General features: G+C 34.5%; 1 pseudogene across 1 annotated transcript; it reads left to right on the forward strand.

Moving 5' to 3' along the window:
* Nucleotides 1-33,106: 33,106 nt before the first annotated feature.
* On the forward strand, nucleotides 33,107-102,191 carry LOC308639516 (E3 ubiquitin-protein ligase RNF13-like; annotated as a pseudogene). Its single transcript has 3 exons — nucleotides 33,107-33,211; nucleotides 101,201-101,998; nucleotides 102,085-102,191. The product of its transcript is annotated as an E3 ubiquitin-protein ligase RNF13-like (transcript).
* The last annotated feature ends 41,988 nt before the right edge of the window (nucleotides 102,192-144,179 follow it).

Here is a 144,179-nt window from a genome sequence, read left to right on the forward strand (position 1 = left end):
TAAAAATTGTGTTTGGAAAATTGACCAACCATTTGAGGGGGGAAAAGGGGGAAAAATTCAAATGTGGAGGAAAAAACTAGTAAATTATTAGAAGAAAATATGGGTGATTATAAAATTTTGGTGTGGAAAAAACTATTTTTCTAAACCTACAAAGAAAATACATAATGGAAAATGTTGGCAGCTTTGACAGTATGAAAGTAACAAATTATGGTAATGCCAAAGACACTATTAAATTATTCAAAATAGCCAACTGTAATAAATGTTTTATAAATTAATAAGAAACTTGAGAACTCTTATAGGAATAATATAATAAATAGTAAAGATAATGGTAAAAATGCAAATGTTCAATGAACATACGGAAAAATCATCAACCACACTTGAGAATATAAAAATGTGAATTAAGACAATAGAGAAAATGTCATATACACACAATGGAATACCATTTAACATTAAAAAAGAAGGAAAACATGTTACTTGTGACATCATGATGAACCTGGAGGCCATTATGTTAAGTGCAACAAGACCAGCTATAAAAAGACAATAACACATGATAAAAATACAAAGAATTTTATAAAATTTGTTTCTGGGCTTTCTATTCTATTCTATTCATGAATGTGGTATTTTTTTGCCCAGTGCCATTCTGTTTTGATTACTATAGCTTTGAAGTAGATTTTGCAATCAAGAAATATGTTGCCTTCAATTTTGTTCTTTCTTCTTCAGCTTGCTTTGCCTGTTTGGGATCTTTTGTGGTATCATGAATTTTAGGATTTTTTTTCTGTTCCTTTGAAAATGGACATTGAAATTTTGATACAAATTACATTGGATCTGTAGGTTGTTTGGGTTTGTATTGAAATTTTAATGATATTATTTCTTCCAACACATGAATATATTACCTCTCCATTTATTTTTACCTTCTTCAATTTATTTCACCTGTGTTTTATAGTTTCTAGTATACATATTTTAACCCTTTGATTAAATTAATTTGTAAGTATTTTGTCAGAAACAGTAATATTGGCAATATTATTATAGTAAAAATAGAATTTTAAAAAGGTAAAATTTGTGTTCTCTAATATATGAAGATTTTTTTTTAAATTGAGAAGTGTCTCTATTGTGTGTGTGTGTGTGTGTGTGTGTGTGTGTGTGTGTGTGTTCCTAGAGCGGCCAGTCTAGCTCCCGAATTTTCCACTGTTTATTCACACAAATTAATAAATTCCACATTTTGGCTTAAACTAGCTTAATTTAGTGTGCAATCAGAATATTGACTCAGTACAATTCAATATAAAGAATGTAAACTATCTAAGACAAATCTAACAAGATTTGTGTAAGTACTATATAAAGAAAACTGTTTTTCTTAAACTCATATAAAGGGACCTGAATAATTGAAACACATAGATCTATTCCAGGATAGGAGATGCCAGTTCTTCCTAAATCAATCTATACAGGCAATGCAAAACTTCTGAAAATCCCCCCAAATATATATTATCCCTCTCTTTTCACTATAAAAAAGTAATTTGATGTCTTAAAATAAATTCCAGTCTGGAGTTAATTGTGTTGAGTTTGCCATACTTCTTATACATTTTGCAATTTAGAAAATGTTATGATAAAAATCATACATAATTCAACATATTATATTTGTCAAGTGATAGACTTAGCATGAACATTTTAAAATTTGTTTTGTAGCTTATAGTATGACTTCATTGACTCATACTTTCCTATATTTAAGTATAAAAAGGGTAGTGTTTCTCCTTGGTATTTATCCTAAAGAATTAAAGTCTTCTTACTATAGTGATACATGCATACCCATGTTTATAGTAGCACAATTCACCATAGAGCCAGTGTGGAACCAGCTTAGGTGTCCATCAATGGATTAATGGATAAAGGAAATGTGGGATATATATATATATATATATATATATATATATATATATATATATATATACACACATACATATACATACATACAGTGGTGTTTTATTCAGCTACTCCACATACATACTGTGGAGTTTTATTCAGCTACTAAGAAAAGTGAAATTATGTCATTTGCAGGAAAATGGATAGAACTAGAGACCATTACGTTAAATGAAATAAGTGAAACTCAAAAGGTCAAGGGTCCTATGTTTTCTCTCATATGTGGAAAGCTAGAGAGGAAAAAGGAAAATAAAGGTAGAGATAGATCTCATGAAAATCAAAGGGTGATCACCAGGGGAAAGAGACAAAGGCATGGGAGGCTGGGAGAGAGGAGAGAAATTCTGAGGAGTGATACTGGCCAAATTGTATTGTTATATTGTATTCATGTAACAACAAATCCCATCTTTATTTATAACTACAATGCACCAATGAAAAGGGAAAAAGGGTAATGTTTCTAAAGCCTATTATCTGGGTACAAGCAATATTATTTCAGGTAATCAACAATATTTATGACTATTTTCTATCTACTGTGTTTTGATTGAAATTTGACATGAATAATTACTACTTTAATTTTTACAATTTTACTGTTCTTTTTTATAGGGTACAGTATTTTTATTAAGACTTAGGGTATTACAGACTTGAACAATTGAATGTTTGCAATTTTAAATCAATCAAGAAATGCTCTTTTCACATTGTATTTTTTTTCCACTCAAAAATGTGATAGGTTAGAAAATAGTCTTGATCATTACCTTGTGTCTGAGGTATTTCACAGTATGGGATCTGTCTGCCAGAGGACAAAATTCATGGTCACCCTTCTGTATGACAGCTGCTTTGATATTTTTTTTTTTACCATGATGACCTTGGTAAAGAACTTTATCACTTGAGGTTCTCAAGCTCCTGGGGTCCATTTCTGGTTTAGTTTATACTTCTAGACTTTGATGAAAATATGTCAGACTCATTTTCAATCTTGGATAAATTACATAATCCATGTGGGAGAACACCAAGGGGAGGAAGGCAAAATAGCATTCCTCTTTGGCATGCATCTGCTGTTATTTCTGGATCACTGGTGACAGCTTTATTGATTAAGTATTCTCAAAATAACCTGTAGTGTTATAATGATACAAAAAACTCCTTGAGAGGAGATCAATGTATATACTAAAATTGGATACCTAAACACTTGGCCATTCTTTGATTTGATGTAAGTAGTGTGGGACGACCAACATGTAGATAATTTGGGGGAATTTTCTGGGATAGTTAAGGCTTTCTATTCATTTGCTTAAAAATTTTATCACACTTATCTCAGTTCTTTTGCTTTTTGTCTTCCTATCATCCCCTTCATGTGGGGAAAATGTACTAAACGTTCTAATCCAGAGTTTGTTTGCATAAGACTTGTTAAGGTGCAGGATTCAGAAGGTGCTCAGAGCTACTAAAATAAACACCAGGTGAAGAATATTATATTACTCAATATAACCCTACCCTATTATTTTTTATATTTTTATTGTCTCTGACCAATATTTCCTCTTTTCTCTGAATTATTTTTACATATACATTTTGTAAAACAATACATATCATAAGCAAATATGAAATTGTTCCAGACCCTATCTATGATGAAGGATCAGGGCCACATGGAGAAATCAAAGCCTGGTAGCCTCTTCTGAAGCCCAGTGTGTACTGCAGTATCATTCTATTTCTATAGCTTTCCATTCACTATTCTGTAGTTATTCAAGGTTGTACAATTTGTCCTGTATCATTTAATAGTGAATGGTAGGATGATACTCCTTAGCATGTGGATATAAATTTTAGAATATCATAGAATTGTTTTCTTTTTATATTTTCTTTTAGTTTTGTTGCACTTTTAATGCACATTTGGTTGTTTAGAAAACTGAATTTTGCTTGAGCACAATGCTTATCCTGATACTCTGCCAACTTCCTCCTTTTACACAGTTTATGATGTATTCAAACTAGAGGTTAGCTATTCATCTATCACTTTTGTCACACTGATCTTAGAACCTGCCTTTTTGATAAGAAAGATTGCTAATTTCATGTTGATTACAGCCTCCACAACCTCCAATCACAGTTTTATCTACCCCATTTCAACTCTGCTATTGGAATGACTCATATTCTACAATAGTAGCATTTAGCTTTTGAAGTTTTTGAAGCAAAAGAATTACATTGAAATGTTTACCCTTGCTCAGTCTAGTTTTTTTTTTTTTTCTTAGCAGTTTTGGATGTTTTTGATGACAGAATTTTGCTGTTGCTCTGGATATGATGTTCTTTCTTTTGCAAGCTGATAAGCACACTCTGATGATATGGCATTTTCACAAAAACAAATGAGTATTGAATCTGCGTTGCTTCGTGCAATGACTGCAATCGGTATTTTCTTGAATGAATGATTTAAGAGTGACTGTGTCTTTATGAAACTGCTATTGCACAAAGCCTAGCTTGTCAGTGGGAAAACATTTGAGATTGGTTGCAGGCAAGCATTCTCCCCCAGCTCCAGCACTGTTCCCTATTCAACTACCTAGCTGCTGGGCTAAGTCAATTACCATCTTCAAAGGTCAGCAAAAGTGACATTTTCCCTTCACAGGTACCAATATACAGTGAATTACTCACTGTTGCCATAGGACAAAGAGCATGTACACATTATTGATCTTTTCATTTGGGCTCTTGGCTCAGCCTTAATGCTAAAGGGTGTAACTATTTTCTTTTCTGCTGTCTAGTGCCTAGAACAGGGCTATGCTGTGTTACATAAATAATACCAGGAGGTAAAGAATACAGTTACCTCTTGAGATGTGTGTGTATGTGTGTGACAATACAATACATATTGCAGTGTATCAGGTGAGTCTTACACATTTATATAATATATTATATATATAATATATTTATATTAATTATCCTGGTTAAAAGAACATTATGGGGCTGGGGCTGGGGCTCAGAGGCAGAGCACTTGCCTCGCACAAGTGAGGCACTGGGTTCAATCCTCGACACCACATAAAAATAAAATAAACAAAATAAAGATATAGTGTCCATCTATAACTAAAAATTTTTTTAAAAGAACGTTATGAGTATTTGGTACGTTTATCCACTCTAAAATTACTATTTATCCCCCTTACATATTCTGTTACTGCACATAAAACTAAGTCTATGCCACACTGATGGGTGTGAGAAACAAAGATCCATCTCTTAGAGAGGGGTGTATTTACTTATATTATTTGTACTCATTTTCTAAATAACATTTGTCCTCCTCTTCCATTTGTGTATTTCTCCAATAGCATCTTTACATCAGTATGGAATTATGTATACTTACTTTATACTTTGGATTTTAATCCAATACCATGTTATTTATTTTGTTGTTCAAAATAAATTTAATTTTAAATAATAAAACATATAAAATATTTTATATAATATATAATAATATGATATAATATGTAATAAAATCTAATTTATTTTTATACAACAAATTATGAATGTAAATATAAATATTTTTAATATAATGCTATGTCATTTATTTTGTGGTTCCTGTTTGGGCCATTGAGAGTTCTTTCAAACTCCCATGTCCCTTTGGTATGCTCTCTCCTTGTGTTTCTTAAGCATGATTGTGCTTTCTGATACTGCAGATGCTCCAACCTCATCTTTTGTCTGATCTAGCCATTGTTTTCCCCAAGGAGCTCTGGTTTCTTGAATTGGACATCAGTATTTAGAAACCAAGATCAAACCATGTCATGTGCTTTGCTCCTGGGTTGTCACTGTATCTGGGTCCTCTCAACAGAGAGAACTACAAAACATTTGTATGTATACTAACCCATTTGATCAAATGTTTAAGTACATGAATATTTTCTATATTCACTTCTTTCTAATTTTAAGGATAACTTATAGAACATCTATAGATATCCTTTTGCACTTGCCTTTTTAAATTTAATACTATCCTATAAAAATCTTACGGAAATTATTCCACTGTTTACTTTTATAACCATTGTTTTATTTTTTAAATAAGCTGTCTCTATTTTCTCATTTAATCTTTTTCTATCTGATTTGGAAGTTTTCTATTTGTTCATTTGGTTAGTAGATTTATTTTCCTCTAGTGTTTTATAAAACTCATTTTTTACAACTATCAATTTTTCTTTTTCCTTTTTTTCTTTTTGGCTTTTTAAAATTACATTAATTTTGTTTTATTAAAATATAACATCTGCCAATCACTACTGTACCCTCACCTCCACCTAGGTTTTAGTCGTATATGCACATTTCTGTTTTTGAAATGCTCAGCTTTGCCAAAGTTACCATATAGAATGCATTCCCTAGTAAATTCCTCAGGAAAGATTGATGAGTGCAGAATCCCTTAAGTTCTTTTTTTTAAAGTTGTATTTCAATAAACATTTATATTTAAAGAATATCTTGTCTGGATATACTATCATTGATTCACTGTTTGTTTAATAGTTTCAATACATTTCATTTTTATTACAATTGTTTTAAATTTACAGCAACATTGCAATGATGTTACAGGGATTTTATTTATTTATTTATTTATTTGTTTATTTATTTATTTATTTATTTATTTATGGTGCTGGGCATTGAACTCAGGATCTCATACATGCTAAGCAAGCATGCCACCACTAAGCTATAGTCCCCACCCCAATAATACAAACTTTCTATAAACCCCATACTCAACACTGTTATTGTATCTTTCAGTTGTAAAGTTTGTCATGATTAATGAGTAAATATTGGTGCATGACTAGTCAAAGAAGTCTGTACTTTATTTACATTTTCTTAGTTTTTATTTAATGTCCTTCTAGTGTTCCAGGATCATATCCAGGTTAGCACAATATATTTAGTTGTCCTATCTCTTCAGGCTCCACTTGTTTGGGATGGCTTCTTAAAATTCCCTGTTTTTGATGACTATGAGTTTTGAGATGTACTTACCAGGAATTTTGTATAATGTCCCTCAGTTGGGATATACTTGAGGATATTCTCATTCTTAGACTAAGGATAGGGTGTTTTGATAGGAAGACCACAGAAGTAAAATGCCATCCTCATCACATCTTGTCAATGGTACATACTATTGATATGATTGTAGTTCTTAATATTAACCTTGGCCATGTAGCAGAGTTAGTTTTTGTTATGTTTCTCCAATATAAAGTTATTCTTTTTTTCTACTTTTTGGAAAGAAGTCACTATCTGCTCTCTACACTCAGGAGCAAGAGATTATGGTTCATTTCCTTGATAGTGAAATAGTTATATAAATCATTTGGAAATCCTGTGTTCAGAATATTTGTTTCATATTTATTTATTCAAACATTTACTTTCATCAGTATGAATTCATGGATATTTACTTTATACTTTGCATTATAATTCAGGACTGCTTTATTTATCTTGTTGCTCAAATTATTCCAGCTTTTGCTACTGTGATCTTTTTCAATAGGCTCCTGTGCCCTTTTGGCATATTTACATCTGTGTGTGTGTGTGTGTGTGTGTGTGTGTGTGTGTGTGTGTGTTTGAACATATTCTTATTTTCTGGAACTACAAGAAACCACAGTTCATACTGTATATAAACTATAAAATACTTTTCCAAGGATATGTGGTTTCTTTTGTTGGACAGTACTATTATGCACCAATTTCTGGATGCTTATTATACTCATTTCTCTTGGGTGTCATTGCTTCTAGGCCCTCTTTGCAGAGAAAGCTAAGAAATATGTTTTATACTAACTCATTCATATGCTCATACCTATACATATTTCTATACACAACTGTCTGGATCTATAATAAACTAAGCATAATTTCATAATGATGCCTCCAACTCCAGTGTATCACCACATGAATAATTCTTGCCTTCTCCCCTTGCTCTTCTGTAGCCATTACAGAGAAATCTGCTTCCTACCATCTGCCATTTATTTACTTAATTGTTCAGTTCTAGTATACATGAATAGTAGTTTCAGAATTATTTATTCAATTCTCTGATGTGAGACCACTTTATTAACTAGATCATAGTGCTTATGTACAATTTCTTTTGTCTTTGATTTTAATGATTCCACTCATTTGCAACGTTACTTAGAATAGCTCCCTCCCCCCTTCCCCATTATCATCTCTCCTATCTCCAGTGAAGCTGTACCATCTATATAATAAAGTTAGAGTCTTGTCTCACAGTCTGATTTTCCTTCTGGAATCTCCCTACCTCTGTCTTTAAAAAAAATTCCCCTGTGACTCAATTATTTAACTCTTCCCATCTGATTTGTGTACCATCTCAAGAATTTTGCTTTTTTCTAGAATGTCATATAAAGGAATCAAACATACAGTAAGTTGCCTTTCAGATTGGCTTCTGTTACTTAGCAAAGTGCACTTGAGTTTTATCCATATCTTTTTGTTGTTGATAGTTCATTTCCTCTCTCTGTTCCTCATCCCCTTTTTCTTTTCTTTATTCCTGCCTTCCATTTTACACATGGTGCTGAGATTAAACCCAGGGCCTCATGAATACTGAGCAAGCTTTCTTCCACTGAGCCCCTGTTGAGCTGTATAAGAAACTGCCAACTCTCTTCGAAATGTCTATCATTCCACTTCACATATCCATCAACAAAGAATGAGAGTTTCTGTTGATATCTCCTTATTTACTTTTTTTGCGGGGGGATTAGTTTTTAATTTTTAAAATATCCTTTAAGTGCTTGTTTTAGGCTTACATTTTTTTTTCTGCTCAAAGCTATTTTTGAGAGTTGGTCTTCAGTTAGTAAAACTTAATTTCCTGATTTTGTAAATATTTCTCTATGGACATTAGTGTCCTCTTGTTCATTTTTATGGCTTTGTGTGATTTATAAAATGCCAAGTATAACAGTGCCTTTTATTGTCCAGCTCTACCAAGTCCACCTCTTTAGTGATGTTTTATTTTGTCACCACTATTTTGCATATTTTGGTGGGAATGGGGGGGTGCAAATACTTGTTCTTATATTTATCTTTTATTTTTGCAGGACTTAGCATTTTATTTTTTAACTTTTTTTCCCCTTTGCAGTCTGATTACCATAGATTGCTTCTTCCACCCTTTTAGCCTTTATTCTCCCCTTGAAGCTGTAGGATTGGAAAACTGTCCCTTTATATACTCCTATACATTCCTTTTGGGTCTTTAAATCAAGCTTATTTTGAAATTCCTTGCCAGTAGTCTATACTCTGATCTGCCATTTACATTTAAGGTTAGTTTAATCTTTTAGGTGTGCATTGCAGATCACCCTTAGACCTCTTTGCTAATCTCAATCCTCTTCAATTTTCCTGTTTTCAGTTGCTTATCACAGAGCCCTGTAGTAGGCCAGAGGTGTTGAAACAGGAGTGTAAGAGACTGTGTGCTAAGTTTTGTTGATTTCTCCCTTTTTTTCTGAAAGTCATTTTGTGGTTCAAACTTTTGGTTTTTTGAAATGATGCTGCAGTATGATTTCAGTGTAAAATGTTCATGGCTCCAAAACGTTTTCATATAGTTTGAAAAGGAAATTTGGGGATTTGATAACTACACTTCTCTTTGTCTTTAGCTATCCAGAATTTTCAGCCTGTGTGTTTGTGTGTGTGTGTGTGTGTGTGTGTGTGTGTGTTTTGCTGGGGATGGGACCCAGGATGTCATACATGCTAGGCAAGTACTTTACCACTGAGCTACACCTGTAACCCACAGCTTTCTTTTTTTGATGTTCATCGTAAAATACTGAATTTTTCAGATATAAAGGTAATTTAGAGGGTATAGGTTAATAATTACGAGTTTAAGCTTTGCACTCAAACCTGAATAACAGTTTTGGCTCTCTTACTTTTTCTTGGGCAAATTATTTAACTTTTTTAAGCTTCAGTTTCTTGGTACAAATATGAACATCATAAAATCTATTTTATAATTTGTTGTGGACATTAAAGTATAATACAATGCAAGTGAAAGTACCAAGTGTAAGGCATCCCACACGTGGAAATTTATTGAATATCAACTGTTAATGGCAAAGCATCTGTTTGGCAGTTACATTTGATTTTCATTTCTTCTGTTTTTGAATTGGTTCTGCATTGAGACAAAATTCACTCATGAGTTCCATTTAGTAAGTCCATTCGTTACTAAAATATCATTAGAGTTTAACCTGCATGTTGCCTTCTAGAAAGAAAACACTATGACATATATCATGATGTCTTCTCATTTACATTTGATTTCACAGACCCATAAGATAAAACAATAGTAATAATCGAATATTCTCATGAAAAGAAAAATTTATCAAAACCAACTTTCTTCTACTAGATGTTTGACTAGAAAAATGCAGAATTGATTATTAAAATAAAGCATTTTTCCATTTTATGGCTTTGCAAAATTTGTAGAAAATTTGATCAAGAGAAATATTAGAACCTCTTTTTACTAATGTTCTTGGAATGAAATGCTACAATTTTTACAAGGTACTCATTAACTTGTTTCCTGTGCATGAATAAATTTATTCATATATTTTTCTCTTCTAGAACACTTGAAATTCTCATCATTTTGCTCTTCTGATTTTATTTAAATTATACTTTTATTCATATAATAAGGAAACAAGTAAGTAGTCAAGTTACACTTGGTTCACTAATAATTTATCCATTCAAATATTTGTTTTCACAAATACAATCATTTAATTAATATAATAAATTTTAAATTCATCTAATGGTAAATATTTATTTTGGGCAAAATTGACAATACAGGCCACTTTGATAATTTCTAGGTAGAAAACTGTATGGAGAAAAAAAATTAAAAATCAACTTTCAAGTTAACTTTTCCTTCAAGTTTCTATATGCTTCAATCATTTGAAATAATTTTGAAATTGAAAACCACCTGATCTTTTGGGAATTTAAATTTTATGAATGATGATCTACTGCAGGCTACTTGAAGCATAATTTTTTTTTCTTGAAGTACAAACCATTTTATAACACAGAATTTGATGAGAAGGTCAATATTTAATTTCTGAAAATAAAAAAGCAAGAATTTATGTTTGGCTACTCTGAAACAAACACCTTAAATTATGAATCAAAACATCAAAGTTATTCTGGGTCTTTTATTTTTCCATATGGATTTCATGATTGCTTTATCTATTTCTACAAGAAATGCCGTTGGGATTTTGATTGGCATTGCATTAAACCTATAGAGAACTTTTGGTAATATCACCATTTTGATGATGTTAGTTCTGCCTATCCATGAACAGGGTATATTTTTCCATCTTCTAAGATCTTCTTCTATTTCTCTCTTTAGGGTTCTGTAGTTTTCATTGTATAAATCTTTCACCTCTTTTGTTAGGTTGAGTCCCAAATTGCATGGAAATAGAAAGAGACCCTCATTGTTATACAAAATTACATATAAGAGGTTGTGAGGGGAATGGGAAAAAAAAAACAAGGAGAGAAATGAATTACAGTAGATGGGGTAGAGAGAGAAGATGGGAGGGGAAGGGAGGGGGGATAGTAGAGGATAGGAAAGGTAGCAGAATACAACAGTTACTAATATGGCATTACGTAAAAATGTGGATGTGTAACCGACGTGATTCTGCAATCTGTATTTGGGGTAAAAATGGGATTTCATAACCCACTTGAATCTAATGTATGAAATATGATATGTCAAGAGCTTTGTAATGTTTTAAACAACCAATTTTATATATATATATATATATATATATATATATATATATATATATATATACGTATATATATATATATATATATATGTAAACATCAAAGTTGTGCAGCATATTCCACCATCGAGATTCAATGACATAGCTGTTATGTTTCATGTAAATAAAACTGTTGCTACTAAATCATCAGGACTTGAAATTATAACTTTATTGTCTACTCTGGTAAGTAAAATAAAGTAAGCAGGTATGATATGTTCTTTTTCTTTGGGGGGGGGGTACCAAGGATTAAACCCAAGGGTATTCGGTCACTGAGCCACATCCCCAGCCCTATTTTATATATATATATATATATTTTTTTTTTTTTTTTTTTAGAGACAGGGACTCACTGAGTTGCTTAATGGCTTGCTTTTGCTGAGGCTGGCTTTGAACCCACGATCCTCTGGCCTGAACCTCCCTGAATGCAGAAAGATGATGATTCTATAGAATGTTGCTAAGTAACATGTTAAGTTGTAACCATAAGAGTGACTTGGAAAAACTGTGAGGAGAGTAACACTCTTCTGGTATTAATAACATCTTGTTTACCTTCCTCACATTTAAATCATGCTGTTAATGTCCTCATATTCCCCACTATAAACAAACCTCCCACAGGTGATCAAAGAAGCTAAGTCACCTTTTCGATCAGTTCATTTCAATAGTGAGTCACCCAACACATGTTCAAGCTCTTTGGGCCAGAGCAGGACTGGTAGACTCAGTTCACAAGAAAAAGTTGCAATTAATTGTTCTTACGTAATCGCTTGTTGTACTTGTTTATGTCCCTGCACTTTAAAAATTGTGCTTTATTTCGACTAACCTGAATGTTTGAAATGAAAGGTCTGTTCTGATTTGTTGATAGACTTTCCATGTTGCCCTTTAAAAATGTCAAATGAGAGGGGAAACAAATGAAAGGAAAATCTATGCCATGGAAAGTACTTGGGGAGAGCTGCTGTCTGGTATAGTTTTAGAAGTTTAACAGTGACTAATCGAACATTTAAACACATGTCAGTGTTGTTGTTTTTAAAGATGCACTCATAATAATTGTTTTATTTTATTTCCTTAAGAAAATATTTTCTCTCTCCTAAGCTGGGAGAGCCATATAAGCACTGACAAGATTTAGCTAAATCTATGCCACCAACTGTCTCTAATAGAGCTACTCCATAAAAGCAAAAATATACTCATTAAATGTAGCTGAAAATCATATCGTTAGCATGGATATTTCCTGCATAAATTATTTTATCCAAAGCAAAGTAAAGCCCTATCTATAAGCAATTTATAAGGTGAAAAATTGTGTTGGTGCTCATTAACAAGATAGGTACCAATTTTAATTCAAAATCTGGCTTCAGTTCCCACTGATACAATTAAGGTTTTGACTTTTTATCAGTATCTTACTTTGAGATGAAAAAAAAATTGCTTTTTTGTAGCCTGAACTGGTACTTTATGGGAAAATGTAATGTTCATTATAAAACTCCTACCTTTTTGGTTAGATAGATGCTATGTACAAAAATAGAAGCTGATAAGCAACAGTTATGTGTTTTTTTTTCTGTTTTTCATTTGCAATCTCCTGAGCATTGAAGAAATTTTTGGAAAAATGTATACAAGATATAAGTCAATTCTGTTCAGAATAAATCTGACTGCCTTCACAACCTAGTTCAGGTAATGAAGTTTGCTAAACCTCAACCCAAATGTTTGGTAATTGATGTAAATATAACCAAAATATATTTGTAAGGTAATAAAATATAAAGTACATCTTGTAACTTGATTTTTCCTATACAAAATTGTGAAAAATGAAATAGTAGGCATTTGCTGAGTACCTGTGACCAATTTCTAATAGGGATTTTAGGGCCAAGAGGTCTTATTTTAGAATTTAAGGATCCTAGGGTTTTGTTGTTGTTGTTTTGTTTATCTTTGGTTTTTTTCTGATTAAATTTAGCTGCTATGTGAATTTGAATGGTGAAAATTCCATCTCTATTTTCACTATCCTCTAACTGAAAAATTAGCAATTCCTTCAATTTTGAAAACAGACAACAGACTACTGGCCATCTCTATGATTTTTCAGCAATAGAAAACACAGATTGATGTTACATAAGTTGTAATTGTATTGATATATAATTTAGGTTTATGTTTAAATTCTTATATCACTTTAGATATAATGCTAGACCTTGTTATCCAATGTACGAAAATAAAACAAATATATTACTATATTGTAAAATATCAAAGATATTTTGATAACTGTCTTTCAACATAACTGGTTTTAAATTTGTAAAGAGGTATATTAAAAGTTCTTATGTCAAATGATCTTTCTAAGAATAAATAAGTTAATATGTGTAAAATACTTAGAATAGTGTGTGCTATTGTTACTTGGTTTGAGAGATTTCTCATACAGAATGAAGAGCACACATCCATGAAACTTAGCCACATAAGAAAGGATATGATACGTATGATTGCATCATTAATAAGATATGATAGATAAATAATAAGATATGATAGATGAATAATAAGGTATAATAGATGAGTTTTAGAAGTGATAATTATTTCAGGAATCCAGAGGAAGGGAGAAATTAGAGTTGTGTTGCTATTTTTCCAGGATGGCTTCATGGAAGAAAGAGATTGGCTTTAGCTCGATTTGACAGAGGAGCTCATGTAGCATCTCATTTTTCTAAAGATAGATTTATCACAGTGTACACATGCATTGATGAGTGTAAGTGGTGAATCTGGTATGGATTTTAGGATCACTTTGGAGGGCCTAGAGTACTAAAGATTGTTCAAAAGGATGCATTAGTTCGACTTATAGTCTTGACATTTAACTATGTGAATACTGATGTTGCTATCATGGAAAATTTATATTATTCCACAGGCAAACAAGAAATTCAGCATGGCAGAGAAAGGAAAGCATGAATTTATGAATCAGTTGAGTGTGGCTTCAAATCCTGCCTCTGAAGCTTTTGGAAAATTGCTTAGTCTCTAAGTTTTCTCATATGAAATTCTATGTGTTTATTTATTTAACAAGTGTGTAATACTTTTCTTATTTCTGCCAGGTCCTATGCCATATTCTGAGGATAAGGCTAATAAGATACATGATCCTAAGGAAATTTAATGCCTCTAAATGGGAGAAAATTATAGCAACCACAAAGATTAGAAATACTATAATTGCATGTTGTAATATTATAAAATGTAAAGGTGGTAACATATAAAAGTATGTGGATCCTGCCTGACCTATAGCAGATCCCCAATAAATGGTAGCTGGTTTTACTGGTACAAATTCTTGAAAGTATTTTTGAAGCATCTTAGATGATTCTTATGTAAGCATATTTGGCAACCACTGACCTACAGCAGTGGTTCTCAAACTTGACTGTGTTGTAATCACTTGGGAATCATTAAAAACTTCTGGTCATGGTTCTTTCTCCCACAAATTATGATGTCCTTGAACACAGGTATATTCTGAGTGTTGGAATTTTTTAAATCTCAGGTGATTTAAATGTGTAACCTAGGTTGAGAACATCTGAGAATTGTAGCAAGGATTGCTTATGTTGCTTCTTTCCAGTCCAAAACAGCTATTTTAATAGTTTTTAAGGACACTAGATATTCTTGTTCACTTAGAGCTAATCTGTTTTTTTTGTTTGTTTGTTTTATTTTTGTTTTTTGTTTTGTTTTGTTTTTGTTTTTGTGGTGCTGAGGATTGAACCCAGGGCCAGAGCCAGATTACAGGTATTCATATCATAGGAATGAGAAGCATCCCAGGATAATCCAAATAGAAACATCTCAAATGAATGGAAAGAACAAAAATTCTCCTTCCTTAATGTAGATATCTGAAGGAAATTGCACTGCTCTGGGAACATATCAACATACAGAATCAATGAATGGGTACACATGCATTGATGCTATTTGCAGGTTTACACATATAGTTAACACATACTGCTAGAGAGTGACATACCATAAGAATGGAGGAACAATGGGAACAGTATGTCCCAGTGTGGAGGAGTGTTTTACTATTGAAATCGCTTATAATTGCCGATGTATAGTGAATGTTTTTAAAAGTACCAGCTTTCAGAAATTTAATCCATTGTTTTAAATTCACCAAACAAATGTACTGTCTCAGTGGCTGTTCCTGAAGTAGGCCACTTCCACTTCCCTGTGCCTGGTATTCATCTACTGTTAGAAGTTGACTTTAAGTCAGACAAGGTGGCTCATACCTGTAATCCCAGTGACTCAAGAGTCTAAGGCAGGAGGATAATTAATTCAAAGCCAGCCCCAACAAAAGCGAGGCCCTGAGCAACTCAGAGAGACCCTGTCTCTAAATAAATAAAAAATAGGGATGGGGATGTGGCTCAGTGGTAGAGCACCCCTGGGTTCAATCTCCAATTGAAAAAATATAAAAAAGGAAGTTGACTTTAAATAAATCTTCACTTAAGATATTAAGTTGATAACAAAGTTCCATAACATAATGATTTGATCATTCATCTTTCAAAACATCTAAAATAAACTTCTGGTAATACTGAACATTTTTTAAATACCAAGATTTATTATCCAAAATTGAAAAAACTATGGAAGAAAATCAATTGGACCTCTAAAAATGGCACAGATTTGATCATAGAAATAGGTAGTTACAAACATTGGCATGCTTATTTTGAAATTCACTCAATAAAACCTATTAAAATCAAGGGCCTGGAAAGCTTAGTTACATCAGTTTAACCCCATATCATCATCTCTATCATTAAAGTAATATTAAATTAATAGCAGCCTATGTGTTTTATTGTTTGTATTTTAATGTGCAAAATATTAAAGGTGAGCTAAATGATATCCCTAATCAGATATCAAATAAAAAGAGCCATTAATTGGCTTCCTCTAGGTTCTCCATCCCTTCTTTGCTGTAATTCTAGCTGTTTGGAGACATGAACATTCTTTTCCTCTCTCTCCAGAGGTTTTCACTAGTTTTGTGCTATGCCCACTAGTCTCTGATCCAAAATTACTTTTGCCCCTATGATTATATCATCTCTTGCTTCTCGAAAAGAAATGACATAGTATAAGCCTATTATTCCTTTTATCTGGAGAAAATTGAAAAGAAAACCTCAGGGCCTTCTAGAGAACTAGAGGGCCCAAAATGCTTTTCATCAATATCACACATCCATCCAGAATATGAGGAGTACAGTAGCAGTATATTATGGGTAGTAATAGAAATGTAGAAAATATAATTGCTAATTGATGATGGAATAATGATCAGTGACCATTTGGAAATAAGATGAAATTTTGTTACATTCTGTGTTCCATTCCTTGAATTACTATTAAAATAATTTAAAATTCAGTCTGGTGTATTAATATTGACATATATCAATTATTATATGATAGATCAGTATTATAATAATTATTTATGATCAGAAATACTCTATATATTTATTAAGCTAAGGAACTTGGCATCTGAAAGGTCTTGAGCCTAACACCCAATGGTATAGATAAAAAGTTATATTAGAAACTGATAATTTTACCTCCAGATTTTGGATTCAATTGACCTAAGTAATATGCAGGGAATGCTATTTGGAAAATAGAAAGATAAAGTACTCTCGAACTGAAATGTACACAATAAATATGATTATTAAAAACAAATGAATAAAAATGACAAACTGTCAGCTATAAACCCAAGAAGAATGCATTGTGGAAAAAACTGAAAAAAAAAGTGAAGTTCTTGTAGAAATTCTGCCGGTAACCAGCTGAGTGGCCGTGGGCAAATCAAATAACCTTCCTGGCTTTCAATTTTCTTATCTGTAAGTGAAAGATTTTGAGTAGATCATCTTCAAAGTCATTTTTCAGCTCTCAAAATATATTTATTATTTGAAATGTAGTCACCGTTTGACCTGTAGCACCTCATTTATGAAGAGTCAGCTCTTATCTGTTTCTTCAAAAAAATTTTTTTTCTTCTTAAATTCTCATATGCTCTCCATGGAATTTTTGAGCTTGTTAAGCATTTTATTAATGAATCCTGATATAAATATTTTAAAGTTTAGATATGACTGCATAGGTTAACCCTGTAGGATATGACATGGTATTGATAGTAAAAAAGTATATTAACAAAATTCCTGGGAGTTAATAAACTAGATTTTGATTTTCAATGTAATGTACTACTTTCAATTTTCTGATTAAAATTAAAAGACTATCTCCTTCCAACTATGACCAATTAATTTCACATATTCAATTCTGAAATTTTAAGAGATATGAAGTTAGCTTAATTATAATTTTTTTTATGTTCTCAAAGCTGGCATGGCATAAGTTTTTATACCCTAAACCTTGATAATTACTGATGTCTGAGTTATGAGTGCTTTAATTCATTAAGTTAAACTTGAAATTTTCTTTATTATCTAACACCTTTTTAAATATTGAATCTTTTTCCTCTACATGTAGGTATTTAGCAAAAATTTGGCATTATGAAATGGTATATTAAAAATAAATTTCTTCCGAATTTGATTCAATGTAGAAAATATTTGTTGAGTCCATAAAAGTCAGGGGAGGTACCATAAACTAAGAAATAGAAAAAACTTTAGTATTTAGTATTTGTTATGACCATGTGAGTTTATGTTTTCCCTCTATCCATGTGTTAAATTAAAACTTTATGAAGTTTCAATCTGTACTACAAACAACACTCTTGGAAATCACAGTTTTCTGAACAACCCAGTAATATTTAAAACAGCACATCATTCTCATATTTTCTTATTTTTATATTTCTAGATGGCTTTAACAAGGAAACTTTATTCCAAGAATTATATCTTTATACAGCCTTTAAAGGGCATCATTAGAATCTAATGGTAATTTTTTAGTAGAAAAATATAATCGGAAAACATCTAAAAATTGTTAATAACTACTCTTCAATTAGAAATCACAGATTAGGATTTTATAACATACTTGTCAAATGATTTTTCTGCAACGTATAGAAAGAGAAAACCAAACTACACCAAAACAAAACAAGCAAGTAAACAAAGAAACAAATTATGAACAGTTCATTAAATTCCAGGGATGGAAAAAAGATTTGAAAGCTATTGGCTCCAATTCTATATGTAACTGGTAATATGCTATTCCTAATAACTGAAGGTGACTTCTCATGCATATTCAGGCTTTCAAAGCATTGTAGGATATACAAATATACACATACACAAACAACAGCACAGGCTTTGGGATAAGATTTGGATTTTGTTCTTAGAGCTATCATTTTCTAACTTCAAGGTACTTAACTTTTCTCAGTATTAGTTTTCTATCTATAAAATGGAGGTAATGATACCTAGTTTGCTGGATTATTATGATAAGGCCAGAAAACATGCTGTAGAGTGAAAATATATCATTTTAATAGTTGATAACAGAGTTCCTCTTCAGAACCCTTTTTATTTAAAAAAAGAATAAAGAAAACTCTTTAGCTGTTCAAGATAAGGTCCCGAAGTCATTATTTAGAAAGAAACAGCAAAAAATAATTAAGTTCTTAACTTCTCTGCCTGAGAAGTGAACAGAATTTTTATGTGGAGAAAGGAGAAAGAGAGGTGAAAAGACAGAAAAAGAAAGGATAAGTCAAAATTACAGAAATCTGACCTATGAAGCAATAGCTGCATAGGTAACAGGAAATATTCATTTTCAAGTGACGAAAAGGTTCTTATGAGCAGGACTAACTAATTTTAAGTTGTTGGTATTCTTGCAATATAATTTTTTTTCTACTTGCTGAAACCTCTATTAAAGTATTCTACATACACACAAATGCCTTTTGTAAATATTTCTTATAAATGGTTTAGAGAAGAGAATATTTGTATGACATTAAAGACTAAGATTCAGACATTCATAATAGACTGAACTTGCACCAGAAAGATAAGTCTCCAGAGAGTAGGAATTTTGAGAATAGCATTGAACTTCAGAGAATGAGAAATAAATGCTTAATATTAATATGTCTAATGTGTCTCAATGTCAAAAGGACCTCTGGCAATATCTGGGTTACTTGTACAATTAATCTATACAGAGGTATATATTAATCTATCAATACATATCATGTATTGTGGTATAAAATATAGGTAAGTGTTAGATTGTACTCTGGAAATGATTAAACTGAGAAGAGTGAAGTAAGAGTCAAGTTTGAAAAGTCATCTTTCATTTTCTCCACAGTCGAAGTTAGTTGGTGTTTTAGTCAGCTGTTGTGACCAAACAAAAACGATTAGAGGATTAAAAGTTTATTTGGGGGATTATAGTTTCAGAAGTCTTAGTGGTCTTAGTTCATAGATGGATGAAACCATTCCTCCAGGCCCAAGGTGTGGCAGATCATCATTGTGAAAGAGGTGGTGGAGGAAAGTGGCTCAAGACATCGCACCAAGAAGCAGAGGGACACTAAACTCAGCTCATTATATATATATATATATATATATATATATATATATATATATACACACACACACACACACACACACACACACACACACACACATCCATCCCAAAGGCATGTCCCCAATGACTCACCTCCTCTAGTCATAACCTACCTGCCAATAGTTACCACTCAGTTAATACCCTTACCACTCAGTTAATGCCCCTACTAGGGGAATAAAGCACTGGTTAAGACTGTCATGACTTTCATTTCACCTCTAAATTTTTTTGCATTGTCTCACACATGAGCTTTTGGGGGACACCTCACATCTGAACCATAACAGTTGTTGTTTCATTCACACTCCAATGAAATATTCATGGGAATGGCAAAGGCTCCTCCAGAATGTTTTTTTTTTTAATTTTTTTTGAGGTAGGGGGCATTCAGTATTAATGTTTGTGTTCCTGTTGCGCACAGACCTGGCCAGCAATAGTCAAATGAAACACAATAAGCAAATGCTTAGAATGATGTGTCCTGGCAACTTGGGAAAACAGGGAAATCCTAGAAATGTAATTCTAAGAACATTTTTTTTTTTTTGTAGTTCTAAGATCATCTGTTGCTTCCTATGGCAACATCAGGACTAGGTCTTTTCCTTGTACCTCACACCAAAGAGGCCACAGCCACCCTTTTATAGCCTATCTTGGAAGCTGACAAAGGTGTAGTCCTGTGAGTCTTATTCATGGGTGACAAAGAGACAGTTTCCTGTAAAGAACATAGTAATGAATAATTACCTTAGCTGTTTTCATTTTTAATTCGTGATTTTTTTTCATATTTGTAAACTCTCTTTATCTTAATGAATAACCTCAGATATTTGAGTTTTGTGCCCAGTATATTTCATCTTGTTTCTTAAAGCCTTGTTTCAGTGGCTGACTCAATATTCATATTGCATTTTTGGTGGGGGTATTGGGGATGGAATTCAGGAGCACTCAGCCACTTAACCACATCCCCAGCCCTATTTTGTATCTTATTTAGAGACAAGGTCTCACTGAGTTGCTTGTTGCCTCGCCATTGCTGAGGCTGGCTTTGAACTCGTGCTTCTCCTGTCTCAGCCTCCTGAGCCACTGGTATTACAGGCATGTACCACCACGCCCAGTGTTGAGAGCCACAGCCAAAGCGGCCCCAGAAAACTTCCAGCTGATTGGCTCACCAGGGCCCCAGCAACCAGCTGATTAGCTCCTCTGCAGTGATGCTCATTGGGCTGTTTCCCCACACTTTCAGAACATGGAGCTGCTCATTGGGGGACTCTTTTGGCTCCACCCACACGACCCAGCCAATCAGCCTCAAGAGCAGGAAGAGATGGGGGGAGGTGCTCGCAGGGAGTGCCTGAGATGGCAGTTGGGCTCTGAGGGAATTCCTGAAGAGCTTGTGTGGTGCAGTGTATGTGTTCTAAAAATAAAGTTCATTTCTGCTTGATAAGGGGCTGGTGAATTGTGCCCAGCCAGACTGTGGCAGCCCAGCTCTTCATATTGCATTATTTTTTAAGAGTGAAATACCATTTTAGTTGGGCTGTTCAGAGGCAGTTAAAATAAATGCATATGTGTGAAGTATACAGAAAATGATGTTAAGTGCTTCAATTTTTGCTTTTCATGTGTTTGGAGAATTTATCAAGATGTAAGTTTGAATTTCATACAGATATTTGAGTGACATGAGCAAGATGGTGGGATAGGAAGACCCTTTTCCTCTTTTCCTCACAAACACACTGAATTAACAATATTGTGTGAGAACACCAGAAACCAATTAAGTTGTAAAACCCCCAGGTGAGCATAAAGTCAAGTACAATCTCATTGAAATGGGTAAGAAGTTATATTTCACTTTATCTGTTTCCAGTTTTCCCTGGGGCACAAGAGATAAGGACAATCTAGAGAAAAACCACAAAATTGGAGACCTCACACTCTCTGATTTAAAAACATATTATGAAGCCACAACAATCAAACTGTGTTTTGGCATAAAAACAGACACATACATCAGTGGAAGAGAATAGAGGGCAGAGAGATAAACCCTCATCTATTTGGTTCACTAATCTTCAACAAGGGTGCAAAGAGTACGCAATGGGGAAAGGATAGTCTCTTCAACACATGATGTTGGAAAACATGCAAAAGTTGAATTTTGATCTTTATCTTATACCCTGTACAAAAATTAACTCAAAATAGATTAAAGACCTAAACATAAAACCTTAAATTATAAAACTCCTAGATGGAAATATTGATGGAATGCTTCATGGTATTGGCATTGGCAACTGTTTTTTTGAATATGATGATAAGAGCACACCTCCCCAAAGCAAGAACAAACAAGTCTACCTCATACTTAAAATTCTGTGCAGCACAGGAAACAATTAAGAGTCAAAAGGCAACTATTTTGATATATTTGCAAACCATATATCTGATTAAGGGTCAATATTCAGACTATACAAAAAAAATCCCTATAACTCTATAATACCAAAATAACTGCTTAACAAATATACAAATGACTCAAATAGACATTTCTTTAAAGAGGATATACAAATGACCAAATAGTATATGAAAAAAAGACATTCAACATTGTTAATCATCAGAATAATGCAAATGAAAGGCACATGAGAAATTATACTGATTATGTCAGAAACTATCTAAAAGTAGTAAATAACAAGTATTGGCAAGGATTTGGAGAAGTTTCTACCCTCGTGCATAATTAGTGGGGTTATAAATGGTATAGCCACTGTACAAAACAGGATGGAGTTTCCTCAAAAAATTAAAAATAGAACCACAATATGGCCCAGTAATCCCACTTCTAGGCAAATATCCAAAAGAATTGAAAGCAGGATATTAAAGATATGATTACACCCAGGTTCATTGCATCTTTTTTTCACAAGAGTCAATAAGTGGAAACAAACTGTCTATCAAAAGATGATTAGATATAGAAAATGTGTTATATACATACAATGGAATATTATTCAGCCTCACAAAAAAAAGAAAATTTTGTTTTATACTATAGCATGGATGAACTGCAAGGACATTATGAATCATATAAATCAATCACAAAAAGACAAATCCTTCCTGACTCCATTTGGTATTGCATGAGCTATCTAAAATAATCGAATTCTAAGAGGCAAAACAGAATGTAACTGTCAGAGGGTGGGGCATGGGTCAAGCTGTTATTTAATGAATGCAGAATTTCAGTAATACAAAATGAAAAAGTTCTAGAGATATGTGGAACAACAATATACAGTTAACAATGCTGTAATATGCCATTAAAATATGTGAAAAGGGTAAATTTGTATTATGTCTTTCTTAACCACAATAAAAATATATACTACATAATTAATGTCGCTCTTCATCAGAAAACATTCTACAATGAAATTGAAAAGCGTATCTGATGTAGAAGCAGGCATGGCTGGAATTGTTGCCTTTCCTCATCTAGCACCCCAAGACAGAAACATTCCTTTATATGGAGACTGTATGCCTAAGCTGTCCTGAGCTGCCCCAGGCATTAATAAAGATTGATTTATTAAGGCAACCTTTCTCTGTTTTCTGTATGTGATGAAATTCCTCATACTTCTTTAATGTGTGCATCACATGGCACATAGCCAGTCTCACTAGTATATCTGCTCTCAATAGGGAGAGAATGGGTTTTCACCTGCAGGAGAAGTGTTTGCTTCATCTATTGGGAGGCACCTGTTGGCCAAGAGAAACTGGTACACACTAGAGACACTGATAATGCCATGTTTTTCTCATGAAGGGCTGTTCAAATCAGTGCCTTGATAACTAACTAACCCTAGAAGTCACGGAGTGCTGAGGTCTGTGGGTTGCTACTTCTGATGGTTGGCATCATTATGATCTTTGCCATCTTCCATGTTACAAATCCTCTCCAAGCTTTGGTTGCTTGTTGGGTCAAACACTAATCAGTTCCTAGGAAAGTTTTGAAGGCCTCTGAAGAATGTGATACTGAAGGAAATGGAGAGGGGAGCTGGCCACTTTCCTTATCTCCAATCTTTAGGAGAGGACCTGAACAGAGTAACCCAGTTTGTAAAAGAAAGTACTCATAAAGTATCTGAAGAAACCCACCTGGGAAGTGGGAATGCAACCAATCCATATATTCCCCCTGCTCATTGTCATGGTGGAGCTCTCCACTGTATCCTGGCCTGCTGTTGCAGAGGAGTGAGTGAATAATAAAATGTCTGAAACCTCTCTGTTGAGTTCTCCAAGTTCTTTCTTTGGATTCAGTTAATAACAGACTGGGTTGTTTGCAGTCCTGAGATTGAACATAGCTTGATCTTCATATTTGATAAGAGGGTGACTGAAAAGGGTGTATTTAGTTTGGATGTGAGAATTAAAAAGTGAAGTGAACATTTGAAATACACTTTTTTGAATATTTTTAGAATCTCAACCAAGTTATTAAGTCATCCTCTTAGGACTAGCATCTCAAATGTTGGTTTGTTAGACTGCATTTTTCTAAATAATTTTAACATAAAGGGATGTTGGCAGTAAAACTAAATGAAAATGTATGCTCTCTTTTCTATGAAGTAATAATAATTTGTAAAGGAACACACAATGCTTTATGAGAAAATGCATTTAAAGAGGTAAATACACACTGTGTGCGTGATTTGCATTCCCTTATCTACTAGAGAGAATGTGGATATTGTGAAATGTGGCCCATAATGTTTCTGCATATACAAAATCTCTTGCCTATATAAATTACAAATGTTTGAAATTCAGCAGTGAAATGAGTCAGAATAATAATCTTCCATGTTCTTTTGCACTCTCTCTCTCTCAGGAAGTATTTATTTATGTCTAAGACAGATCAAGTTTATTGCCAAACTTAGAGCTTCTTCTTTCTCATCAGTGTGTAGTTCCAGCTTTATTGAGGTATAGTTGACAAATAAAATTATATGTATTTAAAGTGTATGGTACAATAGTTAGCTGCTACAATGTGTGCTCAGCACTGTGTTGTCTTCCCACTTCACATTTTAGCATAATTAATTTGATTGACATTTTACTCAATAGCCATCCCCATGACTGTTTCCCTGTTGAATGAACACTTTTACAAATACCATTTCATAGTGTTCACATGGTCCCATTTTCTTTCTTTTCTCTGTCTTTTTATCTTTCACAAAGCTCTTGATATATTATTTCACTCTTGGTCATTTTTATATTCAATTTTATTTCCTGTCTCACCCTACATGAATATAATTCTTTTTTTTATAACAAAATGTTTTATTTACTACCTCTACTTTTAACATACTTTATGCACTTCTAAACATCTAGAAAGACTAGATGTTTCAAATAAGGACTTAAGTTTGTCCACTATGTACATAGTAGTGTTAAATAAACTACACACATGTAACAATGGTTATATCTGACAGTGTCTTCTAAGTAGGATTATTCTGGCCTAGAATCCTTCATTTCTTCTACTTCTTTCTCCTGTTGTCACATGTGTCACATCTGAGTGTCACATGATATGATGTTACAATTTCACTTCCAAAAGTCCTTTTTAGAAGACTGCCTTTCTATGAATTTTAACACAAAGTGTACAAAATGTGTGAGTTTACTAACTCTACTTTTGTCATACATTGGCAACCTCTTTAATATCTAGAGACTAGATATTATAAAATTAGGACTCCTTTGTCCAGTATATATACAATATATACAGTACAGCAAAGTTAAATGAAATGCACGGTACAAGGCAATGGGTAAGCTGAAGTTTTCTAGCACACACTAACAATGTTAAACACCTTTTGCAACTTCTTCCCTCCCACCTCCCTCAACCCAATCAACAAGTACAACAGACAGTATTCTGTTAAGGGGTGGTTTAACAATTCCAAACACAATATTTCTCATCAGTTTTTAAAAGCTATTTACAAAAAGTTTTAATTCTACTACTTTTACTTTTAAATATATCAAGCACTTCTAAATATATAGAAGGACTAGATATTCCACATAAGACCCTGTCCACTATTCACACAGCACTGGTAAATAAAATTGCACGCGTAGCAATGGTTAAATATGAGGTATCTTCTAATATGACCATTTTGTCCTTGAACCTCTCCCTTCTCATTACCTTCTATTTTCAGTCCAGTGGACAAGTACAGGCATATGTAACACTTAGAGATGGTCGAACAAATCCATATCCAAAAGTCTTTTTACAGAGTACAAGCTTTCCTATGAATTTCAACAAAAAATGTACAAAATATTCTAATTTTACTAACTACTTGGTCATACACTGGCAACCTCTTTAACATCTAGAGACTAGATGTTGCAAAATTGGGACTTATTTGTCCATTATATACACTATATACACAGCAAAAACAAAATGCACAAAACATAGAAAACTGATGTCTGAAAATGTCCAAATATGAACACACTAACCTTTTGCAATTGCTTCCCTCCCACCTCCTCCACATCACTGAGCAAATACAGACAGTACTATACCGCTCACAGAGGTGGTTTAATAGTTCCATTCCCAAAAAACTATTTCATATGAATTTTGGCAAAAAGATATTTACAAAGTGATATTTTACTACCTCTACGTTTAACATACATTGGGCACTTCTAAACATCTAGACAAGACTAGATGTTTCAAGTAAGGACTCAATTTGTCCATTATGTACATGACAGTCTTGAATACACTGCACACATGTAGCAATAGTTCTAATTTGAAAATGTCTTCAAAATATGAGCATTCTGGCCCTTCACTGACCCAGTGGGCTATAATGCTCAAATTTTCAGAAGACAATCTTTCCTAGGAATTTTTTTTTAAAAGAGAGAGTGAGAGAGGAGAGAGAAGAGAGAGAATTTTTTTTTTAATATTTATTTTTAGTTCTCGGCGGACACAACATCTTTGTTGGTATGTGGTGCTGAGGGTCGAACCCAGGCTGCACGCATGCCAGGCGAGCGCGCTACCGCTTGAGCCACATCCCCAGCCCTTTCCTAGGAATTTTTAACACAAAATATTTAAAACTGGTTTACTAATTCTACTTTTGTCATACACTGGCAACCTCTTTAACATCTAGAAAGGCTAGGTGTAGATTAGGAGGACTCATTTGTCCTTTATATACACTATGTACACAGCAAAGTAAAACAAAACCCATAGACAACTCTTGGCTCTCGGTAAGCACACTGGCACGGTGCTCCCCAGGACCAGCACACAACTGTACTATTCAACAGGGGTTTGGCTATTGCACCCCCCCCCCGAAAAAAAGAAACCATTTCATAAGAATTTTAACAAGAGAAATTTACAAAATGTGTCATATATTTTACCACTTCTACTTTTAACATATATCAGGCACTTTAGAACATCTAGAAAACCTAGATATTTTTTTTAAAAAGTATTTAGCATTTTCAACTATATATACACTAATGAGGAATAAAATGCACACGCAAAACAATGGTTATTATATGAAAAATGTCTTTTACGTAAAACCAGTCTGGCACAGGACCTCCTTCTCATAGTCAGTCTCCTCCATGTCCAACAACCCACTGAACAAACGTGGACAAGTGTCGCTCCTAGAGGTGGTCTAACAAATTCGTTTCAAAGTCACTTCCAGAAGACATTTCTGATTTTTTCAAACAAACGGACATTTACAAGGCGTTATTTTCTAACTCTATCATACGATACGTCAGGCATCCTCTTTACAAATTTAGAATGTCCAGATGCAACACAAGTTTTAAAAGGTTGGGGGGCAAGTTGAGAGCAGCTTTTTGATATTATATACACAGGCCTTTTACAAAGGGCCAGGAAATCTTCCCAAAGGGTGGCGGGCGTTTCCAACTGGGTAGATGCAGCTTGTGACTCTACCATTTCTCTCTCTGGTAGAACGAACACCAACCGCCCGAGGCCGCTAACCGTTCCACCCATCGTCGTCTTCCGGGGCTTCGCTCACCTTCCAGGACGGTTCAGGTCTTTGTTGGCTGAGACAAGGTGCGGTCTCGAGCAGCCGGCACTGAGCGCTCACGGGGAGCCCTAGTCTGTGCGGCTCCGCTGTCCAACGCGTGGTCAGCTTTCAGGCGTCCATCCTCCTTCTTGGGATCTTTAAGCCCCTGCCGGCCTCCGCGGCGTTCGGACGGCCGCCATTCTTCTCGCCATGCCAGGCCCGTCGCCACCCAAAGGCACCACGTCCCAGGTGGCGGCTTCAGCTGGGACGGGCACGATTGAGCCAGGAGACCCGGCAGCCCTCGGGGTCCGGGGCCCGACAGGTCGCCGCCGCCATCAGGTCATCCATCTGGGTGGCAGGCTCACAGGTCCTTCACAGCCAGGGCCAGCCAGTGGGCACTCGCAGCAGGAGCTCCGGGAATCTGCAAGAGAGGCCGCGTCCTGTCCTCGGGGGGGCCCCCCAGCGCACCCGCCGGCCTGGGGCCGGGGCCCCCAGAGGGCCCGGGGGAGCAGGCCGCACTCCTGTTTCTCACCACGCTCTCTGCCGGAACTCGAATATAATTCTTATGAAAGCAAATGTCATGTATTTGTTCAGTACAAGATATAGGTATATAATAAATATTTGTTGAGTTAATTAATTTTTAATGAATTACTTGCTGCAAATTATCCATTGACCAAAAGTGTATTTATTCATCTTCTTTATTTGACACCATTGTAAGAAATATTGTACTCAACACCTTCTAGCTTTCTCTATATTTTGAAATATTTCATTTAAGTGGATAGATATGTCAAAGAGTCTAATTTTTTAAACAAGTAACTGATTAAATTTTTTAAATGTTGATTTCTTCATTTGTAAAATGAATATAACAATTTATACCAATGTCACTGATTAGGCTTATTGAGATGGGAAGTGTCTTGTAAACTGTACATTAATATATTCATAAAGCACTATTATACTTTGAAAGTATTTATGAAGAGATTCTTTTTAAGTGTGATAGTGGTTAGATAAATTGAACTATGATACAGCAATATGGAAGAATCATCAAAGATACCATACTTCAAAAAGTCTTAATATTGCTGCCTAATAGAGTTGTTGGTGGAACAGTGGTTCATATCACAAAGTAATTTAAAAGTCTTGTCTGAAAAAGCTCTAGTGTATTAGTATATGTCATGAGTTAATAAAAGCATTATGTAACTGATGCCACTATGTGCCCTAAGACCAAGTGTTCATAGGTGAGAGTAAAAGGCAATTGTATTATTGGGTCCCTAGGAATGGGTATAGGATTAGCATAACATAGGTAAAAAGACATATGCTTATTGAACTTTATGGTCACCAGCATGAACTAAGACATAGAGAAATTATTTTGTACAAAGTTTTGAGAATTTGAAGGTGGGAACTAAAAGGAACTGATACGTATGAGGGAATTAAAAGAGGAATTGACATGTCTAGGTAAACTAATAAGGGGTGAACAAGATGTCCGGGTTTCCCATTCTTATGTGAGAGAATTCACATGTTTGGCGACTAGGTAACTAAAGGACATTCACAGAATTGTGCACTAGGTGATTTACACCATGGAACTGGAACTCCGATGATGGGATAGGCCAATCCCAAAGATCTAAAGAAGATAATTAAAGGGTTTGAAATAGAGTCTACCAGGGTAATTAAGTACTCACATTTGAAGAAATCTGAGGAAAAACTAAAAACAACAGAAATAAAGAAAAAGTAATTGGAAAAGTAGAATATGATACAATAATAAAATATCTTAGAGTAAACTCTCTCCAAGCTATGTTTGAGGGTACAGTTAACAGTCTCAAATGCTGCTGTGAACTTGAGATAGAGTAGCAAAGTGCGGAGTAAATTTTGTACTTATGACAGTAGTTCCCTCTCCTTTGGGGTTTCACTTTCCTGTGGTCTAGAATATTCTATGGGAAATTCCAAGAATAAATAATTTAAAAGTCTTAAACCACATGCTATTCTAAGTAGTATGGTGGGACATGAGTTATGCCTTTCTTTAGTGTTTCCACACAGTATACACTACCTGACCATTAGCTCTTACTTAAAGCTATCTTGGCTATCAGATTCATTGTTGTGGCACTGCAGTGCTTGGGTTCAAATAATCCTTATTTTATTTAATAATGGCCCTAAAGTACAGGGGCAGTAATGCCAGAAATTTGGATATGCCAACGAGAAGTACCGAAACACTTCCTTTAAGTAAAAAGGTGAAAGTTCTTCACTTATTAAGGAAAGAATGAAATCATATGCCAATGTTGCTAAAATCTATGGTAATAACAAATCATCTTCTGTGAATTTGTGAAGAAGAAATCCATGCTAGTTTTGCTGTTGGACCTCAAACTGCAAAGGCTACAACTACAATGTGTAAATGCTGAATTTAAAATTTCAATATTAAGTATGTATATAGGAGAGAACAGTAAATATAGGGTTTGGTATTATCTGTGGCTTAAGGTATCCACTGGGGGTCTTGGAATGTGTCTCCCAAGTATAATACTATAATTACCCTTAACAAAGTTGTTTTGAAAAAGTGGGAAAAAATGATTTTATGTAATTTAGAAGTGAAAGAGTTGTGAAATAAAGATAAGTAATGTTGTTAATTCCTATAAAAAATAGTTAACTCATTCATGCATTTATTTAACAGATATCTGTTTGTTCACTCTATGTCATGCATAGTACTGCCTTCTGGGCACTTGTAGTACCTACACTTATTTGGAGACACAAGTTTTAACCAAATATTTTATACATATAATTTGAATTATAAAACTTTGATAAGTGGCATTAGTAAAGAATGTTTGGTCACCTGAGAATGTCAGGTATGGAGATCTGAACTAGGCTTGAAATTACACTGCACAGAGGTGGTAATAGATTTAACTTTTAAATAAAATTGGAAAACATTCGTATTCAAGGGGAAGGGAAAAGGAACTACTGCACTATGTGTGGAAGCATGTGTGTTTATGTGTTCATGTGTGTAGATAATATCTTGGGAGGAGGGGAATGATTTGACTGTTTAGAAAGGGCCTCAGAGAGTGACTATACTTGATGGGATTTTCACAATTTTAGAATCAGACACTCAATTTGATCAATTTACTAGAGAGGACTCGACTCTTGGGGATTGCTAGCTAAACTCCTAAGAATGTGATTTTTTAAAAGCAAAAAAGATCAATATATTTGTTAACACTAAGCAATAAAATTGCCAACTGGAGCATAGGACTTATATTGACTAAATCTTATGTTGCCTGCTCAGTTGCTTATTGAGAGATTATTTCAGTAATTTCAAGACAGAGTGTTCAAGTTAGAATTTCACATTATGACCAAGTGCAATGACGCACTCCTGTAAATCCCAGTGGCTCAAAGACTGGAGGCAGGAGGATTACAAGTTCAAAGCTAACCTCAGCAACCTAGCAAGGCCCTGAGCAACTTAGTGAGACCCTGTCTCAAAATAAAAAATAAAAAGGGCTGGGAATGTAACTCAGTCGTTAAGCATTCTTGGGTTCAATTCTCAATATTGAAAAAAAAAAGAATTCTCTATTATAAAAATAAACTTCTGAAGGAGGTGGAAAGAATAAGAAAGAAAACATAAGCAGGGTATGGTTGTGTGCTCCTTCAATCACAGCTATTTGGGATGCTAAGGCAGTAGGATTCCTTAAACCCAGGAGCTTGGGTCCAGCCTGAACAACATAGCAAGACTCTCTCTCTCTCTAAAAATAAAGCAAAAAAAAAAAAAAAAAAACAAAAAAAACAAAACAAAACAAAACAACAAAAAAAAACAAAGAATTTTGTGAAGAGGTTAATAGTACAATTAGTTACACAGCAATTTGATAAATAGAAATTTATTTCTAGTGCTAGATAAAAGTGAATATGAAATTCAGAAAGATAAGCATATTAGGAAAGGTTTTTCCAGGGCAATAATTGAATATCACTTAGTAAATACCAGGGTATTTGAGACAGATTTAAATTTCTATAGTCTTACTCAATTATGAATATTCACATATTGGCACACATTTATATTGTTATGCATTTACTCTCATACACGCATCCCTACAGAATGGCCACAGAAGAACAGTTCTTAATCTTTGATCTGAATACTTTTAGTTTCCTGTTCCCCACAACTTTTAGAAACTATTCTACAGCATCAAGACCTAGCTGGGGGTTGGGGTTGTAGCTCAGTGGTAGAGCACTTGCCTAGCACTTGTGAGGCGCTGGGTTTGATCCCTAGCACCACATATAAATGAACAATATAAAGGTATTTTTTTTAAAGACCTAGGTGGGACAGAAACAAGTGAACTTAAAATTATAAGAAACTCTTACATCTATTTTCTACTTGAGAGATTTCACCATTTCCCCCTCTTTTATGAATAGAGTCAGAACAGGTAGGTGTACTAGAAGTCAAATTCAATCTACTACCTTTTTTTTTTTACCATTTGTTAAACTTCCTCAAACACAGGTATCATGTTCACATAGAATGCTAAGCCCTCTAAAACATGCCATATGTGTAGCAGATTCCATTTGAAGAGCCTATTTTCCCAGCTGAACTTACTTCACTGTGTATTCTATAGTCAATCAAGGGTTTCTGAGTTTCTTTAGGCTTTGAGAGCATACTTAGCCCTTTATTCTAGCAAAGATTTGGAAACAAGCTTATTACTCTATTAGAGATAATATTGAAAATGTTTTTAAAAAACTGAAAGAAAATCTGTACAAAAATTGATTTGATGATAGAATCTTCATTTTCTCATATGTTAACCTTGCCTATGCTAAATACAAGACACAAATAATAGAAATAGAGGGAAATATGAGCAAATCTCATTAAAAAAGGCTGGTGGGATCCCCCAGAAGATGTTTTCTACTCCCAAATTCATGAGTGAACAGACGAAGCATGAATACTAATTTAGTTCTATGGATGATCTAATCCCTACAGATCCCACTTTAGTCTCTGATCTTTCATTATCAAATTTCAGGATTAATTTTTTATTCTAATTCAGAAAATTATCTCCACTTAGTTTCAAACTGCCTTGATCTAACTTTTGGTGTACCAAATTTTTCTCTTTTATAAAAGTACCAGTATCATGCAAGTTTTATCACAGATTACTGTTTTGGCAAATCAAACAAAAATAAAAAGCAGTGTCCCTCAAAATGTACTCCACAAACCTTGTAGGAGACATGATTATTTTGTGCTTTGTTGACATCACCTTGGATCTCTCCCCCCTCTAATTTGAATGTACATTCGTTTATAAAAACCTGCAGGCAAAACTTCTCTGAGAGACTGATTAAATTACTGGAGCCAACATACTCAGACATATACTTGCAAAACCATTAATACCTGGGAATTAACATCTTAGCCTGTGACTGACAATGGAGACAGGGTATGAAAACCTGGTTTTCTTGACTGAAGTTGGGACAGACACTGAAGTTGAAATTTATCCTTCCAGAGCTTTCCATGGAATCCGACTAAATCTGGTACTTTGCCTGGAGGTTCCCTTATGTTTAGCTTTTTCCCTTTTTCTCTGTTGTTTTCCATTTATTTTATTTTCTCCTGAAAGCATCTTCTGAATAAGTAAATTCTTATCTTATATACTTTTGAGGACTATAACCTAAGATATACCCTCATATCAGAGTCAACTGTGATGTTTCTTATAATTGTTCATTCCTGGCCCAATCCCAAAGAGTAATATTTGCACTCTAAACAAAACACTTGTGGTTCTAAACCTAGATTTCTTTTCTGATAATATTTTTAACAGATACATAGAAACTCCAAAAATGCACATGTTTATAGGGTGTGTACATGTAACAAAATGCAACATTTTGTTACATGTACACACTGTGAAGTTTCAATTGTGATAAACATATCTGCCTTCTCAAACATTTAATGGTGAAAACATTCAAAATTCTTCTAGCTTTTTGAAACATAACTGAAATAGCACATCAGATCTTATTTCTCCTATCTAGCTATAACTTAGAAATGTCACCCCATCCTACTCTCCCCTTCTAGATTTCTATCTTTGTCCATTTTGCGTTGTTATAGTGGAATAACTGAGGATGAGTGATTTAAAAATAATAGAAATTTATTTCTCACAGTTCTGGAGGCTGGGAAGTTCCAGATCAAGGTGCTGGAATCTTGTGAGGGCCTTCTTAATGAAATCTTCACATGTTAGGTTTTGTTGATTTTCTCTGATAGCCTATTTTCAATTTCATTAATTTTTGTATTAATAAGTTTTTCATTATTTTAACAAAATACCTGAGGCAGGTTAATTTCATAAAGAAAACAGCTGTATTGAACTGGAACTTTTGGAGGCTTAAAGTCCAAACAACATGGATCAGGCTTGTGTGAGGGCATCTCTTCACTGGGTCACCTCATGGTGGATGGCAATGAAGAGTGAGGATGATCACATCTTAAAACAGGAAGCCAGAGACACTGAGCTCCCACAGTCTTTCTGAGGGCATTCCCCCAATGACCTAAGAACCTTCGAATAGGTTCCACCTCTTAAAGGTCCACCACCTCCCACCACAACAGTAAGGAACTGATCTTCTAACACATGAACCTTGGAGGACAAACAATATCCAAACCATAGTAGATTTCTACTCTGATTGTAATGGCTTTTCTTCTGGTTGCTTTAGGTTTAAATTTTTCTTTTTATAAAGAAAAAGCTCAGATTACTGACTTCAGAACTTTTTCTTTTCTAATGTATGTATTTAATGTTATGAATTTCCCTCCAAACCTTGCTTTTGCTCTATCCCTCAAGTTTTGATAAGCTGTATTTTAATTTTATTTATTTCACAGTATTAACTTTCTTCTCAGACTTTTTTAAACCCATGTGTTAATTATAAGTGTGTTGTTTATTCTTTAAATATTTGGAGATTATCTGGCTCTTACTATTATTGATTTCTAGTTTAATCATCTCACAGTATGTGAAAATACTTTCAAAACTTTTCTCCCTCCTGTCCTGTTTCATTGTTGTCATTCATTTCACTTACTCATATGCTGTATTTATCTACATACTATTATCTTCATCATTTTAGATAAATAGTTATGTTTTTTATCAATGAAAAATAACAAAAATAAAATGTGTTATTTTTGTCTTTATTTGTTATTTCTCTAATGTTTTTTTTTTTCTTTTCCTGTGGGGTTCCATCCTTCTTATCTAGATTATTTTCATTCTGCCTGCAGAAAAAAAATGTTAATATCCCTTCCAAGTGAATTTCCTTTTTTACAAAAAAAAGGACTATTTTTTAGAACAGTTACAGGTTCTAAGCAAAACTGAATGGGAAGTACAGAGTTCTATGTATCTTAGCCTCCAAATCCACAACTTCTGTCATTATCAACATCCCTGCTAGAGTGGTAAAATGATTACAACTGACAAGCTGATTATGACACATTATCATTATTCAAAATCCATAATTAACATTAGAGTTCACTCTTGTTTCATGCAGTCTATATGTTTTAGCAAATGCATACTGACACACATCTCCCATCATGGTATAATATGGCATAGTTTCACTACCCTTAAAACCCTCTGTGTTTCTCTATTCATCTCTAACCCCTGTCATCATTGTTCTTTATACTGTCTCCATAGTTTTATTTTTTTTTCCAAAATGTTATATAGTTGGAACCATACAGAATGTAACATTTTAAATTTGGCTGCTTTCACATAATGATGTGCTGAGGGCCATTACCAAGTAGAAATGACGCATCAAAATTTCCTTGCTAGCGTACCCCATGTTAATGATTTCGCTGTTGACATTGCATGTAAGGTGACCTTGCTCAAAGACCAAGGTGGATCCGGGTTTAGAGCTGATCAGGTTTGAGGAAGTATCCCGGTCCTTGGGTTAAGGACGTTCCCAGTTTAAGACCTTGGATTTTAGGGAAGTTCGATGTTGAGGATTATTGCTGCTGGAATTAGGGCGTTCCTGCTGCCTGAGCTCCCATTGAGTTCTCGTGAGATTCAGAGAGCATTTTGGGAAGAAAGCCTCGTGGAGGAGGTGAATTGGGTGGCAGCAGAACTGGGATTGCCCCAGAACGTGTGTGGAGGCCGGTGTGAGTTCGGGAATAAAGATTTGCTGTTTGAATCTACAAAGCTGTGTGGTGGCTCGTGATTCTGTGCCCAGCCAAGACTGCGGCAGTGATGTACATTTAAGATTCCTCCTTATATTTTTATGGCTTGCTAGATTTTTTTCTGTTTGTTTTTTTGCTTGGTTTGCTTTGGTGCTGAATGCTATTTCATTGTCTGCATATACCATAGTTTACTTATATTTTTGGTTGCTTCCAAGTTTGGGCAATTATGAATAAAGCTGCTGCAGATATCTGTGTGTCAGTTTTTGTATGGATATATGTTTTCAGCTCATTTTGGTAAATATCAAGGAGTATGACTGCTATATCATATGATAAAAGTATATTTAGTTGTGTGAAAAATTGCCAAACTGGTTCCCAAAATGACTATCATTTTTGCATTCCTACCAGCCATGAATATGAGTTCTTTTTTCTCCACATCTTCATCACAATTTGGTGTTAATAGTATTTTAATGTTTTGCTATCCTAGTAGATATTTAGCTGTTTTTTTTCACTTTTGAAAGTCAATTTCATTAGAGATAGAATTTGGGGGTTTTGTGGTTTTTTCTTCAATACTAAATGTTTCACTCTACTCATTTTCATAATTTGGGATGAGAAGTCTATTAAAATTCTCATTTATTTTTTCCTGTATGGATAAGTTGAATAGCACACTCCCCTGCCTTCCTTAAATGTTTTATCTTTGTATTTGGATTTTTAAAATTTGAATATAATATATCTATGTATACTTATGTGTGTGTGTGTGGGGGGGGTATGTATTGCTTAGTATTCCCTGAACTTTCTGGGCCTATGGTTCACTTGGTGTCAATAATTTTATAACATTCTAAGCAATTTATCTTATTACATTTTAAACATGCATATTTTTATTTAGTCCTGCAGTTCATGTGCATTCTGTGCTCTACTTTCAATATTTTTTCTTTGCATTTAATTTATGGAAGTGTCTATACATTTATCTTTTATTTGTTCTAATTAGTCATAAATGACAGTAGAAGGTGTTTTGACACATCATACATAAATGTATGTTGTACATGTTGTAGAGTTACATGTAATCACATACGCACCTAGGGTAATAATGTCTGATTACTCTAAAATTCCTACCCCCATGACCCCTCCTATCCCTTCCCTCCCCTCTGTCTAGTCCAAAATACCTCTATTCTCTTCTTCCACCCACCTCCACTTATTGTGAATTAGCATCCACATATCAAAGAAAACATTCGCCCTTTGATTCTTTGGGGTTAAATTATTTTGCTTAGCATGATAGTCTCCAGTTCCATCCATTTACTGGTAAATGCCATAATTTCATTCTTCTTTAAGACATAGTAACTTTCCAATGTGTATATATACCACGTTTTCTTTATCCATTCATCTGTTGAAGGGAACCTAGGTTGGTTCCATAGTTTAGCTATTGTGAATTGAGCTGCTATAAACATTGATGTGGCTGCCTCTCTGTAGTGTGCTGATTCTAAGTCCTTTGGATATAAACCAAGGAGGGGAATAATTGAGAATTTGGTTCCATTCCAAGTTTTCTGAGGAATCTTCATACTGTTTCCCGTAGTGGTTATACCAATTTGCAGTCCCACCAGCAATGTATGAATATACCTTTTACCAACACCCTCACCAACATTTATTATTGCTTGTATTCCTGATGATTGCCATTCTGACTGGAGTGAGATGGAATCTCAGTGTAGTTTTGATTTTCTATTCATTTATCTTTAACAAAATGCTTCTCCCCTTGCCTTGTCCAATCTACTGATGTGCCACCAAAGACTTTCTTCAGTTGTGTTTTAATGTTTTCAACTTCTAGTATTCATGTTAGATTTTCTCTTAGAGTTCTCACTTCTCTGATTCCAATACTTATCTCTTCTTGCAAGTTGTGTGTGTGTGTGTGTGTGTGTGTGTGTGTGTGTGTGTATATATATATATATATATATATATTTTTTTTTTTTTTTTTTTTACTAGCACCCTTACCTACCTATAAGGGAAACTAATAAATTGAGTCTTTTCTCTGTGTGTGTGTGTTGAAATCCCAATTAAAACCATAGTTCAGTTACTAAGCAAAGATAGAATGTATATTGAGTTAACAAATGAGAAACCCTGTCCACCAGGTTCAAAATAGATAGTATTTGAAAGCTAAATGCAATTTTACTTAGAGTTATTCCTCCAAAACAAAAATTAAAAAAGAAAACACAACCACTTCAATTTACTTTGTTTTTATTGCCCAGAGAGGTAAAGCTTTTCAGTAAAAACAAATCATTGTTAAAAAAACAAATTTCCAATCAAGTCTTGCTTTGAATTTCTGAGAATGAAATAAATATATATAATGGCTCACTTCAACACACTGATTTGATTATTAGGCAAGTACAGATAAACAGAATTTCTAGGTTTTTGAAATAAAGAGAGGAAGAGCATTTAGGCCTCCTGTTTACTACTAGAGAATTTTGAGTTAGGGAAAATTGAGACCATAGGGGGAAAAAACCACATTTCTGCTTGGGCATTTTATTTTCATATTTCATTCAATTATAGCAATTATAAAAAAATAGTGTGTTTCCTTTTTATCACCAAACGGTCCAGAAATTACCTCGAAACAGTTGTTATATAATTATTTAATTCAGTCAGAGAGATGACAGTGTCTCAGGTCTCTGCTGAGATTTATTACTCCCAAATTGGTGAATTCTTCCACTAATTGTTGAAGGTTAATTATACAAAAAAATTTCTAAAACACAACTCACTAGGTAGGTTCAATTCCTAAATGTTTATCTGATTATCCAAGTGATACTATTTTACATAAAACGGCATAGCTATGGGTATTAAACTTATACTACTATATTTTATTTATGAGAGGTGAACAGGTTTTTTTAAAAAGGTTTTTTATTGTAAACCTTCCTAACAGAGATTTTAGCTAGTTGCTATGCTTTGAAACTATTCAGTGCTTTGAAACTGAGGGGGAAAAGGAGAGAAACCTTCCCAGAATGCAAAGAATCACATTTTAATGATAGTAAAAATTTAAATAATGTCTATTTCTATGGTTTAAAAAAAGAGCTAATGATTGAAATGGATGAGCCACTGGCATTCACTTGTATAAAGTGTTTATAATGGTTTTATGTACTGTATTATGGGTAATATGACCAAATAAAATACAAACTGATTTATATTTTTCTGAAATTGCAAGAGATTCCATTCAATAAATTCCTTACATGACATTTATACATCATTGTGATGCTTGAAATTTAGTATGATGTCCCTGAGGTCCTATAACTGGATTATGAGGTGCCTTCTCAGTAATTAAAGAATACAAATTGTGTTCAGTGTTGCCTTTCAGTGGAATGTCATTTTGTTGAAAAGGGGTAATCTATATCAAGTATATATGGTAATTGTCAGCTAAATAGAAGAGCAAATGAACTGAATCATCCAATTAGGCATTCAGACAAATGAAGATATATTTGGGTCAAATAAAGGTACTTTCAAGAATCACTTAGAAGGAGTTGACTCACTAAGGTGTAAATGAGCATTTAATACTTTTAGAGGTGCCCCCTGGGTTGATATCCCAGCTATCTCAGCAAGGTGCTATTTTTCTATTGCTTGACTCCTGTGACTCAAGTCTATCAGGAATAATTTACCCTGAATTTGCAGAATATCTTATTATCATATATATTAATACAAGAATAAAATTGAAGTTAACATTTTAATTTCCCTCAAGTTATTATCTTGTTGTCTTAAGCATCTGTCAGCCCCTGTAAAGTGAGAATAAAAATGTTAACTCTTTTAAAATATATCTAGGACAAAAGTAAAGACAAATAATACTTCTTTACAGTTAGCTGTTAGGCTATTTTCTCAAGTTCTAAATAAATAAACAAAAACTAAATGAAACTGAGCTTACAGTTGTGATTTCAAGTGCAAAATAATTTGAAAAAAGAGTTGCCATGTCACAAAAAAATACAGTTTAAGAAATCATCTCTTTCCATTTTCCCCAGAACTAATAGATTGTCATAGTGATTATTTTTATGATTGATTTTATTAAGTTATTTTACCAGTCTAATCAATCAAGCCTTCAGATTCATAGTAGCTTTAAAAAATAAGCATGTTTTTATAGCCTACATAAAAGATCTTATAACCCTGATTTGATCTGGGAAGAATATATCTATTTTTTTCAAATTATTTTCTACATGGACTAAATTTTGTAATAGTATTTGGAGATGGGGCTTTGGATGAGTAATTAAGTTAAAATGAGTTCATGAGGGTGTGGTCCCCATTATGATATTAGCGGCTTCATAAGAAAAGATCAGAGAGCTGTCTGTTTCTCTGTGTCCCTCTCTGTCTCTCTCCTTCATTTCTGTTTTCCCTGTGTCTCCATCAATGTGAAGGCATAGCAAGGTGATTGCCCTCCTCAAGCTAGCCTAATCAATTGGCACCTTGATCTTCAACACAGCCTCCAGAACTTTAAGAAACAAATATGTGTTATTGAAGCCCCCCAGCTGGTGTTATTTGTCATAGAAGCCTGAGCAGTCTAAGACACTTTTAAAATTTTCTTATGATGCAAAACATGCTAATTTACTCATTTATTGATTTCATAATCAATTCAGTCTAGGAAAATGTAGGTGTTACTGGGAATAAGAAATAAGCTACAATAAGCTAAAAATAATTCTCCCCCTTTTGGAGTTAGAAAATAACAGGAGTGATGTGCAATAACAACAAACCTAATATGAGAATTTGTATGACGGAGGGAAGTAGAGGATTCTATGCATACATCTAAGAGTGACACCTAACTTGAAATGCACTTTGTACATGAATCTATTCTTCTATCTAGCAAGGTAGAAAGTCCAAATGACTTATTATTATTATTTTTTGGATAAAGAAGAATGGTCTTTAGTATTTAGAATTAAATTTGTGGTGGTATTAAATGGTAGTATGTCCAAATTATTTAGGGGTCCCTAAATCCTGCCTCTCTCCCAGATCATACCCAGAAGTTCATCAGAAAGCTATATGTACCCTTGTAAATTATAAATAATATGTAAAACACTATTCTATTATTATCCAGGCCAATATAAACTGAAATGCACCCGTCTCTCATAAGACTGAGGAAGAGAAAATCAACTAGACCTCAACCCAAATCCTAAATTTATAAACAGCCTTTCACTAAACCCAAAGTAATAAGAAAGCCTAAATCCCCAATAATCCATAAGAGAAAACATTCTAGAGTATTAACTTCCCGATCTTGCCCTATATAAAAAGAGGAAGAAGGGTGAAGAAGTTCATGACCTTTTATCACAAAGTTACTGTTCACTAATTTATTTCCTAGTATTTGACAAATCAGATTATTTTTCTATCCTCTTTGGTTTTGGGAGGGGCTAGGAAAGAGGTACAGACAAAAGTGGACAGGGAAGCAATCAAAGGAGTAAAAGACTTTTCTCTTTTCTGATTCTCCCACTTCTTTTTCTTATTTAAGCCATAAAACCCATGATATGGTTGTTCTTATCTGGAAAACATGCACAAAACATCGAAATCCCACTCTCTTTGAAAATTGCCTTGCAATTTTCCACAGGTATATATATACTAGTCTAGCTAATTTTTCTCTGAAGTTTCAGAGATAGTCATGATGGAAAATTAATTTACTTTAAGGATACCCTATTCCTGAAGCTGAATATCTACTTGTGTTTGGGAGTGTCCCCCACAGGCTCATGTGTTGAAGGTTTGGTCCCCAGCTTGTGGCACTATTGGGAGGTGCTGGAAACTTTAGGAGCCTAGTAGAAGAGTTGGGCACTGAAGATATGCCTTTAAAGAGTTTATTTTGTTCCCAATCTCTTATTTTCTCCCTCCCTCTCCCTCTCTACCGCCCTCTTACCCTCTCTGTTTCCTGGCTGCCATGAGATAAGCAACTTCCTCTCCTCAGCCACATGCTCCTGCAGCCATGAATATTCTGCTTTGCCTCATACTCGAAGCAATAGAGCCAGCCAATGTTAGACTGAAATCTCTGAAACTGAGCTAAAATAAATCTTTCTTCCTTTAAGATTTCTATCTCCAGTATCTTATCACAGTGCTGGAAAGCTAACACAACTTCTTCCTCTTTAATCCAACTAACAATATGTAAAGCTCTACTGTCCCACCTAATTTTTCAGAAAGGTTTAGACAACGAATACTAGATTGTAGAAAAGCATATGTCAATGGCTGATTATAGGCCATCAGTAAGATGACACCTGCACAAAACTGTTCACTATAGGCATGGCTGGAATCAGGGTGGAAGATGAAATTATATGAAGTGACATATAAGAGATACCAAACACTATTATGCCCTCCGTTCAGTTGAATTTGTCTTGAAGTTGGTGGCCATTCACAATTATTATACAAGTCTTGATACTGGAAGATTAGTGATACAACCTTCAGTCTTTGTTTGCTGTTACTAATTCTGAGGACACAATTGATATCCATCCTCCCTCTTCTACTCTCCCATTTTGCATTGCAATTAACAGTGAATAAGAGTGCATTTTCCGAACTCTGATTAATAGATATTATTACTAAAAACACAATTGCCAATACCAAGTGATAAATGGATCTTGTTCCTTTCATTTTGTTATTTAATTCCCAGGAAATTTAAGGAAATACTTACAATGTCCTTTTCCATTTTTCCTTTTGTGAAGACTATATTCTTTTCCTTTTTCTATTATTCTGTTAAGAATTCTCCAATTTATATTAATTTTAAGTACTTTAAAATAATTAATAAATTCTACATAAGTCTAGAAAATGTGAATGAACCTTAGGAAACAGATTTGAGGCAGTGGCACTCTTCTAGTACCTTTAAAATTATACTGGGTAGGTTGTTACATATTTTTCTCCACTACTTGTAAAACAGACTCTTAAAATGAAGAATTCTGAAGTATTAAACTTGACTTTTAAACCAGGGTTGTGTTGAGTTGGTCATTCTTCCTTATAAAAACTAAAAGAAGGATGTATTAATATATAGTCTATTGATATTTCAGGACTAAAATGTAATTAATTACTTGAAATATTTTTCTGGTTCTGTTTAGATAATAAAATCAAGGCATTTGAATGGGATATGCTCATGCATATTACTCTAATTTTCCCCACCGGTTATCACCAAGGTAGGGTGTCAATTGAGTTTGCAGGTTTATCAGTCAATTGCAGCACTGTTTACATTATGTGGGCTTCCTTAAAATCCATGTCATGGAACCAATTTAATTTTCTGCTCAAGAGCGCTGTTTAATTTACATTCAATGTGTTCTGTTGTTTGAGATTTAGGCTCTTTCAGAAAATATTTTTAGCAGAACAGTTCCTGAGGCAGGTTATAAATTCTAAGTTCCAGAATATCAGTGAAGAAATTTAGACAAGTGCCTGTTCGTTAATTAAGCCCACTACTTAAATTAGTTCTTGAGTGGAAGTTACAGAAAGGCAATTTTGGGTTCAAAACAAAGACAGGAGTTTAATCATTTTAATTGCTTAAAATTGGAAAACACTACTTCAAAAGCTTGTGAGTTCTCAGTCACTATCAGTGTTAAATGTCCAGACTACATTGTTTTAGAGGTAAGTCCTACTAGGAGCAAGAGATTGACCTAAGTTGGCATCTACATAAGGGTGGCCTAGGTGCTGCCATATTAACAAACAATCCTGAAATTGATTTAGGACAGCAGAAGTTTTTTCACATGCTTAAAGCCCAAGGAAGGTTGGCAGGGATGCACAATCAGCTCTGCTTACCTTTGTTATTTTGGGACTTAGGTTGATGGATACTTCATCTTGGCACAAGCTTCCATTATCACTAGAGTACTGGGAAAGGAAGGTGGTCAGTCACCCATTGGACCTTAAAAGTTTCTCCTGTGCCAAGCAGAGTGGCACATGCCTGTAATCCCAGCAACTCAGGAGACTGAGGCAGGAGGATGGCAAGTTCAAGGTCAGCCTGGGTAACTCAGAAAGTGTCTATCTCAAAATAAAAAAAAATAATAATAATAAAAATAAAAAGGGCTAAGGATGTAGCTCAGTGGTAGAGTATCTCTGGGTTCAATCCCCAGTACCACACACACACACAAAAATTACTGTTAAGAATTTTTTAAAAATAGCTTCCCCTATAAGTGACACTCTGTTTTATTAGTCAAATGAAAATACATTGTCTAACTTCGATAGCCATTGGTAGTACCATCCTACAATGCCTATATAGAAAACCAGATTCGTCAGCAGCTCTAATGGCAAAAACAGTTTCCAACTATTTTTCATTTCTAGAACTATTTTGCATCCAAGTATCAGAAAGCCAATTTGTAGATACAGAAGTAAATCCCTTCAAGGACAGCAGAAGTGCAACTTTTCTGCATTATATGTCTCTATGAAAAGATTGCATGAAAGCAAATGGTGAGTACAGCAAAAAAAGAAAAATGAATTGCTAGTGTCTATTATTATTTATTACATCTGCATGAATATCACCTCTTTCAAGGAGGGATGTAGAGAAATGAACCATATATAGAAACTTAGAAAAATATTTCAGAAAAAATAAAGGACAGCACTGTAAACTACTAGCAAATATAATATTTCAGAAAATAGTTTGTTTCCTTATATGGTAATGGAAATCATGAATTTGATGTAAGAGAAAAAATACAAAAAGCTGGAATACACTGACTTGAAAAACAAGTTATGTGGGGGGGGGGACCTGGGGTTTGACCCAGTGGGAGGGTGCTTGCACATGTGAGGCTTTGGATTTGATCATCAGCACCACATAAAAATAAACAAACAAAATAAAGATAATTTTTTTTAAAAAAATGATGTATAAGAGTAGCAGAAAAGAATGGAGCCCTGACCACTTCCTAGAGAACCACTCAAAATATTTTTATAATCTGTTCATTTCTATATTTATTGTAACCATTAAAGTCAAAGCCACCATAATCTTTAGTTTGAACTACTTTAATAGTCTCCTAAAATTAGTTTCCCTGTTTTCTTTTACTACCTGTTGTGGTTTAGATGTGAGGTATCCCCCAAAAGCTCATGTGTGAGACAATATAAGAAGGTTCAGAGGAGAAATGTTTGGATTATGAGAGTCTTAACCCAATCAGTGAATCAATCCCCTGATAGGGATTAACTGAAGGCTGGTAGGGAGTGGCTGGAGGAGGTGGGCATTGGGGGCATAGATTTGTGGTATACATTTTGTACCTGGCAAGTGGAGTCTCTTTCTTTGCTTCTGATCACCATGTGAGCTGCTTCTCTCTGTCACACTTTTCCACCATGGTGCCTGTCTCACCTTAAGCATGGAACAATGGAGCTTGCTGCCTATGGATTGAGATCTATGAAACCGTGAACCTCCAAGTCAACTTTACCTCCTCTAAAATTGTTCTGTTAGGGTCTTTTAGTTGCAGAAGTGAAATAGCTGACTAAAACACTACCACACCTAATCTTATTTCCAAATTCCAAATATATTGATATTTTTAAAATGCAAAACTTATTTTATCATTTCTGAACACACTGTGAGGCTTCCAACTGCATTTTGGAAACACGTTCATGAATATGCCCACCCACACAAATGAGCTCATGCACACATTCTTTATCATGGCCTATAAGGGACTAGATGTTATGACCTTTACCTACTTCTCCAACCCCATCCCATGTAAAAGGGGAATACTCTTTACCAAACCGAATTATGGTGTTTTAGAGGAGATTGAAACATGTCTTCTAGAGGGACATCTTGAGGACAAGTCGCTAGTACCTGATTCATGTCTCAAAAATCAAAGGTGGAAGATAGGATCAGGCATGTAGGTAGTGGAACAAAAAAGACACAACTGTTTAGAAATAGCCTATACCTTCAGAAGTTGGCTGTATAGAGATAGGTGTGTGCTTCCCATGTTTCCTATTTGAATAGTTGTGAATCCCACAGAAGAAAGCTCAACTTAGATAATCCCAAGGGAAATACCTATAGAGGCAAGTGACTCAAAATGTGAAGCTAATATATTTCTCCTCCCTTTGATTGCTTTTATTATTTAAAAAGAAATCAATTTCAGGTGTTTTCTTATGAAAAGTCTACCTGTGGTGTTTTGTTTTTTTGTTGTTGAGGCTTTTTATTTTCTCTTTCTTTTTTTTTATATTTGTCCTGTTTGAACTTTATACTAAATCTTGAATCTTTAGCTTGATCTTACCATCAGCTTTGGAAAATTCTCAGCCTTTGTCTCTGAAAGAATTGCTTCTGCATCATTTTCTAATTCCTCCCCTTTTGTGATGCCAATTTCATGTCTATCAGAATTCTTCCTCATGTCCCATAGATTTCCTGTTTTCTTTTCACTCATTTTGTCTCTGCTTCAGTGTAATTTCTCCTTAGTCCTTACCCTTATTTTGATTTATTTCTTTTCTCTTCATCTCCAGTGCTGTTAAACTCACCCATTAATTCTCAGGTTTAACTATTATATTTATATTATATATTATATGTATTATATTATATTCATTCTAGAATTCCTACTTGGTTATTTTCTACTCTTCTGATGTATTCTTCATGTTGTCATAGAATTTCTTAAACTTATTAATCAGTTTTAAAGGTTTATGTCTAACAAGTAAATATCTAGATTATACTGAGTTATTTATATTGCTTATTTTTCTTGATTTTCACTAAATTGTTAACCTTTGGCATGCCTTCTTTGTTTTGATTGACTGTTGACTATTTTGTATAAAAAATAATTGAGATTATTTGAACCATATATATTGCTACACTCCAAGGACAATTTAATTTTGCTTCTGGCAAGCAGTTAAGCTAAACACAGTTTATTTTATTCCAAGTTTAACTGATTTGAAATTGGGCTTTACTTTTTGTGAGGACTGGCCTATTTCAAGTTTACCCTTACCCTTCAGGGTCCCAAAGTAGGGCTCCAGGTGTTTAATAGGACTCTTCCTTCTTGTGAAGTTTCAACATCCAATTTTTCTCCTTCAGATTTGAGATTCTATAAACAGCTCTCTTACATTTTTAGTCACTGCCTGTGAACAGATAGATGTTTTGAGAAGAAAAATTATGCCAAATGAGTCTCACCTTCTGGGTTTTGCTTATCTTAGAGATTCTATCTCCACAAGTACATAACATCTTGGTACGTTTCACTGCATTCAAACAGATGCTATTTTATATGCTATCCAGATTTTCTAGTTTTCTCAGAAAAATTATTGGTCCAAAACAAAATAGTCCACCACAATTAGAAAGAATAAAAGTGCTATAAATGTCCCATCTCTAATAGTCTAGTTGGTTTAGTAATTAAATTTATCTTGATACTATTTATAAATATTTGTATAACACATGTAAGAAAATAATTTTTGTGATATATAGTGATACACAATTACTTTAGCATGTAAATTTCCTCTCAAAATTAATTTTCCATAATTGTTTATTATAGATTAATTCAACACTAAATAGTTTCAGAAATATGTGTTGTGAATACAAACATTAATTTGCTTCAACTATGATACTATGAGAAAAATATCTTGTTCATAAATTTTGACCACTAAAAATAATACTTTTTTCTTTGTTTTATTCTGCAGCTCTGAGAATCAACTGAAACTGCTTTAGTGCCTCTTTACACTAAGATCTATTGCTTGCTTATCACTATTTAGATAACAAGTGTTATGGGTTGATTTGTTGAGGTATTGATAGGTTTAGCATTACAAAAATATTTACTGAGCATCAGCTTTGTATCAGAAACATTGCTGGGATACCATGTATAAAGAAGAGAGTGAGAGCAGCAAATTTATGGTTTGGGTATGAGATGTCTCCTCAAAGCTCCAGTGTTAATGCAGAAATATTTACAGATAAAATGTACTGTAATATAATCAGTCCATCCTAGTTTGACTGGACTGCCTGGGTTGTAGCTGTAGTCAGGTGGGGTGTGGCTGGAGGAGATGGATCACTGGAGGCATGCCCTGGAAGGGTACATCTGTGGTCCTTTCCCCTCCCTCTCTGCTTTACTGACCCTGCCATGATCTGAGCATCTTTCTTCTACTGGGCTGGTCCCTCATTCTCACCTTGGGCCCAGAACAATGCAGTTGATTTTCCACATATTAAGATCTTTGACAGTGTGAGCCCTAAAGAAAGTTTGCCCCTTGTAAGTTGTTCTTGTGGGGTACTTTGGTCACAGTAGCACAAACATTAACTAAAACAGCAAAGAACAAAAATATAATAAAGTAATATCATAATTGAGGAATGCTCATAGAGTAAAAGGTGCAAAGAAAAAAAGCTAAATTGTGCCTAGAGATGTCAAGGAAGCATTCTTTAAACTGAGCAATAAATCTAAATCTAAACAAAGATTTCATACCCCTCAAAATTAAATCAAAATGGATTACAGTACTAAATACAAAATGCAAAAGTATAAATCTTTTAGAGCTGAGATAAAATAGGAGAAAATGTAGATGATCTTGGATTTGGAGGTTACTTTTTAGATACAACATCAAAGGCAGGATCAATGAAAGAAGTAATCAATAATTTGGACTTCAATTAAAATTTAAAATTTCTTCTCTACAAAAATACTATAAAGAGAATGAAAAGACAAGAATCGGACTGGAAGAAAATATCTGCAAAATATTTATCTGATAAAGAATGGACTTTTGGCTAAAATATACAAAGAAATTGTAAAACTCAACAATCAGGGAATAAACAATCTGATTTTAAAATGGGCCAAAGGTCTTAAAAGACAACTCACCAAAGAAGATACATAGATGGAAAAAGACTATATCAAGAAATTATACACATAATATATCATCAGGGAAATGCAAAGTAAACAATAATGAGATACCACTACATATCTATTCAAATGATCAAAATTCAGAACACTGACAACACTGATTGCTGTCAAGGATGTGGAGCAACAAAAACTCTCAATTCATTGCTGGTGGGAATGCAAAAACATAAGAAACATACAGAAAGTTCAACTGCATATTATTATTAATTAAAAGAAGCCAAACTAAAAAAGTTTACATACTGTAAGAGTTCAATTTTATGGCATTCTGTTGAAATTATGGAGACAGTTAAACTTCAGTGTTGGGCAGGGTTTTCGGGGAAAGGATGAATAGGAAAAGCACAGAAGATTTTTAGGGCAGTGAAACTATTCTGTACAATACCATAATGGTGGATACATGTCATATGTTTGTAATGACATCAAATCTATACCACCAAGAGTGAACCCTAATGTAAACTATGGTCTTTGGGAGGTATGTGTTGATGGAGGTTCATCAGTTGTAACAAATATAACACTAGGGTGGTGGGTGTTGTTAATGGTAACACTGCATGTGGGTGGCAAAGAGGATATATGGGGATATGGGAGGTGGCTGTACCTTCTATTCAGTTTTCTGTGAACCTATAACTGTTCAAAATAATTATTAGAGGAGAGCTGGTGATATAGACAGTGGTAGAGCACTTGCCTAGCATGTGTGAGGCCCTGGATTTGATCCTCAGTACCAAAACATAAATAAAGGTTTATCATGTGATAAAGGCCCAGAGCTACAGAGAAAATAATGACAATGAGGAATTCTGATTAGTTCTTTATAACTGGAGCTTGAGGATGGGATAGTGATGGTAGCAGTGAGCAGAAAGTTGTTGAGAAGGGAGACCAGATAGAAAAGCATGAGTAATGAATCTTAAAAGCTATGGTTACAAGTTTGGCCTTTATTTAGAAGGAAATGGATTGCCATTAAAAGATTTTAAACAGGAAAGTAGCATGATCACATTTACCTCACAGAAAGTTAATTTTGGATGGACCACAGAGAATGGTTTGTTGAGGGGCAAGACTGGAATCATGGAAGCCAAGGAAGAGTCTATTGCAGTGATTTAGCCAAGAAAAGTTTTGAGCATGGCAGCAAGAATGTAAAGAGATGACAAGCCCACTGCTGTCTGTTCTATATAACCTGCGCACCCACAGTTCTTTTTTCTTTTCTCATTCAGAATTGGAAACCCTAAGACTACTCTTTCCAATAAAAACGGTGTTTAAATGTTAACCATGTTTCTATATAACTACCTCAAAGTAACTCTTATCATGACACTACTTTTCAAATTACCTATATTTCTTTGAAAGAATGTTAACTTATGTTAACTCATATTTTAACAGTGCAGATTTTATGAAGAGTTTTACAAAGTGGCTATCTCATAAATACATCTGAGGTATGGTGAAGCTTGATTTTAATAGTGTATTTCAAGTCCTGCAATATCAACATAATTAGCCAGAGTTGTCCATTTTCACAGCCATATATATATTTCCCATGAAAGACATTTGAAAGTTATCTTACCATATGAACCAGAGAAATAATTTAATGAAAAAAAATCAAATACTTGAAGAGAAACAATAAATGCCCCCTAAGAAAAAAAGCTTTCATTTATTAAAAATGTCATTTATCAAATCATTAATTATATGAATAGCTTACATTTGTAAGGGACTTTACAACTTAAAATTCTTTCATATTCATTATCCAGTTTTAATTAAAAATTATTAAAAATCTAGTTAATAACAGGACTGTACAAATCTTAATATGGAGTTATACCCATCATTTCCAGGATCCTGTAATCTATTTAGTTATTCAAGAAGTACTTGTTGAGTACCTACTATGTGTTCATTATTATCCTAAGTGCACTGTCAAACAGTAATAATTTGTATAAAGTCCTTCCCTTTACTGTCTTCTAATTGGGGAGGGATAAATGGTTGAATAAATGTATAATTCACTATCTGAAAGAACAATAATCTGAATATCTAGAGGCACAATTCTTATTAAGTATGGGATTTTGAGTCTTGAAGAAGTCCAGATTTGGCTTATAGTTTTTTATTTCTCACCAATTCCTAGGAGAAAAATCCTCCCAAATTTTAAAGACATTGCTTTGATTTTAATGTACAAAATTGCCAGGACAGCATTTTCTTATAGTATGGTATGAATGACAATGTGTTTTACTTCTAAAATAGTAATATACTAATATGTTTATTAGAAATATTAACGCATATATTATAGATTGTATTTTGTTCAGGAACTGATTAGCCAAGCCAGATTGTCTTATGAAATTTCTTATCAAAATTTTATTTCAATCCCTTGATTCTGGCTCTATTTCTATTTCTTATTATTTTCACTAACAGATGGATAGCAACAAAGTAGAAAAGTTTTAAGAAGTCACTTGTATTACATGCTTTCTCAATTTTTTTCCCTTGTATTTTTACTTAAAACAAAACATATTCCACGAAGGGGTGAAAGGATGCATAAGCATCTGGGTCCTAGTCTGCTGCCACCTGTGACAACCTGCATTAATCTTTAAATCCTTTCCCTGCTTCCTGAAGAACACTGACAAAGTTAATCAGTAGCAAAGTTAATTAGAATTTAGTTCTCCTAAAATGTCTCATCATCTTTAGCAATTTTCTTTACTGCTGAAAGATGCAGTTTAGGGAGCATGTCTGCAGTGATGCTTATCAAAGTAATTGAAAAACTGGTGGTTTTATTTTAGAATTAATCACTTTTTGCATTTTTACTGTGGAGTGTGTTATGAATTAAATTGTACCCCATAAAAAGATACGCTGAAGTTCTAACCCCCAGTACCTGTGAATTGAACTTACATGGAAATGATGTCTGCAGTCAGAGGTCATAAAGGTGGTCCTAATACAATGCAATTGATGTCTTTATAAGAAAAGACACAGAGACACATGGGGGTATACCATGTGATGAAAGAAAGAAACATTGGAGTGGATACACCTGAAACTCAGGAACACTAAGCATGACTGGCCACCACCAGAAGGTAGGAGGAGGCCTGAAAAAATTTCAGAGTGGGTGTGGCCCTGTGTTAACACCTTCATTTCAGACTTCCAGCTTCCAGAACACTGCAAGGATAAATCGAAGATATATAATTTTAAGATACAGAGTTGGATAGGGCTGAGAAGAAGTGCTTATGGAGTGAGTAACCCTGTGCTTCTGAGACACAAATTGGTTCATATAGGGGAATGGTTATCATTTATAATTAGTTGCAAGGAGGCTGCTCCATTTTTTTAAATTCACCTTTTTTTCAAAAAGTGAGTATCATTTTGATAATTATAGATTCACATCAATTGAGATATCTGAATACTGCCGTATTTCTTGGATGTCAGAAAGGAAGAGATCAAAGTTTAAGCAAAGTGGCATGTCTAATACCATTATGTGAGGCTCTAGAACATAAGATAATGATGCAGTTCTCATAAATCAAGTGTATGACTATGAATAATACCATGGAGGAATAAAAGAAAACAAACACCTAAAGCAATCAGTGAAACTACAGATAAAGCTTTTTGTTGAACCTTGATTTAAAAAGTTTTGTAATTGTACTGAAGGTGAATATAAAAAGAGAATTTAGACAGGTCATGATCAAAATGAAGTGGAATTTGGGGAAGATGATACAATGTTGGTAGGCGACAAGAAAGAACAAGCAATCTCATTTTTAAATTCTGTTCTTCTCTTTCAAATATGTTGTAATTGCACAGCTTTAAAATGTAATTAAAGAGAATTGAAGGAAATTTGAGTTTATAAGATGGCAAAGAGAATCTACCAGCCCCCATAAAATCTGTCAATGGAATAATCTAATTTCACTGTTCATGTATCAAGAATCATGAGGATTTATATAGATATTTCTAAGATAATTGAAGAAAATAGGATATTTAGCCTAGAAAATAAAAAGCCACATTGTAGCTTTTAAAATCACTTGTTTTTGAATGTGGGATGATGTCAGAGATGGCACAATAGGATGCTATGGGCATTTGTTCCCCAACAACAACAACAAAAAAGAAACCTGGAGACTGACTGAAATAACTTTATAGGAGCTCTGAAAACAGTCAAAAATCTGTAGGAACCAAATTAATGTCACATTCAAGGAATGTAATGAGGAACCGTTGTAGTCACACTTGTCTCACCCACTCCCTAGCATGACAGGATGCAGTGGGGAAGAAGCAGCAGGCCAACTCTCTATTCCGTCACTCAAGAGGGAGGAAGTAGCTGGGTGCAGTGATGCATGCCTGTAAGCCCACCTGCTTGGGAGGTGGAGACAGAAGGATCACAAGTTCAAAGCCAACCTCAGCATCTTAGCAAAACCCTGTCTCAAAATAAAAGATAAAAAGAGCTGGGATGTGGCTCAGTGGTTGAGCGCCCCTGTGTTCAATCATGGGTTGAACCCCCATGCCCCCCCCCGAAAAAAAGGAAGAAGTAAGGCAGACATTTTTACAATGTTCTAACCTGCAGGCGGCTGGCTTAAAAGACTGTTTGCAAAAAATGAAAATGCAAAAATAAGATGGATTTCATTACACTGATAGAGAACATTCTGAAAAAGAAATCAAGAAAACAATGCCATTTACAATAGCATAGAAAAAAATTAGAAACAAACTTCACTAAGGAGGTGAAAGACTTGTACACTGAAAACTATAGGATGATGTTGAGAAAAATCAAACAAGACAGAAATAAATAGAAAGAAGCCCCATGTTCGTGGACTGGAATAGTTAATATTGCTACAACATTATTAGGTTAATATTACTCAAAGTGATTTATGGCTTTAATACAATCCCTATCAAATTCAAATTATTGACATTTTTCCAGAAATATAAAAATCCATCCTAAAACTCATATAAACTCACAAAAAAACCATATATTGTATAATTTCATTTTTACAATATGTATAGAATGCATACTCAAAGAGGCAAAAAGTGGATTGTTAGCAAGAGCTGAGTCAAGAAGAAAATGGAGAGTGACTTTTTAATGAAGATGGTGTTTTGTGTTTTGGAATGCGATGAAAATATTCTGGAATAAGATAGTAGTAACAGTTATCTAACTTGAAGAATACACTAAAACCACTAACTTGAACATAATTTTTAAATGACAATTTCATAGTATGTGAATTATAGCTCAATTAAAGAACAACAAAAACAATTCTTGATTTGACAACTGGCTTTAATTTGCTAATTCCTGGCTCCTGCTCTATAATTTCTTTATTAAATAGCTTCTCAATACCTGCTCAAGTACTTCCAGGGATTGAAGACAATTACTTGTTACGACAGTTTTATTTTTAAAATGCTCCATTTATCACTACAGCATACTGATTAATAACTTTTGCTCTGGTAATGGAATCTCTAAACTAGAATCCAATATTTAAGGCATCAGGGAAACTACAGAAACTAAGCTTCAGTTTCCTGATATTTAAAATGAGTGTAATAATAGCAACTAACTTTAGAGAGATTTTATCTGTTCAGATAATACATGAAAACTAGAATTATACCTGCTTTGTAGGAAGATCTCAATAAATGTGAGATGTTATTTTCAATTCTTAATGTATAGAGAAGACATCTGCTTCTCTGCAGTGTCTATGCATTTATGATCTCAACTGCAACTCAGATTCAGTCTAATTCTTTTGTCAAACTTAAAAGGCAAGTGATATTTTTGAAAGAATTTTCTATTTCAACTTTATTTAGGTATAATTTGCAAACAGTATAATTAAATTTTTTCAATGTATAGAATGAGTACATAAAATTATATACCCTTCTGTCACTGCAATAAATATACAGAGCTTTAGTTTTATCACTACCAAACTTCATTAATGACTCCTTGCAGTCACTCTGTCCTCTACTCTGATTCTCCACTGATCTTTTTGTATTATAGTAAAATATTCATAAAATTTACCATTTTTATCACTTATAAGTATACATTCACATTATTGTATAATCATCAGCACCAACAATATCCAGAATATTTTCATCTTCTCAAATTGGAACCCATTAAACAATTCCATTTTTCCCTTCCCTGCCATCCTTAGCAATCACCACTATACTTTTTGCCCTTATAAATTTGACCACTGTGTATATAGCTTCTTCATAAATGAAATGATACTATATCACTTAGCATAACTTCAAGCTTCCTACAGGATTGAGCATATCTTCGGAATTTCATTCCTGTTTATACATTCACTGCACTTTTTGTTTTTTATCCAGCCATACATCAATGGACATTTGGGTTATACTTAGGGGCTATCTTGAATAATGTTACTATGAACATTGGTGTACAAATATCTGTTTGAATCTTTGCTTTCAATTCTCTTGGGTATATTTGCAAAAATTGAATTGCTGTATTATATGGCAATTCTATGCTTAATATTTTGAGGAACTGCCATATAATTTTCTGCAGTGGCTGTACCATATTATACTCCCACCAGCAATCCACAAGTGTTTCAATTTCTTCACATCAAGTCTTGTATTTCTTTGCTTAGAGCTATTATTCAGTATTTTACTCTTTTCCATACTGCTTTAAATGAATTTTTAAGTCAATTTCTGATATTCATTGCTAGTATGTAGAAAATGATGGGTGTTTTGATTTTGTATCCTGAAATCTTACTGCACTCATTTATAAGCTCTAATCTTGTGTGTGTGTGTGTGTGTGTGTGTGTCCCTTTTGATTTTCTATATACAAGGTCAGATCATGTGCAATAAAGAGAGTTTTATTTCTTCCTTTCACATATAGATACCCTTTATTTATTTATTTTTTCTGCCTAATTTTCTTAGATAGAACCTTCAGAACAGTATAGTTTTGTTCCTAAGGATCAGGATAGACATTGTCTTCTACCAAAACATACAGTAGATAGTGCTTTTCATAGATATCCCTTTTGGTTTGAGGGGGATCCTTTGTATTCTTAGTTTATTATTTTTATCATGAAAGAGTATTGGAGTAGTCAAATTGTTTTTATTGCTTTATGGACTTGATCATATATTTTTGTCCCTTTAGTTAATATTGTATATTGCAGTGACTGATTTTCATATATTCAACAACATTTGCACTCCTAGAATAAATTCTATATGATCACAATATGTATTCCATTTAATATGTCAGTAGATTAAACTTACTAGCATTTTCTTTATGAATTTTATGTCTTATACATAAAAAATTGATTTGTAGTTTTCTTGTGATGTCATTACTTGGTTTTGTTAACAAGTTAAAACTCATATGAGGTTTTTGTTTTGTTTTCTTTTTGGTACTGGGGATTGAACCCAGGGGCCCTTTACCACTGAGCAATATCCACAGCCCTTTTTTAATATTTTGTTTAGAGACAGGGTCTCACTGAATTGCTCAGGGCCTCACTAAATTGCTGAGGCTGGCTTTGAATTCACAATCCTCCTGCCTTAGCCTCTGGAGCCACTGGGATTATAGGTGTGCATCACAGCACCTGGCTCCCTGTAGTATTTCTCATGCAGCAAATCCATTAGCAATATTTTTTTCTGGGAGTATCTTAAGTTCTTCCCTTTTTGAATTATAGTTTGCAAGATATGAATTCTTTGTTGAATTCAGTGTTTTAAATATGTCTTCCCATTGCCTCTGGTATTCATGGATTCTGAAAAGAAAACAACTGTTCATTTTCTTGAGGATCCTTTCTACATAATGAGTTGTTCCTTTGTTTCCACTTTCGTGATTCTCTTTTTGTCTTTTATAATCAACCATTTGAATGTAAGGTATCTCTTTGTAGATCTCTTTGAGTTTCTTCTGTTTGGAGTTAGTTGAGCTTCTTGGATGTATTTTAATGATTTTTATCAAATTTAATAAGATTTTCCCATTATTAATTCTAATGTTATTTCTTCCCATTTTTCTTTCTCTTTCATGTCCTTCTGGGAATTACCCTTTTAGATAACGTGTTATTATCCTTAATGGTATCCCACAGGTCTTTGAGTCTCTGTTTTTCTTCATCTTTTCTATGTTAGATCAGACACTCTCAATTGACCTTTCTTTTAGTTTGCTTATTCTTTTCCCTGACTGCTTAAATCTGTTATTGAACCCTTCTAGTGAATTTTTCATTTCAGCCTTCATTTTTTTTATATATTTCAACTTCAGAATTTGTTTCCTTTTTATAATTTCTGTTTATTGATATTCCCAATTTGGTGAGATATCGTTCTCATAGTTCGTATAGGTTCTTTTTTAATATTTTTAAATTGTTGATAGACCTTTATTTTATTTATTTATATGCAGTGCTCAGAATTGAATCAAGCGCCTCACACATGCTAGGCAAGTGCATTACCCCACTGAGCCACAGCCCCATCCCTCATATAAGTTCTTTAGACATGGTTTCTATCAGTTCTGCAGTCTTAGTTTTGTTTTGTTTTTTCCTTCTTTTTTTTTTTTTTTTTTTTGGCAATGCTGTGATCAAACCCAGAGCTTTGTGCATGGTAGGCAAGGTCTTTACCACTGAACTGCATCCCCAGCCCTATTTTAGTCATACTTAAAATGGCTGATTTTAGAGTCTTCTGACAAGTACAGCATCTGGCTCTTTTCAAGGAGATTTATATTATTTTCCCCCTGTACATGAGCCATACTTTGCTTGTTTCTTTCCTTATCTCATATTTTTTTTTCAAACAGGACTTTTCAAATGTTCTAACATAGTAACTTTAATAATCATCCCTAAGGTCTATTTTGCAGTTGTTTATTGTCATCCGTTTGTTTAGTTACTACTCTGAATTGACTCATGATATCTATATTCTTTGTTGTATGAGGCTTAATTATCTTAGTGGTCATGTGAAACCAATAATTCTGCCAGTGTTTGCCAAAGAGCCCTCTGTGACTGTTCAGGTCCACATTCAACTCTTTGACAGGCAATTGCAAACTCCAACTTATTTTTCACTTTATACTTGTGTAATGTCTTAAAGTTAGCAAAAAGTGAAAGCTTAACGACTTCTCATATCTTTCTTGGATATGCACACTGGTAAACACATGCATTCAGTCTCCTATATTTCCAGGAATATATCTGAGCTTCCAAACCACTTTGGCTATCTTAATATCCTAGATTTTCCTTTTAAGCTTTTTGTTCATGTAGCCATTGCCTTAATCAATTTTCCTTTCTTTTCTTTTCTCTTTTTTTTTCTGACAATCTCCCCAGAGAAAAGGTTTTTCACACTAAGCAAGTTCTATATCTAGTCAAATAAAGAAAGATTGGCAAGTTGAATCTTCCAGAGAACCACAGGAAAGTTGAAAAATGAAAATTCTCTGAGATGAAACTCTGAAAGGGCTCCCATTCCATCCTGCTTCCTGAATATTAGGCTATTCTGTTCAACAAGATTGAAGGATGTGGGCTGGGGTTGTGGCTCAGTGGTAGAGCACTTGCCTAGCATGTGTGAGATACTGGGTTCAATTCTCAGCACCACATATAAATAAATAAAATATAGGTCTTCTGATGATATATATATATATATATATATATATATATAGAGAGAGAGAGAGAGAGAGAGAGAGAGAGAGAGAGATTGAAGGATCTTGGTTTTCAAGACTACTGTGCAGCTAGAGAAAAGGGAATGGGAATAGGACAAATTAAAATGCCACCCACCAAGCTTACTGTTCTTCCTGAGACAGCTTTCTTTTTTGCTTGAATAAAAGGTTCATCAGTTTGCTGCAAGCTTTCAGTGAATTTCTGCAGTTCCGAGAAGATTGATTCTATTCATTTCTGTCCACTTTCTCATTGCTTTTATGGAGGGAATTTACTTCACCATTTTTGCTGACCTCTCTTTGTCTATTTTTGTAAATAACATTTCATTAGGACATAGCCAATGCTCATTCCTTTATGTGCTGTCTATGTATGCCATTGCAATGACAGAGCTGATTAGTCATGACAGACTGTATGTGCTACAATTTCTAAAATATTTATTACTTAGCCACATACAGAAAAAAGTATATATCAATTTCTATTACAGAAATGTTTTAATATTTATTTTTTAGTTTTATGTGGACACAATATCTTTACATTTTTTAATGTGGGGCTGAGGATTGAATCCAGTGCCTCGTGCATCCTAGGCTAGCATCTCCTACTGAGCTACAGCCCCAGCCCTAGAAGACATTTTTATATTGTGTTGGATGTTAGACTGGTTCAGTTGTCTGTAACCTGATTCAAATCAGAACCACCTATGATGCTGGCTTAAAACACATTTGAGGACTCCACATCCAAAATGTTCAATTCAGTGACTATGGGGTAGAACCAGCAGATTTATATTTTTGTGTGTGTTTCAGAATTCTGATGCAGACAGTTCTATCATTGGGAAAAACTGAAATAACTAATTTCTAACGTTCTTTCTAAATGTATGATTCCATTTGTTAGACTTCAGATAGCAAGAATGAGTGACAGTAAATGGAGAAAATGGTCATATGTTCATTATTAAGCATTTATGTTTCAGTTCTATTATTAATTTAGTTTAGATTGATTCATCTCTAGTTTATTATAGTCATTAGTCCATGCAGGAATAATTAATAACCTGAAAGTCTACATTTTCACCCATATGAATGAACTTTCCTTTATTTTTATTTTCTTAGGGCTCAGACTTCCTTAATTTTCTTACTTGACTGAATCCAACAAGACTGAAGGTACTACTTAAAATTATGAACTGTTCTTTACATAATAGAATTATAAGTAGCTTTTTTTCAAAATTTTTTATTTTATTTATTTATTTTTTTTATTGGTTGTTCAAAACATTACAAAGCTCATGACATATCATCTTCCATACATTTGATTCAAGTGGGTTATGAACTTCCCCTTTTTACCCCAAATACAAGTTGCAGAATCACATCGGTTACACATCCACATTTTTACATAACACCATATTAATGACTGTTGTATTTTGCTACCTTTGCTATCCCCTACTATCCCCCCTCCCCTTCCCTCTCATTTTCCCTCTCTATCCCATCTGCTGTTGTTTAATTCTCTCCCTTATTTTTTTCCCCTTTCCCCTCACAAATTCTTATATGTAATTTTGTGTAACAATGAGGGTCTCCTTCCATTTCCATACATTTTCCCTTCTCTCTCCCTTTCTCCCACCCCACTCGTCTCTGTTTAATGTTAAACTTTTCCTCGTGCTCTTATTCCCTGTTCTGATCTTAGTTGCTCTCTTTATATCAAAGAAGACATTTGGCATTTGTTTTTTGAGGATTGGCTAGCTTCACTTAGCATTATCTGCTCTAATGCCATCCATTTCCCTGCAAAATCCATGGTTTTGTCATTTTTTAGTGCTGCGTAATACTCCATTGTGTATAAACGCCACAGTTTTTTTATCCATTCATCTATTGAAGGGCATCTAGGTTGATTCCAAAGTCTAGCTATTGTGAATTGTGCTGCTATGATCATTGATGTGGCAGTATCCCTATAGTATGCTCTTTAAAGGTCCTCCGGGAATAGACCAAGAAGGGCGATAGCTGGGTCAAATGGTGGTTCCATTCCCAGCTTTCCTAGGAATCTCCATACTGCTTTGCCGTACTTTTAATTGATGAATTTGAGGTGGAGGCTCTTTTTCCATGGATCCATCCCATGTTTATGACCTGTATATAATTACCTCATTTGATGAATGGGCAATTACTAAAAGAGAGACTTGTAAATTAGAAAAGGCCACTCAATGTTATATATTCTTCCATCTGAAATCCTTTTCTAATATTCTTTATTTGTAAAAATTTTTATTAATAAATTGGACTTAGATATTAGGGCAATATTTAACTAATTTGGTCCCTTATCATAAATAATAAAAGTACTTAAACACATTCTAAAAACTTCCAGAATTACCCTTTCAATTTAATATCAAAAATATCTAAGAATAAATACTTCTGTGTAAATGATTAGAAGATGTAATGGATTTTGATTCCCTAGGCCCACAATTACTGAAGTATGAAAGTGGATTTACCACACACAACGTTTCACTTTAGTTTCATTTTTGCTCAACAAAAGATAAATAACCAAAAACATATCTGAAATTTTACCTCTTAGAAAGATGCTTAAGTAGGCTATGACATCAAAGTTACCTTTGGTTAGTCAATAATAAAAAATATCAAAGTTGTAGGGTAGGCTAAAGTAATTCAGTGAATCATTAATTTTCTAATTTGGAAATGGTTTCCTTTATGGTAAATAGGATTGTTTCTCACTATTTAATGAACAAAAGTTGAGTCCAAATTAATTGTACCAGTTTTCTAGGGCTATCATAACAAAATAGCACTGACCGGATGGCTTAAACAACAAACATTTATTGTCTAACAGATCTGGAAGCTAGAAGTCCAAGATCAAGGTGATGACAGTGTTGGTTTTCTCTGAGGCCTTGATGACTACCTTCTTGCTGCTGCCCTGTACACACAGGCGCCATTGCTATCTCTTCCTCTTTTTATAAGGGCCCTAGTGATATGGGATTAGGGCCTTTACCTTAGTAACCCTATTTTTAATTAATCACCTCTTTAAAGGCCTTATCTCCAAATAGTTACATTCTGAGATACTAATGGTTAGGACTGCAACATGTGAATTTTGGAGGAATTCATTCAGATGATTACAGAGGAAATTGCAATTTATGACATTCATGATTATGTGGGATTGTAAGTCTTCATAAAATCATGCAAACGATAAATTTGTAGAACATACAGAGCTGCTGGGCATGGTAGCACACACCTCTAATTCCAGCTACTCAGGCGGCTAAGGCAGAAAGATGGCAAGTTTGAGACCAGCCTCAGCAACTTAGAGAAACCCTAAGCAATTTAGAAAGACCTTTTCTCAAAATTTAAAATTAAAAGATCTGGGGATGTGGCTCAGTGGTTAAGCACCCTTGGGTTCAATACCCAGTACTTCAAAAAATACAGAAAAACAAGGACAGATCACATAAGAATGATGGAATACTTGAGACTAGATTAATGATGGAACCCGTAATATGAATATACACATAAAGTTAAAAGGGAAAAATCTCTTTCATGCACAATAGCAGAAGAAATGTTGTAGAGATAATAAACTCCATTAGCCAAGTGGTGCTTTAGCTGTATTCTACAAGTTATGTGTAGTGTTGTCATTGTCATCTACTCCAATAACGTTCTTTCTTTCTGATTATCTATTGATCAAATAATTATTTAAATAAATTTTTAAATTTCTAGAATTATTTTAATCATTATTACTAATTATGAATTTTAATACACTGTAGTCCTAGAATGTGGCCAAAATAGTATTAACTGTGGGTATCTGTTAAACTGTTTTTTGCAATACTTATGTGGTCAGATTTTAGAAATACTCTATTTGTACTTGAAAATAACGAATATTTGAAAACTATTGGGTGCACAATTTTACATATATCCACTAGATTAAACTGGCTGATTAAGTTATTCAAATATTTTATACTGTTATGAATTATTGGTTTGCACAAACATTCAGTATCTGAGAGAGGTGTTAAAAACTTGCCAGTATGAATTGGACTTAATAATGTCTGTAAAAAATGTATAATTTTTTAATACTTGAAACCAGATTATTTGATGCATCAAGCCCACAGTTATATATTTCCTAGTGAAATGCTCCTTGTGATTTTGTTATATAAATACATTCTTTATTTTTCAAAATGCCTTTAAGCTAAATGTCTGTATTGACATCATTTCTGCCATACCCACTTTCTTTTGGATTGCATCTATTTTGTGTATTTTTTTCTTTTCTTTTTTATTTTAACTTTTATTATGGCAATGTTTAAGGTTGAAAAAACCAGATATATTGGCTCAATGGGCTGTCAGGTACTTAGCTACACACTTAATTACTCACATTTTGTAAATCTGATTTTATCTCTCTTATACCTCCATACTTACTTTATCTTCTTATGGATTTTATAGGGAGAAAAAAAACTTAAAATATTTTATTTCACATTACACACTTCCCAGCTTCTAAGTATGTATTTTTTTAATTTTATATTTCATTTATTCCTGGCAGTATTAGAGCTACTCTTGTTTGGGCACATGACTTACCTGATTTTACTTTATTTTTTATTTTATTATTTTTTTTTTTTTTGTAGTTGTAGATGGATAGAAAGCCTTTATTTTTATGTGGTGCTTGGGCACAAACCCAGTGCCTCACACATGCTAGGCAAGCATTCTGCCACTGAGCTACAGTCTCAGCCCCTGATTTTACTTTTGAGTGGGGAAAATTACAGATAAAAATCATTCAGCTAGAAAGATCAAGAACTGATATCATATCCTGAAAGCAGATTAGGGTGGGAATTGGCAAGGTCCCACTGAGTTTCTAAACACCTCGCCATTGCTTGAGGCTGATTTTAATTTGCAATTCTCCTGGCTCAGCCTCCCAAGCCACTGGGATTATGTATGCCCTGCCAGGAGACAGAATAGTAAACACAGAAAATAAAGGGTGATTTTTGAGGTGTCTGCAGAAGCAGGATTGTAGTCCAGGCCAGGTGGGTAAATAGGTAGTGGGAAGTAGCACCCCAGGAACTTATGGAAAAAGTCATTTGCTAACCCATGAGGAAGTATTTCAATATTGTAACAAAGAGTATAACCTTACTAACTTTACCAGGTGTCAGACTTGAGAAAATAGAGTTGAGGAGGAAGTGGTTCAGGGATATTCACTGTATATAGCCAAATAGCATAGCTATCACATGTAGAGAGTATATAAATTAAAATTCCTAAAATTAATGGTAGTTAGTTTGTAAGGAATATATAGAGACTTTAGGGTATTTTTTGAGGCATCCCTCTAATTACACATTTGAGGCAGCTAACTGCTCTTCTTACATTTTGAGTTCATTCTTATGTATGGTTTTCTCAAGGAACTTTTAATCTGCTGTATAGGAAATATAATTTCTCCTTAACCCTCATAAATTTGTATGTGGGACAGGTCCCTGTAACAAAAAAACAGACTAACAAGAGAAAAACAAGCAAGTTTCTTGATGGATGCAGTGCACATCACATGGGTGAAATCTTAATGAAAGATAACTCAAGGCAGTGATTTAAAATTGTGGCTTTTATAGAATCTCCTACAATGAACAATAAATTCAGAGAGAAATGATAGACAAGGCAAAGTTGTTTTCAGCTCCCAAAGGTGGGAAAACCATAGGAAAGTAAATATATGGGTAAAAACTTAATGAAATAATTTTTTTTACAAATTCTTGTAGTGCCTTTTCTGTGCTAATAAGAATTATTTCTACAAAGGAAAATTTATATCTTGTCTTTAAGCAAAAAAAAAAAAAAAAGTGGAGGATAAGGAGAACTTTTCCTCCAGTTTCTGCTTCTCAATGGCTGTTAGCTCAAAAATTATTTTATGTCAAATATGCATAGTGTATGTGACATAGTCTGGATCTCTTTAAAGTCATCAATTATACATTTTAGGACTAACTGTATTATAATTGTTTTTTACTTTTTGCCATCACTAAAATGAGATAATTTCTATTCTCTACCTACATCAATATGCAAATATTTGGCATAAGACCTGAGAAAACACATAGGATATAATTTTACTTGTTCCATTCTCTACCAATTTTCAGATTACTGATTTAATACCAGGATTATGAGTGTTATTTCTTCAGTATGTTTACTATTTCATTTAAATTGGACAAATTACATAACATGATTATTTTTAATCTGAAGAGTAAGTACAGAAAATAAAGGTAAGTTTGTTAACATAACTTAATCTAGAAAAATTTAACTGGAAAAAAGGGCAGGAAATATCAATTTAATATTTGTTACAATGCTAAAAGTTTACAAAATAGCAGAGTTAGTTTGTGCTATTTACAGATTTACAAGTTACCTTCTTAGCTCTATATGTTGTACTTTGACAGAGAGAATCCATATTAAGATAAGAATATTTTGGAATATATGTAGAATTGAATCAGTATTTATTCCTAAAATTTTAGTACAATATTGGCTCAGATATATTACTCAGTGTAGTAGAGAGTGTAGTGAAACAAGTGGTAATTTTGATGAATTGTTAGAGACTGAGCCTGACAGATTGAGAAACTCCTGGGGCTGCAGTCTCAGAGAGGCACCAATATTTCTCAGGCTTTATGTCTAGGGAAGCTCATGAAGCTCACCACATTTTCACAATAAGAATCCAAGTAACATCTCCTCAAGTCCCTGGAAGAGAAAGGAAAAGAACAATCTTTGTGAAATATTTCAGAGCATTCTCCATAACAAAGGCCTGCTCCATAGGGGCAAAATCCTTGTCCCAGAGTCTTCCTGTCTTATTGAAATTTGGAGCTGGAAAAAAATGTTTCCATCCATCTGATAGACATTTATGGAGGTAATAGTTCAAAGACGGATGTACTAAAAATTTAATCGGAAGATTATAGAATTCTTCTGCTTCCCTATACCTAACCACCATAATAGCAGGAATTCAGTATAAAAAAATTATTATGGCCAAAAGAGTTACCAGATACAGAATCCTACTGTAAGGAAGAGTACTTAGGAAAGACCAAGTCAAAAATGGAGATGAAAATAAGAACACCAGAGGAATTTGAAGACTTTGTCATCTATAGCTAACGCAAATATTAAATAAGGCCCGATTGCTAGTCACTCACCATCAATTTTCACATTAGAGGATTATTTACCTCAGTGCCTATTACTTAATATATCATGCACAGCTTTCATCAAAAAAGTATAAGGCACACCAAAAGTCAAGTGAAAACATGATCTAAAAAAACAATGCATTAAAACCACATTCAGATATGACAGAGATGCATACAGGGAATTTACAATAATTATGATTAATATGGTGAGGGCTCTAATGGAAAAAATAGACAGCATGTAAGAACATACATAATATACATAGAGAGACAAAAATATCTGAGAGAAAAATCAAAGGTAAATGTTAGAAATCCAAAGCATCATAAAAAAAGTAAAGAATACTTTTAGTGGGCACATCAGTCCAAAGGACAAGGTGAGGAAAAAATCAATAAGCTTGAATATAAGTTAACAAAAACTTTCTCAAACTGAAATTCAAATTTAAAAATGAAGCAAAAGAACATCCAAGGTGTATTATTAGAAAAAAAGACAGGGGTAACATATGCATTATTAGAAGAAAAGATAGGGGTAACATATGCATTATTAGAAAAAAATGAGTGAAAGAAATTTTGACATAATTATAGACAAGAACTATTCAGAATTAATGACAGATGCCAAACCAAAGACCAAGAAAACTCAGAGAACACCAAATAGAATATGTGCCAGAAACACTAGAAGTATCCTGTTCAAGCTGAAGAAAACCAAACGCAAAGAGAACAACTTGAAAGAAGGCACAGAAGGTACACCCATTACTTATACAGGAACAAGAATAAGAATCATAGCAGAACTGGGGATATGGTTCAGGGGTAGAGTGTTTGCCTGGCAAATGTGAGGCCCTGGGTTTGATCCCCAGCACTGGGAGAAAAAAAAGAAAACAGCAGTATTCTAATCAAAAATCATATGAGAAATGTGGAGTAAAATATTTAGTGTTGAAAGAAAAAATCTATCAATCCAGAATTCAATACTCAGTGATATAATTGTTTAAAAGGGAAGGAAAAACAAAGACTTTCTCAGACAAAAACTGAAGTAATTTGTCACCAGAAGATTTATTCTAAAATTAAATATTTATTTTTGTTAAATTATTTATTAATTTAACTTTATTAAATTAAATTAATATAATATTAATTAAATATTTTCTTCAGGTAGAAGGAAAATGATATAGGTCAGGAACTTCAGTCTATAAAAATAAGAGTATTGGAGAACAAATGAGTGAAAGTAAAATAAGATCTTTTATTATTATTATTTAATGATTTAAAACATAACTTTGATGTAATAGGAGGGACAATGTATTGAATGATTTTAGCACATGGATAAGTGAAATGAATGACAGCATTCAAGAGAAAGGAGGGAGGATATGGGGTATACTCTATTAGAAGGAATTAGCATTACATGTAATGGAGAATAGCATTATTTGAAGGTCGACTTGAATTGGTAAAAATCTATATTTTAGCTCTAGGGAAACTGCTATTCTTTTAAATAACAATAATTGTTACACCAAGAGAAGAGATTAAATATAATCATATAAGTGCTCAGTTAAAACTAGATAAGTCAGAAAAAGATACTTTTGTCAATGAATAAATGTGGTTACAAATACATTTGAAATTAGTACACACTATTAATTCTAATCTATCAATAATCACTATAAATGTGAATGGTTCCAACATGCCAACTAAAATACAGAGATTATTAATGTAGATAAAAAAGACAAGACCCAAATATAACTTTCTACAACAAATCTCCTTTAAAGAGTCCATAAATAAAAAATAATGGGATGGAGAAAGATATATGAGGCTAATGCTAAACAAAAGAAAGTTGGAGTAGCTCTATTAGCTCTATAAAAACTTCATGAAAGTAGAGCTCAAAGCATGAAAAATATCAGTGATAAAATGATACTACACAAAAATAGAAGAATCAATTATTCAAGATTGTATAACAATTCTAAATATATTTACCTAATATGAAAGCATGACTAAGCATGACTATGATTTCCTGCTTTTTTCTTTGTTGTTAAAACTGATATATATTTTACATCATATATATATTTTATATTATATATTATATATATTTTAGTTATTGATGGGCATTTATTTTATTTATTTATTTTTATGTGGTGCTGAGAATGGAACCCAGTGCCTCATACATGCTAGCCAAGCACTCTACCACCGAACCACAACCCCGGCCCTCAATTATTTCTTATTGTATTTGTTTACACTATTATTCAGTCCCATAACTAACAAACATACATGTTTATACCTTCTTCCGTCTCCTTTTTTGTACTGTGAACACATCTTACTTCTACATACATTATTGACACACAGTTCTTCTATATTTCTTTTTATAGTCATTTATATTATAGAATGATTAGAGTAAAAATGTGCATTATACTTATCTTCACCTTAATTATATCTGCAGTAGTCCTTAGTTTTGTCTTTATTTCTATATCCAAATTATTTTCTGTAGATACTTATGCTTAGAGAAGTGGCAATAAAATTTTTATTACTATGAGTTCATCCTTTATCCATTTTGGGCCTATAATAAAGTTTTTCACTTTTATTTGACATGTGAAAGTATATTTCTCCTTTTCAATTTTTATTTTCAGTTGACACATAATCTCTATGTATTTATGGGGTACAGTAGGATAACTTGATATGTATATAATATTTTCTTTTATTTTTAAGGGATTTTCACTTGATAAAGAATTTGAGTTGCTATGATTTACTTTGATTACTTTAAATATGTTATTTCATTGTCTTCTTAGTTTCATATTGTCTGATGAGATATATACATTATTTTCTTTCTTCTTTTCTATAAAATGTGTCTTATTTTTCTCTGACTGCCTTCAAAATCTTCCCCTAATCACAAGTTTAACCAGTTTGAGGATGATGTTTCTAAATTTGTTCTTTATTATCTTGCTCAAGGTTCTCTGAACTTTTAGATTATAATAACTATTTTTAGAAATTTCTATGCTCTTATTTCTTCAGATATTTCTTCTTCCCTGTTTTATTACTTGACTATGGTATATGACTCAAATGTTAGACTGATACTGTTCTACAGCTTTTGGATGCTTCATTCTTTTTTTTTTTCTAGTATTGTCTTCCTTTTGTGTATCAATTTGAGTAATTTCTTTTGACTTACATTTTAATTCATTGATTCTTTTCTCAACAACATCATCTATCTAAAGATCTATTAAATGCATTCTTCATTTGTATTATCAAGTTTTTATGTTCAGCATTTTAATTTGATTGTTTTTTATGATTTCCATTTTTTTGCTGAAATTCCATATCTATTCATTCAAATTGTCCACATTTTTCACTAGAACTTTTGGTAGATTTAATCACAGTTATTTTAAAATCTCGGTTTTGTAATCCCAACATCTGGTTCATCTCTGAAGCTGGTTCTGTGCTACTCTCAAAAGCCGTGTGTAGCATATGCAAATGAGGACATCTGGACATGTTTCAACATGGAGGAGTAATGACATTGAAGAACTAGAATGAATGATCACAGAGGACGCAGTGTGAAACGATGCTAATGTAAGACCAGACTTCACGATGTTCCATAACTTTCCTAGAAATATAATGGTCATAAGGAAGAAAGAAAACCAAAGGAAAAATTTGAATTAATTATGTTTAAAAAGGATGGTAATTGTGTACAACCAGAGATATGAAAAACTGTGCTCTATATGTGTAATAGAAATTGCAATGCATTCTGTTGTCATATATAACAAATCAAAATTCTTTTAAAAAGATGGTAATCAGTTTAACCAGAATTAGAATTAATATTATTTTCTGGATTTTTTGTTTTTTGGTACTGGGAATTGAATCCCAACCCTTTTGTATATTTTATTTAGAGACAGGGTCTCACTGAGTTGCAAGTGACTCCTAAGTTGCTGAGGCTGGCTTTGAACTCACAGTCCTGCTATCTCAGCCTCCCCAGTAGCTTGAATTATAGGCATGTGCCACTACACCTGGCTCTGTTTTTAAGAGGAATAAGACTCAGAATATAGATCACTTTGAGCTACAGACAAAGAAAATACACTTTAACTCTGGAGATGAAGAACTTTGTATTCTCTCCCTGTGTTTCAAGGGATATGGGTATTGAGAGATAGTAGCAGCATAGAGCTCACACTGATTTTCATTGATGGATAATACATCCTTTAGGAATGTTTATGATCAAAATTAGAGAAGCTGAGTTAACTTGGAGTTGTTTTCCTTCAACTGATTAAGTCCACTGTATTTTCATTAAAAATCTATTTGTTCACTGGGCATAGTGGTACAGCCTGTAATCCCAGCAGTTTGGGAATCTGAGACAGGAGGATCACAACTAAAGCAATTTAGCAAGGCCCTAAGCAACTTAGCAATACCTATCTCTAAATAAAATACTTAAAAAGCTGGGTATGTTGCTCAGTGTTTAAGTGTCCCTGGGTTTAATCCCTGGTGCCTACCCTCCCCCAAAAAAACAATCTGTTTGTTCATTAAAAGTAAACTGTGCATCAGCACAATTTTAGAAGTGGCATATTTCAGTAAGTAAACAAAGAAAGTTCATGCCGTTCTGACATGTACTTCAGGTGGGACAGTAGGCTCATGAGGTAGGATTTTGTAAATGGTAAGACTCATATTCAAGTTTTTAAAAACACACTTCCATAGAAATAATAACAATAATCACTACTTATTTTCTACTAAAGGATTAATCTTTAAAAAATCATATGAATATCAGAGAAACTATGATTCATTGGATTTAATCTCCAGTATATTAGTCAGGGAATTTAAAAAAAATGTGTTTGAGGGTTATTGTTACAATTTAGTACTCCCAAAGATCTCTGAATCACCAAAGTTAAAATTTCAGGACTAGCTTTTAGGGGATTGTTGGCTTGCATGTGATCGCTTTAAAACCTGATTTCAACTCTCTGGGAAAGATTAAGTGGTTCTTAGTAGGGGGAGATAATTACTAATGCAGTTATTTAGATAAGCCTTGACACATTCAGAAAAAAACATGAGTAAATCAAATAAATACACTTTTATTTTGGCATCTCTAAGGCTGGGTCCTTACTAGTGTTCTGGTTCAGTGACTTTTGTGAAAATATTACTTTATCCTTAATCACAAAGTATGAAAAGGTAAAAACATGTATGAAGCTACTTGTGTTACCGGTATTATCTTTTTTTCAACTTGGAAAGACAGCTCCTGCATGGTAGGTAATTATAGACTATCTTCTTGAACATTCTAACAGATAAACAAGTTAGCTAAAGGAGAATGAATCAAGGTCACATTGAAATCAACTTATATACTAATCTCTTAATTTTTCCAGCATTCTTTTATTATAAACTTGCTGAACATCATCTATCAAATAAAAAAATGTGATTGGACTATTAGCAGAAGCACATTATATTTTATAATGTTTATTTTTACTTTAGTATGAAATATTTCATCACTTAAAATAATCTAAAAATAATTTTTAAAACAGCATAGTGTACCCAGCATGCAGCATACAAAATACCATATTTTGAGGCTTTAGTTCATCTGTGTACCCTTCTCTGATCATATTTACCTCCCTCCCAGAGATAAGTACTAAATTTTGTCCATTATTGTTTTGCTTTTTGTTATAATTTACCATTTGGGTGTTGCCCCAACACAAAATACTCTTTAATTTTGGATTCATAATTGTATAAATAGGATTGAACTGTATTCTTCAGTAATCACTTTTTTCATCAACTTTGTGAGATTCATCTGCATCAACCCATTAAGTCCAAAGTTTTCAATTCTTCAAGTATTTCAGTGAAATCATAGAGGGCATTAAAATGGGTTGGAAATTTAATCTAGAGTTTGTATATGTTATTATTATTGTGTTTTTGTTTTGGTTTGTTTGTTTGTTTTGCTACCAAGGATTGAACCCAGGAGCACTTTACCACTGAGCCACATCTCAGGGGTCTTTTTTTATATTTTATTTAGAAACAGGGTCTCACTGAGTTGCGTAGGGCCTTGCTTTTGCTGAGGTTGGCTTTGAATTATCCATGCTCTTGCCTCAGCCTCCTGAGCCAGTGGGATTACAGGCATACCCATTTTATAGTTAAGTCTTAATAGATGTTCCACATCTAGGACAATGGGACAAAATGGGTTAAGTTGGATAGGAGTAAGTCTTTCCATTTCACTGCTATATGGTTTTCCATTGTATGAACACACTATTATTTATGTATTAATTTTGTTCTTTATATAAATTTGTTTTCATTGTTTTGTTTCTAGCATCCTGATATGCACATTCTTCTACATGTCACATTGTCTATATTTATACATACACACATATGTAAAAGTTTCTCTAAGGTCTAGATCTATATATAGACAGAATAATTACATTATAGTACATATATCATCTATTTTGACTAGATAATACTTAATATATTTTTTCAAAAGAGTTGAAATAATTTCCACTCCCACCAGCAGTGTATGAAAGTTTTAACAGTTTTACATCATCACAAATGAGCAACAGTAGCAGATTTATAATTTGTGGGAGTAATATGGTAAGATTTTAATATATATTTTCCATGTTATTTAATAAATTTATGCTTCTATTCATAGATTTTTATTGGCACTAGTTTTCCCTTTTCTATGACATGGCTGCTCCTGCCTTTTGCCCTTTATATATATATTTTTAATTTCTACTTGTTGATTTGTAGAATATTTAAACATATATTATACATAGTGTACTTATACATGGGTACATGTACAGCACCATCTTTTCCCAATTTGCTGGTTGTTTTTTGCTGTCTTTGTTATATCTTTTTATAAATAATAGTCTTTAATTTCAAAGTAGTTGAACTTTGCAGTCTTTATCATTTTGGCTTCAATTTTGTGTGACTTCTGTAAGAAACCTTTTCCTACCCCAAACTCATAATATTAAGATTTTATATATTTTCATCTATTTTTCAAAAAGTTTTGCCATTTACCTCAAGTATGTAACCTACCAATAATTGTAAATTCTGTACATTTCCCTATTTAATTACTAAGCTGTATGTTTATGTATGTGTGTCTCTTCTTGATTTTTGCCTCCATCAATGTGCCTGAGGGTTTTTAGTGTTATTTGTATGTTACTGAAAGCTCAGTCCTTGTCCCTGATGCCAATTCATGCCAATTTAATAATGAGGACATGGTTTCCAGAAAAAAGAAAAATAAGTTTTATTGATTTGCTAGCAAAAGAGAAACACAGAGGATGTGGTTCTGCCCTTCAGGAAAACAAAGGTTTTTTCAAGATTTTCAAAGTCTACATTCCAGGTGTGCTCGACAGGGGGTCCCAGGTACACCCTGGTGGTGTATTGAAATTCACTTGTTAATTTGGGAGAAAGTCAATTCCTGGTTCTTCTGGTGACATCTTCTTCCTGTGGAGCACAGGTTACACAGGGGAATCTTGTTCCTTGCCCCCAAGTTAGGGAGGGGGAGAGGGAAGAAGAGGAAAAGAAAAACATGTCCCTTCTAAAATAAGTAGCAAAGGCTATATTCCGAAGGTGAAGTGGACAACTGTTTCAAGAGTATTTTAATAATTTGCCTTTGTTGATTCTCTTGATTAAATTATATACTGTTAATTGTCACTTTTGCCCTCTTTTAAAAATTACTTTTGTTTAACTGGGACCTGTAATGTTTATTTTTTCTAACTTCTGAAGTTGTACACTTAAGATAAGTAATTTTAGAATCTCTAGGTAGTTACAGAAGCTGTGAATCCCATGATTTGCTACATAGAATTTCCTTTGGTCAGTTCAAATGATTCTAAAATTTAAATATATATATATATATATATATATATATATATATATATTTCTTTCAAATTTCTGTCAATTTGTGTATCATTGTCTTAGTAATTACTAAGATGGCGATGTGAAATACTTTTTTCTTTCTGAGACATAATCTCACTATACTGCTCAGGTTGGTCTCAAATGTGGGGGTTCAAATGATCCTCTGGCCTCAGCTTCTAGACTAGCTCAGACTACAAGTGTGTGCCAAAAACAATACACACTTTCTGTTAACCCATTCCTTAGCCTTCTCAAATATTGAAACCTCATATAACTATAGTTTAGTCAATAAAATCACAAATTATAAATGGGCAAATAAATTAAACAGATACCTCTTGAAAGAAGAAATACAAGTGGCCAATAAATACATGAAGAAATGTTAAATATTATTAGCAATTAGAGAAATACAAATCAAAACTACTCTAAGATTTTATCTCACTCCTGTCAGAATGGCAATCATCAAGAATATAGGCAACAATAAATGTTGGTGAGGATGTGGGGGTAAAAGGTATACTCATTCGTTGCTGGTGGAACTTCAAATTTGTGCAGCCACTATGGAAAGCAGTATGGAGATTCCTCAGAAAACTTGAAATGGAACCACCATTTGACTCAGCTATCCCACTCCTTGGTTTATACCCCAAAGACTTAACATCAATATTTTTAGCAGTTCAATTCACAATAGCTAGACTATGGAACCAACCTAGGTGTCCCTCAATGAATGAATGGATGAAGAAAATGTGGTATAAATACTCAATGGAATATTATTCAGCTTTAAAGAAGAGTGAAATTATGGCATTTGACAGTAAATGGTTAGAGTTGGAGAATATGATGCTAAGCAAAATAAGTCAATCCCACAAAACCAAAGGCCAAATGTTTTCTCTAAAATGTGGATGCTAATTCACAATAAGGTGGGGGGGGGGCAGTAGAGAAGAATAGCATTACCTTAGATTAGGTAGAGGAAGGTAATGGGAGGGAAGGGGAGAGGATGTGGGGATAGGAAAGATAGTAGAATGAAACAGACATTATTACTGTATGTATATATATGACTACATGACCAAAATGATTCTGCAACATGTACACTCAGAAAAATGAGAAATTATATCCCATCTATGTATGATATATCAAAGTGCATAAATGCATTCTACTGTCATATATAAAACAAATTAAAAATTTTCATCTCACTCCAGTCAAAATGGCAGTCATCAAGAATGCAAACAATAATAATTGCTGGAAAGGATGTATAGAAAAAGGAAAACTTTTACACTGTTGGTGGGATTGTAAATTAGTACAACCACTATGGGAATAAGTATGGAGGTTCCTCAAAAGATTGGCGTATACCACTCCTTGGTATTTACCCTAAAGAATTAAAGCCATTGTACTATAGTGATACTTGCATACCCATATTTATAGCAACACATTTCACAATGGCCAAACTATGGAACCAATCTAGGTGTCCATCAATGATTGAATGAATAAAGAAAATGTGATATATATATATATATATATATATATATATATATAGAGAGAGAGAGAGAGAGAGAGAGAGATACACAACAAAGTTTTATTCAGCCATAAAGAAGAATTAAATTATGTCATTTGCAGGAAAATGGATGAAAATTGAGACCATTATGCTAAGCAAAATAAGCCAAACTCAGAAGGTTAATAGTCACATATTTTCTCTCATCTGTGGAAGCTAGAGGGCAAAAAGGGAAAGAAAATTGTGGGGGAGGGGCAGGGATCTAATGAAAGTAAAAGGGAGATCCATAGAAGTAAGAAATCAAGGGGTGAGAGGAGGGAACGGATGGGGGAATTCCTGGGGATTGGTATTGGTCAAATTATATAGTTATATTGTGTGCATGTATGAATATGTAACAACAAATCCCATCATTATGTTCAACTATAATACACCAATAAAAATATGAAAAGAAAAAAAGAAGTAAGCAAACAAAAATACCCAGAAATTTTCACTAATACCTAGCTCTCATTGTTGAAAATGTATTTACATGTTTGTGCAATCATATTATGCACATAGTTCTAGAACAGCTAACACATACCTTCATGAAAAACAAATTGGCACACAAGCATATAGTTGAGAACCAATTGCTACCCACATTGAGAACCATGCTTCCAACACATGAAATTTTGAAGGACACTCTCAAATTATATCTAAAGCATACCCATGTATATGTTAAAGCACAATTTTCTAAATTTGCTTAGATTCATTCTTTTCTTCACTGTCCCCCATCATTGTGACTGTTATTGATTTATAATGAAGTTAGATTGATATGTTGATATTTCCATTTTATTTTCCTTCATTCCTTGTATTCTGGTTGAGTCCATTGGTTTACTAAATTTTTTGTTCATATAGAACACTATCATGATTCTAAAAGTCAGAAGTATTTTTTTGAAATCCCCAAAGAAGCTTCATCACTTTTGCCACTGTTCCCATTTCCCTGTTCTGTCCACCTCATTCCTACCTATTTCCTGTACTTGACTAATCTCATTAGTTTCTTGATCATTCCTTGTTTTTATTTTGCCAAATAGATGAAAAATTCTCAATTTCCTTATGGACCTTTCTTTTTTTACATAAAAGATTTTATAAATGTATACTTTTTGACTTTTTTATTTAATACAGATTGGAAATCATTTAATCTCAGTTTATAGTTCTTTTCCTCATTCTATCTTAGACCTGCATGATACTTCAGTTTGTGGTTGTAACAAGGATCTTTAACTTGTTGGAAGTATGGTATTGATCTATATGTCTATTTTTTTCCTAAAACCACAGTGCTCTGATCGTTTGGATTATTTGAATTTTTGTTAATATCCCATTTTATCTTATATTGATTTTTATGCATTGTCTCTTGCATTTTTTGTGATTGTACTCCAGATTTTAATATATATTTTCACAGTATACTTAAAGTGACTGCAGTCTTACAACCACAAAAATGTATTATTCTCTCCCCTGTATGTTATAGTTTTCATATGTATAATATCTATGTACTTTTAAATGCCCCCCAAAAGTGTTATAAAGTCTTTCAACAGTCATACATCTTATATTAAAGAAATATATATATATTGTACTAGGGATTGAACGCACAGGGGCACTCAACCACTGAGTCATATCTCCAGCCCTATTTTATATTTTATTTAGAGACAAGGTGTCACCGAGTTGCTTAGTGTCTCACCTTTCCTGAAGCTGGCTTTGAACTTCTGATCCTCCTGCTTCAGCCTCCAGAACATCTGGAATTACAGGTGTATCTTTGAGGGTGGTACCTGGCTCAGAGATTTTAAGAGAAAAAGGATTATGCATTATATCTACCTGGATGCTAATGCCTCTTACTCTTCCTTTAGTAATCTGAAGATTATTACTTAAGATTACTACTTCCGCTGGGCTCAGTGGCACTTACCTGTAACCCCAGTGACTTGGGAGTTCTGAGGTACAAAGATCACTAGTTCAAAGCCAGCCTCAGCAATGGCGAGGCCCTAAGCAACTCAGTGAGATCCTGTCTCTAAATAAAATACACAAAAGGGCTGGGGATGTGACCTAGTGGTTGAGTGCCCCTGAGTTCAATCCCTGGTACCAAAAAACAAACAAACAAATAAACAACAACAATTACTACTTCCTTTAACAATATGAAGATTAATAAAAAATCTGAAGATTATTCTAGTATCCTTTCCTTTCAGCTTGAAGAAGATCCTTTAGCACTCTTTCAGAGTAGTTCTGTTAGTGGTGAATCTTCTTAGTTTTCTGTTAACTAAAAATGGACTGATTTTGCCTTCATTCCTAAAGGTTATTTTCACTACCACTTTAAAGGTATTTTAGCCTCTATGGCTTCTAATCATAAATATTGTAATTATTCCAATTGTTGTTCCCTTTTATGAAGGAAAGATTTTTCTTTATCTTTGGTGTTCAGTAGCCTATGATGTCTATGAGCATCATTTTCTTTTGAGTTTTTCTGGTTTGTGGTTCACAGAGCTTCATGAATATGTTAATTTATATATTTTACCAAATCTTATAAGTTTTGTCATTAGCTTTTTTCAAGTATTAGTTTTTCAAATACGTTATTCCTGCAAATAAAGAATCTCCTCTCCTCATGGACATGAGTATTAAATATTTTGAAACCATTCAAGAAGTCCCTGTCACTTGGACTGTATTTGGGTTTAAGTGGTAAGAGAAAATATGCAAAATATACAAATATGCAAATTATGAGGTGGTAAGAGAAAAGATACATATGCAAATTATGAGGTTTCCTCTGCACTGTGCAAAACAGGGCCCTTGCTTCCCGATTCCTCTATTCAGAGAGATGGACTTTCTGTCTTGGTTGTGGGTGATTACGCCATAGTTGATGTGCCTTAGATGAGACCAGTGTTAAGGCAGGGCTGAGAGAAAGAAAGTCAGTGAAAGAAAATGAAGATTTCTACCTTTCTGTTGCACTGAAAGATAGAAAAATTTATGGTCTATTTCCTGATGCCTGCTATCTACTTACTGATATGTTCTGGCCCAGAGTTAAAACTGGAAGATGAAGCAAGGAGAAAAAGGTAAACAAAACAACAAAATACCTTCTACATGTAGGTCTTTCCTTAAGTTTTGATTTCCTGTTCCAATGTGCCTATAATTTACTTTGGGGGGGGGGCAGGTACCAGGGATTGAACTCAGGGGCACTCGACCACTTAGCCACATCCCCAGCCCTATTTTGTATTTTATTTAGAGACAGGGTCTCACTGACTTGCTTAGCACCCTCACTTTTGCTGAGGCTGGCTTTGAACTCACCATCCTCCTGCCTCTGCCTCCCAAACCTCTGGGATTACAAGTGTGAACCACTAAAACCAGTTTTATCATTTACTTTAAATCTCAGGTAATTTATTTTATTTATTTATTTGTTGGTCTTAGTTTTCATATGTAATTAATGTAACGCTGTAGGCTTATTCATTGTGGATGGAATCATGTCCTGTATTCTTATTTTTAAGTGATAATTTTATATGTAGTTCACAAATAACAATGTGAAGTAATGGCAGATACTAAACCTTGATGTTAATATTTTCTGAATGAAACCTAACTCTCCTTACCATCAGCAATCCATTAGTTAAAAGTCTCCAGTTCTTATGAGGAAATGAAGTTGACAAAATTATGCTATGTGCATGTGTGAATATATCACAATGAATCTCTGTTGAGAGCCACAGCCAAAGGGGCCCCAGCAAACTTCCAGCTGCCGGCTAATGATTGGTTCACAGTGGCCCCAGCAACATCTAGCTGATTGGCTCCTCTGTGGTGATGTTCATTGGGCTGTTTCCCCGCCCTTCAGACTGCTGGCTGATGATTGGCTCACAGCGGCCCCAGCAACATCTAGCTGATTGGCTCCTCTGCGGTGATGTTCATTGGGCTGTTTCCCCGCCCTTCAGACTGCAAAGCTGATGATTGGCTCACAGCGGCCCCAGCAACATCTAACTGATTGGCTCCTCTGCAGTGATGTTCATTGGTCTGTTTCCCTGTCCTTTCAGACCACGGAGCTGCTCATTGGGGGACTTCTTTGGCTCCGCCCACACGACCCAGCCAATCGGCCTCAAGAGCAGGAGGATTGTGGGAGGTGGTGAGGCTTTTGTGGGTGAGAGGCTTGTGGGAAGCCGGTGGTGGCAGTTGGGCTCTGAGGGTTTTTTCCTGAGGAGCTGTTTTGTTTGGCGTTTGTAGTTCTAAAAAATAAAGTTAGTTTCTTTTGACAAGTGGCTCCTGAATTGTGCCCAGCCAGACTGCGGCAAATCTCACTATTATGTATAGTTATCATGTACCCATTAAATTTTTTTTAATCACCAGTGCCTAAAGTTGAAGGAAGGAAAAGTTGCATGAACTCCACTTCTCATTCTGCTGTCTGGTTTTCCCTTTGAATGAGAAGGCATATCTCACTTATCTCAACCTGAATACAAAACAAGAGAGTTTTATCTTGAGACAAATCACAGTCAGCAAACTAGACACAGGAAGAAGAGAAAGTTCTTATAATTTGCTTCCAAAAAAAGGTAGCAACTTTTCAGGTGTCAGGTTATCTTCAATTTTCCAAACAACACTTTTCTAAACAATTGCTTATACAGTGTATCCCCAACAATCTGAGTCGACTAGAAGTCACTATGCAATTTCTTCTAAACTGGAGATCTCATAATGGAAAAGACACACCTCAGCAGGCATACTGAAATTTCAGATAATCAAATAACAGGTAATCATTTTGTGATTTTCAGAATATAACTGCGTACTTTTTCTTAGCAGATAATTTCTGCAAATGGCCATATCACCAAACCTATGTGTTTGCTATTTTTGATGATTATCAGAGACTAATAAAACTTTTCTTTAGTAACCCTGAAAGTGAAAATATGGAATAAGTCTGCTTTTTTCATCATCACAGAAATTGACAGAAGCCAAATTTAGTAGATACATATACTCAAGTCAGTACACCAATAAATCCTACATTACGTCCTATTTCTCTGACCTAGTGTCATTACCATTCAAGATTTTAAGTTAAAATATAAACTATTTTTAAGAAAATTACACTTTACTTAAAAAGATTGAAAATGCAAGTAAATAAGAGCATCTTGTTAATTCTATTATATTTAGCTATAAGTTCAACTCCAAAATTCTGCACACATTAAAAAAACATTGATGTGATTCATAAATTTTAAAAAAGAAAGTTTAAAAGTTATAGATAAGCAAATCCTTGAAACTAAACTCTATGAATAATTACTGATTGGCTAATATAGGTGCAATGTTAGATAAAGTAAAAGGCATCCTCAAATCTCTGTCAGAAGATACTAATGTTCTCCTAAAATACTTTAATTTACTTATATTAACACCAAAACAAATAAGTAAAACACAGGGAATAATACTATTAAAATTTAGAGATGTCTTTTCTTCAGAGAATTGGAAATACATAATTGTTCAGTGATCTAAATTGATTTATCAGAAGTTCCTCTTACCTTTGGCTTCCAATTGGGTTGACCCTTCTCCATTTTATTTTATTTTATTTTTTTAAAGAGAGAGTGAGAGAGGAGAGAGAGTGAGAGAGAGAGAGAGAGAGAGAATTTTAATATTTATTTTTTAGTTCTCGGCGGACACAACATCTTTGTTGGTATGTGGTGCTGAGGATCGAACCCGGGCCGCACGCATGCCAGGCGAGCGCGCTACTGCTTAATTTAGCTATTTAGAAAAAAACTTTTTAAATTTTGTTTTATTTTATTTTTTTAAGCAGTGCTGGGAATGCCCAGGTCTCATACATGCTAGTACTTTACCACTGAGTTCCACCCTGCCCATAATTGAGATATTAAAATACACAATACTTTTTAACCTGAATATGTTTTAACTTGAAGATGTTGGGTAAATACCAGTTTGTGTGTATAGGGTGCTCCCAAATTATAATTAAGTTCTGCTTATTGGTAACTTTGGGTTCTGTTTTGCACATTATTGATTGGGTTGAGTGTACAACACAGTGATAAAACACTTTCTTAGCATGCATGAGGCCCTGGGTTCCATCCCCAGCCTGGTAAAAATAAAGTGAAAAATGCATGTGTATGTATGTGTGTAGTTGATTATGTACCATGTGCCATGAGAAGTTGTAGTTGAGAATATAAAAAACTACACTCAAGAATATAAAATACATATAATTTTATTTTGGTTCTCTTTTCAAGGAATAGCAGAAAGTTCCCGCAGTTTGGCTGGGCACAAATCATGAGCCACTGAAGCAGAAACAAACTTTATTTCTGAACTCCACCAGCACACTCCACACACGCTCCCTGGGAACTCTCCGGAACGCCACATGGCTCCTCCAGGAACCAACAACCAGAAATCCCTCTTCTGGAAATACCTCCTTCCGCACTTCCCAACCAATGGGAACTCTCTGGGAATCCCCAGGAGAACTCCAACATAGTGGGAGAACTCCAAAGTAGCAGGCCTAGGCGGACAGTAAAGGTCTAATATACAACCTAATCAATCCAGCATCATCTTAATGGCTTGCCTCTCAACCAATACTATTGGCAAAATGCCAGGGGCTATTCCGACTCGGCTGTGGCTCTCAGCAGAAAGTATCAATATTATAGAAGATGTCAGACAGCTAAACCTCAAGTCAATGAATAGGGTAAAACTGCCTTCATAAACCTATTTAAACCACATAATAGCAGTGGGAGACTTTCCCAGAGACAAGCTAAATATCCTTCCCACTAAAATTATCTGAACTTCCCTGAAAAATATCCAAGATTTTAAAGTGGAGGAGGCCTTAGTGGCCATTCATCCTAAAGGCTACAAATTCATTTTGCACATTATCTGCAAGTGTACCACAGCTTTGAAGCAGGATTGATATGTGAAGATAGAAAGATTGAGGTAGTTGTTAAAGCAAGGTTGGGAATAGGGTTTGGGCAGTGTTTACACTGAAATTCAGTTCTCAAAGCCTTTGTTACTTTTTCTTTGGGTATATTCTGTGCATGTGCAGTTCAGGAGTGAAGGGAAGGACTCTGGCAAATCTGAGATCATAGGCCTACCTGAACCTTTCTAATTCATTTGCTAACATTACATAGACCAAAGCGTTTTTTAATAAAATCCATCTGATATGGCACTTGAACTGTGATATTCTAGTTTGCCACCTATGATGTATTTAATTTTTTTTTAGAGAGATAGATTTTTTAATATTTATTGTTTAGTTTTCACTGGACACAACATCTTTATTTGTATGTGGTGCTGAGGATCTAACCCAGCGCCCCGCGCATGCCAGGCGAGCGCACTACCACTTGAGCCACATCCCCAGCCCCAATATATTTAAACACACATTTTTCCAGGAGAGAAAATTTGGGTTCTAAATGAAAGTGATTTAGGCTAAAAGCAATTTGTTTAATTAGCTAAGAAAGTAAGAATTGGAATTAGGTTATCTGTGGCAGCACCCAGTACTTTTCCTACTAATCCCAAAGACCTTCTTTCTCTATTACTCTATTTTTAATAATAGTAAATTCTTAAATAGAAATAAAATACAAAAAGAATAACTGGAAACACATTTAAGGTTAAATAAATAAAATCATCTTACTTTGAGAGAATTAGCAAAGCAGAACTGAGATGAAGGGAATAACTCAGAAACACCCTAAATAAGTCTTCTGGGAATTGAGCACCTTCTGTTTAGTTTCAAGAGTTAAATTTCTTTCAGAAAAAAATGCATTTACACAGATACTGTACATAATAGCACTATTATAGAAAGGAGATACTTACTATAAATTAATGTTCGTAGTTATCCTGTATTGCTTGGGCTGCTTCTAGGTAAGCCTGCACATGTGAGCAGTGGCCTATGTGACCTTTCTCATCAACTATAATGAGGTCACCTTGTAGGTTTTCCAATCCTTGACATGTGGAATCACTTTCACTTAATTAAAACATAGCCGCAAAATATAGCCCTTGAAAAGAAGCCTATTATAAAGATAATTGCCTAATGTGAAGCATTTGGACATTACAAAATAAACACCTTAGTTTCCTGTCTTCTGTTTCAACTTGAAAATATTATAGCCTCAATTCAGATTCAAAATGCATGTTGTGGAGGGCTCCCCCCTTTTCTCGTCTTTTTTGCTTTCCTCTTCTCTCACCTTAGATCTCTTATTCTAATTCAAATATTTAATCAAACATTCATTCATTTAACAACCATTTGTTGAGATTCCTGCTAGGCTGTGAGGATACAAAGATTTTCAAATTATGCTAATATGGCTTAAAGTCTACTTGGAAAGCAAGATATATAAGTAAATAAAAGTAGTAGGTAATAGCTATTAAAGTAGAGATGTGCAAAAGTGTATGGGGACACAGAAGAGTGAGTGGCTATCTCTAATTGGTATAATCAGTAAAGGCTTCACAGAGGAAACTATGTTTAAGCTTATTCTAAATAAATAAAGACTTTTCCAGACTGACAAAATGAGAATTGCAATATAGATAGGAGAAATACTATGATTAAAGGAGTTTATTAAAGAAATGGACTTTGTCATCCATCTTTTTATACATAGTACTTAGTTCCATGTCTGGGATATTATAGGCAAGCAATAAATGTTTGTTGTAAAAAAAAGAAATAGTTGTCTATAAGGAGCTATAAATATTTGGGTTTGATGAGAGTATAAGATTAATGTGAAGGAGATGTGGAAATGACATAGGTTTGGATAGATCATAAAATATCATTAATACCAAGCTAAGGAATTCAACCTTTATATGATGATAAGATGAAAGGAATAACGTGTTACAATAGAATGTTGACTGATTTGAGCGGAGTAATAGTGGGAAGATGTTGAGAGCCACAGCCAAAGGGGCCCCAGCAAACTTCCAGCTGCCAGCAAACTTCCAGCTGCCGGCTGATGATTGGCTCACAGCAGCCCCAGCAACATCTAGCTGATTGGCTCCTCTGCGGTGATGTTCATTGGGCTATTTCCCTGCCCTTCAGACTGCCAGCTGATGATTGGCTCACAGCAGCCCCAGCAACATCTAGCTGATTGGCTCCTCTGTGGTGATGTTCATTGGGCTGTTTCCCTGCCCTTCAGACTGCCAGCTGATGATTGGCTCACAGCGGCCCCAGCAACATCTAGCTGATTGGCTCCTCCACGGAGCTGCTTATTGGGGGACTTCTTTGGCTCCGCCCACGTGACCCAGCCAATCAGCCTCAAGAACAGGAGGATTGTGGGAGGTGGTGAGGGTTGTGTGGGGGTGAGAGGCTTGGGGGAAGCCGGTGGTGGCAGTTGGGCTCTGAGGGTTTTTTCCTGAGGAGCTGTTTTGTTTGGTGTTTGTAGTTCTAAAAATAAAGTTAGTTTCTTTTGACAAGTGGCTCCTGAATTGTGCCCAGCCAGACTGTGGCATTTGGTGGCTTGCATAGGGAGCGACTGAGGGTAAGTAAACTGCTCGCCCCTGAGGGCAGGGCGAGAGGATGGATAGCCATTCTAAGTTTCCTCTTTTGTTTTGCTTCATTTTTGTTTTAAGTTGCCTGTCCCTGGAGATGAGTGAGACGGAAGAAAAACTGCTCACATCTGAAGAAAAACTATTTGCGTCTGAGGAACAGATAGGGAGAAAGGACGGATGCACATGTCAGGAGGATAGAAAGGCTGATATAATGATTTTGTGTGGTTCCATTTTTATTGCATTCTGTCTTGGTTTTGTTTGGCGTCATCTTGTTGGGTTGTATTATAGCAGAAATACGGAATCAGCAATTAGTAAAAAACAAACCGAAAGACTGTTAAGTAAATTGTTCGAGGAAGGAGGCATCTCAGTAAAATCAAGAACAGTCAGGGCATACGTTGATACAATACAACAATGTAGCCCATGGCTTTTTAAGGAGGAGTTGTTAGATATATCACAATGGGACCATCATGGTGAAGATTTAAAAAGAATAGAAAAGAACAACCCAGGGACTCTGCCAACTGGCACATTGCCATTGTGGACACTCGTATCTGGTTTGCTTACTCCAAAGCCTTCAATTCAGACAAAGGTAGAGGAAGGAGAAGACATATTGATTCAAGTAAAAGAGAAGGTCTCTCAAGTTAGTCAGAAAGAGGAAAAGATTCAAGTAAAAGAGAAGGTCTTTCAAGCTAGTGAGACAGAGGAAGGAAGTTTAGAGCAGAAAAAGCCACCAGGGGAAAAGTTACAACAGGAGACTGCTAATAACACCTTTCTATCAGAGAGCATGTGTCCAACCATCAGCACCACCTCTACAGGAGACTGCTACTAACAGCATTCTATCACTAGAGGACATAAGTGTCCAATCAACAGCACCACCTCCATATGCTAGGAGACTCCCAACCCCCGCAGTTGATAGTTGGGATCCTGAGACAGGATCTCAAGTATGCCCTGTATTTGAGGTAGGAGGGCAGCGAATATACCAGGGTTTAAATTTCAAAACAGTGAAGGAGCTAAAAGAGGCTGTAACAACCTATGGTCCCCAAGCACCCTTCACTGTAAGCTTGGTCGAATCCATTACCAACTTAAACATGACGCCAGCAGATTGGGCTAATATTTGTAAAGCTGTGCTAAATGGAGGACAATACCTGTTATGGAAGGTTGCCAATGAGGAATTTTGCAAAAAGACGGCTAGGCGAAATGCAGCAGCTGGTTATTCTCAGAGAAATCTAGATATGTTGTTAGGAAAGGGACCTTATGAGGATCCGCAGCAACAAATTGCATATGATCCTGGCGTATACTCACAAATTGCTGTAGATGCAGTTAAGGCATGGAAGACTTTACAAGGACATGGAGGTTTACAAGGTCAATTATCTAAGATAATACAAGGAGCTAATGAACCTTACGCTGAATTTGTAGATAGGCTTATTCAAACAGCTACCAGAGTTTTTGGGAATACAGAACAAGCAATGCCATTAATAAAACAACTGGCTTATGACCAAGCGAATCATTGGTGCAGAGATATCATTAGACCATGGAAACAGGAAGATTTAAACACATATATTAAATTATGTAGAGACATTAATGAACAAGAGCAAGTCATGGCAGGTGCAGTAAAACAGGCTTTAGATGCCAGAGACATTAATGAACAAGGGCAAATTGTGGCAGCTGCAGTAAAACAGGCTTTATATACCAGGCCAAGAACATGCTACAATTGTCAACAAACAGGACATTTTAAAAGGAATTGCCCCATAGGAGGAGGGTTTAACAAAACTAGGTATCAAAGGAGTAGAATACCGGGTATTTGCCCATGATGCCGTAGAGGGAGACATTGGGCTAATGAATGCCGTTCTCAAACCACCATAGAGGGTACTCCATTACATTGGGCTAATGAATGCTGTTCTCAAACCACCATAGAGGGTACTGCATTATCAAAAAACGAACAAGGACAAGGTGTTTATCCACAATATCGTGGACAAGTGCATCGGGCTCCGTTGCCAAAAAACGGACAGGGGGCCCCAATGCTCCGGGGCCCCAAACCACAAATATATGGAGCACTGGAGGAACCCAGCAACCCCATCAGGGTAGTGACCAGGACACATTGTCCATCAGATCCCTCTTCAGACAAACCAGAGGGAGCGCAGGGTTGGACATCTGTGCCTCCGCCAGATCAGTACTAACTCCAGAGATGGGAGTTCAAATCATTCCCACAGGGGTAAAAGGACCTCTTCCCAAAGGAACAGTAGGCTTATTATTGGGACGCAGCTCTTCTACTCTAAAAGGACTTTTGATAAGTCCTGGGGTAATTGATCCCAATTATGAAGGTGAAATAAAAATTATAGCCAGTTCTCCAAAGGGTATATCAGTAATTTCACCAGGAGATAGAATAGCACAGTTACTAATAATACCAAGCCTACATGATAAATTTTCCAGTCATGCTGTAGAAAGAGGTTCCAAGGGATTAGGCTCCACAGGTGTAGATTGGGCTATGCTTTCTTTAAATTTAGATTCTCGCCCCATGCTAAAACTAAATATTCAAGGACATGAATTTAATGGGCTACTGGATACAGGTGCAGACCTTAGCATCATCTCTCGTCAAGAATGGCCAAAACATTGGCCATTACAACAAGCCACTCAAACGCTTCGAGGCCTAGGAGTGGCGACTAATCCCGATAGAAGCGCAATGGTATTAGATTGGAAGGATCCTGAAGGATGTGAAGGAACTATACAGCCATATGTATTGGATCATCTTCCTGTAAATTTATGGGGACGAGATGTCTTAGAGCAATTAGGTTTGACATTAACAAATAACATCAATCAAAATGCACCCACTATTATGGCTAGACAAGGTTTTAGGAAAGGAAAAAGATTAGAAAAACAAGAACAAGGTATAGCAGCACCAATACAAATAAATCAAGGAACAGACAGACATGGGTTGGATTTTCACAAAGGGCCACTGAGACAATAAAAATTACATGGAAATCAGAAAGACCAGTATGGGTTCCTCAGTGGCCCTTGACTAAAGAAAAGATACAAGTAGCCCATGATCTGGTCAAACAACAATTAGCAGAAGGACATATACAACTTTCTGTATCTCCCCATAATACTCCCATTTTTGTCATCAAAAAGAAATCTGGTAAATGGAGATTATTGCAAGACTTAAGAGCCATTAATAATGAAATGGTCATTATGGGACCTGCTCAATCGGGGATTCCTCAATTGTCTGCTTTGCCAAAAACTTGGCATGTTTTAGTTATAGATATTAAAGATTGTTTTTTTTTTTTCAATTCCAATTCATCCTGAGCATAGTCCACGTTTTGCATTTACTATCCCTGCACTAAATCATGAAGGTCCTGATCAGAGATATGAATGGAAAGTACTCCCTCAAGGGATGGCTAACAGCCCAACTATGTGTCAAATTTATGTTAACAAAGTAATCCAGCCACTTAGAAATCAAAATCCTGAACTACAAATATTTCACTATATGGATGATGTATTATTAGCACACAAAGCTAAAAACACATTGCTAGAATGTTATGCCACACTTACAAATTTATTAAAAAATTATAATCTAGAGATAGCAATAGATAAAGTACAATTAAATTTTCCAATTAATTATTTAGGAGTTCTATTATCTTCAACCATGGTCCGTCCACCAAAAATTCAAATACGAGTAGATCAACTCAAATCACTTAATGACTTTCAAAAGTTATTAGGAGACATAAACTGGATAAGGCCTTATCTAGGTATTCCAACAGGAGAATTAGGACCTTTATTTGATATCTTAAAAGGTCCATCAGATCCAAATTCACCCCGAATGTTAACGCCTGAAGCAAGAAAGGCATTAAAAATCATTGAAACATATATGGAAAATATGCATTTGGATAGAATTGATATAAGTTTGCCTTTATTATTTATTGTACTACCAACAAAAAATATTCCTACAGGAGTATTTTGGCAAGAAGGTCCATTATTATGGATACATTTATCTTATTCTCCTAACACTATTCTTACTAGGTATCCTGAGGCTGTAGGACAATTAATACTCAAAGGAATAAAAACAGCAAAGAGAGTATTTGGAATTTCTCCCAATAAAATTATTACTCCATATACTATGAATCAAATTGATGAATTAGCTAATGAGTTAAATACTTGGGCAATAATCATGTGCAAATCCAATGTTTCATTTGATAACCACTTACCATCTAATCCTTTATTGTCTTTTTGGTCATTGCATCCTGTAATTTTTTCAAAAATGACAAAAAAAAACCTATCATGAATGCTCCAAATATATTCACTGATGGGTCAAATAATGGTACAGCAGCAATAGTTACACCTGATCAAACTTTTACATTTTTAGTACCCAAACAATCAGCTCAAAAAGTAGAGCTTAATGCAGTATTACAAGCTTTTGTGATGTTTAAAGATTCTGTGTTTAATTTATTTTCTGATAGTCAGTATATAGTTAATGCTATAATATCCCTTGAAGACGCTGGTAGGATTTCCCCTTCTTCTACTGTTTTCTCTTTGTTTTCCACTATACAAAGTTTAATCTGGGACAGAAAAGATCCATTCTTTATAGGACATATCAGGGCACATACAGGATTGCCTGGAGCCCTTAGTTTGGGCAATGATATAGCAGATAAAACTACACATGACGTACATATTTTCTCTACACTAGAAGAAGCTATAAATTTTCATAAAAGGTTCCATGTCAATGCTAATACTTTACAAAAGCGTTTTAAAATAACTAAGGAACAAGCTAGACAAATAATAAAACAATGTCAAAATTGTGTGACCTTTTTACCACAAGTTAATCTTGGAGTCAATCCTAGAGGATTGATACCTAACCATATTTGGCAGATGGACGTCACACACTTGCCAGAATTTGGAAAATTAAAATATTTGCATGTTACAGTTGATACTTCTTCTGGATTTTTGATGGGCTCCCTTCATGCCAGAGAAAAAACTAAAGATGTTATAGCTCATTGCTTACAAAATTTTGCCACTGTGGGCATTCCAAAACAGTTAAAAACAGATAATGCCCCTGGTTATACTTCTACCTCTTTTAAACAATTTTGCTCATCATTTGGCATTACTCATATAACAGGAATCCCATACAATCCACAGGGACAAGGCATAGTTGAAAGAGCTCATCAAACTATTAAAATGTACTTATTAAAGCAAAAAGACGGAATTGGGAAGGGGTATATATTCCCCAAAGATAAACTTAAAATAACCCTTTTTACTCTAAACTTTTTAAATTTGGATTCATCAGGACTTAGTGCTGCAGAAAGGCATATGTGTCCAAAAAATGTACATAAGCCCAAGGTACTTTGGAAAGATATTCTAACAGGACAATGGAAAGGTCCTGACCCAGTAATTGTCTGGAGTCGGGGGTCTGTTTGTGTGTTTCCACAGGAAGAACAGCAGCCGATTTGGATTCCGGAGAGATTAACTAAAGTCCTGACCCAGTGATTGTCTGGAGTCAGGGGCCTGTTTGTGTATTTCCACAGGGAGAACAGCAGCCGATTTGGATTCCAGAGAGATTAACTAAAGCGATTTCTACAGACCAAAAAGAAGATGATTTGGCTCAAATCCATAACAGCTGATATCCAAAACTCCAATTTGGCTATCCTTACATCTGCGACAGAACCAGGATGCTTTTTTCAATATCTATTTTATTATTGCCCTTTCTCATATCATGAAGTTCTATTTTGTTTTTTTAGCTCATACAGACCTAGGTTAATATTTTGCTGATCAGTTCTATTTTTTTTTTGACTATAGAGTTTTAAACATTGCAATGGAGATTTCACCTGTAAAAAGTTATAAGGCCTTTACTATTATGTTATGTGTTATATGTATTATATTATGTGTGCACACTTGTGTTTTGTGTTATATGTTTGAATGTACGTATGTCCATATATCATATATGATGAGCACTCATGAAAAAATGGATCCAAATATTTTTTTTATTCACGTGATTTAAATGGTTTAATTTAAATTGGGTAAATAACTATTAAGAATTGTTTTAATATGTAAACAAAAAAGAAGGTTAACAGATCTGTTTGTTTACTTTCACCTTTCCTCTTCATTATATTTAATAATTCTCTTCAAGATAATGTAAATTGTTAAGAAAATTGTTTTCTTTTCTCTTCAAGATAATGTAAATTGTTAAGAAAATTGTTTTCTTTTAGTGCCTTCTGGAATGTTACATATTTTTTTCTTTAGCCATTATTGCCAGAATTCCTATCTTCATCTCAGTGCCAGTGAAGACAATGTAAATTGTTAAGAAAATTGTTTTCTTTTAGTGCCTTCTGGAATGTTACATAATTTTTTCTTTAGCCATTATTGCCAGAATTCCTATCTTCATCCCAGTGCCGGTGAAGACAAAGATAAAACTAATCTACAGCTTCTGCAATCGCCATCACTGAACTGCTTGCAGAACTTGCCTAAACTATGTGCAGAACTTGCAGAACTTGTCTAGACTTGCCTAGACTATGCATTGTGAACTATCTGTTGGTGCAGCGACTTGTGGTAGTGTTGGGGTATTTTTGCTGATGATGTCATCGGTGGTACAATTTTTCCAACAAGAGCCATCAATTGGCTTGGTGTATCTTCCTCCCTTCTGCTTGTCATGACAAAGACCTCTCCACAGGTGTGGCTGTATACTGGACCGGTAGTCAATGACGGGTAAGATCCAATTACAATGGTACCAACCTAAGACAGGAGGCTGACGCCCTGAGGTCAGCTCATCCGAAGACGGGTAAGGACCATATGTAGTATTGGACAACCTAAGGCAGGCACGGTCCCCAAGCCACATGCTTGTTGTTTAAACAGAGAGGGGGAGATGTTGAGAGCCACAGCCAAAGGGGCCCCAGCAAACTTCCAGCTGCCAGCAAACTTCCAGCTGCCGGCTGATGATTGGCTCACAGCAGCCCCAGCAACATCTAGCTGATTGGCTCCTCTGAGGTGATGTTCATTGGGCTATTTCCCTGCCCTTCAGACTGCCAGCTGATGATTGGCTCACAGCAGCCCCAGCAACATCTAGCTGATTGGCTCCTCTACGGTGATGTTCATTGGGCTGTTTCCCTGCCCTTCAGACTGCCAGCTGATGATTGGCTCACAGCGGCCCCAGCAACATCTAGCTGATTGGCTCCTCCACGGAGCTGCTCATTGGGGGACTTCTTTGGCTCCGCCCATGCTACCCAGCCAATTAGCCTCAAGAACAGGAGGATTGTGGGAGGTGGTGAGGGTTGTGTGGGGGTGAGAGGCTTGGGGGAAGCCGGTGGTGGCAGTTGGGCTCTGAGGGTTTTTTCCTGAGGAGCTGTTTTGTTTGGTGTTTGTAGTTCTAAAAATAAAGTTAGTTTCTTTTGACAAGTGGCTCCTGAATTGTGCCCAGCCAGACTGCGGCAGGAAGAAAATGAAAATTAGTAGGCTCTATAAGTGGTCCTAAGAAGAGACAATATGCCTTGATGAAGAGAGGTGGATTTAAAAATAGCAATACAAAGGACAAAATGGATAGGGGAAAGCCTGGTGACAGTAGGACCTGATAGGAATGCATTACAATAATGCGTGGAGAAAATTATATACCCCTGAATGAAGAATAAATGATCAGGACTAAAAGAAAGTGTGATGGACTTTAAAAGTACATTGAAGGTATAATCTCCATATCATAGTGCTTGAGAATCATTGTTGCAGAACGAAATCAAAGATGAAAGTTACATTCTGGGCTTGAGCACATTGTTCATTAACTTAGGAGGAGGGGAAAAACAAATTTTGGGTGAATTCTAGAAATGTAATTCTGTTTTGGAGATAATACATTTGAAATAGCATGAGTTAAATGAAATTGATAGTTAACAATTTAGAGCTTACAAAAGAAGTGGGTATTTTTATGTTATTTTTAATTTTATATTATTTTTTGGTACCAGGGATTGAATTCAGGGGCACTCGACCACTGAACCACATCCTCAGCCCTCTTTTGTATTTTATTAAGAGACAAAGACTCACTGAGTTGCTAAGTGTCTTGTAGTTGCTGATGCTGGCTTTGAACTCATGATTCTCCTGTCTCGGCCTCCAGAGCCACTGGGATTACAGGTGTGTATCACTGCACCAGCATTCATGTTATTTGAGGGAGGGAGATATTTTCCATTTTCCCTCTCTCCAGATATTTTTTCTGTCCTTCTCTGCCCAGCTCTTGTTCCAGGAGGCTAAACTTTATGGACTATATCACTGGAATCTCTTGCCCTCATGTTATCCTTGAATTTAGCCCATTACAGGAATCAGCAGAAAGTAAGAGGGCAGGTGGATGTAAATCTCAGTGACTCAGGAGGCTGAGGCACGAGGATTGCAAGTTCACGGCCAGCCTCAGCAATTTAGCAGGGCCCCAAACAAGTTAGCAACACCCTGTCTCTAAATACAATATAAAAAGTGCTGGGGATGTGGTTCAGTGGTTAAGCATCCCTGGGTTCAATCCTTAGTACCAAAAAAAAAAAAAAAAGTAGTAGAGACGTATGTGTGGTATGTGTATTTATTTCTTTGATCCTTGCCTGTAAGGTCATGGATTAACTCTGTCCCTCTATTGAAGCCCCTCCCCTTTTCCCTGAACCCATCCCCCTAACTGACCTCTACTATAAGCTTTAACTCTCTATTCAGATTTTAATAATTATGCTTGCCCCATATTTTTCCTTCAGGTCTAGAATTTGTAACAATTTCTTTTTAAAAAAGATATTGATGGACTTTTATTTTATTCATTTATTTATATGTGATGCTGAGAATCAAACCTAGTGCCTCACACATGCTAGCAAGTATTCTGCCACAGAGCCCCAGCCCCACAATTCCTTCTATTGTTACTGCAGCACACTACCCTGTCCCTAGCTGGCTCCCTTAAATATTTATCATATCTGTATAAATAATCTCTTTATTAAACTCTCCTTAATTCCATATTTGACTGTGGTTATTCTTTGCCATACCCTGCTTTATATAATCAGCAATGAAAGTATTTGTTATAAACCTATATAAAGTAAATAGGAAAATCATATTATAAAGCCAATATAATATAAAACCCATAAATAAATATCAATAAAGTCATCAAAAATTATAATTAATGAGTCAAGAAGTCCTTTTAACCAAAAAAAAGATATAATCAGAACTTGGAAGAAGAGTTGAAAATCTAAATGAATAAATTACTTTATCTGTTACATAGGAATAAAATTTGAAGACTCAGGATGACATTAAACTCAAGATGAAAAATAAATAGAAATGCATAATCCTAAAAACAAGTGGTTATTTTTTCCCAAATGACATTATAGTAGCCTATAGTATTGTTACCATACCCATCACCAGTGTATGTCTTGGATCATTTTAGTTGTAATTTAATGACTGAGTTTTGGTATCAATACAGTTTTCCACTAAAAGAAATGAAGAAAGTTGCTGAGTAGAAGGAAAACAAATATGAGCCTGTCCCTCTGTTTTTATTCCACAAAGTCAGTAGAGGAAGGCACAGAGTTTCAAACAAAAGGAATGAATAATCTAGTCAATGAAATAATATAAAAAAATTTTCCAAACATGAAGAATGAATTGGAAATCCAAATTCAAGAAGCCTACAGGACATCAAATGTACAAAATTACAACAGATCCACACCAAGGCACATTATAATAAAAATGCCCAAAATACAGAATAAAGAGAGAAATTTAAAAGCCGTGAGAGAAAGGAATCAGATTACATATCGGGGAAAACCAATTAAGTTAATAGCAGATTTTTCAACACAGACCCTGAAAGCTAGAAGATCCTGGAACAATATATATCAAGCTCTGAAAGAAAATAGGTGCCAACCAAGGATTTTGTATTCAGCAAAATTAAGCTTCAGATTTGAAGATGAAATAAAAACCTTCCACGATAAACAGAAGTTAAAAGAATTTATAGCTAGAAAACTGGTGTTACAAAGCATCCTTGGAAAAAATATTCCATGAAGAAGAGATGAAAAACAACAATGAAAATCAGCAGAGGGAGGTAGTACCCTAAAGGAAAACCTAATCAAACAAGAAAATCAAGTCAAGTTAAATAACAAAAATAAATAAATATGGATGGAAATAGAAACCATGTCTCAATAATAATATGTTATAATGCTAATGGCTTAAATGTTAATGGCTTAAACTCACCAATCAAAAGACACAGGCTAGCAGTTTGGATTAAAAAAAAAAAGTCTCAACAATATGCTGCCTCCAGGAGACTCATAGAAAAAGACATACACAGACTGAAGGTGAAAGGTTAGGAAAAATCATACCACTCACATGGACTGTGGAAGTAAGCAGGGGTTTCCATCCTCATATCAAATACAGTAGACTACAAGACAAGGTTAATCAAAAGGGATAAAGATGGACATTACGTACTGCTCAAGGGAACCATACACCAACAAGACATAATAATCACAAATATATATGCCCCAAACAATGGTGCAGCTATGTTCATCAAACAAACACTTCTCAAGTTCAAGAGTCAAACTGACCACAACACAATAATCTTGGGTGACATTAACAAACCTCTCTCATCACTGAATAGATTGTCAAAACAAAAGTTGAATAAAAAGGGTACACTTGTTGATTGTTGGTAGGACTGCAAATTGGTGCAGCCAATTTGGAAAGCAGTATGGAGATTTCTTGGAAAGCTGGGAATGGAACCACCATTTGACCCAGCTATTCCCCTTCTCGGTCTATTCCCTAAAGACCTAAAAAGAGCATGCTACAGGGACACTGCTACATCGATGTTCATAGCAGCACAATTCACAATAGCAAGACTGTGGAACCAACCTAGATGCCCTTCAATAGATGAATGGATAAAAAAAATGTGGCATTTATACACAATGGAGTATTACTCTGCATTAAAAAATGACAAAATCATAGAATTTGGAGGGAAATGGATGGCATTAGAGCAGATTATGTTAAGTGAAGCTAGCCAATCCCTAAAAAACAAATGCCAAATGTCTTCTTTGATATAAGGAGAGTAACTAAGAACAGACTAGGGAAGAAGAGCACGAGAAGAAGACCAAAATTAAACAGGGATGAGAGGTGGGAGGGAAAGGGAGAGAGAAGGGAAATTGCATGGAAATAGAAGGAGACCCTCAGGGTTATACAAAATTACATACAAGAGGAAGTGAGGGGTAAGGGAAAATAATACAAGGGGGAGAAATGAATTACAGTAGAGGGGGTAGAGAGAGAAGAGGGGAGGGGAGGGGAGGGGAGGGGAGATAGTAGAGGATAGGAAAGGCAGCAGAATACAACAGACACTAGTATGGCAATATGTAAATCAATGGAAGTGTAACTGATGTGATTCTGCAATCTGTATACGGGGTAAAAATGGGAGTTCATAACCCACTTGAATCAAAGTGTGAAATATGATATGTCAAGAACTATGTAATGTTTTGAACAACCAACAATAAAAATAAAAAAAAGAAACTATAGAACTCAATAATACAATCAATAACTTAGACTTAACTGACATATATAGAATATTTCAACCTGCGTCAAGTGGATACAATTTCTTCTCAGCAACACATGGATTCTTCTCTAAAATAGACTATATAATATGTCACAAAGCAACTCTTAGCAAATATAAAAAAGTAGAGATACTACCATGCACTTTATCAGATCATAATGGAATAAAATTGGAAATCAATGACAAAATTAAAAATAAAAATATTTCTCCATCACATGGAGACTAAACAATATGCTACTGAATGAACAATGGGTTACAGAAGACATCAAGGAAGAGATTAAAAAATTCTTAGAGGTAATTGAGAACATAGGCACAACATATCAAAATCTCTGGTACTAAGAGGAAAATTCATTGCATGGAGTTCATTCCTTAAAAGAAGAAAAAGTCAACAAATAAATGTCCTCACACCACATCTCAAATCCCTGTAAAAAGAAGAACAAATCAACAGCAAAAGCAGTAGAAGGCAATAAATAATTAGAATTAGAGCTGAAATTAAAGAAATCGAAACAAAATAAACAATTGAAAAAATTGACAAAAAAAGTTGGTTCTTTGAAAAAAATAAATAAAATTAACAGACCCTTAGGTATGCAAATGAAGAGAAGGAGAAAGAGAACTCAAATTACCAGCATACATGATGAAAAAGGTAATTTCACGACAGACATTACAGATATACAGAGGATAATTAGAAATTATTTTGAAAACTTATACTCCAATAAAATAGAAGACATTGAAGGCATTGACAAGTTTCTTAAGTCATATGATTTGCCCAAATTGAATCAGGAAGATATACACAATTTAAACAGACCAATATCAAGTGATAAAATAGAAGATGCCATCAGAAGCTTACCAACCAAGAAAAGCCCAGGACTGGATGAATACACAGCCAGGTTCTACAAGACCTTTAAAGAAGAACTAATACCAATACTCTACAATTTATTTCAGGAAATAGAGAAAGAGGCAGCACTTCCAAACTCATTCTATGAGGCCAATATTACTCTGATCCCAAAACCAGGCAAAGACAAATCAAAGAAAAAAACTTCAGATCAATATCTCTAATAAACATAGATGCAACAATTCTCAATAAAATTCTGGCAAATCGAATACAAAAACATATCAAAAAGTTTGTGCACCATGTTCAAGTGAGATTCATCCCAGGGATGCAAGGTTGGTTCAACATACGGAAATCAATAAATGTAATTCAACACATCAATAGACTCAAAGATAAGAATTGTATGATAATCTCAATAGATGCAGAAAAAGCATTTGACAAAATACAGTAACTTTTTATGTTCAAACACTAGGAAAACTAGGGAAAACAGGAACATATCTCAACATTGTAAAGGCTATCTATACTAAGCCTCAGGCCAACATCATTCTTTTTTTAAATATTTTTTAGTTGTTGATGGACCTTTATTTTATTTATTTGTATGTGGTGCTGAGAATCCAACCCAGTGCATCACTCATGCTAGGCAAGCACGCTACAACTGAGCCACAACCCTAGCCCCAGGCCAACATCATTCTAAATGGAGAAAAATTAAAGGCATTCCCTCTAAAAACTGGAAAAAGACATTACTTCTATTCAATGTAGTTCTTGAAACACTGGCCAGAGCAACTAGCTGAAAGAAATTAAAGGCATATGTATAGGAAAAGAAGAATTTAAATTAGCAATATTTGCTGATGATATGATTCTATACCTAGAAGATCCAAAAGCTCCACCAGAAAACTTCTAGAACTTGTAAATGAATTCAGCAAAGAAGCAGGATATAAAATCAACACCCATAAATCAAAGGCATTTCTGTATATCAATGACAAATCCTCTGAGAAGGAAATGAGGAAAACTACCCCATTTACAATAACCTCAAAAAAAAAAAAATAAGATACTTGGGAATCAACTTAATGAAAGAGGTGAAAGATATATACAATGAAATCTACAGAACCCTAAAGAAAGAAATCAAAGAAGACCTTGGAAGATGGAAAGATCTACCTTGCTCACGGATAGGCAGAATTAATATTATCAAAATGACCATACTACCAAAAGAACTATACAGATTTAATGCAATTCTCATCAAAATCCCAATGGCATTTCTCACAGAAATAGAAAAAGCAATCATGATATTTATCTGGAAAAATAAGAGACCCAAAATAGCTAAAGCAATCCTTAGCAGGAAGAGTGAAGCAGGTGGAATCACTATACTAGACCTTAAACTATATTACAGAGCAATAGTAACAAAAAACAGCATGGTATTGGCACCCAAACAGACTGGTAGACCAATTGTACAGAATACAGGACACAGAGTCTAACCCACAAAATTACAATTATCTTATATTAGACAAAGGTGCAAAAAACATCATTGGAGAAAAGATAGCATCTTCAACAAATGTTGCTGGGAAAACTAGAAATCCATATGCAACAAAATGAAATTAAACCCCTATCTCTCACCATGCACAAAACTCAACTCAAAGTGGATCAAGGATTTAGTATTAAACCAGAGATTCTGCATCAAATAGAAGAAAAAGTAGGCCCTAATCTGCATCATGTGGGATTAGACACTAAGACTCCTATAGTTCAAGAATTAAAACCAAGAATCAATAAATGGGATGAATTCAATCTAAAAAGTTTCTTCTCAGCAAAAGAAACAATCTGTGAGGTGAACATCCTGGGAACAAATTTTTACCCCCCACACATCAGATGGAACACTAATCTACTAATCTCTAGGGTATATAAAGAACTCAAAAAGCTAAGCACGAAAAAAAAAATAAAAAAATTTTAAAAAATAACCCAATCAACAAAATGGGCCAAGGTCCTGAACAGTCACTTCACAGAAGAGGATATACAATCAGTCAACAAATATATGAAAAAAGTGTTCATCATCTCTAGCAATTAAAGAAATGCAAATCAAAACTATTCTAAGATATCATCTCACTCCAGTCAGAATGGCAACTATTATGAAGATAAACAACAATAAGTGTTGGTGAGGATGTGGGGAAAAAGGCACACTCATACATTGCTGGTGGGACTGCAAATTTGTGCTGCCAATATTGAAAGCTGTATGGAGACTCCTTGGAAAACTGGGAATGGAACCACTATTTGACCCAACTATCCCTCTCCTCGGTCTGTGCTCAAAGGACTTAAAAACAGCATACTACAGGGACACAGCCACATCAATGTATATACCAGCACAATTCACAATAGCTAAACTATGGAACCAACCTAGATGCCCTTCAGTGGATGAATGGATAAAAAAAATGTGGCATATATACACAATGGAATTTTACTCAGCAATAAAAGAGAATAAAATCATGGCATTGGCAGGTAAATTGATAGCATTAGAGAAGATATTGCTAAGTGAAGTTAGCCAATCCCCAAAAAAACAAATGCCAAATATTTTCTCTGATATAAGGAGGCTGACTCATAGTGGGGTACGGGGGGAGCATGGGAGGAATAGATGAATTCTAGATAGGGCAGAGGTGTGGGAGGGAAAGGGAGGGGGCAGAGGGTTAGCAAGGATGGTGGAACGTGATGGACATCATCATCCAAAGTACATGTATGAAGACACAAATTGGTGTGAACATACTTTATATACAACGAGAGATATGAAAAATTGTGCTGTATATATGTACTAAGAATTGTAATGCATTCTGCTGTCATTCACTTTTTTAAAAAAAATCAATAAAAATAGTGTCTAAGGTAGCATTGAAAGGACAAAAGTCCCAAATTAAAATGATTGTGATCATTTAGGCATCAAAAAAGAAAATAGTAATTCTAAACTCTTGAAGCACATGTAATCTGTGAAAATATTGAATCTGTAAAGTCCAAATATTTAATATAGAGAATATAAAATGTCAATATAAACAAAATCAAAGAAGGATTAAAATAACAGTATAGACATAGATGGTTATTGGTTTTGTTAAGTGTCAGCCTTTTACAATTAATAGTTTTCTATTTCTCTATTTAAATCATAAGTCTGTATTCCATGTTTATATCCCCTTATTATACAGAGAGAAATTTGATTTCCAAAAACTTGAATTTTTTTCTCATTTGCAAAATTTCTCCCCAACACCACTACGAAAAATAAACCTAATAAAAATGCCAAGCTTCTTTAGAGTTATTTTGGTGTTTAGATTATACTGTGCTTGAAAGTTTACATATTCTGTTTCTCTGTGTTTATCAAGTTTGTTTAGTTCTGTTCATTTATCTCTGTATACATTTAGTTTTAGTGTTTGTTGTTTCCCAATCTTTTCTATTCATTTCTATTTTTGAAAATGTACAACAGTCACATCCTTATAAATCTTATCCACAACAGTGACTAGATTTGCCCTCCCAACTGAAATGATTTTTAAATCAATAAAATATATAAGATGATGGATTTCAAGATACTGGGCTTCAGAGAATGAAAGTGACCCCAAGAGAAAGAAATGAGAAATAGATCCTGTTCCCAGCAATCAGAGCAAAAAAAAAACCTCATAATTCACGAAGCATTAGGAAGGGTGCTCAGATGAGTTTTGCCCCTGAAGTAGGACAAATTATTCCTAGATTAATTGCTGCTCTTCTCCTTTCAAACCTTGAAAACAAGATTCACGAGGATCAAAATGATTCCAAGTAACTTAACTGCATCTCAGAACAAAGCTCAAAAAGACCTTTTGGAGTACAAAATAATACAGCATTGGGCAAGGTAAAATTTATCACATCTGACATCCAATAAAAGATTTTAAGGCATCTAAAGAGTCAGGAAAATAGGACCCAAAATGAGGAAGAAAGTCAAAGTACAAATCAAAGAGACTAAATTTTGTTTTGTTATGATCAGAGATTGTTGCTTTTAGCTTTTCCTCTTACTGGTACCTACTGAAATTTTCTTCATGACCTGATACATGACCAATTCTGAACATGTATTATGGTCATTTGAAGAGAAGATATATTCTCTATTATTTACTTGTTATATTGTTTAGATCTTTTACATTCTTTTCTATTTGTCTGAAAGTCTCCTTCTTTACTAAATGTATTTTGTCCTGAATTCATTTTTCCTATCATCAGGATCATTATGTCTACTTATACCTTGTATTTTCTCTGTATACAATGTTTTATTACTTTATACTTTAGCCTTTCTGTGGGTTTCACTATGTGAATGAATCTAAAATTTAATAGGTGAGCTCAATCTGAAATTCTTTTTTAATAGGTAAGCTAAGTCCATTTACTTTTACAGAAATGAATTGTTTTGGTAGCAATAATTTCGTGCTATTTTATGCTGTACTAATATATGCTATGCTATATTTCTAGGTGTGTTTTTGTTTTGTTTTATGGTTGTCTTCTAAAATGCTGTGTACCCCCCTTTTAATTCGACTTCTGCTGTTTTTTAATCACTTTAAATAACATCCTTACTTCTACTTATTAATTTTCTTTGACATATAAAAATTATATATATATATATATATATATATATATATTAAGGTATACAATTTAATGTTTTGATATACATATACATTGTGAAGTGATCACCACATTTTAGCTTATTATATAGATAGATACACACACATACATACACAAATGACAATAAGATATATATGTAGCCTCTATCTTATCATCATTTGTGAATGTGTTTTATGGGTATCAAATATCAATATGGGGGCTGGGGATGTGGCTCAAGTGGTAGCGCGCTCTCCTGGCATGCATGGGGCCCGGGTTTGATCCTCAGCACCACATACAAACAAAGATGTTGTTTCTGCCGAAAACTAAAAAATAAATATTAAAATTCTCTCTCTCTCTCTCTCAAAAAAATATCAATATGGGTGATAGTTTAAAATACTGTATAGGTTTTGCCTCATTGGTGTTGCCCCTTCTCCAACTTATAGACTGTGGAAGTCAGTGAGGATATTCAGTCATGAAGTCAGAAACAAGACTTCTGCAGAAATTCAGGGGACACGTTTCCAGGTGACTATATTTTTGGTGCTGGGAATAGAACCCAGAGCCTCACACATGCTACACAAGCACTCTTCCACTGAGCAATACCCTTAGCCTTTCCAGGTGATTTTACTACTGGATGTTGCTCTTTCCAGAGGGATGCTCATACTGTCAGCTACACAGGTCTACTCTATCCTGACTGTTCAGCTCTTTGCATTCTTAAATCTACTGTCTATAGAAGCAGGCACTTTAGCAATTTAGTATAATTTTGAAAATGCATCTTAGACATTTAGTGATCTTCCAGCAAGATTTGGTTATAGATTTCCAGCTGAAAGTTTAAAAGGTTTTTCGATTAACTCACAACCAGAGAATACTTACAAACCTGTAGTACCTCCACCAGGAAAAGACAATTCATCTCATACTTTCATAGTATTAATTAGAAAACTTTGTAATTTCAATGTAAAAGTTTTAAATACACAGATAGCAGGATACAAAGAAGCCATAACTCACAATGTTGATTTTTATGACCTCATTAGCACAGAATCCAATGACACTCATATTAAAGACAATTGACATTCTGTCTTTATTAATGAATCATCAGCTAATTGCCTTAAAGATAAATTAACAAATGAAAAAGAGGCCACATCATCTTAGTTCCAGAACTTAGACTTCCTCTGGGATATTACCATTCTTCATCAGAGTGGGCATCTCTCTTATCTTGACAATCAGTTTTACCATCACAGTATTTGTTCAGGACAGACAGAACTAGAAGAAATATACTTCGTAAAGATCAACTTAAGAAATGCCCTATACATAAATTCAAGCAGGGAGATGAGTATAATGTAAAGGCCATTTGTTAGGATAAACATGAAGATGGAGATAAGCTCAGAATCTTCCCCATTCCCATGTTTATCACTGCAAGTGTGCAGACACTTGGCTCACTAAAACAAACAAACAAACAAAAAAACCCTGTCCACTTTGAAAGCAACAAGTTGTTCCTTCTCAAGGTGATTCAGACTGTGACATGGATAATAATCAAGAAGAAAACAAGGTGTCAGAACATACTGCTTTACTTCGACCTTTAGCTTCTGTCAGTGTCCAGTCATTTAGATGATATCACATGCATGAGCTTTGTCAGAATCCCATTCACCTCAGAACCTGACAATCTTCAGGCTATGGAAGATCACAATGAAAATACAGATAATAAGTAATACAGAAAATTAGAATTAACAAATATAGTGTTGTAGTCCAATTACAGCTTAATAATGAATGGGATTACAACATAATACTGTTTGACTTTCAGAGGGTTTTATTTTCTTTTATGTTTATTTAAAGGTATGCAGTTTTTTTCTTTGTTTTTTGGCTTACAAATTTTTTCTTTATTTAGTTTTCAGGTCTATCCAATTACTGAAACTGGCATTTTGATGTTAGTATTTATCTCTTGGAGTTACTACTAATAAGTAGACCGGACCAGTGCTATACTTTGAGCATCAAGTCAGGTCTTTTAGGATGAAATAGAACAAAATGTATTAAGAAATTCTTATTACAGTTTAAGATGACAGTATGCAAATATCTTATGATTCCACAGGAAATCATGAGTTAAACCAACTCTCAATGGCCATAGAATTTGTTTGTTGTGGTATTTCCCCAAATTGTCATGATTAGTGACAGGAAACAAGGTAATTTAGCATTTTTCTTCTTATCAGCACCACAAGGAAACTCAAAACTGTCTTTTTCCTTCCTAATCCTAAGTAGCCTTATTCTGATGGGAAAGGTCTGTGGCCAATGCAGATTTCAAAAAGTTTCTTAAGGTTTTTAACATTATAGTGCAATGTATTAATTTGATTCAATATTTAACATCTCTGGATCTGACTTACTGAACTTCTGTGTCATTAAGGGCTTTGTGTTGTTGTGATCAAAGCAAAAAGAGAAAAAAACAACAACACAGAAACACCGAACTTAAGCAACCTTAAGATTTGGAGCAGATTCTTTTTAATAACAGCATCTTATGTTAATCAGACCTGCTAAACTATGTACAGAGGAAAGTATTCTAGTATTGGATTAGAAAATAAGTGTTGATGTTCAAGAAAACTAACAATATATTGATGCAACATACTGTGAAAAGTTAAATTATATTGAACATCATTATAAGTATGTAGAAAATATAGACATGTATAAATGAGGTGCTAAGAATTTTTTAAAGTTTATTTTTTAGGTAATACATAAAAGCATATGATGCTAAAAGTTTTTATATGGCCTTGTATGAAAGGAGTTTGAAGGCTAAAAAAATATGTTTTCTACTTTAAGAAAGTAATACCATATATATCCCATTTACTACTCATGTAACATCAGTGAAGTTTATTTATATACCTCTCTTCATTTCCCATTTTTAAATGTGCTATTTCTACTTCGTCTGAACATACAGTATTTACCTTCTAATTTGTGTACTTATTCCCACTTTTAATCTTAATTCTATGATTGCAAATATTCAGCACTCATCTTTAGTTCTTTTGCCTGAGCATCCCCAGTCATGTCTTGATTAAACAAAGTTAGTCTTTACTAAATTGTTCTGAAAGGGCTCATGTGTGTGATATCATCTAAGTACACTTAAGTGACAGCAATTTTCTCCCAACAGCCTTGAAAACTGAATGATCGTTTGATTAGATGAAAAATCTTTTGCTTGCAATTTATTTCTTTGAGAATTTTTTTTATTTTGATTTTAAACTATTTTTAGTTGTAGATAGACACAATATCTTTATCTTATTTATTTATTTATTTATTTATTTATTTATTTATTTATTTATTTATTTATTTTAATGTGGTCCTGAGGATCAAACCCAGTGCCTTATACCTGCCAGGCAAGTGCTTCACCACTGAGTCACAATCCCAGCCTAGGTTTTATTTTTAATAAAACTCCACTGTTGACTTGCTCTACCACTGCCTGTGAAGACTGATGCCACTTGATTTTCTTTCCTTTGTAAAAGATGAGTTTCCCCCATCCCTAGAAGACCTGAGGATACAATCCTTATACATTAGCTGTAATTGTTTTATTAGGCTATTCCCTTATACACTACTCAGGGATCACAATAGGGCCCTTAGATATTTAGATTTGTATCTTCTACTCCTTCTTCTCCTGCCATACTGGGAATTAAACCCTGGACCTCACACATGCTAGGCAAGCTTCTCCTACTAAGCTACACACCAGCCCTTTTATTTTTTCCATAAAAAAGCCTTTTTTGATTATAGTCCTGAATATTATTTATGTTTTATTTTTTACTTCTCTTTTTTAAGGATTCAAATTATAAATATGCAATATTTCTTTGTTTATCTGCTATATCAATTCTTATGTAATTTTATCTACTCACTATTATGTTTCTATTTCCTTATTTTTAAACCCATTATTCCAGAGGTATCACATATATAAAATAAATTATAAAATAAATTTTATTTTAATTATACAGTTGTATACCTATTTCTCTTCTTAACATTTTCCTTATATATTATAGTTACAAGACTTTGTAATAAATATGTTTGCAAATATCTTATTTTGGTCTGTTGCTTGACTTTTCATTTCCTTCACTGTGTCTTTCAATACAGATGTTTAATTTTAATAGAGAATACACTGGCTTTGCATCTTACGACCTTACTAAATTAAAAAGTTCTAGTAGTACTATCGCAATTTCCTTTTCTTTTCTGTTTTTATTTTTTATTTTTTTAGTTGTTGACAGACCTTTATTTTATTCATTTTTATGTAGTGCTGAGAATTGAACCCAGTGCCTCACACATGCCGGGCAATTGCGCTTCTGCTGAGCTATAGCCCCACCCCACAATTTCTTTTTCAATGCATATAGCCAAGTCATGTATAGTTTTCAAGGATTCATATGTAGATGATCATGTTTTCTATGAACAGAGATAATTTTATTTTTTCTGGTCAAACTATATACCACTGTATACCTTCAGTAATTGCTCCAGGGTCAAATACCAAACCACCAGAGGCAGCCCCTATGCTGTAGCACCTGCTGAAATGATTCAAACTAGCCAATCCTAAACCTGCTTGAGGTCAGTGATAGCAACTCAGAGTCAAAGAGCCTGATAAAGAAGGTGTTTCAGGGTGTGGATTTATTTGGCTGCTTAAGAAAGGAAACTGACCTGTCTCTAATTTGGGCCAAGATAGTTTATTAAAACCATACTAAAAATACCTGTTAACATTTTACAATCCACATAGAGTCAATGTTGCATAACTTCAATTAAAATGCAGAAAACTTTGCAATCATAAAGATCAGATTACCAGCTTCCAATTTTTTTTTTTTTTTTTTTGGTGGTACAGAGAGGATGGAACCTAGGGCCTCACACATTCAAGTCCAGTGCTCTACTACTGAGCTATATCCCCAATCCCCCTTCCTGTCTCGTATGCTATAGTTTTATGTATTACATCACCATCGATTATATACCCTAAAAGAATGTTATAAAGTTTTCCTTAAACTGTCATATGTGTAAGAAAGTAATCTAAAAGAAAAATATATTTTATATTTTCCATTTCTAGTTCTCTTCATTTCTTTGTGCGGATCCAACTTTCCAATGACTTGGAATCAACTTCCTTCTGCCTAAATAAATTCCATTACAAATTCCTGTGATGTAGGTCTAATAGTAACAAGTTCCCTTCTATTTATTTTCTATAAAAAGTCTTTATTTTCTTTCATTCTTGAGAGATATTTTCATTGGAAAAAGCAAACGTGGTTGAAAGGTTGAGTTTTTCATTCAGCACTTTAAAAATGTCTCATTCTCTTCTGAGTTCCTTATTTTCTGATGCATAGCCAACTATTCATTGAGTCATGGCTCCCTGTATGAAATCTGCCATTTTTCTGTTTTAAGGATTCAAATTATAAATATGCAGTAAATATAAATATGCTGCTTTCATGATTTTCTTCATTTTTGCTTTCAACTGTTTGATTATGAAGTCCCTAGAAATAGACTGTTCAATGTTCATCGGTTCAAATTTATTTTTCTTCTTTATTCTTTCGATATTCTCCTTTTTGAACCCCAATTACATGTATTTTAGTCAATTTGCTATTATCATCAAATCTCTAAGGGTCTGTTAATGTCATTAAAAATGAATTTTAATTTTAAGAATAGTCTTAGGTTTACAGAAAAAAATGACTGGAACATATCCAGTGTTCTTATATACTCTCTCCCCTGCATGTCTACAGAGCCTTTTTTTAACGTGTGATGGTCTCCCAAAAGGAGACACAGAAGAGACTCAAAAAACAAAGTTTGTAATACTCATAAGAACTAGAAAAAATAAGCATGGTATGTCACATTGAGCCACATGGGAAAGTACCATCACTGGTTAGGTAGCTGAAGGGGCAGGAGCAAGGAGAGATTAGATCATGACCTATATTGGAATAGCTATGAGAAAGGCAAGGAAGCATAGTTTAAACAGCTTAGGATTGGTTGGTATGAATAATGGATGTATTCTAAACTGCAAAGGTAAGCCTTATGTACCCAGTTGCCTGGCATCTGGCCCTGGGTTGAGTAAGGCACAGGACTATTGCCTCCTGGGGTGTACAGGTCAGATAGAGTAGATATGGCTCTGGATAGGTTAGTTTGCCTAACCAAGGCATGTTCCAGGCTGAACCCTTTTCTATCTCTGAGAACTGTCAAGCCCAGAGAGGGCAATCTCTCCTTATCCAGAAAGGTTTTAAAAATTGTCAAAATATCATAATACACAGAAAATAAAAATAATAAACTATGTGGTAAACAATACATTTAACATCCTTCACCAAAGTGGTAAACTCTTAGAATTGTTGATCCACACTGAAATATCACTATCCATAGTTTACATTAGGTTTCATTGTTGGTGTTGAACATTCATTGGTTTCGTCAAGTGTATAATGACATCTGTCCATCCTTAAAGTATCATATGAATTAATTTCACTGACCTGGAAATCCTATGTTCTGCCTATTCATCCCTCTTGACCACCAACCCCTGGAAGTTATTGATCTTTTACTGTCTCTATAGTTTTGCTTTTTCTAAAATGTTACGTAGTTGGACTCATGCAGTATGTGGCCTTCTTTGTTTTGTTACCTCCATTCTACTTTAAAGTCCATCAATAATGTGTTTTTTTTAATCTAGTAATTTTTTTTTCACTTTTTCAATTTGTATTTATATTTTTTATTTTTTTATTTGTCTGCTGAGATTCTTTTCTCTTTCCATTATTTGAGTTTGTGTTTTCATGTTGTTGAGAATAATTATTTAATAGCTGTTTCAAAATCTTTGTTTACTAATTCCCTCAATGGTAGATCTTGGGGTTTGTGCCAGCTGATTGTCTTTTTCTCTTGAAAAGAATTAATTTATTCCCAGTTCTTCTTATCTCTTATTATTTGGATTGTTTCCAGGATATTATAGACACTGTGTTCTGCAGAATCTGTATTCACATATTCTTCTGTGATGAGTGTTATTTCTTTTGTTTTAGCAGCCAGTTAATTTGGTTGGGTTCTAACTGAAAACTGTTGTCTCCAAAGCAGATGACATAAAATATTTGTTCTTAGTTGAGCTGCTTTGTTATGCTCCACACATATGTGGTTTGGGCATTATTCAGAGACATTAGGAGATAGAAAATTAGAACAAGATTCACTCTTGTTCTTTGCCTTCTTGGTTCCCTTTTCTTTCTTTCTGGAGTTCATGATTGCACCAGACTCAACCTTCTTAGTCTTCAACCCAGGAAGCCTGCAGTTTTTCCTACAGATCACCAGCTGTACTAACTCTCATACTAAATGCTATGAAAACAGGGAGTTCACAGTGTACATCTGCTTTGTCAGTGCATGGACCCTCTAGCCAAATCTTCCTGCTTTTGTTTACTCCCCTGTGACTTTGATTTATGCCCAGCATTTATAATTGTAATTTATGAGAGAGGTTCTTAGTCATTATCAGGCACTTAGTCATTTTTCTTTTCTTCCCTCTCTTAGACATTTATTTCAAATTTTTCTCCTTTGGGCACCTAGCAAAATAATCTTTATTTCTTAAACTTTTCTTGAATTTCATTCCTGAGTTGGATCACCTCTCATTTCTTTTTGTTTGTTTGCATGCTGAAGTTTGAATTTCAGAGTAGACATTTATTTTATATTTGCAAATCATTTTTTCCTGATGCTTAAATTCTGTTAGAGTACTCAGGGTTTTTGTTGTCTTTATTTCTACAGAATTTTTATCAGCTGAAATAATTTGATCTTCACCTTGTATTTTTTATAACAGTTTTATGTAGGTGTAGATTGGTGTTTAAAATGTCTTACCTCTTCCAGAACAGCACTACTTGCCAAGTGCAAGATGTTTTAGTTACTGACTACATTGCTTATTTTAAAAGAAGTATGTGTCTATGTGTGTTTTTAATCAATGTTACATTTTTCTCCAGGTGCAAGGGTTTTTGATTTTATGATTTACTTTGGTTTCTGTATGACCCTTAATTTCCTCTCCTTGTTTCATTTTCTTTTCTCTGTATCAAGCATCCAAGGGATACATCTGCCTTCTAAGTTGCCACTCTTGCTATCAGACATATTATCTTTTCAAAATTGCTACTTATTTCTGAGCACTTCCATATCCATTTTTTATAATTCATCACTACCCAGGTCTCTTATCCAGCAGCTTTCAGATTTTTCTAAGCATTTTCTTTCTCAAAGAGGATTCCTCTTTTTACTGGGAGTCATATGTTTCTGGTTCTGTATCTCTTGCTTCCCTGCTCCTTTTTTCCTATATTTCACATATTCTATTTAATTATCTACTTTGTCTTGGGTCATGATTATGCAAGTTTGGAATGTTTAGTTCACACTTACAAGTACTTTAAAATTTATACTAGTCTCTGTATCTTGCTTATGCTGTAGACAAGAGATAGAAAGAATTTAGTTTGCTCTTCTTGTTTGTGTGATTTCTTGGATTTTATATATACATATATATTTTGGATTATACATCATACAAAACATATATATATATATGTGTGTGTGTGTGTGTGTGTGTGTGTGTGTGTGTGTGTGTGTAGATTCAGATGTTAGTAGCTCAATTTATCCTATGGGAAGCCAGAAGTTCCTAGACTTTCCTTTGTTACTAATGTGCACAAAGACAGCATTGCACCTCTCAAAATATACTAATGTGCACAAAGACAGCATTGCACCTCTAAAAATATATTTATCTAGATATTTGTTTCATTTTACTAAAAGATATGCCACTATTTCTTAATGCCAATATGGTGATATGAGGGCTTTTTACTGCCACCTGTTCAAGAAAAATTATTAACACTATTCAAATTCAATCAAGTTCTTGCAATGTACTTTCCAAGATGGAAAATATTTTTGAAGTACTAATTGTAGTGGCTGTCATTTCCAGGTAGAAGACAATAATATTTCTAAACACTATGTTTATTATTGTACTCTTTTTATAGACCAATTAAAATGCAAAATTTATATAGCAAGACCATTTTTATAATCTCAATCATCATGTTTCACTAGAAATCTGTTAAAATTTAATTATGTGGAACTTGCATATTGAGAAGGAAATAATCTAATTTTTGTTAGTGCTGGGCCTTTTATGCAGCCATCTGTGCTGAACAAGTCATAAGACCTGGAAAGGGTCTCTAAGCTCTTCTTAAAAGATTCCATTGCGGAGTCCATGATCTTTTTTAACTGCCTTTACCATCAGCTTGTTCACTTCAGAACATTTTCACATTTTTGCTTAACATATGATAATTTATTCAGTATGTCTGCTGAGCCTCTCCTGAAATTTCTCACTAAGAAAACAGTAGAAACCAATTAAGAACCTAGAGAACAAGAGCCGTTCTTAATTAACTCTGTAGAAATCATTTTAAAGGTTCCCTTAACGCAATGATTGTGACCAACCAGAAATTTATATCGGCTCTGTTTGTTTTTTTGTTTTTTGTTTTTTTTTAACAACAGAATGAGTTCAGTTAGTTTGCATGCCTTTTCCTACAGGGCCATGTTTTAATTCTCAATCTTGAAAATCCTTGTTATATTGTCAGTACACAAAAAGACAGCAAATAGTAAAGCAATAATCCAAAAATAGATGAAGTATTGGAACACAGCACTGGAGTCTATTTTCTCACTATATTATAAGGTGAAGAAAGGTTGTTTCATATATTTAGCAAATGCTTATTGATGTTGTAATATAATAATGCAATATCAGGTCTTATGAATACAGAAAAATCTGCTAGGTGCATTTAGATCTAGGACATCTATTGATTATATATGGTGGTTCCTCTTCAGTATAAGCTCTGGGATTATTAAACTCCTTTTGACTATTAGTTATTCATTCACTTGGAGAGTGTTTATAGCTTCATGTGGAAATGAGTAGGGGAATTTCCCTTTTGAAAGAGCTGTATATAGCAGGGTGTGGTAGTGCACACCTGTAATCCCAACAGCTTGGTAGGCTGAGACAGGACGAGAGTAAATTCAAGGCAAGCCTCAGCAACTTAGTGAGGCTTTAAGCAACTTAGCAAGACCCTGTCACAAAATTTAAAAAGGGCTGGAGATGTAGCTCAGTGATTAACCACCTCTGGGTTCAATCCCTGGAGAGAGAGAGAGAGAGAGAGAGAGAGAGAGAGAGAGAGAGAGAGAATAAAGAAGGAAGGAAAAAAGAAAGGAGGAAGGAAGGAAGGAAGGAAGGAAGGAGGGAAGGAAGGGGAAAGAGGGAGAAAGAAAAAGGTATTGTGTTTTGTGCATGTTCTGCCATGGACAAGAGGCAGAACCCTACTTTTCTTAAGCCTTCTCTAAAGCAAATTAGAGAAAGACTTAGAGGATACCACAGGGAGAGTTTGAAAATCTTATAGAATTTGGGAAGCATGGTAACTCTTGCCCAAGAAAACAAAAGGTGAGAGACTAGTTAGTATTATTGGCCTAAATGGCTCTGGCCAGTCTGTCGACAAACTGAAGATGGGGGAAAAAATGCATGTGTTCAAGAAGCAAATGTGGACCTCTTTAAGGAAAATAAAACCTGTTAACTTTTTTGTTGTTGTTGTTCTGGAGATTGAACCCAGGGGTGCTTAACTACTGAGCAACATTCCCAGCCCTTTTTTTATATTGTATTTAGAAAGAGAGTCTCACTAAGTTGCTGAGGCTGGCTTTGAACTTGTGATCTTCCTGTTTTAGCTTCCTGAGCTACTGGCATTACATACATGCGCCACCACACCCAGCACCCTGATGACTCTGAAAAGGGACCACGTGGGGAGATCTGAACACAGTATTGTGATGAAATCCAAAATTTATGAGATAAATGAGGAGATTTTAAGAAGCTAGTTAAAGAAGCATTTTCTCATTAAAAGACCTATATTGGGAGATCCCTAGCAGAGAACCTCCAAAAAGAATCCCAAAGTAAGGAGGAGAGGGATATGGAGTAGGAAGGATGGTAGAAGGAATCTGACATTATTACCTTATGTACATATGTGACTACATGCCTAGTGTGATTCTACAGCATATGCAACCAGAAGAATGAGAAATTATACTCCACTTATGTATGATTTGTCAAAGTGAATTCTACTGTCATGTATAACTAATTAGAACAACAACAAAAAAGGTACTAGGGACAACTAGGAGCAATGCCCCAAGACTGAATTTTAAATTTAATGGAGAATCTCAGTGCCTTTGAAATAAATTGTGGGCATCCTACTACCATTTTCTTTGAATTCTAAGTTTTCGTTAAAGAGCCACAGATTGAAAAAGTATTAAAAAGTGAACTATATTTTGCAGATTTTTAAAAAAAGAATCCCAAAGTAAAAAAATCAATAACATTGCATTCCCCATCTTCAGAAAAACACAATGCCATTTTGTCATTTTTCTGTACTTATGTTTATCCCTCACTGAAACTTGGTAGGAGACAGAAATCTTGGCTAGTGAGCAGGGAAGAGAAAGATCAGAAGATAGGGAAACTATTGACTGTGTCCTCCTCCTCAACTCCAGGCTTTTTCTTCTGGTCAGGCTCCAGTTCAAAGAAAGCAAAACTTCAAATTAAATCAGAATTTAAGAGTTCTGTTGATTATATTAGACTGAACTGAGTAATGTAACCACTACATTGAATTAGAGTCTTTAATACTTAATAAAGGAAATATTTGCTTATGACCTAAGAAAAGAAGAAAAACTCTGGGATATAAGTGAGTTCCCATTCTCGGAGTGGTTAAAAGGAAAATCTCAAGGCAGGTTTTAAAGAACGATGAAAAAAGTAATAATATTAGTTTCTGCTTCCAAACAATTGATTGACTCCTGGTGCTTCAATAAACCAGTTAAAGAAAATATCAGATGGTATGCTCTGAGAAATTATTGTTATATATCTCTTGTGTGCTTGTGTTTTTATTTGTGAACTAATTTCTATGAAAAGCCTTATACTGAGGCAATATATTTTTCTTTTAAAAGACGGTTATTTAAAAACTCAGTTTAATGTTCATACATGCTTATTAAAATTTTTGAATTCACAGAAAAGTAGAAATGGAAAACTAGTGGTCTAACCTTCATTAATAATTTGGCATATTTCCTTTCAGTAATTTTAGGCATGATTTCTTATTTGTTTCTATTATATTTGTAAGAATTTTTTTTTTTTTTTTTGTACTGTGGATTGAACTTAAGGGCACTTAACCACTGAGCCACATCCCAGCCCTTTTTATTTTTTATTTTGAGACAGGGTCTCACTAAGTTGTTTAGGGCCTTGCTAAATGGCTGAGCCTGGCTTTGAACTCGTGATTCTCCTGCCTCAGCCTCAGCATGCTGGTTTTAAAAGTTTACATCATGCATTTTTTCCACCTTATAATAAAATAAAGGGCAATTTTAGTATTATTTCAATCACTTTGAACTGTTACTTTTTTCCTTTTACTTATTTATTATTGAGTTTATATTTGATATATTAATAAGTACAGATCCTAATTATATAGTTCATTGATGTTTTGGGGTGTTTTTTTGGGGGGTACCAGGGATTGAACTCAGGGGTACTGGACCACTGAGCCACATGCCCAGCCTTATTTTGTATTTTATTTAGAGGCAGGGTCTCTCACTGAGTTGCTTAGTGTCTTGCTTTTGCTAAGACTGCCTTTGAACTAATGATCCTCCTGCCTCTGCCTCCAGAGCTGCTGGGATTACAGGCATACAACACCATGCCTGGCACCATTGAATTTTGATAATATTCATTCATATAACCATCAACCAAAAGCAGATTAAAAAAACATCCCAATACTTTGTAAGTTTCCTCGTGCTGCTTTAAAATAATGCTCACTACCCAGGATCAACCACTGTTCTGATTCCACCCCCCCCCCCCATTATAGATGTTGTTTTACTTTCCTTCAAATTTCATACAAATGGAATCATGTATTTTATGCTCCCATGGGTCTGGCTTTTAATGATCAACATATTTTGGAGATTAATCTATGTTGTGCATATCAGAAGTTAATTCTTTTTTTATTGTTGAATAATATTCTAGCATATAACTACTTCACAGTTTTGGTTACCCATTCTCTTATCAAAGGATATTTGGATCTTTCTACATTGGGCCTGTTAGGAAGATCATAAGGCTGCCTTGAACATCATTGTAAAAATCTTTTTGGTATTTATGAGTTTTCATTTCTCTTGATGTAGAATTGCTGAGTCAAAGGTGTTTGATTACTGTTTTCAGAAACTATATTTTATTCCATAGTGTTTGTAGTATTATTGATACCACTATCAAGTTTGGAGAATTCTACATGCTCCACATCCTTTTCTATAGTTGTTTTCCTTAGTTTTATTTTTTCCTTAACTTATCATTTTGAAATAATTATAAATTCACAGGAAGTTGCAAAAAGAGTACATAGATGCTTTTTTGTTTGACATACATCTGTAGTATGTCAAACTTAGAAATGGACATTGTTTTACTTACTATTTGATATATTAATAAGTACAGATCCTAATTATATAGTAAGTAAACTACAAACTTCATTGAATTTTTACCAGTTTTTACATGCACAAACTTGAATGTGTCGCTGTGTATGAATATGTGTGTGTATAAAGTTCCATGCAGTTACATTCCATATTCATCCACAATCACCATCAAGATACAGAACTGCTTCATCATCACAAAGAACTCCCTTGTACTATCACTTTTTAGTGGCACCCCTTCACCCTTCCTGTGTGCTCTAGCAACCATAACAGTGCTCTTAGTCCCTGAAAATTTTATTGTTTTGACTTTTTCATGTGTTTGGGGGTTTTGTTTTTTTTGTTTTGTTTTGTTTTCTGCCTTTGTTTGTTTCTTCACAAACCAGCCTCAAACTCAAGATATTCCAGCCTCAGCCTCATGAATAGCTGAGATTACAGGTAGGGCACCATGGTTGGGTTTAATTTTTTATAATTTTGTCATTTTGAATATATTACATTAGTGGAATCATACAATAGTTGGCCTTCTGTGATTCACTTTTTTTCACTAAGCATAATGCCCATGTTGTTGGGAATATCAGTAGTTTGTTTCATTTTATTGATGAGAAATTTTCCATGGTATGGATGTACTTGAGTTTGTTTAATCATTGAACTGTTGAAGGACCTTTGAGCTCTTCTAGTTTTGTCTATAAAAAATCATGTATGGGTTTCTGTGTGAACGTGAATTTTCATTTCCCTGAAATGAATGAACAAGACTGCAAATGCTGGTTTGTATGGTGACTACATTTTTAGTTTTATAAGAAACTGACAAACTATTTTCTGTAGTGGCTCTATCATTTTACATATCCACATATCCAAGGTTCCTTTCTTTCATGTGAATATCTGGTTGTAGCAAATTTTGTCACAAAACGTAAGTTGCTGAGGCTGGTTTTGAACTCCTGATCCTCCTGCCTCAGTCTCCCAAGCCACTGGCATATGCCATTATAAATAAAATAAGGGTATTGTGTCCACTAGCAATTTATGAATGATCTGTTTCTCTGTATCCTTGCCAGCATTTGGTATTGTTGCTATTATTACTTTAGCTGTTCTAATAGGTGGTGTTTAACTTCTTTCCCCTTGCAAATTTGCATTCTATATATCATATTCAGGTCTTTTCACATCTTTTGCACATTTTCTATTGAATCTTTTTTTTATTATTGAGTTTCAAGATTTTATATATTCTAGATGCAAATCCTTTGGTGCATGTATGGTTTGCAGATATTTCCTCAGAGTCTGTGCCTTGTCTTTTCATTCTCTTAAGTCTTTTTCAGAAAAGAAAATTTTATTTTTGAATACATTTAATTAATCATTTTTCCTTTTTGTAAGTTATGTTTTTTGTGTCATGTCTAAAAACTCAGGACCTAGGCTAAGGTTCTGAAATTTTTCTTCTAAGAATTATTCCAAATGATTTATAGTCTTACATTTTATATTTCAATCCATAATTTACTTTGAAATAATTTGTGTACAATGTGAGAATTTTAGGTCAAGTTTCATATTTTGCCTACGGGTATCTAATTGCTCAAGCAACATTCTTTGGAAAGACTTTCCTCCACTGAAAAGATTTTGCAACTTTGTCAAAAATCAACTGCTGGTATTTGTATAGACCTATTTCTAGTCTCTTGATTCCACTGCATTGATCTGTGTATATGTCTTTCAGGCAATAATAAACTTTCCTAATACTATAACTAGACAGTAAGTTTTAACATCAGGTCAAATGATTCATCCAAATTTATTTTTTTACAAAATTGTTTTACTGTATAAGATTTTTTGCCTTTTGATATAAATTTTAGTTTGTCAATATCTGATGAAAATCCCAATAGAATTTTAATAGGAATTATACTAAACATTCATTTGGGGGAAATTGGCATCTTTACTATGGACACACTATGTATCTTCTGTTAGTTAGATATTCTTCAACTTCTTTCATCAACATATTATTTATAACACATCATTCCTATGTTTTGTTTTGTTTTTATGGTGCTTGGGATTGAACCCAGGGCCTTGTGCATGTGAAGCAAGCACTCTACCAACTGAGCTATATCCCCAGCCCCCATTCCTATGTTTTTGTTAGATTTGTACCAAAAATTTTCATTTCTCTGATAAATTTAAAATGGTATTGAGCTTTTTCATTTTGATTTTTAAGTATTCATTGCTAGAATAGAGATATAAGATGATTATTTTTATCTTTTGATCTTATATCCTGAGACTTTATTGAATTCAATACTTCTAAACATTGTTTTCTTTGTTTTTTGTTTGTTTGTATGTTTTGAATTTCCGTGGAAATTTTTACATTGAAAAATTGTGTCTGGCCTGGTGTTGTGGTTCAGTGGTAGAGCATTTGCCTACCACGTGTGAGGCACTGGGTTTGATCCTCAGCACCACATAAAAATAAATAAATAAAATAAGGGTATTGTGTCCATCTACAACTAAGAATATATTTTGTAAAAAAATTGTGTCATCTATAAACAATGACAGTTGCATTTCACTTTTTCTAATCTGAATTTTCTTACCTCATTTCCATGGCAAGGATGTAAAAACTATGTTGAATAAGAAGAGTAACAGTGAACATCATTGCCTTTTTCTGTCTTTTTATGTGTATGTGTGTGCGGGGGTACTGGGGATTGAATCCAGGGGTGCTTTACCACTGAACTACATCCCTGGCCGTTTTTATTTATTTATTTTTTTTATTTAGGAATAGGGTCTCTCTAAGTTGCTGGGGCTGGCTTTGAACTCCCGATCCTCCTACCTCCAAGCCACTAGCATATGCTATTGTACCTGGCTTGTTCAGCCTTTTTAATTGGAAACTCTAGAATGTGAGTTGTAGTATCTCATTGCAGTTTAGTTTGCATTTTGTTGCTGAATAATGATAATAAGAACTTCTCAGCATGATTTAATCTTCATATTTTTTAAAAAGCTTTTTTTAAATGCTCTTTTATAAAAGCATTAAATAATATACATCAATATAATTTTGGTGTATTGTAAAAGTAGGGTTCCTTTCTTTCATGTGAATATCTGGTTGTAGCACATTTTGTCAGAAAACATTTTGTATCCTCATTGAACTGAATTGGTGACTTAATTAAAAACTAGTTAATAATACATGTATGAATTTATTTCAGACATTCTATTCTGTTCCTTTTGTCTACATACCTATCCTTCATAACAATCCCACAATGTCTTAATTATTACAGCTTTATAGATATCTTGAAATAAAATAGTGTGAAGTCATCAAACTTTGTACTCTTAATGCAGTGTTTCTGGCTATTTCAAATTTTTAAAATTTCTTCATAAACATTAGAACTAAATTGTCAATTTCTGAAAAAGAAAATCTGCAAGAATTTTTAGAGAAGTATATTGTATCTACTGATAAATTTAGAAGACTTATGCCTTACAAACATTTTTCCTATCAGTGAAAATATTACATCTCTTCATTCATTTAGGCCTTCTTAAATTCAATTTTAGTTTTTCCACTAGTTTTTAGATAAAAAACTCTTTTTTTTATGTTTGCTTTTCTGATGGCAAAATGCATAGTCAACTTATTTTATATACCTTAAATCCTTATGATGTCATTCAACTTACCAAGTAAAAAGGAATAATTAGTTACCATTTATTATACTCCAAATCACTGTGCTAGTGTTGTTTAATATTTCACTTTCACATATGCTATAAACTCCAAAATATAGATTTTTTAAAAATTTTAGTTGACTGTATTTTCTGCCCTTGGTATTCTGAAAATTCACTGATAGTAAAGCAAAATTCTGTGTTTGTCCAGCATTTCATTTCTGTTTGATAAGTATCTAGGAGTGAAATAGTTAATATTTACAATAAGTATATATTGAAATTAAAAAAATATTTTCCAAAATGTTTGTAGCATTTTACATTCCACCAGCATTACAGGCATGTTCTAGTTACCCTATCTTTGGTAACTTGTATTATAGTTAAGTTTTTAAATATAACTTGCCTAAGTTGAATGAAGCAGTGTTTTTTCCTTATGGTTTCCATTTGCATTTCCTTAATGAATAATGACATTGAGCATCTTTTCATGAGCTTATTTGTCACTTATATATTTTTTGATTATTAAAATCTTTGAACTATTTTAATTAGGTTTCCTTACAACTGAGTTCTCTATATAGTATAGATATATGTCCTTTATCCTAAGTTTTACAAATATCTCACCTATTCTAAAATTTTATTTTTTCTAAGAGCTTTTTGAAGAATGAAAGGTTTGGGCTGGGGATGTGGCTCAGTGGTAGAGTGCTTGCCTAGCATATATGAGGCCCTGGGTTCTATCCCCAGCACCAAACATATAGATAAAGAAGAATGAAAGGTTTATTTTAATTTTTTTAAATATCCAATTATTTGAACTTTTTTTAATAGCTTGTTGGGGGTTTTGTTGTTGTATCTTAACACTTATATTTGTATCTATGATGCCTTTTTAGTGAATATTTGCATATGGTATTAGGAAAAGGCACACTTGTTTTTAGCATAGGTATATCAAATTATCTGCTTTATTGGTTTGTGTATATGTGTGTGTGGTTGCTTTGGAGTTTACAGTATACTTCTTTAACCTATTATGATCTCTCTTTATGTGGTCTGTTTCTATTTCATGAATGGTTTAAGAACCAAAGGTATATTCTATTTTTTTCCTTGTTGCCTTTGGACAATTGCTATTATACATTCTATGTCTTCATTTCTTATAAACTTCATAATACATTATTACTATTTTGCTTTAAATAATTAATAACTTCTAGATAAATGTATTTAAAAAATATATACTCACATATTTATCATTGCCATGCTTTTCATTCCTTTTTGTAGATTCAGATTTCTATCCAACATCATTTTCCTTTGGCCTGAAAGTTTCAGCATTTCCTATATTAACATATAATAAATCTGTTGGTGATAAACTGTTTCAGCTTCTTGTATGTGTGAAAAAAATTGTTGTCATTTTTAGAAGATATTTTTAATAGTTATTTCACTTGTCAGGTTTTTGTTCTGGCTGTCTTTTGTTGTTTTTGTTTGATATGTCATTACTTTAATGATGATGTCCCACAACCCTCTGGCTTGCATTTTCCTGAAGAGTTATCTGATCTTATATTTCTCCCTCTGTTTAAATGAGGGGATATTTCCTACACCCTTAGAAGAAGAAAATAGTTTTCCTGACTCTCTAACTCTAAAATCTCTTCTTTATTGTTTCCATGAAGGGTTAAATCAATGTAACTTTTTTTCTCCTTTGAGATAAGCCATTTCTCCATATTGATCACATTATTTTTCTTTGGTCTCCATGATCTGTTCAGATTAGATTATACACATAGTAGTTTTCCTCCATGTGTGTAAAGCAGGGTTTTGATTAATTTAATTTGAGTACCTAGAGCCAAAGTTCATAGGGTCCTTAACCATCAGATGCTTACATAGTCTCTTTTGTGCCCCTTGAAAAAGTAGAGCTTACATGCTCTCTTCCAATTTTAGGTACTGGCCTTAAAGACACTTTAGAAACTGGTCATAAATCTTCCCATGCTTAGTGATTACCCTTCATTTTGAGGACAAGTACCTGTTATCAATTCAATTTCTAAGTGTTCTGGTTCCTAAAATCATTCTATTATTTTAGTGCCCTTTCTTCCTCATACTGAGTAGTACTTTATATTTGGTTTAAGTCTAATATCTCATGTTGGAATGCATAATATTCATATGACCTATAGAATTTGAGGTTCCTTTTTTCTTTTACTACTAAGAAAAAGGATAAAAGTAAGAGTCATTGGCTTTCCTGAGCCCTAGTGCAACTAGAAATAAGACTTAAATTTTTGTTTCCAAGTATAATGTGGTTTCTATCATATAAGGAAAATAAAATATATATCATAAAAGTGAATAAAATAGTTTTGGGTTCTTCAGATAATAGTAGCCACACTCAAAACTGCATCTATACATATTATGTATATAATTTATATATATATATATATATATATATATATATATATATATATATTCTTCAGAGAGACTATTTCATTCATGAAATTATGTGTCTTCTTTTTTGGAATCTGTAATTCTATGTTATAAATTCTGGTTTCTGTTAAGATCTTTTTATATTGGTTATTTTCCTACCAAAAATAAAGCAATATTTCCTTTCTGTTCATAGAGCCTTAAAATATTATGTAACTGATTTTCTAGGCCTCACTTTTAGAAAATATAGACTGACAGAAAACTTCTAGAAATACAGCCATAGAATATAACTACTGAAATGATATTAGATATCATCTAATCCAAGTCATTCATTTAATAGATGAATAAAGCCAAGTCAACCATCTGCTGACAGAATCTGGACTAGAAGTCAGTCTTCCCCATACTCACAGTCCATAGCTATTTCAGCTACATTAGGCTGCTTACCCCTTCATGTAATGACATCCCCCTTGGGTAGCTCAGCCTCTGCTTCACCTCTCACAATTTTGCTTCACTTACACCATTTGAATTTTTAGGATCACACATTGGAAACTCCCTTTATAATATATGTACTTCAGATAGCTATTGAACATAAACAAGCAAGAAGCCTATCCAAAATGCAATAGAAATTTAATCTTCTCACAGCCTACTAACCACTGAGTTCATCTTTAAAACATCCTTATGTGATCATACTAACAGACTTGCATTTATCAGAATGCAAAGCAAATGGCAGTAAATTATTTTTTTGCATGTGGAGAGTTAATATCTACTATATCATAATATAAAATTAAGAGAAAATTGTACTTCTGAGATGAATATAGACTTGATCAAACTTCTCGATGTGTTTATGCTCACAAGAATAAGAACTGATCATTTTAAAAATATTTAAAAGGCAAATGATGATCTAGTCACAAGAGCAGAAAACTTTTGTCGTTCTTTAAGCTCAGTTCTCCATTATGAAAACTCTTCAACTAATTTTAAGGCTAAAAAATAAATTAAAATGCATTGGCTGGTAACTGCAATCAACCAGTGAAACAACTTATGGTTGTCACATTATGATGGTCAATTTATTCTTGCCACCCTCCTTAGAAACAGGTTTTTGGATTTTCATCAATCATCATTTAGTACATTAGTCTACCAGGTGGTATATGCATTTGAAACAAGGTAATTTTTCAAAAGACTCATTAATATTAGAATTTCCAAAGCTGCCATTTGTTTTATTATGTGTTTTGGCATCCAGCACAATTTTATGTCCTGAAAAACAGATTGTAGGCATTTCATCACTGTCTCTGCCTGATCAATGTCAATATTATTGTATTAGCAACAAATCACTATTAAGAATATGTTCCTTGATAATGGTGATAAATTATGTTGGGAAGTTCCAAAAGATAAGTATTATAGTTGGGCTGGGAAAGATTTTCAAAGTTCATTCTATAGCCTGTTAACTAAACTTCAGTCTCCTTAATCTTCCCCTAAATTTAATTTATGTTTATTGAGAAGAGAAAATTTTTGTTTACCCTTTAATATAATTCTAATATGTAGGTTTTTGAAAAATATGTTATGACGCAAGGCAAACAAATTAAAACATTCATTTCTACATTGCATCCCTTAAAATATTACAAATAATTATAATACCTAAAATCTGAGAAGCAATTTGATTTTACAAGGGTATTGCTAGCAATATTAAAATTATCCCCAGTTTGAGAAAGAGGGTCAGGGTGACATTTACCTTAAACTTATAATAAAATGGGAGTTGAGAGAGACTTTGCATGATATACATAAATGCAAAATGTCTAACATTTTAACCTATGTGTTTTGTCTTGCACTCCATTCCTCTTTTCATTTAGCCGCAGTTTTTCTAGCATATCCTCTGTAAATGCACTGATTAACCCTCATAACTGTCTATGTGGGACTTTAGGCCTTATCATTTGATTGAGTGAATTATACTATCAATGGCATCAAATAAATGGTTTTCTTCTATCAAATTTGATTTTCTTCAGATCTCAGTTTAGACCTGAAAGTCAAATTTTATCCTTCCAAGCTGAATTAGTGGCCCTTCTTCATCATTACATAGCACATTTTATGTTCTCTAACTTAACGCTTATTATTCCCCAGCATCATAATTGTTCTATTATTTGCTGCCTGCTCAACTAGATCATGTGCAATTAAAGGGCAGGCACCTTTTGTTTCCCTTGTTCATCCTACAGCTCTAGTACATAACATAAGTCCTGGTACATTGTAGATGTTATATAAAATCTTAATGAAATATTGAATTTTAACTGTAATAGTGGTACTAGATAGGAATGGTTCTAAATGGGTGATATTTTTAACCTCTATTGAGAATATTTCCAGATCTGAATTGATTGGGAATTTGTAATGAACAATCTGTTCTGTTTCTACTTCTACCTTAAGCCAACATTTATTGCTCAGATAAGAGGGATGAAAATCATTGTCCTGCCAGTTGTACAGATGTTCACTCAATATTCAAGCATTACAAATTTAAGAACTAATCATTAGTGATGTCTAAGTCAATGATTTAGTTGTAAGCTGATTATGTTTTCTGATGATTAATGATTTTTAGAAACCTGCCATAATAGAAGGCCTAGTTTCATTTCAATAAAGACCTCTTATTCCATTTTACCCAAAGATAGCTGTCCAGAGGAAGTTGGTTAAGAGTCTGTCAGATTTGTAACAAAAATCAATCATCATCATTGAATATACAGCTTAAGGTTCCTGCTCAAATTTTTACAGGCCACCAAATATGAGAGAGAGGACTATAGATTCTAAATATGGTGTTGCTCTGAAATCATGACAGGAGATGAGAAAAACATCATGCTCCAAACCTTACAGTGATTAGGAGCACTATTAAATAAACAAAATTGATCATATACAGAAGTCCTCCACCATAAAAGATGAATTATAAATTTATTTCGAATGAAGTTTCTCCCACAACTTCATCCTAGGTACTATTACTCCATCTTATCAAAAGAACTAAAATATATATGTCCATTAAGCTTTGAAAACATACTGTTGTAAAACTTTCATGGTGGAACTGTTTGTAGACAAGAGTGATTCAGAATTAAGATTGTATTGGTGTTGATCCAGCTCTGTCCAAGAGAATAAAGTCTATATTTCAACAGATGTGATTTTTCTCTTCATATAAGAAGCGTTCTTTATAGTGGAATAGGGAGAATATTCTGGGTTTTCCACCACCTACATTAACTATCCATGTTAGATTTCTTCAAATGATTTACTCATTTAAGAGCCTACTACTGACTTGTGTACTCAATTCTAGATGAAGAGTAAACACTAGGCAACAGAGATTATCAAGAAAGTCTTTCTTGACCATGTCTTTTTAAAAAATGTACCTTTTGAATGTATCAATCCATTTCAAGTAGGTGTTAGGGATGATTGAGGGAAGAAATTTCCAGAATCCTTGTCTCTACCAGCTAATACATATGTGCACACAACAGTTTAGGTAATAATGCACTTGGATAGTTCTATCTTGAGTGGTTATAATATTTTCCTTTTCCTTTTCACTTTCCAAATAGCCCTTTATCTTAAGAGCACTTGAAAAGAAAATATTTCCCATTGCTTAAAAGCAATACAAACCCCCCCCCCACATTTTAGCTGGGGATATAGCTCAGTTGGTAGAGTGCTTGCCTTGCATGCATAAGGCCCTGGGTTCAATCCCCAACATCACCCCCCAAAAAAACCCCACGTGTTATCAAAAAATATGTGCTCATTTATACTCCTCGTTGTACACCTTGATTTTTCCTTCTAGAAAGAAACTATGCTATCAACTTGGCAAATTCATTTATTTATTAATAATATATTTTTTTTACATTTGAATCAAATGGGGTATAATTTCTCATTTTTCTGAGTGTACAGGTTGCAGAGTCACATTGGTCATACAGTCACGTATATACATACAGCAATACTAGTGTCTATTTTATTCTGCTGCCCTTCCTATCCCCCCTTCCCCTCCCCTCCCCTCCTATCACTTCTCTCTACCCAATCTAATGTGACACACTTCTTTTATTTTTCCCTCACATAATACAAACAAACAAATAAATAAATAAATGAAAAAAAAGATCTTAGAGAAATCTCCCTCATTCCTTCCACCATGTTGGGGACAAAAAGGCAGCATCTATGAACTAGGAAGTGGGTCATCACCAAACAAAAAAATCTGCCAAGGCCTTGATCTTGGACTTCCCAGCCTTCAGAATTGTGAGAAATAAATTTCTGATATTCATAAAAATAATATTTATTAATATTAATATTGATATTAATATTTTATTTATTAATAAATTGTATTAATTTATTAATAATATATGTGGTTGTATCTTACAAAGATTAAAACATAAATTAATCAAAAAAGCTTAAGAGAAGCTCTTTCCTGCCTCCCTGTACCTTACTGCTGTGAGCACTCTCAGGTCTCTTTCTTTGCTAATAACATAGGGATTTTTGATATCAAAATTGAAGACTCTGCCCCAAGTATTTTATTCTCCAAAAGCACATGCATAAAAACTTGTAAGCACTTACACAGTATTTTCAGTAGAAAAATTCCCTCGAATTGCACATTGTTTATTTTGTAGTGTGTGACCCATGTGAAGTCAGATGGGCACAAACTAGTATGTAGTCAAATTGTTGGGACTCACTTTCTCCAGAATGCACACACATATATATTGGTTATATTGCTCAATATGATACTATCAGACATGTATTCTTATGGATTTTAAACATAAATACAACTGAGTACAGGAACTCTTAAGCTTCTGTCAGCTGAATCATTCTCTAAGAATCATGTAATGCAGGAATAACATCAGAGTTTTAAATCGGAAGAATTTCAGGAACACAGCAATTTAATAGAAATGTCTAAAGAGTGGCAGAAGAGAAGCAATAAAGTCCAATATTCCTCATTTCAATTTTTGTTGGAGCTTAATGCAACCATGTAAATGAGCACATTTGTTCAGTGTAATATTTAATAAGCATCAATATTTAGGAAAATATTAGAGCAAGAAGAAATCTTAGAGATTCTATAATTCAGATCTTTCACATTATATAGGAAGAATAGCCAGAAAGAGTGACTTGAGCCCCAATTCAGTATTTCTCCTCTATACCAAACTGATCTTTTTACCGTGCTATAAAGAAAGTATTGGCATAAACTTACTAATTAAATTACATTGTATTGCAAATGATGGAAAAATCACTATTTGGAAAAGAATGACATGAACAAAGGAACCACTGACTAGAAAAAAAAAAGAAAAAAGAAAGGAAAAAAAATTACTTTATATGACAAGAAAATATTCCTGCCTTTTGGTAACATAAGCTGCATGTTCTAGCATTGACCTGGTCTTCTAAAGTGAAAGTAGTCAGGAACATGCAAGCAAGATAACTTATCATACAAGTTGAGAGAAGATAAATGCCTTACTTTAACACACACTGAGAGCATATTTCCACTACAAATGGTATCCTATATCTAAGAAGTCTTTTCAACTGAAAAGGTTTTAATTTGTCAGATTGCTTCCCATGTATCCCCCTAGAAGATGGCACTTTGCAGAGGAATGGGTGATCAACAAGTAAAGTCTGCTAACAAAAACTAAAATTGGAGGGGCTGGGGATATAGCTCAGTTGGTAGAGTGCTTGGCTCACATGCACAAGTCCCTGGGTTCAATCCCCAGCACCACAATAACTAACTAACTAAATAGATAGATAAATAAATATAGAGGTCACAGTTTAATAATATACTCCAAGGCCAACACCCTATTGTGGCCATGTAGCCAAAACTTAAGTCATCCTGACTTCCTACAAAGGCTAACTCTAATCATAAACAAAATAAGAAATATAAGCATTATGTCCTGGACAGTATGATTCAGTAAAATTAAACCAATTAGCTATAAACCAATCAGCTTAACCAGCTCTGCTAACCTTTACAAGAATGTAATGTTTAACAGCCAATCAACAAAGAGGTCAAAATACCTCCTCCTTTATGCTTTGTAAACTATAACTGCTATGCAGGGTGTGCATGAAGCTTCTTACCACTTACAGTTTGAGGTCTCCCAGTTCACCAGATTATTCTTTTGTATGCACAACAATCCCAATTTTAAAAAAAATTGATGGGCTGGGGATGTGGCTCAAGTGGTAGCGCGCTCGCCTGGCATGCGTGCGGCCCGAGTTCGATCCTCAGCACCACATACCAACAAAGATGTTGTGTCTGCCGAGAACTAAAAAATAAATATTAAAAATTCTCTCTCTCTCTCTCTCTCTCTCTCCTCTCTCTCTCTTTAAAAAAAAAATTGACAAGTTTGATGAAGAATTGGAATGATATGAAGGACATGACTCATTGCATTAGGGAATTTGGAGCAGGGAAAAAAGTGATTTCCTCCATATAAACATGTACTGTAGCTTCCATCTATAAAAGTACCAAAGTCTGCTCAAGCTTAGAAATAAAGAAAGTAAAAGATCTAACACTTCGAGTTCTTAACTAGGTCCAATTCTCCAGGTTTATTATTCTGCAGGGCAAGTAGTTGCACATCATTGAGAGACTAATGGTGCAAAATGGAAAAAAAAAGTTTAAACTCATTGAAAGTCTATTATATCATTCTCAGCATAACACAATACCCTGAGGATTTCAAATCTAGCCTTGCTACAGATTATACTCAATTCTAGCTGCACTCTAGACCCCTTTTTAGATTGGAAGCTTCAAGAATTAAACTAACTTGAAGTCAACAATACCTTATACTTCCTTTCTAGGTAAGTTTCATCTTTACCTTCATCCACTATTATCTTTGATTCTGGAATTTGACTCTAAACCAGGTCTGGACTTTGAATCAGAGTGTTTTGATGGACAAAGGAAGTACTTGCTTCATGCAGGTTTCCTATTTTGAAGTAGTTCAACAGCCTGTTTTAAGTCTGGAATGTGAAACCAATGTCACCTCTTGCTCCTGTGGTATCCTTTGGCTTTCTGCTGTGGCTCAAACCAAATCTTTCTATTTGTTCATTAAGCATTTCCTGGAAACTATAGGCTGCCTAAAACAAATGATCTGTACATTCCAATATGGCTCTCCTTGTTCTGGAAATCCTGCTGTATCTAACTTGACAGTGCAGGATTCCCCACACAGGTGAGGACCATTATAAAATGTACATTAAGAGAGTAAGAGTTAAAGTGCCCAGGCTGTGGAGCCAGGCTGCCTCCATTCAAATTTTCGTTCCATTTCTTGCATTTTGACCATGTGGGACGTGTAATTTCACATCTCCATGTTACAGTATCTTTATTTGAATAACTTAGATAACTAACAATCCTTACTGACTGTGGTTTTCCTGAGGGTTTAACAATACATGTAACATACTAAGAACACAAAACATTACCAATATTATTTATTATTTCTATGATTTTTATTTCATTCAATTCCAAGTCTTTTGTATAAAATGAAAGTATAGGGATTAAAATCATTTTTAGTGAGGGAGGCACACAGTTATAGCATTTGGTTATGACGATAGCTAACTAGCTCTCAGGAGAATTGGGGAAAGTTGTTAGGAATATTATTCTAAAATTAGACATGCAAAATGAGCAGGAACTAGGCAGAGTATGAAGGCATGTTGTGGGAGTAATCATGTTCTAAAAAGAAAGAACAGCCATGAAACAATGGGGCATGTGATGAGTTCAGAGAACTAAGAAAAGTTAAGTACGAACAATGATGGGTCATACTGACACAGACTGTGTAAAGACCATAAATGGCTTTGAACTATGTGCCAAGAAATTTCTATTTTACTATTAGGAAATGGGAACTCTTTAAGGATTTTAAACAAAAGAATGTGTGGGTCACATTCACATTTTAAAATTATTTACTTTGGCTGCACTATGGCAAATGTAGGGAGAATAGGCTCACTAGTGTAGCTCAGTGGCAGAGCACTTCATCTACAAGGCTCAGGTTCAATTACACACACACACACACACACACACACACACACACACACAGCTGCAAGCTCACTAAAGGGAAACAGTTACATTTTAATGGAAGCAGGTATAATGTACTTGTAAAGACTGAATGCAGATCCTATGAGATTGGCATAAGGATACACAGACTCATCAATGAAACAGAATTAAGGGCTAGAGAGAAATGCTTACATTTTTGATTAATTGATTTTTGCTAAGACAATCCCATGAGAAAAGAATAATTATTTCAACAAATGATGCTGGGACAACTGGCTGTCCATATGCAAATAAAGATGAATTTAGACCCTTGCCACACATAATATGCAAAAAATAGCTCCATATGGATTATAAACCTAAATTTAAGAGCTAAAACTTTAAACTTTTATAAGAAAAACATAAGAGACAATCTTTGTGACCTCAAATTATGCAAAGAATTTTTAGATATCATACTGAAACTACAGTCCAAAAAGAAAAAAATGATAAATTGGTCTTCATCAAAATTAAAAACTTCTGTTTTTTAAAATGCACCATTAAAAATGAAAAACAAAACAAAAAAAGCCAGAATGGGAAAAATGATACTATAATACAAAATATCTGAAATACTACTCCTTTAGTTTTATAAAACATGGTCACCCCAAGAACAAATTTTAAAAAAAGAAAAGAATAAAACATGGTCACCCCAATACCCATGGGTTTCAAATGCATTTTGAATACATGTTGTATAGGGACCCATGAAAATAATTACTTAAAATACACATTGCTAGATGCCTTATAAAATTCTAATAAATTCAGTTATGCGGAATTTGGTGTGTTGGAATGGGTATCTGGCCTTACCCCAAATACTATTCTTTAAATATTCTAGTCCTCCCTTTTTAAATCAGTCCCTCTAAGTGAAACACATGCTGTTTGCCCTTCACTCTAACTTTTTAAATTATATTCAGGTCATGAAAAAAATGATAGGAACTATTGGGCTGCCATTTTGCTGCTTTCCCCTTAGATTTCTTCTTTATCTGTGTATTTCTTCTGAAAGAAATTACACAAGGCTTTTGTTGAGAGAATTATAGCCAGTCGAAATGAAATTGCCAGGAGCATAGGCTTTGAGGTAAGTCAGATTGTCTTCAAACTTATTGGTTGAAGTAGGTTATTTAATCACTCTTTAAGCTTCAGTTTTTTATCTATGTAATGGGAAAATATTACTTATTTCTCAGGAACTACATGAAGTGATGCACTTAAAATTAAAACATAGTACAGTAAATGGTATGACATATTGAAGGAATGGTCATTATTCTTATCACTAGGAAATGGATCTGACTTTTTATTTTTTCTGAGATGTCCTTTATTCCTGTTTCACAGATGAGGATATCAGCCTGGACCTTGGGACATGTGAAACCACCAGGGTCTGACTAAGCAGTCACTGGCTGACAGCAGCCATCTGCTGGCTGGGAAAGGGATTGGGTGGGATGTACTGGGCAGCAGTCTCAGGGAGAGTGAGTGGGATAGTGTAGAGGCAGGAGGCATGGCAGAGAATTACACATAGGGATGGAACATCCTGTTCCTGTTGCATAAGTGCCATTAGCCCTGCTTCATAATATACCTGCCAGGATCTGACCTTTTAACATTAGATAAATATTAAAATGTTACTGTGTACATGGTTACCATTAAATTAGACACTACATTTCTCCCCAGAGACAAAAAACTAAGAGTTGATGTTAGTGAAATTTTCTCAGAGTGCTCAAAATATAAAAATGAAGTGAAAGAACACTGAATTCAATTCTGGCCCTTGTCCTCTCCATATTCATTCATTTAAGTATTAATATTTATTGAAAACCACTTAGGATATATATATATATGAATTAAACAAATATGGTACCTGAGTCTATGGAGTTTACAATCTGGTACAAGTAGCAGAAAATAATGAATCAAATAATTATATAACTCACTAAGTCCAGGGAAGAAAATGAATATAGACGGGTAATGACATGTGATGAGGGCCTCATGGTGGGTATGTAATCAGAATGATGTCTTTAAAGAGTCACCATTTACGGTATCAATCTTGAAGAATGATAATGAGCTACTCATATAAACCAGTGACAAAACACTGTAGATGGGAGGATGAACATGTATGAGAGCCCCCTAAGGGAAGGGACTTGTCATGTGCAATGAACTGAGGGGAGGCCTGGAAAACTGGAGAGTAGTGATCAAGGGCAGAATGCTTTCCCTAAATTGAAGTAATTAGGTGGCAGATCATTTAAAAACTTGTATGTCATGGCAATTTGTGGTGAGCCGTTTCTTCGGACTGTGGTCACCATTACAAGATGGCGCTGGCTCCGCTGTGGTCTGTGACAAACAACTCCTTATTTGGGAGAGTTGGCACGTGATTTTTTAACACCCTATGAGAAAGCTCCACGTAGCAGCTTCGCATTGGGGCTTGGGATGCTTTATTAAGGCTGGGAGGGGCGTCCGAGAGAGAGAAGAAGAAACATCAGGGGCCTGAATAAACGGCTGAAAGAAGATTCCTGTTGTTGCGTCTTCCTTGCGGGCAAGGGGTCGCGACAGCAATTAATTTGGATTTTCTTCTGAATGAAGAAAATCATGTTAAGAAGAGAAGAGAAGGTGTTAAGGTTTAGATATGAGGTATCCACCAAAGGCTCATGTGTGAAGCAATGCAGGAATGTTCAGAAGTGAAATGATTGGGTTATGAGACCCTTAATCTAATCAGAGCATTAATCCACCCATATGAATTAACTGGGCAGCAACTGTAGGCAGGTAGGGTATGGATGGATGAGGTAGCTCACTGGGGGTGTGCCTTTGGGGTTTATATTTTGTCCCAGGTGAGTGGAGCTCTCTCTTCTTTCTGATTGCCATGTCCTGAGCTGCTGAGCTGCTTTCCTCTGTCATACTCTTCTGCCATGATGTTCTGTCTCACCTCAGGCCCAGAGCTATGGAATCCACCAGCTATGGCCGGAGATTTTTGAAAACGAGCCAAATAAACTTTTCTTCTTCTTAATGTTTTTGTTGGGTCTTTTGGTCCCAGCAACAACAACAACAACAACAACAACAAAAGCTGACTAAGAGTTTTAACTAATAGAGCAACATGATATATATAAATTTGTAAAAGAACTTTATGACTTCTACATGTAGCAAAAACAATTTAGGAGACTCTAAGAGTAGCCTGTGGGAGACATGACAGTAACCTAAACTATGTTGGTGATAGTGCAGATGAAGATGTGAATTAACACACACACACACACACACACACACACACACACACACACATATATATATATATATATATATATATATATAATATCAGCATTCATCTATGGATTATACATGTGGTATAATGGAAAGACAAATATTAAAGATATTAAGGATAATTGTAAGGGTTCTAATTTGAAAAACTAGGTTGACTTTACTGCCATTTATTGAGATATGAAAGACTAAAACAGAATAGGTAAGTGTTGATAGAGCTAAAGTTAAATTTGAAATGCCAATGAGATATCCAAATAAAGAAAATAAGCCAGCAGAAGGAATATAAATCTAGAAATTCCAGGGGCAGATCAGGAATATATAGAGAGATTTGAGAAATTGAAGGTATCCATAGCATTTGTGGTCAGAAGACAGAGATTTCAGAGAAAGAGTACAGGTAGAAGAGAGATGTAAGAAGTGAGAACCCTGGCAGTCTAACATTTAGTAGTGTGGAAGAGAAGAGAGACCAGTAAATGGGACCTATCTGCAAAAGCTCCCTAATGTGCTTTTGTTTCTCTTTCTCACTACTATCATTTCAATTCTGGCTACTGCTAGAGCTCTACTCAATCAAAATGGTGGGATTTTTTCAAGATGCAAGTAATATCTTGGATATTTATTTTCTTAATTCTTCTTATTTCTGTAGTTTACAGAAGCTCTGAAACAGTCTTATGTAGGAACTATAAAATCGTTTCATGCCGGGCATGGTGGCATACAACCTATGAGCCAACTATTTGGGAGGCTGAGTCAGAAGTATCACAAGATGGAGGCCAGCTTCAGTAACTTAGCTAGACCCTGTCTCAAAATAAAAATTAAAAGGGGCTAGGGAGGTAGTTCAGTGGTAGAATACCCCTGAGTTCAATCCCTAATATCTCACCCCTCCCCCCCAAAAAAAACACAGATTCAAATAATCCACATCAACACAACCACTCTCTAGAGGATGCACTTCTATAATTATGTAAAATAGTTTATGCACAGAGGTTTTGGTGAAATTTTTGAGGGAATGATATCTGTTTGGTGTGTCCTTTCAAAGTACAGACCCACATGCAGGATGAAGATTAAAAAAAAAACCACATTTAAGTCTATATACTCCTTCTACTAATGACACCGATGTGAGATTTTGACGCATTTTAGAGCATTCCTCATTTGGACAGATTTGCTAAGATGAGAAAATTACAAATTGTAGCTGAATTTTGAAATAAGTGACAAGGAAAAACTGGTAAACTCTTCCATCATTCTTGTTTTATGACCTCTGCCTTTTCTTCAGAAGTTAAACAATTAGAAAGGTAGGGCTGAGTGCTTTTTGTTATTTTTGAGTTAGGTATCTTAAAATGGATTAGGGTGACAGGAGATTAACATGCCAATCCAATCATCAGTGTGTGGATTTCCATTTACCTAAATACCTAGGGATATTAACACAGATTTGTTGTATAGGTTGGGGATTATCTCTAGAATTTTCCCATCATTCGATGTCATTAAACATTAGCCTTTTTTTTTCTTTTTTCTTTTTCCAGACAGTTAGGAAGATTTTTTTCAAGGAGGACTATTATAATGGGGCTTAGCATTAGAAAGGAGAGGTGGGGCTCAACTCCCTAGCCTTTCTTCTTAACATGGAATTTTTAAGGATATCTGAAAAAGGTGCTCTGTTTACTTCTTCTGTACTATTAATTCATTTGTCTTTTAAAAAAATGTTTTTTTTTTCTTTTTCAGTACTGGGAATCAAACCCAGGACTTGGCACATGTTAGGCAAGCACTCTACCACTGAGCTATATCTTCAGCACCAGGAAGAACTTTATTTTGTACTTTGTGAGGTGAATACACTATAAAGAGTAAAATTTTAATAATTACCCTCACAAATCACTGCTACTAGTCAAATAGGTAATATGACATCCCCTTCTCAACAGATACTCACCTATCTGCTTTAAAGAATGAATCTACTCATTACCAGTTAAGAAGACAGGAGGACACATACAATTAAAAGGCTGAAAGTACTATTCCTGTGGAATTTTTACCAAAATTCACTAAATTTTCTATATTAGTATCCATTAATGCTTGAGACAGAATTTTCTGAGGACTGAAAAAGAAAAAATAAAACTATAAAATTTTTATGGTGTCTAGCCCTTCTTAAAAATATAAATAAAACAAATTAGGAAAATATTATGTACATATTTGTGTCTCTGTGTCTTAGCTACAGATCAAACTCCAGGTAATGGCTACAGTGATAAGAGTTATAATATCACAATTTGGTTTTCTTTTCAGAGGAGGGAAAGAAAGCATCAAAGTCATTTGTGTATTCCTGGTACCTAGCTTGGTACAGCTGCATCAAAGGTATGCAAAACAGGATTGAATGAGGGATGGATACAAAGTACAAATTGTGTAATTTGTATCTTTTTTTTGCTTCAGCAAATTATGCTTGCATCCTTCAACCTCCTTCAAAGCATCTATCTCATCTATTTCACACAGATTTTTTTTCTTATTACAAAATAAATATTTTTATTTTTTTAATATTTTAAATATAATTACTGTATAAATAAATTGACTTCCTAGAGAAGAGGCACAGGGAATGAAATTAACCAAATTATGTTATGTAAATGTACAAATGTCTAATTAATTGCCTCATTGTGTATAATTATAATGTAGCAATAAAAATTAATTAAAAAATTGGTTTCCCAGATCATCTTCATTACTGAAAAATGTGAGGGTTTGAGTTATGGTCACATATGTATTTTATTTTTGCTGTAATTAAACTTAAATTTGCTCTAATTCTGACTAGAAATTCTCCATCCTCCATTTTTGTCTTTTATTTCCCTCTGTAAAAGGGAAATGATCAGAAAGGAACTTAATATTAACATAAGGAACTTAATATTAATTGTGTGGCCACTTCTCCCTGCTGTTACTATAGCCTTGGTTGTGGTAAGACAACTACTTATGAATCTGCTACCAAACTTCATCAGCTATGGCAAGATTCGTAGTGATTTAGGACTGAGCAGAAGAAATTTTTCCAGTCAATCATAGACCACCTGGCTTCTCACAGCTCACAAATGTTTTGCACCCTTGAAGTTGTCTTCCTCTTTCAGGTTTATAGCACCCTCTGTTGGGAAAAGTCTGCCAAACCCAGAAAACTATGTAATTGGTTCTACAGGTTAGTTCTTGTTGCTATTTCATACCAGTAATTAACTGAATTTTCATGACCCCTACCTGTAGAGCTCTTTGTTTAAGGTGCTTAATTTGGGGGATTCAGAGACCTGATAAACAGACCATTAAAATCCCTCACTTTTTTTTTTCCTGTAGGACCCAGGGGACTTGCGAATGAGACTCTTGCTGGCTTTCATGGATATCCCAGAATTCTGTGGATCCAAAAGATGTCTGTGGATATCAATTTTTATCATAACTCTTACTATCCCAACCCAAAATAGAATTCATAGAATCATAGAGTCAAGGCTTCATTTAATCTTTAGTTGTACAAAAATTTTTTTTAAGAAATGCATTAATCATTTTCAAAGCTTAAAACTAAACATAATATGCAATATAATACAATGAAATATTTCTGTTCCTAGATCAACCTGCACCCAAACTGATAGCCCAACATCTATTGAAGGGCAATTGCCTCGTCTCTGAGCTAGTATGAGAGGTTTGGGGGCCACTTGGACAAAATGGTTGGAAATGTTAGTTGTTGCACAAGTCATAATGACCAAGGGAGAAAATATTTGTAAATATTATGTAAATTTATTATTAATTAAGAACTTAATATAGGTATATCAAGGAAATAGTCTCAAGGGTTCAATTTTAACTTACAATCTTCAATATGTATGTTACTCTAAAAACACAAAGCCACATTCTGAAATGAATTCATGCTAAGAAATAGAGTAAGTCAGCTTACCTCATAGCCTAATTTCTAGGGCACTGGCTTAAAAAGGATCCATTATGTATTCATTAATGTGCTATGTCTTCTATCCTTTGGAATGTTTGTTGTTAGTTTCATAATGCTTAATGGTTCTGGATTAAACTATCTTGATTTTTTGTTTGTTTGTTTTTGGTGCTGGGGATTGAACCCAGGGCCTTGTGCATGCAAGGCAAGCACTCCATCAACTGAGCTATACCCCCATCCCAATTATCTTGATATTTTTTGTGTCATATATGTCCTTTCTTCACAGAATAAAATGTGATATAGCAAGTCTAAAGTTCATAAAATGCTAACTCTGGTGTGCAAAATGATTTTTTCCCTAAAACAGAATCTATCTTCTCTATTGTGGAACATCTTAAACCATTCAAACTGAACTCATGACTGTAAGTTTTTCTCAGTCAAATGGTGTTTTCTCCTCATACTTTGCTTTCTCCCCAGTTACATCAAAGGTCCAAGGATTCAATATTATTGGGAAGAGGTACCTCTAGGTGGTGAGTATTTGTTTGTTTTGGCCCTTGGTAAATATTCCTGGTAGCATCTGCTGAAATCCATATAATATCTAGTTAACAATCCATCTAGGATGCTTTGTATCCTACTAATCATTACATATTTAGGTTTGCCATCCCTTCCTTTAGCTAGCTTTTGCTCTACTCACGAGAGACAGAAAATATCTGAGTGCCTTCCCCTTCCACTCTGGGCCTTTGGAAATTGCCAGAACAGTTTGAGATCCTCTATCTTAGACATACTATACCCTCGTTTCTATGGTACTGTCATCTAACCATGTTGGCACTAAAAAATTTTTAAAGCCTGTGACTACCTTAAAATTCACCTTAAGGGTAAAGCATCAGTATCCTTTCAGATCTCCAAACCTATATGAAGTTTCAATTCTTTCCATCCCAATTGTTATGGCTTGGGTCTTGTTAATAGTGTAGATATGAGGTATCCACTAAAAGTTCATGTGTATGACAATGCAAGAAAGTTTAGAGGTGAAATGATTGGGTTGTGAGAGCCTTAAATATTCAGTGCATTAATCCACTAATAGGGACTAACTGGGTGGTAACTGTAGGTAGATAGGATGTGGTTGGAAAAGGTGGTTCATTGGGGGCTTGCCTTTGGAATACATATTTTGTCCCTTGCTCTCTGTTGCCATTTCCTGAACTGCTTTTCTCCACCATATTTTCACCATGATGTTCTGCCTCACCTAGGCCCCAGAGCAATGGAGCTGGCTATCTATGAACTGTGACCTCTGAAACTGTGAGCACTAAATAAAATTTTCCTCCTCTAAAATTGTTCTTTCCAGGTCTTTTATTTGTAGTAGAAAAAATAATTCTTACATTTTCCCCAAAAGCTAACTTACTGAAGGTTGAACACCAAATGATAGCACTATAAAGAGGTAAGCATAGTTGGAGGAAGCAAGTCATTGGGGAAGGTGTGCCCTTGAAGGATATATTGGGATCCCGATTTCTTCCTCCTTTTCTCTCTGTTTCCCTTTGCTCTACCACGTGCTCCCCTCCATGTTGTTCTGCTTTGCCACAGGCCCAAAAGTAATAGATCCAGCTGACCATGGACTGAAACTTCTGCATCCATGAGGCAAAATAAGTGTTTCCTCCTTTTAAGTTGTTTATGTTAGGTATTTTGACATAGTGACACAAAACTGACTAACACAACAACCCAAGGACAAAGCTAGAGAATAACAATTCTTGGAATCACTTCTTAGAAGTGCCCACAAGAGTTTTTTATTCTTTTCTTTTAGATATATTCTCCTCTTTCCTATAGTTTAGAAGATATCTTATTTTTTTTAGTGTGGAAGAATTTACTTATGTATCATTATACATTATTTCAAACCAATTTTTTACGGTTTTGGCTGTTAGTTCTCAAATTTTCAGGATTTTGGAAGTTTTCTCTCTAACCTGTTTTTCTGCCACTGGTTCCAAAATAGATTTTAAATTGATTTTTTTCCGACATTTCATCCATAACCTTTATGTCCCAAAGCAATGACTGTCAAGGACTAGCTTGAAATAAAGAAAGTTTCAAGGTAAATGGATATTCTAGAAAATTAGAAAACATATTAGTTGGGGCTTCTAAATGTTATACCATGACAAAATAAAATTTCCAAACAACATTGTAATCAAATTGTGGTGATATGCCCTGGGATTGTCAACTGGGGTGTAAAAGAATCAAAATAAAACATCTTCTTTTAGTCTCAATAACTATTGCAAATATACACATTCTTTTAAGCCATTTACTTATCAACAACATTACTTTATCTGCATTTAAAGGGAAAGGGACCCCTTACAGAGAGAGTGGAGCTAAATATTGTAGGAAAAAAAAAAAGAACAACAAAACAAAAACTACAGAGGCTGGGGTTGTGGCTCAGTGGTAGAGTGCTTGCCTAGCACATGTGAGGCCCTGGGTTTGATCCTCAGCACCACATAAAAATAAATAAATAAAACAAAGGTACAATACTTTTGTGTCCAACTACAACTAAAAAATAAATATTTAAACAACAACAACAACAACAACAAAATGCTGTTCTCTAAAAGTAAATGGGTGTGTGACCCGCCGGCGTGGTATCACTTCACCCCAACCGCAGTAGGGGCTGAGCAGAGCCGCCGCCCGAGCCCGCAAGGTAAGCAGACCTGCGACCGACCAGCGGGACAGGCCCAGCGGCCTGCCGGCGTGGTAGACACGTCACACCAATTGGAGTAGGGGCAGAGCAGAGCCGCCGCCCGCATCTGGAACAGACCCAACGACCCGCGGGCGTGGTAGTCACATCACCCCAATTGGAGAAGGGGCAGAGCAGAGCCGCCACCCACGCCCGCAAGGTAGGCAGACCTGCAACCGACCGGCACAACAGGCCCAGCGGTCCGCAGGCGTGGTAGACACGTCACACCAATTGGAGGAGAGGCAGAGGAGAGCTGCTGCCCACGCCCGGGACAGGCCCAGAGGCCCGCCGGCGGGGTAGTCACGTCACCCTAATTGGAGTAGGGGCAGAGCAGAGCCGCTGCCCACACCCTGAACAGGCCCAGTGGCCTGCCAGCGTGGTAGTTAAGTCACACCAGTTGGAGTAGGGGTAGAGCAGAGCCGCCGCCCACGTCCGGAACAGGCCCAGCGACCCGCCGGAGTGGTAGACACGTCACACCAATTGGAGTAGGGGCAGAGCAGAGCCGCCTCCCGTGCCCGGAACAGGCCCAATGACCCCCCGGCGTGGTAGACACGTCACCCCAATTGGTGTAAGGGCAGAGCAGAGCCGCCGCCCGCGCCTGCAAGGTAGGCAGACCTGCGACCGACCGGCAGAACAGCCCCAGGAGTCCGCGGGCGTGGTAGACACGTCACACCAACTGGAGGAGGAGCACAGCCGCTGCCCGCCCTGCAAGGGAGACTTTTCACTATACAAGAGTAATATAAATATATAGGGGGAAAATTTCAAAAACACAACAGTTTCACCAAGCAGAAAGAAACGCGAGCAGTATGAAACGACAAGGAAAGAAAGGACCACAAGCAATGCAGGTCAACTCAACTTTAGAAGAGGTAATAGCTGCAGCAGATGGAATGTCAGATAAAGAATTCAGGATATACACACTTCAGATGATCTGGAGTCTCAAGGAAGACATTAGACAGCAAAATCAGTCAATGAAAGATCACTTCGACAATGAATTTCATAAACAAATCCAAGAAGCAAAAGATCAACTATACAGGGAGCTGGAGGTAATAAAAAACAAACAAACAGAAATCCTAGAAATGCAGGAAGCAATAAACCAACTTAAAAACTCAATTGAGAATACTACCAGCAGAGTAGAACACTTAGAAGATAGAACATCAGACAATGAAGACAAAGTATTTCAACTTGAAAAGAACATAGACAGCTCAGCAAGACTGTTAAGGAACCATGAGCAGAACATTCAAGAAATATGGGACAACATAAAGAGACCAAACTTAAGAGTCATTGGGATACAGGAAGGCACAGAGCTCCAAACCAAAGGAATGAGCAATCTATTCAATGAAATAATAGGAGAAAACTTCCCAGAGTTGAAGAATGAGACAGAATCCCAAATCCTAGAAGCCTACAGGACATCGAATGTGCAAAATCATGAGATCCACACCTAGACACATTATAATGAAGATGCCCAGCATACAGAATAAGGAGAGAATTTTAAAAGCTACAAGAGAAAGGAAACAGTTTACATTTAGGGGTAAACCAATCAGGATAACAGCTGATCTTTCAACACAGACTCTGAAAGCTAGAAGATCCTGGAATAACATATTTCAAACTCTGAAAGAAAATGGGTTCCAACCAAGAATCGTGTATCCAGCGAAATTAAGCTTCAGGATGGAAGATGAAATTAAAACCTTCCACGATAAACAAAAGTTAAAAGAATTTGCAGCTAGAAAACCATCTCTTCAAAACATCCTTGGCAAAACATTTCAGGAAGAGGAAATGGAAAGCAACAATGAAAACCAACAGTGGGAGATAGGACAGTAAAGGGGGGAAAATAATCAAAGAGGAAAACAAACCATGTTTAGTAAAATAAATAAACAAATATGGCTGGAAGAACAAACCATATCTCAATAATAACCCTAAATATTAATGGCTTAAACTCACCAATTAAGAGACACAGGCTAGTAGAATGGATCACAAAACAAGACCCAACAATATGCTGCCTACAGGAGACGCATTTGATAAGAAAAGATATACATAGACTGAAGGTGAGAGGTTGGGAAAAATCATATCACTCATATGGACTTCGGAAACAAGCAGGAGTGTCCATACTCATATCAAATAAAATAGATTTCAAGCCAAAGTTAATCAAAAGGGATAAAGAGGGAAACTACATACTGCTCAAGGGAACCATACACCAACAAGACATAACAATCATAAATATATATTCCCCAAACAATGGTGCAGCTATGTTCATCAAGCAAACTCTTCTCAAGTTCAAGAGTCTAATAGACCACCATACAATAATCATGGGAGACTTCAACACACCTCTCTCACCACTGGACAGATCTTCCAAACAAAAGTTGAATAAGGAAACTATAGAACTCAATAACACAATTAATAACCTAGACTTAATTGACATATATAGAATATACCACCCAACATCAAGCAGTTACACTTTTTTCTCAGCAGCACATGGATCCTTCTCAAAAATAGATCATATATTATGTCACAGGGCAACTCTTAGACAATATAAAGGAGTAGAGATAATACCATGCATCTTATCTGATAATAATGGAATGAAACCGAAAATCAACGATAAAAGAAGGAAGGAAAAATCATGCATCACTTGGAGAATGAACAATAGGTTACTGAATGATCAATGGGTTATAGAAGACATCAAGGAGGAAATTAAAAAATTCTTAGAGATAAATGAAAACACAGATACAACATATCAGAATCTATGTGACACATTGAAAGCAGTTCTAAGAGGAAAATTCATTGCTTGGAGTTCATTCCTTAAAAAAAGAAAAAAACAACAAATAAATGATCTCATACTTCATCTCAAAATCCTAGAAAAAGAAGAGCAAAATAACAGCAAAAGAAGTAGAAGGCAAGAAATAATTAAAATCAGAGCTGAAATTAATGAAATCGAAACAAAAGAAACAATTGAAAAAATTAACAAAACTAAAAGTTGGTTCTTTGAAAAAATAAATAAAATCGACAGACCTTTAGCCATGCTAACAAAGAGAAGAAGAGAGAGAACTCAAATTACTAGCATACGGGATGAAAAAGGCAACATCACAACAGACACTTCAGAAATACAGAAGATAATCAGAAATTATTTTGAATCCTTATACTCCAATAAAATAGAAGATAGTGAAGGCATCAATAAATTTATTAAGTCATATGATCTGCCCAGATTGAGTCAGGAGGATATAGACAACCTAAACAGACAAATATCAATTGAAGAAATAGAAGAAACCATCAAAAGACTACCAACTAAGAAAAGCCCAGGACCGGATGGGTATACAGCAGAGTTTTACAAAACCTTTAAAGAGGAACTAATACCAATACTTTTCAAGCTATTTCAGGAAATAGAAAAAGAGAGAACTTCCAAATTCATTCTACGAGGCCAACATCACCCTGATTCCTAAACCAGACAAAGACACTTCAAAGAAAGAAAACTACAGACCAATATCTCTAATGAACCTAGATGCAAAAATCCTCAATAAAATTCTGGTGAATCGGATTCAAAAACATCAAAAAAAATTGTGCATCATGATCAAGTAGGATTCATCCCTGGGATGCAAGGCTGGTTCAATATACGGAAATCAATAAATGTTATTCACCACATCAATAGACTTAAAAATAAGAACCATATGATCATCTCAATAGATGCAGAAAAAGCATTTGACAGGGTACAGCATCCCTTTATGTTCAAAACTCTAGAAAAACTAGGGATAACAGGAACATACCTCAACATTGTAAAAGCAATCTATGCTAAGCCTCAGACTAGCATCATTCTGAATGGAGAAAAATTGAAGCATTCCCTCTAAAATCTGGAACAAGACAGGGATGCCCTCTCTCATCACTTCTGTTCAACATAGTTCTCGAAACACTGGCCAGAGCAATTAGACAGACGAAAGAAATTAAAGGCATAAAAATAGGAAAAGAAGAACTTAAATTATCACTATTTGCAGATGACATAATTCTATACCTAGCAGACCCAAAAGGGTCTACAAAGAAACTATTAGAGCTAATAAATGAATGTAGCAAAGTGGCAGGATATAAAATCAACACGCATAAATCAAAGGCATTCCTGTATACAGCGACAAATCCTCTGAAATGGAAATGAGGAAAAACACTCCATTCACAATATCCTCAAAAAAATAAAATACTTGGGAATCAACCTAACAAAAGAGGTGAAAGACTTATACAATGAAAACTACAGAACCCTAAAGAGAGAAATAGAAGAAGATCTTAGAAGATGGAAAAACATACCCTGTTCATGGATAGGCAGAACTAACATCATCAAAATGGCGATATTACCAAAAGTTCTCTATAGGTTTAATGCAATGCCATTCAAAATCCCAACAGCATTTCTTGTAGAAATAGATAAAGCAATCATGAAATTCATATGGAAAAACAAAAGACCCAGAATAGCAAAAACAATGCTAAGCAGGAAGTGTGAATCAGGCGGTATAGCAATACCAGACTTCAAACTATACTACAGAGCAATAGTAACAAAAACAGCATGGTACTGGTACCAAAACAGGCGGGTGGACCAATGGTACAGAATAGAGGACACAGAAACCAATCCACAAAACTACAACTATCTTATATTTGATAAAGGGGCTAAAAGCATGCAATGGAGGAAGGATAGCATCTTCAACAAATGGTTGTGGGAAAACTGGAAATCCATATGCATCAAAATGAAACTGAATCCCTTTCTCTTGCCATGCACAAAAGTTAACTCAAAATGGATCAAGGAGCTTGATATCAAATCAGAGACACAGCGTCTGATAGAAGAAAAAGTTGGCTACGATCTACATACTGTGGGGTTGGGCCCCAAATTCCTCAATAGGACACCCACAGCACAAGAGTTAATAACAAGAATCAACAAATGGGACTTACTCAAACTAAAAAGTTTTTTCTCAGCAAAAGAAACAATAAGAGAGGTAAATAGGGAGCCTACGTCCTGGGAACAAATCTTTACTCCTCACACTTCAGATAGAGCCCTAATATCCAGAGTATACAAAGAACTGAAAAAATTAGACAATAAGATAACAAATAACCCAATCAACAGATGGGCCAAGGACCTGAACAGACAATTCTCAGAGGAGGACATACTATCAATCAACAAGCACATGAAAAAATGCTCAGCATTGCTAGCAGTCAGAGAAATGCAAATCAAAACCACCCCAAGATACCATCTCACTCCTGTAAGATTGGCAGCCATTAGGAAGTCAAACAACAACAAGTGCTGGCGAGGATGTGGGGAAAAGGGTACACTTGCTCATTGTTGGTGGGACTGCAAATTGTTGCAGCCAATTTGGAAAGCAGTATGGAGATTCCGTGAAAAGCTGGGAATGGAACCACCATTTGACCCAGCTATTCCCCTTCTCGGTCTATTCCCTAAAGACCTAAAAAGAGCATGCTACAGGGACACTGCTACATCGATGTTCATAGCAGCACAATTCACAATAGCAAGACTGTGGAACCAACCTAGATGCCCTTCAATAGATGAATGGATTAAAAAATGTGACATCTATACACAATGGAGTATTACTCTGCATTAAAAAATGACAAAATCATAGAATTTGGAGGGAAATGGATGGCATTAGAGCAGATTATGCTAAGTGAAGCCAGCCAATCCCTAAAAAACAAATGCCAAATGTCTTATTTGATATAAGGAGAGTAACTAAGAACAGAGTAGGGACGAAGAGCATGAGAAGAAGATTAACATTAAACAGGGATAAGAGGTGGGAGGGAAAGCAAGAGGGAAGGGAAATTGCATTGAAATGGAAGGAGACCCTCATGGCTATACAAAATTACATACAAGAGGAAGTGAGGGGAAAGGGAAAAATAATATAAGGGGGAGAAATGAATTACAGTAGAGGGGGTAGAGAGAGAAGAGGGGAGGGGAGAGGAGGGGAGGGGGGATAGTAGAGGATAGGAAAGGCAGCAGAATACAACAGACACTAGTATGGCAAGATGTAAATCAATGGAAGTGTAACTGATGTGATTCTGCAATCTGTATACGGGGTAAAAATGGGAGTTCATAACCCACTTGAATCAAAATGTGAAATATGATATGTCAAGAACTATGTAATGTTTTGAACAACCAACAATAAAAAATAAAAAAATAAAAAAAAATAAAGAAATAAAAGTAAATGGGTGACTTTCAACTTATAAATGAGAAGAAAAATTGAGTGCACTCCACTCTAATCTTAGAAACACAAAACTTTGAGCCAGGGAAGTCTTTTTCAAAGTGCCTTTCAGAACAAGTACAGTTCCCACTTATCTATGGGTTTAGTTAGCCGTGGTCAACTGCCATTCAGTTACTAGTGAGTACAGTAAAGTAGGATATTAAGAGAGTGAAAGAGGTTGTATTTGCATTTCTTTTATTACAGTATATTGTTATAATTTTTCTATTTTATTATTAGTTATTCTAATTTTATTATATGTTGTTAGTCTCTTTCTATGCTTAATTTACAAA

The sequence above is a fragment of the Spermophilus citellus genome (assembly GCF_964194105.1).
Source record: "Spermophilus citellus genome assembly, chromosome: X".
In the NCBI taxonomy this organism is placed as follows: domain Eukaryota; kingdom Metazoa; phylum Chordata; class Mammalia; order Rodentia; family Sciuridae; genus Spermophilus; species Spermophilus citellus.